At 47.0% G+C, this 111786-nt stretch overlaps 1 protein-coding gene across 1 annotated transcript; it reads right to left on the reverse strand.

The window, feature by feature from the left end:
* Nucleotides 1–17527: 17527 nt before the first annotated feature.
* Nucleotides 17528–96869, reverse strand: LOC140740288 (transitional endoplasmic reticulum ATPase-like). Its single transcript, XM_073069426.1, is given in 19 exon segments — nucleotides 17528–18164; nucleotides 30882–31033; nucleotides 32038–32196; nucleotides 35481–35579; nucleotides 35581–35611; nucleotides 39738–39916; nucleotides 42440–42652; nucleotides 44525–44647; nucleotides 45834–45998; nucleotides 46817–46929; nucleotides 50531–50666; nucleotides 53591–53724; nucleotides 55569–55671; nucleotides 58699–58830; nucleotides 62806–62936; nucleotides 66798–66940; nucleotides 68782–68954; nucleotides 74339–74450; nucleotides 96566–96869. Coding segments are annotated over 19 exon segments (2415 nt in total). The 5' UTR covers nucleotides 96586–96869; the 3' UTR covers nucleotides 17528–18067.
* Nucleotides 96870–111786: the final 14917 nt, after the last annotated feature.

Here is a 111786-nt window from a genome sequence, read left to right on the forward strand (position 1 = left end):
AGGTTTTTCTGGGAAATCTGAGGAATCTATCAGTCAAAATCAGAATCAGGTTTAATGACATACATCGTGAAATTTGGTGTTTTGTGACCCCAGTGAATTGCAATATATATTAATTAAAATATAAATTTGGAAGTATATATTAAAAAATTACATTAAATAAGTTATACAGAGGAGGAAAAATTACTGAGGTAGTGTCCATGGTTCAATGTCCATTCAGAAATTTGATGGTGGTGGGGAAGAAGCTGTTCCTGAATTGTTGAGTGTGTGTCTTCAGGCTTCTGTACCTCCTTCCTGATGGTAGCAACAAGAAGAGGGCAATTCCTGGGTGATGGGGGTCCTTAATAATGGATAACACCTTTTTTGAGGCATTGCCTTTTGAAAGGGTCCTGGCTGATGGGGAGCTCTTGCCCATGATGGAGCTGGTAGTCTTTACAACTTTCAGCAACTTTTTCCAGTCTTGTTCAGTGGCTCCTCCATATCAGACAGTGATGCAGCCAGTTAGAATGCTCTCCATAGTACACCTGTAGAAATTTGTGAGTGGCTTTGGTGACATACCAATTCTCCTCAAAGTCCTAATGAAATATAGTCGCTGCCTTCTTTGTAATTGCAAAGTCCAGCCCAAGTGTCCCACAACCATCTCACTGCTGTAGTTCACAGTAAACTTCTAATGGTCAGTTGACCTCACCTGGTTTTGCGTGCTGTATTCCTCCTTTAGCATGTCATCAGATTTCACTAGCTAAATTGGAAAGGTTGAGTTAACACTGCTCCCAGTAACGTGAAGGAGTTTGGCAATTGTCAATGGGAAGGCCAGCATTTATCTCCCAGCCTTAACGCCCTTGAGGATTTAGGGGTGAACAATCTTATTGAATAACTGCAACAGTGAGAGAGCTGAATGACTTTCCAGACCAATTCAGTGTCAGGACTTCCGCCGAAAACAAAGTGGAAAAGTTGGCTGCCTTATTTGTGATGAATCTTTGCATGAGGAGCCATTGCAATTAAATTATGAGATTTATCCTTTGGCTAATTCTGGGAAGGATATAAACTGCAAACAGACAGCCTTCTAATGTAATAGTCCTGCTTCTAAATGTGTAGGTTCGTCTGAGGAAAAGATTCATTATGGACTTACCAGACTACATTGGAGAATGATGTACCAACAGTTAATACATTCCCCACTCTGAAGCATATCTCATCTTACATAGTTGTTGATCTATCATCACTTCTGTTGTGTGTGCATGTTTGTAACGTCAAGTGTGAACACGTCTGTGAGTGCTTATGTGTGTGTATTTTTGTGTTTCTGTATGTGATATGTGTGTAACTTAGAGTGTGAATGTGTGTGTGTGAACGTATGACTTTCAGTGTGAATGTGTGTGTGTCAGAGAGAATATGTGAGTGAGTGTGAATGTGTGTGTGAACATGTGACTGAGGTAAATGTGTGTACAGCTTTGAGTGTAAATGTGCGTGTGAACATGTGACTAAGTGTAAACGTGTGTACAGCTTTGAGTGTGAATGTGTGTGCTATGTGCGTGTGTACCTGCATTCTAATGTTTGTTCTCGAGTGTGTATGCGCACACATGTTTGTATGTGCCACTATAAAACTGGAAATACTGACTTTTTTCAAACTAGTAATGCATGCTACTTGGCAACTACCGTGTGTATGTTTGAAAAGTTAAAGCTCTGATCACCACCAGATTGTCCGTAGACAAGGTTTATGTTCACGTTATTCTCCAGAGACCACTGTCATGGTATACCCTGTCTGTTTCCTCACTCACATTAATACAAAGATATATCTCCCACTGCTTACAACTTACATGGGATTTGAAACTGTTCTCTCCAACTCCGAGCACCCAGCTCCCTAAGACCAACCCTGTCTCTTGCAAAAATGCTATCCCCTTCTCACAGTTCCTCCGCCTCTGCCGCATCTGCTCTCAGGATGAGGCTTTTCATTTCAGGACAAAGGAGATGTCTTCCTTTTTTAAACAAAGCGGCTTCCTTTCTTCCACCATCAACTCTGCTCTCAAATGCATCTCTCCCATTTCCCGTACATCTGCCCTCACCCCATCCGCCCGCCACCCCCACTCAGGATAGGGTTCCCCTTGTCCTCACCTACCACCCCACCAGCCTCCAGGTCCAACATATAATTCTCTGTAACTTCCACCACCTCCAACGGGATCCCACTACCAAGCACATCTTTCCCTCGCCCCCCTTTCTGCTTTCCGCAGGGATCGCTCCCTACGCGACTCCCTTGTCCATTCATCCCCCACCCCCATCCCTTCCCATCGATCTCCCTCCTGGCACTTATCCTTGTAAGCGGAACAAGTGCTACACCTGCCCTTACACCTCCTCCCTCACTACCATTCAGGGCCCCAGACAGTCCTTCCAGGTGAGGCGACACTTCACCTGTGAGTCGGCTGGTGTGATATACTGTGTCTGGTGCTCCCGGTGTGGCCTTTTATATATTGGTGAGACCCGACGCAGACTGGGAGACCGTTTCACTGAACACCTACGCTCGGTCCGCCAGAGAAGGCAGGATCTCCCAATGGCCACACATTTTAATTCCACGTCCCATTCCCATTCTGATATGTCTATCCATGGCCTCCTCTGCTGTCAAGATGAAGCCAAACTCAGGTTGGAGGAACGACACCTTATATACCGGCTGGGTAGCCTCCAACCTGATGGCATGAACATTGACTTCTCTAACTTCCGTTAATGCCCCTCCTCCCCTTCTTACCCCATCCCTGACATATTTAGTTGTTTGTTTTTTTCTCTCTCTCTCTGCCCATCACCCTGCCTGTTCTCCATCTCCCTCTGGTGACCCCCCTCCCCCTTTCTTTCTCTTGAGGCCTCCCGTCCCATGATTCTTTCCCTTCTCCAGCTCTGTATCACTTTCACCAATCACCTTTCCAGCTCTTAGCTTCATCCCACCCCCTCCGGTTTTCTCCTATCATTTTGCATTTCCCCCTCCCCCCACTACTTTCAAATCTCTTACTATCTCTCCTTTCAGCTAGTCCTGATGAAGGGTCTCGGCCTGAAACATCGACAGTGCTTCTCCTTATAGATGCTGCCTGGCCTGCTGTGTTCCATCAGCATTTTGTGTGTGTTGTTCCCCCAAGACCAACCTGACCATACCAAACGCATCACATAATCAGTAAACATTGTCCACCAATATGAAATAGTAAACTAGCTGCATTTTTTGCCCTTCCCAAAAATAGCCACAGGATAAATACCACATCATACCATGCGGTATGGTAGCATAACACTACTACAGTGCCAGTGACCAGGGTTCATGTCCCACTGATGTCTGTAAGGAGGAATTGACATTGGGTAATGAGGCTTTGAATGACTATTTTGTGTCGGTCTTCACGGTGGAGGAAATTTCTAACATGCCAAAGGGAAATGTTATGGATACAATGGGAGGTGAGGGCTTTGATACAATAGCTATCACTAAAGAGGTAGTGTTGAGCAAACTTGTGGGCTTGAGGATAGACAAGTCTCCTGGTCCTAACGGAATGCATCCCGGAGTACTGAAAGAAATGGCAGACTTTATAGTAGAGACTTCAGTGATGATTTACCAAAATTCTCTGGATTCTGGGACCGCATGAGTTTCCTCTGCGTGATCCGGTTTTCTTCTTCATTCCAAAGACACAGGGGTTAGTAGGTTAATTGGCCACATGGGTGGCACAGTCTCGTTGGGTTGGGAGGGTCTGTTGCTCTGCTATATCTCTATATTAAAAAGTCTGATAATTCAGTACATTCTGTAAAGCAAAGCAGAAAACGTTGTCTCCTGACTCAGAAACAAGCAGCCAATGGAAGCAGCGGAGGCAGGTTCAATTTCAACATGGTAGAAGGGGTACAGAGGGGTATGGTCGGGGTGCATCAGGATCCTGGTCATTGATGGGTTCAGAGTGATCTGGTCATTAATAGGTTCATTAGGATTCTGGTATCGATGGGTTCATTGGGATCCTGGTCATTGAGGGGTTCAGTGGAGATCCTGGTCATTGATGGGTTCAGTGGAAATCCTGGTCATTGATGGGTTCAGTGGAGATCCTGGTCATTGATGGGTTCAGAGGGATCTGGTCATGAATGGGTTCATTAGGATTCTGGTATCGATGGGTTCAGTGGAGATCCTGGTCATTGATGGGTTCAGTGGAGATCCTGGTCATTGATGGGTTCAGAGGGATCTGGTCATTGATGGGTTCAGTGGAAATCCTGGTCATTGATGGGTTCAGAGGAAATCCTGGTCATTGAGGGGTTCAGTGGAGATCCTGGTCATTGATGGGTTCAGTGGAGATCCTGGTCATTGATGGGTTCAGAGGGATCTGGTCATTGATGGGTTCAGTGGAAATCCTGGTCATTGATGGGTTCAGTGGAGATCCTAGTCGTTGATGGGTTCAGAGGGATCTGGTCATTAATGGGTTCATTAGGATTCTGGTATCGATGGGTTCATTGGGATCCTGGTCATTGATGGGTTTAGTGGAGATCCTGGTCTTCGATGGGTTCATTGAGATCCTGGTCATTGAGGGTTTCAGTGGAAATCCTGGCCATTGAGGGGTTCAGTGGAAATCCGGGTCATTGATGGGTTCAGAGGGATCTGGTCATTGATGGGTTCATTGAGATCCTGGTCATTGATGGGTTCATTGGGATCCTGGTCATTGATGGGTTCAGAGGAAATCCTGGTCATTGAGGGGTTCAGTGGAAATTCTGGTCATTGATGGGTTCAGAGGGATCTGGTCATTGATGGGTTCATTGAGATCCTGGTCATTGAGGGGTTCAGTGGAGATCCTGGTCATTGATGGGTTCAGTGGAGATCCTGGTCATTGAGGGGTTCAGAGGGATCCTGGTCATTGATGAGTTCAGAGGAATCTGGTCATTGAGGGGTTCAGTGGAGATCCTGGTCATTGATGGGTTCAGAGGAATCTGGTCATTAATGGGTTCAGTGGAGATCCTGGTCATTGATGGGTTCAGAGGGATCCTGGTCATTGATGGGTTCAGAGGAGATCTTGGTCATTGATGGGTTCAGAGGAAATCCTGGTCATTGATGGGTTCAGAGGAATCTGGTCATTGATGGGTTCAGAGGGATCCTGGTCATTGATGGGTTCAGAGGAGATCTTGGTCATTGATGGGTTCAGAGGGATCCTGGTCATTGAGGGGTTCAGTGGAGATCCTGGTCATTGATGGGTTCAGTGGAGATCTTGGTCATTGATGGGTTCAGAGGGATCCTGGTCATTGATGGGTTCAGTGGAGATCCTGGTCATTGATGGGTTCAGAGGAGTTCCTGGTCATTGATGGGTTCAGAGGGATTCTGGTATCGATGGGTTCATTGAGATCCTGGTCATTGATGGGTTCAGTGGAGATCCTGGTCATTAATGGGTTCAGAGGGATCCTGGTCATTGATGGGTTCAGTGGAGATCCTGGTCATTGAGGGGTTCATTGAGTTCCTGGTCATTGAGGGGTTCAGTGGAGATCCTGTTCATTGAGGGGTTCCGAGGGATCTGGTCATTGAGGGGTTCAGTGGAGATCCTGTTCATTGAGGGGTTCCGAGGGATCTGGTCATTGAGGGGTTCAGTGGAGATCCTGGTCATTGATGGGTTCAGAGGGATCTGGTCATTGATGGGTTCATTGAGATCCTGGTCATTGATGGGTTCAGTGGAGATCCTGGTCATTGATGGGTTCATTGAGATCCTGGTCATTGATGGGTTCATTGAGATCCTGGTCATTGATGGGTTCAGAGGAATCTGGTCATTGATGGGTTCAGTGGAGATCCTGGTCATTGATGGGTTCATTGAGATCCTGGTCATTGATGGGTTCAGAGGAATCTGGTCATTGATGGGTTCAGTGGAGATCCTGGTCATTGATGGGTTCATTGAGATCCTGGTCATTGATGGGTTCAGTGGAGATCCTGGTCATTGATGGGTTCAGAGGAATCTGGTCATTGATGGGTTCAGTGGAGATCCTGGTCATTGATGGGTTCATTGAGATCCTGGTCATTGATGGGTTCAGAGGGATCTGGTCATTGAGGGGTTCAGTGGAGATCCTGGTCATTGATGGGTTCATTGAGATCCTGGTCATTAAGGGGTTCAGTGGAGATCCTGGTCATTGATGGGTTCATTGGGGTCCTGGTCATTGAGGGGTTCAGTGGAGATCCTGGTCATTGATGGGTTCAGTGGAGATCCTGGTCATTGAGGGGTTCAGTGGAAATCCTGGTCATTGATGGGTTCAGAGGAAATCCTGGTCATTGATGGGTTCAGAGGAAATCCTGGTCATTGATGGGTTCATTGGGGTCCTGGTCATTGATGGGTTCAGTGGAGATCCTGGTCATTGATGGGTTCAGAGGGATCTGGTCATTGATGGGTTCATTGGGGTCCTGGTCATTGAGGGGTTCAGTGGAAATCCTGGTCATTGATGGGTTCAGAGGAAATCCTGGTCATTGATGGGTTCATTGGGGTCCTGGTCATTGAGGGGTTCAGTGGAAATCCTGGTCATTGATGGGTTCAGAGGAAATCCTGGTCATTGATGGGTTCAGAGGAATCTGGTCATTGATGGGTTCATTGGGATACAGATCATTCATGGTTTCAGTACACACTAAAAAGACAAGGGAGGTATTTTTGTTGCTTTTTTATTCACGGGATAAAGACAAGTATTTTATTTTAGTTGATGCGCTGAAGACGTGTAGCTGCTTGTGCCAGTGCAGAATTGCAGATGACAGTCTCATAGCAACGAAAAAGTTTTGGAACACAAATAAAAGTTTTGTACACCATCTGGTCCAGGTAACTTCTGACTTTTCAGTTTCCTTAGAACTTTCTGTCTAGTTATGTTAACTTCGCACACTTGACACCTGGAACTTCCACTGTGTTGCCTTTAAGGCATTTGTTTAGTTTATTATATTTTCGCTTTAGTAATTTGTTTGTTATCATTTTCTAGTTAAAGTTAAGGTTGTTTAAAGTAAATTCGTTGTCTGTGTTATATCGCGGCATGCAATGACGTCACACCCAGTTACGCTGCGTCTTGTGGGAAAATACCAGTTTGGAGAAACGGGAAGGGGGGGGCTTATGTGTGCAGGATCAGCGCGAAAAAAGTTTTCTTTCTACGCACTAGAAACATTAGTGAAGCAACGCCGTAAGTTCATGAGATAATCGATATGTTGAATTAAAAATGTTAACGCTGATTCTGTTAAAAGTAATGACGGTTGATAAAGTTTATGTTTTTTGTTATTTAAAGAGTTGCGGATAGTTTGTGTTGAGGTGTATTTAAAGCCAGTTGATGGCGTAGGTAGATTCTGACTGTATGTTGCACTTTAATGTAATATAGTTGTTGTAGTTTTACTTTTGCAAGTATTTATGATGTAAATGTGATGTCAAGAAGGAAACAAATACTGTATATATTTTGTATTGTTTTATCAACAATTTTCACCATACGTTAATGTGGAAGAATGAACAGTAAACGGTTAATCTTACTGGGACCGCCTCATTGATTGGTTTATGCTTGGTGTTTAGTTCAGAGTTCTTCTACACCTGTGCGAGAACACTACATCCACCATACTGCTAATGTCTTCCACGGTGACGATCTGTGCAACATACTTATTCAGTTCATTCACCATTTTGTTATCACCCATTACAACCTCTCCAGCGACATTTTCCAGTGGTCCAATATCTACTCTCACCTTTCATTAACACTTTATGTATCTGAAGAAACTTTTAATATCCTCTTCAATATTATTGGCTATCTTACTTTAAAAGTAAGCAGGAAGTATCATATTGTCAGAATAACACACCTGGTTCATTAATGTCATTCAGGAGGAAAAAGTCCATAGTCCTTAACCAGTCTGGTATATATATATGATTCCACATATTTTTTATATTTATTTATGACACAGAGAATGTTTGGCCCACAAATCCTATGCTAGCTATGTTATGGAGCTTAGGTGCTCAGCGGTCTCCCAATCTATGTCGGGTCTCACCAATATACAGGAGTCCACAGCGGGAGCACTGGGTACAGTAGACAACTCCAACAGACTCACAGATGAAGAATCACCTCATTTGATAGGACTGTTTGGGGCCCTGAATGGTAGTGAGGGAGGAGGTGTAGGGGCAGGTGCGGCACATGTTGCGCTTGCGAAGGTAAGAACCTGGAGGGAGATCGGACGGGAGGGAGAAATGGAGAAAGGAGTCACATAGGGTGCGATGCCTGTCGAAAGTATAAAGTGAGGGGGGGGGGGGGAAGTAAAATGAGCTTGGTGGTGGGACCCCACTGGAGATGACATAAGTTACGGTGCTTGACCTAACTTGCCCCCGCATCCAGCACATAATAGTCCATAACTCCAAAGCCAGTCCATCCTTCCTCAAGTAAGGAGTGCAGAAATGCACACAGTACTCCAGGTGCGGCCTTCTCAATACCCTGAATAGCTGCAACAAAATTCTCTCGTCGGGTCCCCAGCAATCTCCTCCCTCATTTCCCACAGAATCTGGGGAGAGAGATTGATCCAGCCTTACGTGTTCCATGATTCCTAACCCTTCCTCCTTCTTAATACTTACATTCTGCGGAAAATGAACGCAACTCTCCCCGAACTCATGATTTCTCCACCCAACTCTTCCAGCATTATTCTGCTCATTAGTATTGGGGCGCTATCATCTGTATTATTCAGGTAATATTGTTCTCTGACAGGACCATCTGATTATTATATTCCTGGAGATCTTCATCAGTGCCTTAGGATTGATGCCTAGGATCCTAGGATGCCTCCTAGGATTATGATCTACGCAATCCAATCCTGGTCCCTCTTTCTACCTCCCCTCTCACACTCCCCCAGTTGAAGAGAGTCCCCTGTACACCCCCCTTTATGGAGCAGATCCCGGGGGTACAACTATGACGCAGAGTGTCAGCACATCAAAAACATCTGGCAAATGTGGTGCTACACTAGGGAAACACGACAAAGTGGTCCTTGGAACATTTCAGTAAAAAGATCGCGATCTTTATACAGCTTTTAGAAATAGAGCTATAATGTTGTCATAGTTACAGTAAAGAAGAGTACTGTAAATGAATTTATTGGCTTGTGGCGTTTTGAGGACTGGGCGTTGTCCTGCACCACCACCTAGTGGCTAACAGTGGAACTACAGCAGCACTCTCAGCAACTCCTCGCACTGTAAAATGCTGTTAATTCATATTCTCGGGATCCGATGGCCCGAAACAAACTTTTCCGTTCGGCCAGGTGCTATTTTATTAATGTTCCAATACTTGTTCAATCCACTTCTTTAGAAGATGTTGCACAGTAACATTGAACCCAGCTCAAGGAAACCCAGGAAAGCAAACGGCTGCGTCTGCAGGGCGTGTGGAAGTGGACTCTAACAGAGGTGGAGGAGGGTGGAGGCGAGGGGAAAGTGTAGGAACTCGGGGCCCGTTCTGTGGGAATTGCAGACTTTACCCACAGCAGCAGATAGTAAGCCTCTGAAAGTTTCCCAGCAGGGGTGGTTACGTGTGTAAGGAGGCGCGAGAAGAGTTTTAAAAAGGAGTGGTGGACCAATGGATTCGCGATTCATTAGCAATTAAAAGTAAGGTAGGGTCAAAGCAGAGCGGCTATTGTGTGACTGGACCAGTGCAGGAGTGGGAACTCGAGGCTTTGCTGAGGTAAGTAGCAGGTAAGGTTTTTGTAGTGGTTGAATCACTAAATTACAGCTAATTAAACAAAGTAGGGATGATGCAGGATCGGGCGATGTGCTGTAGCTGCATGCTGTGGGAGCTGGTGGACCTCATTGTGGCTCCTGGTGACCACATCTGCAGCGAGTGTTGGCTGCTCGAGGAACTCAGGCTCAAAGCTGATGACCCGGAATCTGAGCTTCAAACACTGCGGCACATCCGGGAGGGGGAGAGTTACCGGGATTCTCCATCTCACGAGTTAGTCACACTCATTAGATTAGCTCCATTAATTTCGGTCTGTGGTCAGGGACAAGAGGGTGTGACTGCGAGTGAGGTGGGTAGTGGGATCCAAGAGACAGTGCTGGAGGAGCCTCAGCTTGTCCTGCAGGTCTGAGACTCCTGCTCCCTGTGTGGATGACAGGGGGGGCTGTAGGAAGGACGAGCAATCTAACTGTGGCACCATGGTTCAGGGAGCCATTCAAGAGGGGGAGGAGAAGAGAAATATTAATGGTAATTTGGGATAGCGTAATCAGGGGAATAGACGGAGTTCTCTGTCGCGAGGATAGAGTGTCCCGAAGGCCGTGTTGCCTGCCTGGTACCTGGGTTTGGGACATCTGACCTGCAGAGGAATTTGCAGTGGGAGGGGAAAGATCCAGTTGTCGTGGTCAATGGGAGTACCAGTGACATAGGTAGAACGAGGAAAGAGGTTCTGTTGGGGGAATTTGAGCAGCGAGGGACTAAATTAAAAGTAGAACCAAGAAGGTGGTAATCTCTGGATTATTACCTGAGCCACGAGCAAATTGGCACAGGGTCAAGAAGATTAGAGAGTTAAATGCATGGCTCAAGGATTGGTGTGGGAGAAGTGGGTTTGAATTCATGGGAAACTGGCACCGGTATTGGGGAAGGAGGGAGCTGTACCAATGGGACGGGCTCCACCTGAACCGTAATGGGACCTGGATCCCAGCGAATCACATAACGAGGGCTGTGGATAGGCTTCAAACTAAACAGTAGGGGGTGGGTTCAACAGATTGGAGAAGTATGGATAAAGTAAAAGAGAGAAGTTTGGATAAGGTAAAATCAAAGGGTAAGAAAAAGAGAAAAGAGAGAGTGAAGAGAAGTCAAGTGCAAAAGAGTAAAAGATTACAAGATTTTAAAAGCACAATGAGTGTAAGGGCATTTTGTCTGAATGCCTGTAGTATTTGAAACAAGGTCAGTGAACTTGTGGCACAAATCAGTACAAAGACATATTATTTAGTGGCCATTACAGAAATGTGGTTGCAGGGTGGAGAGGATTGGGAATTAAATATCCTAGGATACCAAGTAATACGGAAAGATAGGCAGGAAGGTAAGGGAGGTGGGGTGGCGCTCTTAATTAAGGATGAGATCAGAGCAAGTAGTGAGAGATGATATAAGATCTAAGGAGCAGAATGCTGAATCCATCAGGGTAGAGATCAGGAATAGTAAAGGGAAAAAAAAATCACTGGTGAGAGTTGTCTATCGGCCACCGAATAACCTCACAGTGGCACAGGCAATAAACAGAGAAATACCTGAGGCGTGTAAGAATGCAAGAGCAGTTATCGTGGGGGACATTAACTTGCAAATGGATTGGGTGAATCAAGCTGGTCGAGGCAGACTTGAGGAGGACGTCATAGAATGCATCCATGATGGTTTTCTTGAACAGCATGTTACTGAACCTACAAGGGAATGTGCTGTCCTAGATCTGGTCCTGCACAATGAGACAGGTAAAATTAGTGATCTTGTAGTTAGAAATCCTCTTGGAAAGAGTGATAATGGTATGATTGATACAAATGGAGTAATACAGATGATCATACAGGTGCAATAGTTCAATCTAAAATCAGTGTATTATGCCTAAACAATAGAGACTACAATGGGATGAGGGAATATTTGGCTAGTGTAGACTGTGAACACAGGCTATATGGTGGGACAGTTGAGAAATAGTGGAAGACTTTCAAAGAGATTTTTCACACTGCTGAACAAAAGTGGATTCCAGTTAAAAGCAAGGACAGTGAGGGTGGGGAGAGTCAGCCTTCGATAACTAAGGAAATAAAAGAAGGCATCAAACTAAAAGCTCGTGCGTACAAAGTCACCAAGAGTAGTGGGAAACTGGAAGATTGGGAAAATTTTAAAAACCAACGAAGAACCACTGAGTGAGCAATAAAGAAAGGGAAGCTAGATTATGAAAATAAACTAGCACAAAATATAAAAACAGACAGTAAAAGTTTTTATAAATATATAAAGCAGAAAAGGGTGGCTAAAGTGAAGCAACACACACAAAATGCTCAGGACGAAGGGTCTCGGCCCAAAACGTCGACTGTACTTCTCCCTATAGATGCTGCCTGGCCTGCTGCATTCCACCAGCATTTTGTGTGTGTTGCTTCAATTTCCAGCATCTGCAGATTTCCTCATGTGTGCGAGGCTAAAGCGAATGTAGGTCCCTTGGAGGACGAGAAGGAGAAATTGACATTGGGTAATGAGGAAACGGCTGAGGCTTTGAATGACTATTTTGTGTTGGTCTTCATGGCGGAGGACACATCTAACATGCCAAAGAGTGATGTTATGGATGCAATGGGAGGTGTGGACCTTGATACAGTAGCTATCACTAAAGAGGCCGTGTTGAGCAAACTTGTGGGTAGACAAGTCTCCTGGTCCAGATGGAATGCATCCCAGGATACTGAAAGAAATGGCAGGCTTTATAGTAGATTTACCAAAATCCTCTGGACCCTGGGCAGGTTCTGGCAGATTAGAAGACAATGAATGTTACGACACTGTTCAAACAAAGATGTTGGCAAAAGGCAGGTAACTATAGGCCAGTTAATTGAACATCTGTAGTTGAGAAAATGCGTGAAACTATCATTAAAGAAGAAATAGTGAGACATCTGGAAAGAAATGGATCCATCAGGCAGATGCAGCACGGATTCAGCAAAGGCAGGTCCTGTTTGACAAACTTACTGGAGTTCTTTGAGAATATATCAAGTACAGTGGATAGAGGGGAACAGATGGACTTTACTTACTTGGATTTCCAGAAGACATTCGATAAGGTGCCACATAAAAGACTTATCCATAAGAAAGGATGCATAGAGTTGGAGTGATGTATTAGCATGGATAAAGGATGAGTTAACTAATAGAAAGCAGAGAGTTGGGATGCATGGGTGCTACTCTGGTTGGCAATCAGTGGTGAGCAGTGAGCCACAGGGATCGGTGCTGGGCCCGTAACTGTTCACAAAATATATTAACAATCGGGAAGAGGAGACCGAGTGCAGTGTATCTAAGTTTCCTGATGATACTAAATTGAGTGGAACAACAAATGGTGCAGAAGGCATGGAGAGTCTGTGGAGAGATTTAGATAGGTTAAGTGAGTGAGTAAGAGTCTAGCAGATGGAGTACAATGTTGATAAATGCAAGGTCATCCGCTTTGGAAGGAAAAATGAAAGAGCAGATTATCATTTAAATGGTGAAAGATTGCAGCATGCTGCTGTGCAGAGGGACTTGGGAGTGCTTGTGCATGAATCACAAAAGGTTGGTTTGCAGGTGCAGCAGGCTATCAAGAAGGCAAATGGAATGTTGGACTTCATTGCTAGAGGGATTGAATTTACGAGCGGGGAGGTTATGCTCCCTGAGGCCGCACCTGGAGTACTGCATGCAGTTCTGGTCTCCTTACTTGAGGAAGAATATACTGGTTTTGGAGGCGATGTAGAGGAGGTTCACCAGATTGATTCCGGAGATGATCAGGTTAGACTATGAGGAGAGACTGAGTCACCTGGGACTGTATGCGCTGGAATTCAGAAGAATGAGAGGAGACCTTGTAGAAACATATAAAATTATGAAAGGAATAGATAAGGTAGAGGCAGGAAAGTTGTTTCCACTGGTAGATGAGACTAGAACTAGGGGAAATAGCCTCAAGATTCAGGGGAGTAGATTTAGGACGGAGATGAGGAGAAACTGTTTTTCCTAGAGAGTGGAGAATCTGTGGAATTCTCTGCACAATGAAGCAGTGGAAGCTACCTCCGTAAATATACTTAAGAGAAGGTTGGGTAGATTTTTGCATAGTAGGGGGATTAAGGGTTATGGGCAAAAGGCAGGTAGATGGAGATGAGTCCATGGCTCGATCAACCATGATCATGATTAACGGATAAGGAGGCCATGGATGGACATATCAGAATGGGAATGGGAAGTGGAATTAAAATGGGAGGCCACTGGGAGATCCCGCTTTTTCAGGTGCTCGGCGAAGTGGTCTCCCTGTCTACGCCGGGTCTCATCGATATACGGGAAGCCACACCAGAGGAACACTGGACATGGTAGATGACCCCAACAGACTCACTGGCAAAGTGTCGCCTCACCTGGAAGGACTGTTTAGGGCCCTGAATGGTGGTGGAGGAGGAGATGTAGGGGCAGGTGTAGCACTTGTTCTGCTTCCAAGGATATGTGCCAGGAGGAAGATCAGTGGGAAGGGAGGAATGGACAAGGGAGTTACGTAGGGAGCGATCCCTGCGGAACACAGAAAGTGGGGTGGGGGGGGATGTGCTTGATTGTGGGATCCCGTTGGAGGTGGTGGAAGTTTCGGTGAATTATGTGCTGTACGTGGAGGCTGGTGGGGTGGTAGGTGAGGACAAGAGGAACCCTATCTCTGGTAGAGTGGTGGGAGGATGGGGTAAGGGCAGATGTGCGTGAAATGCAAGAGATTTGTGGTTGAGGGCGGCGGTGGTGGTGGAGGAAAGGAAACCCCTTTCTTTGAAAAAGGGGGACATCTCCTTCATTCTTGAATGAAAAGCCTCATCCTGAGAGCAGATGCGGCAGTGACGGAGGAATTGAGAGAAGGGGGTGGCGTTTTTACAAATAACTGGGTGGGACGAGGTATAGTTCGGGTAGCTGTGATAGTGTGTGGGTTTGTAACAGACATCGATGGATAAGCTGTCTCCCGAGATAGAGACAGTGGAGGGAGGTGGGTGAGGGGAAATTTGTGTTTCTTATTATTTTAATTTAAACCCGTTAATAATGGGTAAGTATATACAGTGTAATTTCTGTGTCTGAAGGCGGTGAAGCCTTGAATTCTAATCCTGCTAAGAAAACTAAACTACAGAAAGTGCGTCATACAATGTTACATACCTGGAGTATGGTTTTATTCTGTTCCCGTCAGATCAGTGATGCCCAGTGTATCTTATTTGTAACACTCTACTGCCTAATGAAGCCATGAACCACCAAGATTGCAGGAACACTTCCGTAAAAGACACCCTGGAAAGGCTACTTTTGGTATTGCTCAGATCCACAAGATGAAAGAAGCATTTGAAAAGCATTGCACATTTGAGTCATTTCCCAAAGAAGATAAAAATGACGTTGATAGTGGTCTCATTGCTTCTCATAACAGTTCCAAAATGACAGCAAGGTGTGGAATATCTCCTACAACTGGTGAAAGATTAATAACGCCTGCTGCTGTATCAGGAGTGCTCACTATTGTTCTCAAAATGGATACCAGTATTTTAAAATCGATTCCTGAGTAATAACTCTGTAGCTCGTCATATTGACGAAATTAGTGATGACATTGACTGTCAACTATGCACAGAGCTGCAGAAAACAGAATTTGGAATACAACTGGATGAGTCAACTGTGCGAGACAATGAGGCATTGCTAACAATGTATGTATGGTTAATCAAAAGTGGAAATGTTTATGAAGAGATTCTCTTTTGTAAAAAGTAAAAAAAAAACTATCAATGAAAAATCAATCTAGCATGAGTTCAAAATGTATTTGAGAATAAAAGTATTCCGATCAAGAACACGATTCCTTGTGCAACGGATGGAGCATCATGTATGACAGGTCCCCATGTTGGTTTAGCGGCATTTATGAAAATAAGATTCCAAATCTGTCTGTAATCCTTTGTGCAAGTCAACATCTCACAGCCAAAACCTCAGCTAGCGACTTGTTTCAAGCACGACTCTTGTAATATCTGCTATCAACAAGATTAAAGCTCATCCATTAAATAGCAAGATATTTGTTATACCAAGATAATAATGAAGAGTTTGAATGCTTGCTTCTTCACACTGAAGTGCATTGGCAATCAAAGGCTGCTACTTAAAAAGCTTCTTTGATGTTTTTGACACTGTGGTTGAAAACATTGGGTGAAGAACGTTTCCCTGCATGGAAAGTACAACAGTCCCTTTCACAGATGGTGATTTGCAAGAGTACTGCTTATACCTGCATTCACTGAAGAAGGATTTTCAGAATCAATTCAAAGATTTGAACGATCTGGAAATTCCAGACTGGGTAATTAACCCATTTCTTTGCAAACTAGAAGAACAGGAAGAGGGCTTGCGAGAAGAAATTATTGAAATTCAGAATAACGAAGAAGCAAAAAAGCTTTTCAAAAATGTCGCCTTTTGAGGTATGTGGCTGCACTGTCATACGAAGTTTCCTGGACTTCGGAGAAGAGCCAAATTGCTCTTCATTGCATTTCCATTCTCCCACTTTGTTGAAGAGACTTCAGTGCAGTCAACCACATACTCGCAAAAACCAGAAACTGCTTGGACAATGTTACGCACGGGGACTTAAAGCTTTTTCTGTCACAACTTGAACCAGATATTTCAACTCCTGTTAAAAACCATCAAGCTCGAGGATCTCATTATGCCGAAGCTGCTGTACAGTTCACAGGTAAGCTAGGTTTAAGGACAAATAAAAATATAAAGCAGAATAATTTTTCTCTTGTTAGACGTGTTTTTACACTATGGGGCACCAGTAAGTATATTGTGCCTAAGAGGGACATTGGCAAGTATGAAAGTGCTTTGGGGGGAATTGGGCTGAAAAAGGTTGAGAAATGCTGGGCTAGACAGTTGATTATCAGAGGGAGGAGGCGGCTTGGTAGTATAGTGGTTAGCACAAAGCATTACAATGCCGGCGGCCAGGTTCGATTCCCACTGCAGTCAGTAAGGAGTTTATACGTTTCCCCCATGACCACGCGAGTTTCCTCCCACAGTCCAAAGACGTACCAGTTGATATGGTCACATGGGTGTAAAATGGGTGGCGTGGGCTTGTTGGGCCAGAAGGGCCTTTTCTCTAAATTAAAAATGCTTCGTTCCCACAAGTAATAAAATGCAGATACAATGAATCCCTCCGTACCCAATGCACCTTTTAAATACACATAAATATTGTAACACTGTGGTGTTGTAAAATCAGTAACATAACATAAACATATTGAGGTGCCCTAAACACCGACAGGAAATGACATTACCCAACGCATGACCGTGCTTCATTTGAAACTCACAAGCAGCCATAGGTGTGGTATTCAGAAGGTGCAGTTGGGGATAGGGTTCCTCTTGTCTCACACTGTTCCCCCTCAACCATCAGCCGATGTCACCACCTCATGTACCCTTGCTGCTCTTCCCATTGCAGCATTCCAAAGAGAGAATTCCCTGCAAGACACCCTTGTCCGTTCCTTCATCCCCATCTGCATTTCCACCCTGCTCATGGCCGTCTCTATACAACCACAGGGTGCTGACTATCCACCCATTTACCTTTGGCCTTCCTGCTTAGCAGGGGTACCACCTCACTTTACCTGGACCTCTTCCAACTTAGCCGACTGGCCTTGGTTCAAAGCTGTGCGGGGTAAGTCTACTTACAAAGAGTGTGGATGCCTGGAATGCAGTGCCAAGGGTGGAGTGCGAGGCTTATAGAGGCTCTCAGACATACGCAGAGAATGAAGTGATATGGACTTCGTGTTGGCAGAAGGAGTTAGGCATTGAATTACTGGATCAATTAGTTTGGCACAAAAGGACCGTTCCTGTGCTGTACTGATCTATATCCACAGAGGAAATCTGAGCTGCTGGAAATCCAGAGCAACACACACACACACACACACACACACACACACAAAATCATTGTCTGACATGACAGGTCTACAGTGACAATCTAGATTTTAATTATTCTCCCAATAACTGAAAATCTTTAATATTCAGAACCACACTGCAAAAGTAACTCCGTAAAATGATGATTGTCTTTGGAAAACATCCTTTCAGTTTATATTTAGTCAAAGAGTCAAATATCTGATCATCCAGTCCACGTGTGGATGAGTACCAAGCTTAATGTACAGGAGGCGAAGATATATATATATATTATATATTATGTAGAGGCTGGGGTTGAGCCAGATGGGGATACACACAGACACACACACAGGACCTGCACAATCCTGGGTTGAGAGCTGTACAAACTGCTGATCGATTAAATCACATCCACCATTAATTGAACACAGCCGATGGGATATGACGTTCGACATCCCAAGATGAAGCAACATTCCAGGCCCAAACCCTAGTGGATAACGTCCCACTTTCCTCCAAAGTTTATGTTGGTATTTGCGTTCTTGGCAATGCACTGGGGAGGGTTTGGGTGGCAGCCCATTCCGAATCACGACCCGTGCAACCTTAACCTTTGGCGGCTTCCTCAGTTGTAAAGGTCATCGTCTCCATCCTCACGGTACAGGTTCCCTCCGCTCCCTCTGTCGCTTCCCTGACCACTGGACTGGCTACCAGATGGAAACCTGGAAGAGGAAGAGGATATTGACATTGGTGGACTTTGGGACATCCATCGCCTGACATCACGAGGTCTCCTCCACCCAACAGTCTGCGGTGGGAGCCTTGTGGCACCGGAAGGCAGGGAGATTGACTGCAGGTACTGGAATGTGAAACAAGGATGGAACGGTGGGAGTACTCAATGGGTCAAGCAGCGTCTGCAGAGGCAAAAGGACTATACCAACATTCCAGGCCACAACTCTGCACTGAGGATGAGAGGGAAGAGGAAAGACTGACATACAGAGGGTAGGACTTTGTGTCGAGGCTGATGGGTGATGGGGAGGGGTTGATAGGCAGATGGAATAGGGTGGGTGGAAGGCGTGGGAGGGATGAAGAAAGATTGAAGGTAAGGATGCCATGCTATAGCTAAGATGACACTGACCTAGGAGTGCAGGAAAGATTTACAAGAATGTTGCCATGATTTAAGGGGCTGAGTTATAAGGACAGGTTGGACAGGCTGGCAATTTATTCTTTGTGTGTTGGAGACAGAGAGGTGAACAAACCCTAACGGGTAACAGACAGAATCAGGTATAATTTGTTGTTATGTGGCAGCAATACAATGCAATACAAATAATAAAAATAATATTTTATTTATAATAGATAATAAAAATGTTACAGTACAATATAGTACATAAAAATAAAAAATATATATGTAATGCATTGTACTGATACATAATATCAATTTCATGACATATGTTGGTGATATTAAACCTAATCCTTGTATATAAGTTGAATTAAATAAGTAGTACAAAAAACATAGTGAGGTAGTGTTTTTGGGTTCAATGTTCATTCTGAAATTGGATGGCAGAGGGGAAGAAACTATTCCTGTAACATTGAGTGTGTGCCTTCAGGCTCCTGTTCCTCCTACCCGATGGTAGCAATGAGAAGAGGGCTTGTCCTGGGTGATGGGCGTGCTTAATGATGGATGGCACCATTCTGAGATATCAATATGCTAGCAATAAATGTGTCTCTGAACAGATCTACTCTGTGTCATTTGGTTCTTTGTTACAAGACCTAGCAAAAGGTACACCACAATATCCAATACTAGAGAGTGTACATTTAAGGTGAGAGCGGTAAAATTTAAAGATGTGTACGGTGAACTGATTTTACACAGGGAGTGGTGGATACTGGGGTGGTGCTGATAACTGATACATTAGTGGTCTTTGAGAGGCTGTTCGAGGGACACACATGAATATGGAGGGAGATAAATTGCATGCACACAGATGAGAATAAGTATGATTCAGTACAGACATCGTGAGCTGAAGGGACTGTACCTACGCTGTAATGTTCTATGTTCAAAGAACCCTTCGTCAGAACTGTCCCTGACCCCTGACCTGAATTGCCAATGGCTTTCCTCACACAGATGCTGCCTGACCTGCAGGGTTTTTCCGATTTTATTTCAGCTGCGCTTTTGATTTTTGACCTGGCATCCGAGCTGGTTTGAGCGGTGCAGCTGGCGAGGTGCCAGTACGGATGGATGGACGTGGGTGAGGGGGGGGTGCGAATACGGAGGGATGGACGGGGTGGGGGGGTGCGGATACGGAGGGATGGACAGGGTGGGGGGTTTGCAGATACGGAGGGATGGACGGGGTGGGGGGTGTAGATACGGAGGGATGGACCGGATGGGGGGGTGCGGATACGGAGGGATGGACGGGGTGGGGTGGGGTGCGGATACGGAGGGATGGACGGGTGGGGGGTGTAGATACGGAGGGATGGACGGGTGGGGGGGGTGCGGATACGGAGGGATGGACGGGTGGGGGGTTTGCAGATACGGAGGGATGGACGGGGTGGGGGGTGTAGATACGGAGGGATGGACAGGGTGGGGGGGTGTAGATACGGAGGGATGGACGGGGTGGGGGGTGTAGATACAGCATCGGAGGGATGGACAGGGTGGGGGGTGTAGATACGGGTGTAGATAGTGAGAGACGATATAAGATCTAAGGAGCAGAATGCTGAATCCATCAGGGTAGAGATCAGGAATAGTAAAGGGAAAAAAAATCACTGGTGAGAGTTGTCTATCGGCCACCGAATAACCTCACAGTGGCACAGGCAATAAACAGAGAAATACCTGAGGCGTGTAAGAATGCAAGAGCAGTTATCGTGGGGGACATTAACTTGCAAATGGATTGGGTGAATCAAGCTGGTCGAGGCAGACTTGAGGAGGACGTCATAGAATGCATCCATGATGGTTTTCTTGAACAGCATGTTACTGAACCTACAAGGGAATGGGCTGTCCTAGATCTGGTCCTGCACAATGAGACAGGTAAAATTAGTGATCTTGTAGTTAGAAATCCTCTTGGAAAGAGTGATAATGGTATGATTGATACAAATGGAGTAATACAGATGATCATACAGGTGCAATAGTTCAATCTAAAATCAGTGTATTATGCCTAAACAATGGAGACTACAATGGGATTAGGGAGGATTTGGCTCGTGTAGACTGTGAACACAGGCTATATGGTGGGACAGTTGAGAAATAGTGGAAGACTTTCAAAGAGATTTTTCACAGTGCTGAACAAAAGTGGATTCCAGTTAAAAGCAAGGACAGTGAGGGTGGGGAGAGTCAGCTTTGGATAACTAAGGAAATAAAAGAAGGCATCAAACTAAAAGCTCGTGCGTACAAAGTCACCAAGAGTAGTGGGAAACTGGAAGATTGGGAAAATTTTAAAAACCAACGAAGAACCACTGAGTGAGCAATAAAGAAAGGGAAGCTAGATTATGAAAATAAACTAGCACAAAATATAAAAACAGACAGTAAAAGTTTTTATAAATATATAAAGCAGAAAAGGGTGGCTAAAGTGAAGCAACACACACAAAATGCTCAGGACGAAGGGTCTCGGCCCGAAACGTCGACTGTACTTCTCCCTATAGATGCTGCCTGGCCTGCTGCATTCCACCAGCATTTTGTGTGTGTTGCTTCAATTTCCAGCATCTGCAGATTTCCTCATGTGTGCGAGGCTAAAGCGAATGTAGGTCCCTTGGAGGACGAGAAGGAGAAATTGACATTGGGTAATGAGGAAACGGCTGAGGCTTTGAATGACTATTTTGTGTTGGTCTTCATGGCGGAGGACACATCTAACATGCCAAAGAGTGATGTTATGGATGCAATGGGAGGTGTGGACCTTGATACAGTAGCTATCACTAAAGAGGCCGTGTTGAGCAAACTTGTGGGTAGACAAGTCTCCTGGTCCAGATGGAATGCATCCCAGGATACTGAAAGAAATGGCAGGCTTTATAGTAGATTTACCAAAATCCTCTGGACCCTGGGCAGGTTCTGGCAGATTAGAAGACAATGAATGTTACGACACTGTTCAAACAAAGATGTTGGCAAAAGGCAGGTAACTATAGGCCAGTTAATTGAACATCTGTAGTTGAGAAAATGCGTGAAACTATCATTAAAGAAGAAATAGTGAGACATCTGGAAAGAAATGGATCCATCAGGCAGATGCAGCACGGATTCAGCAAAGGCAGGTCCTGTTTGACAAACTTACTGGGGTGTAGATACGGAGGGATGGACCGGGTGGGGGGGTAGATACGAAGGGATGGACGGGGTGGGGGGGGGGGTGCAGATACGGAGGGATGGATGGGTGGGGGGTTTGCAGATACGGAGGGATGGACAGGGTGGGGGGTGTAGATACAGCATCGGAGGGATGGACAGGGTGGGGGGTGTAGATACGGAGGGATGGACCGGATGGGGGGGTGCAGATACAGAGGGATGGACGGGTGGGGGGTGTAGATACAGCATTGGAGGGATGGACAGGGTGGGGGGTGTAGATACGGAGGGATGGACGGGGTGGGGGGGTAGTTACGGAGGGATGGACGGGGTGGGGGGTGTAGATACGGAGGGATGGACCGGATGGGGGGGTGTAGATACGGAGGGATGGACGGGGTGGGGGGGTAGTTACGGAGGGATGGACGGGGTGGGGGGTGTAGATACGGAGGGATGGACCGGGTGGGGGGGTAGATACGAAGGGATGGACGGGGTGGGGGGTTTGCAGATACGGAGGGATGGACAGGGTGGGGGGGTGTAGATACGGAGGGATGGACGGGGTGGGGGGGTAGTTACGGAGGGATGGACGGGGTGGGGGGTGTAGATACGGAGGGATGGACCGGATGGAGGGGTGTAGATACGGAGGGATGGACCAGGTGGGGGGGTAGATACGGAGGGATGGACCGGATGGTGGGGTGTAGATACGGAGGGATGGACTGGATGGGGGGGGTAGATACGAAGGGATGGACGGGGTGGGGGGGGGTGCAGATACGGAGGGATGGACGGGGTGGGGGGGGGTTTGCAGATACGGAGGGATGGACCGGGTGGGGGGGTAGATATGAAGGGATGGACCGGGTGGGGGGGTGCAGATACGGAGGGATGGACGGGGTGGGGGGGGTGTAGATACAGAGGGATGGACGGGGTGGGGGGGATAGTTACGGTGGGATGGACGGGGTGGGGGGTGTAGATATGGAGGGATGGACGGGGTGGGGAGGGTGTAGATACGGAGGGATCGACGGGGTGGGGAGGGGTGCGGATACGGAGGGATGGACGGGTGGGGGGTGTAGATACAGAGGGATGGACGGGGTGGGGGGGATAGTTACGGTGGGATGGACGGGGTGGGGGGTGTAGATACAGAGGGATGGACGGGGTGGGGGGGATAGTTACGGTGGGATGGACGGGGTGGGGGGTGTAGATATGGAGGGATGGACGGGGTGGGGAGGGTGTAGATACGGAGGGATGGACGGGGTGGGGAGGGGTGCGGATACGGAGGGATGGACGGGTGGGGGGGGTGCGGATACGGAGGGACGGACGGGTGGGGGGTTTGCAGATACGGAGGGATGGATGGGGTGGGGGGTGTAGATACGGAGGGATGGACCGGATGGGGGGGTGTAGATACGGAGGGATGGACGGGGTGGGGGGGTAGTTACGGAGGGATGGACGGGGTGGGGGGTGTAGATACGGAGGGATGGACCGGGTGGGGGGGTAGATACGAAGGGATGGACGGGGTGGGGCGTGTGCAGATACGGAAGGATGGACGGGGTGGGGGGTGTAGATACGGAGGGATGGACCGGATGGGGGGGTGCAGATACGGAGGGATGGACAGGGTGGGGGGTGTAGATACAGCATTGGAGGGATGGACAGGGTGGGGGGTGTAGATACGGAGGGATGGACGGGGTGGGGGGGTAGTTATGGAGGGATGGACGGGGTGGGGGGTGTAGATACGGAGGGATGGACCGGAAGGGGGGATGTAGATACGGAGGGATGGACGGGGTGGGGGGGGGTAGTTACGGAGGGATGGACGGGGTGGGGGGTGTAGATACGGAGGGATGGACCGGGTGGGGGGGTAGATACGAAGGGATGGACGGGGTGGGGGGGGGTGCAGATACGGAGGGATGGATGGGTGGGGGGTTTGCAGATACGGAGGGATGGACAGGGTGGGGGGGTGTAGATACGGAGGGATGGACGGGGTGGGGGGGTAGTTACGGAGGGATGGACGGGGTGGGGGGTGTAGGTACGGAGGGATGGACCGGATGGGGGGGTGTAGATACGGAGGGATGGACCGGGTGGGGGGGTAGATACGGAGGGATGGACCGGATGGGGGGGTGTAGATACGGAGGGATGGACTGGATGGGGTTTGTAGATACGGAGGGATGGACCGGATGGGGGGGTGTAGATACGGAGGGATGGACCGGGTGGGGGGGTAGATACGAAGGGATGGACGGGGTGGGGGGGGGGTGCAGATACGGAGGGATGGACGGGGTGGGGGGGGGGGGTTTGCAGATACGGAGGGATGGACCGGGTGGGGGGGTAGATATGAAGGGATGGACCGGGTGGGGGGGTGCAGATACGGAGGGATGGACGGTGTGGGGTGGGGTGCGGATACGGAGGGATGGACGGGTGGGGGGTGTAGATACGGAGGGATGGACTGGGTGGGGGGGTGCGGATACGGAGGGATGGACGGGTGGGGGGTTTGCAGATACAGAGGGATGGACGGGGTGGGGGGTGTAGATACAGAGGGATGGACCGGGTGGGGGGGGTGCAGATACAGAGGGATGGACGGGGTGGGGGGTGTAGATACAGCATCGGAGGGATGGACAGGGTGGGGGGGTAGTTACGGTGGGATGGACGGGGTGGGGAGGGTGTAGATACGGAGGGATGGACGGGGTGGGGAGGGGTGCGGATACGGAGGGATGGACGGGTGGGGGGTGTAGATACGGAGGGATGGACGGGTGGGGGGGGTGCGGATACGGAGGGATGGACGGGTGGGGGGTTTGCAGATACGGAGGGATGGATGGGGTGGGGGGTGTAGATACGGAGGGATGGACCGGATGGGGGGGTGTAGATACGGAGGGATGGACGGGGTGGGGGGGTAGTTACGGAGGGATGGACGGGGTGGGGGGTGTAGATACGGAGGGATGGACCGGGTGGGGGGGTAGATACGAAGGGATGGACGGGGTGGGGGGTGTGCAGATACGGAAGGATGGACGGGGTGGGGGGAGTGCGGATACGGAGGGATGGACAGGGTGGGGGGGGTGCGGATACGGAGGGATGGACGGGTGGGGGGTTTGCAGATACGGAGGGATGGACGGGGTGGGGGGGTGTAGATACGGAGGGATGGACCGGATGGGGGGGTGCGGATACGGAGGGATGGACGGGGTGGGGTGGGGTGCGGATACGGAGGAATGGACGGGTGGGGGGTGTAGATACGGAGGGGTGGACGGGTGGGGGGGGTGCGGATACGGAGGGATGGACGGGTGGGGGGTTTGCAGATACGGAGGGATGGACGGGGTGGGGGGTGTAGATACAGAGGGATGGACGGGATGGGGGGTGTAGATACAGAGGGATGGACCGGGTGGGGGGGGTGCAGATACAGAGGGATGGACGGGGTGGGGGGTGTAGATACAGCATCGGAGGGATGGACAGGGTGGGGGGGGTAGTTACGGTGGGATGGACGGGGTGGGGAGGGTGTAGATACGGAGGGATGGACGGGGTGGGGAGGGGTGCGGATACGGAGGGATGGACGGGTGGGGGGTGTAGATACGGAGGGATGGACGGGTGGGGGGGGTGCGGATACGGAGGGATGGACGGGTGGGGGGTTTGCAGATACGGAGGGATGGATGGGGTGGGGGGTGTAGATACGGAGGGATGGACCGGATGGGGGGGTGTAGATACGGAGGGATGGACGGGGTGGGGGGGGTAGTTACGGAGGGATGGACGGGGTGGGGGGTGTAGATACGGAGGGATGGACCGGGTGGGGGGGTAGATACGAAGGGATGGACGGGGTGGGGGGTGTGCAGATACGGAAGGATGGACGGGGTGGGGGGAGTGCGGATACGGAGGGATGGACAGGGTGGGGGGGGTGCGGATACGGAGGGATGGACGGGTGGGGGGTTTGCAGATACGGAGGGATGGACGGGGTGGGGGGTGTAGATACGGAGGGATGGACCGGATGGGGGGGTGCGGATACGGAGGGATGGACGGGGTGGGGTGGGGTGCGGATACGGAGGAATGGACGGGTGGGGGGTGTAGATACGGAGGGGTGGACGGGTGGGGGGGGTGCGGATACGGAGGGATGGACGGGTGGGGGGTTTGCAGATACGGAGGGATGGACGGGGTGGGGGGTGTAGATACGGAGGGATGGACCGGATGGGGGGGTGCAGATACGGAGGGATGGATAGGGTGGGGGGTGTAGATACAGAGGGATGGACCGGATGGGGGGGTGCAGATACAGAGGGATGGACGGGTGGGGGGTGTAGATACAGCATTGGAGGGATGGACAGGGTGGGGGGTGTAGATACGGAGGGATGGACGGGGTGGGGTGGGTAGTTACGGAGGGATGGACGGGGTGGGGGGTGTAGATACGGAGGGATGGACCGGATGGGGGGGTGTAGATACGGAGGGATGGACGGGGTGGGGGGGTAGTTACGGAGGGATGGACGGGGTGGGGCGTGTAGATACGGAGGGATGGACCGGGTGGTGGGGTAGATACGAAGGGATGGACGGGGTGGGGGGGGGGTGCAGATACGGAGGGATGGACGGGGTGGGGGGTGCGGATACGGAGGGATGGACGGGTGGGGGGGTGCGGATACGGAGGGATGGATGGGTGGGGGGTTTGCAGATACGGAGGGATGGACAGGGTGGGGGGTTGTTGATACGGAGGGATGGACGGGGTTGGGGGGTAGTTACGGAGGGATGGACGGGGTGGGGGGTGTAGATACGGAGGGATGGACCGGATGGGGGGGGTAGATACGGAGGGATGGACCGGATGGGGGGGTGTAGATACGGAGGGATGGACCGGATGGGGGGGTGTAGATACAGAGGGATGGACCGGATGGGGGGGTGTAGATACGGAGGGATGGACTGGGTGGGGGGGTAGATACGAAGGGATGGACGGGGTGGGGGGGGTGCAGATACGGAGGGATGGACGGGGTGGGGGGGGGGTTTGCAGATACGGAGGGATGGACCGGGTGGGGGGGTAGATATGAAGGGATGGACCGGGTGGGGGGGGGTGCAGATACGGAGGGATGGACGGGGTGGGGTGGGGTGCGGATACGGAGGGATGGACGGGGTGGGGGGGGTGCGGATACGGAGGGATGGACGGGGTGGGGGGGGGGTGCGGATACGGAGGGATGGACGGGGTGGGGGGGGGGTGCGGATACGGAGGGATGGACGGGGTGGGGGGGTGTAGATACAGAGGGATGGACGGGGTGGGGGGTGTAGATACAGCATCGGAGGGATGGACAGGGTGGGTGGGGTAGTTACGGTGGGATGGACGGGGTGGGGGGTGTAGATATGGAGGGATGGACGGGGTGGGGAGGGTGTAGATACGGAGGGATGGACGGGGTGGGGGGTGTAGTTACGGTGGGATGGACGGGGTGGGGGGTGTAGATATGGAGGGATGGACGGGGTGGGGAGGGTGTAGATACGGAGGGATGGACAGGGTGGGGGGGTGTAGATATGGAGGGATGGACAGGGTGGGGGGTGTAGATATGGAGGGATGGACGGGGTGGAGGGTGTAGATACGGAGGGATGGACGGGGTGGGGCGTGTGCAGATACGGAAGGATGGACGGGGTTGGGGGGGTGCGGATACGGAGGGATGGACAGGGTGGGGGGGGTGCGGATACGGAGGGATGGACGGGTGGGGGGTTTGCAGATACGGAGGGATGGATGGGGTGGGGGGTGTAGATACGGAGGGATGGACCGGATGGGGGGGTGCGGATACGGAGGGATGGACGGGGTGGGGTGGGGTGCGGATACAGAGGGATGGACGGGTGGGGGGTGTAGATACGGAGGGATGGACGGGTGGGGGGGGTGCGGATACGGAGGGATGGACGGGTGGGGGGTTTGCAGATACGGAGGGATGGACGGGGTGGGGGGTGTAGATACGGAGGGATGGACCGGATGGGGGGGTGCAGATACGGAGGGATGGACAGGGTGGGGGGTGTAGATACAGCATTGGAGGGATGGACAGGGTGGGGGGTGTAGATACGGAGGGATGGACGGGGTGGGGGGGGTAGTTATGGAGGGATGGACGGGGTGGGGGGTGTAGATACGGAGGGATGGACCGGAAGGGGGGATGTAGATACGGAGGGATGGACGGGGTGGGGGGGGGTAGTTACGGAGGGATGGACGGGGTGGGGGGTGTAGATACGGAGGGATGGACCGGGTGGGGGGGTAGATACGAAGGGATGGACGGGGTGGGGGGGGGTGCAGATACGGAGGGATGGATGGGTGGGGGGTTTGCAGATACGGAGGGATGGACAGGGTGGGGGGGTGTAGATACGGAGGGATGGACGGGGTGGGGGGGTAGTTACGGAGGGATGGACGGGGTGGGGGGTGTAGGTACGGAGGGATGGACCGGATGGGGGGGTGTAGATACGGAGGGATGGACCGGGTGGGGGGGTAGATACGGAGGGATGGACCGGATGTGGGGGTGTAGATACGGAGGGATGGACTGGATGGGGGTTGTAGATACGGAGGGATGGACCGGATGGGGGGGTGTAGATACGGAGGGATGGACCGGGTGGGGGGGTAGATACGAAGGGATGGACGGGGTGGGGGGGGTGCAGATACGGAGGGATGGACGGGGTGGGGGGGGGGGGGTTTGCAGATACGGAGGGATGGACCGGGTGGGGGGGTAGATATGAAGGGATGGACCGGGTGGGGGGGTGCAGATACGGAGGGATGGACGGTGTGGGGTGGGGTGCGGATACGGAGGGATGGACGGGTGGGGGGTGTAGATACGGAGGGATGGACTGGGTGGGGGGGTGCGGATACGGAGGGATGGACGGGTGGGGGGTTTGCAGATACAGAGGGATGGACGGGGTGGGGGGTGTAGATACAGAGGGATGGACCGGGTGGGGGGGGTGCAGATACAGAGGGATGGACGGGGTGGGGGGTGTAGATACAGCATCGGAGGGATGGACAGGGTGGGGGGGTAGTTACGGTGGGATGGACGGGGTGGGGAGGGTGTAGATACGGAGGGATGGACGGGGTGGGGAGGGGTGCGGATACGGAGGGATGGACGGGTGGGGGGTGTAGATACGGAGGGATGGACGGGTGGGGGGGGTGCGGATACGGAGGGATGGACGGGTGGGGGGTTTGCAGATACGGAGGGATGGATGGGGTGGGGGGTGTAGATACGGAGGGATGGACCGGATGGGGGGGGTGTAGATACGGAGGGATGGACGGGGTGGGGGGGTAGTTACGGAGGGATGGACGGGGTGGGGGGTGTAGATACGGAGGGATGGACCGGGTGGGGGGGTAGATATGAAGGGATGGACCGGGTGGGGGGGTGCAGATACGGAGGGGTGGACGGGTGGGGGGGGTGCGGATACGGAGGGATGGACGGGTGGGGGGTTTGCAGATACGGAGGGATGGACGGGGTGGGGGGTGTAGATACGGAGGGATGGACCGGATGGGGGGGTGCAGATACGGAGGGATGGATAGGGTGGGGGGTGTAGATACAGAGGGATGGACCGGATGGGGGGGTGCAGATACAGAGGGATGGACGGGTGGGGGGTGTAGATACAGCATTGGAGGGATGGACAGGGTGGGGGGTGTAGATACGGAGGGATGGACGGGGTGGGGTGGGTAGTTACGGAGGGATGGACGGGGTGGGGGGTGTAGATACGGAGGGATGGACCGGATGGGGGGGTGTAGATACGGAGGGATGGACGGGGTGGGGGGGTAGTTACGGAGGGATGGACGGGGTGGGGCGTGTAGATACGGAGGGATGGACCGGGTGGTGGGGTAGATACGAAGGGATGGACGGGGTGGGGGGGGGGTGCAGATACGGAGGGATGGACGGGGTGGGGGGTGCGGATACGGAGGGATGGACGGGTGGGGGGGTGCGGATACGGAGGGATGGATGGGTGGGGGGTTTGCAGATACGGAGGGATGGACAGGGTGGGGGGTTGTTGATACGGAGGGATGGACGGGGTGGGGGGGTAGTTACGGAGGGATGGACGGGGTGGGGGGTGTATATACGGAGGGATGGACCGGATGGGGGGGTAGATACGGAGGGATGGACCGGATGGGGGGGTGTAGATACGGAGGGATGGACCGGATGGGGGGGTGTAGATACAGAGGGATGGACCGGATGGGGGGGTGTAGATACGGAGGGATGGACCGGGTGGGGGGGTAGATACGAAGGGATGGACGGGGTGGGGGGGGTGCAGATACGGAGGGATGGACGGGGGTGGGGGGGGGGGTTTGCAGATACGGAGGGATGGACCGGGTGGGGGGGTAGATATGAAGGGATGGACCGGGTGGGGGGGGGTGCAGATACGGAGGGATGGACGGGGTGGGGTGGGGTGCGGATACGGAGGGATGGACGGGGTGGGGGGGGGTGCGGATACGGAGGGATGGACGGGGTGGGGGGGGGTGCGGATACGGAGGGATGGACGGGGTGGGGGGGGGGTGCGGATACGGAGGGATGGACGGGGTGGGGGGGTGTAGATACAGAGGGATGGACGGGGTGGGGGGTGTAGATACAGCATCGGAGGGATGGACAGGGTGGGTGGGGTAGTTACGGTGGGATGGACGGGGTGGGGGGTGTAGATATGGAGGGATGGACGGGGTGGGGAGGGTGTAGATACGGAGGGATGGACGGGGTGGGGGGTGTAGTTACGGTGGGATGGACGGGGTGGGGGGTGTAGATATGGAGGGATGGACGGGGTGGGGAGGGTGTAGATACGGAGGGATGGACAGGGTGGGGGGGTGTAGATATGGAGGGATGGACAGGGTGGGGGGTGTAGATATGGAGGGATGGACGGGGTGGAGGGTGTAGATACGGAGGGATGGACGGGGTGGGGGGTGTAGATACGGAGGGATGGACAGGGTGGGGGGTGTAGATACGGAGGGATGGACAGGGTGGGGGGTAGTTATGGAGGGATGGACGGGGTGGGGGGTGTAGATATGGAGGGATGGACAGGGTGGGGGGTGTAGATACAGAGGGATGGATGGGGTGGGGGGTGTAGATACAGAGGGATGGACGGGGTGGGGGGTGTAGATACGGAGGGATGGACAGGGTGGGGGGTGTAGATACAGAGGGATGGATGGGGTGGGGGGTGTAGATACAGAGGGATGGACGGGGTGGGGGGGGTGTGAAGGTACGGAGGGATGGACAGGGTGGGGGGGTGCAGATACGGAGGGATGAATGAGGTAGGGGGGCTACCTGACGGTACAGACCTGAAGTTCCCAAAGCCCCTGCTCTGCTGCAGCGTCTGGGCGAACATCTCGTACTTCCTGATGTCGTTGTCGCTGACTGAACGGCGGCCGAACCTCATGGCCTCCTCGAAGTGATCGGAGCGGATTTCAGGAACGGGGTCATAGTCGTCCTCCTGGGAAACATGAGCCACAGATGTGAGAACGGGAACGGGAGCAAATCCGGATGTGGAAAGGTTGTGTGATGAGTTACTAAGGTGGTGTTAGGTCACACTGGAGAGCAGCGAGCAGGGAAACAGGCACCCATTTCCACCAGTCCTATATATGAAATGCTGGAGGAACTCAGCAAGTCAGGCAGCAGCTATTGTTGTTGTCCCTTTCTGCGCCTGTGCTTTGAGCAGCAACCCTGCTGTTTCTTTAGCATTTTGCCTGTTTTTTTCCAAGACTGAGTCGCTAGCTCGACGTTCAAGCCAGCACGGATGGAAAGCGTGCATGGAGTCAATCAGATCCAAATGCAGGACCACTTGCCTCGAAGTCCAGTGCGGATGTCACTGTACCACCAGCTGGCTTAGGCAGCATTTCCGGAGGGGAGTTATTGGTCGGCATTTTGGATCTCCTGATGAAGAGTCCCACCTGATAGGCTGTTTGTTTATTCCCCTCAATTGAGGTTGTCTGACCCGCTGAGTTCCTCCAGCACTTTGTGTGTGTCATTCAAGGTCTCGAGCATCTGCAGAACCTCTTCTGGTTATGAGTTTCTATGCCGATATCTCTTTATTCATCTCACATCCCCATCAACTCTCACAGATCCAACCACCCACCTACACCAGGCACACTTACAGGAGCCAAATAAATCCACCGGCCCCCAAGTCCTAGGGATAGAGAAGAAAATTCACATGGTCGCAGGGATGGCATGCAAACTGTGCAGGGGAAATGCCCCTAGGTCGGGACTGAACCTGGCATCCATGGAGCTGTGGGCAGTGGCTCTACCAGCTGCAGCAGTGTGCCGCCCACAGTGTACCGCACTGTGCACACCTCCCACAGCCACACAAACCCACTGATTTATTGCTGCCTTCCTTTCAACGTCTAGTGCAGGATATCCCAAAGCACCTTCAGCAGGGCACCCCGGGGTGCCCCATGCCCCTCTTCCCTCTCCCATAGCCCCCACCCCACCATCACTCACCATGGCCGTGTCAGGATTGTGCCGATGCTCCTGCTCCCGCCGGATCTCAGCCTCGATGGCCTCACGGATTGCCAGCTTGCATGCCCTCTGGCAGATCTCGGTCAGGTCGGCTCCCGAGAAGCCGTGGGTTATCTTGGCCAGGTAGCCCAAGTCGACACCCTGCCACACAACAGAAGGAGTGCGCGTGAGTCGGCTCTACTCCATCTCTCCCCCCATGATAATCACCAGCTTCGATTCAAGATTATTTATCGTCACCCTTCAGTATATGAGTGTACAAAATGATTGTTACTCTGGATCTGGTGTAGCAGGAAAACCACAATAAGCATAAGGAACACAATAAATATAAATACACAAGTTTAGCTTATATACACTCAGTGGTACTGTGCCAGGAACTCCCGTACAACTGTTCATTAATGCAAATGTCTGATCAGCTAATCATGTCGTAGCAACTCAGTGCGTAAAAGCATGCAGACATGGTCAAGAGGTTCAGTTGTTGTTCAGACCGAATATCAGAATGGGGAAGAAATGTGATCTAAGTGACTTTGACCTTGGAGTGATTATTGGTGCCAGACGGGGTGGTTTGAGTATCTCAGAAACTGCTGATCTCCTGGGATTTTCACACACAGTTTACAGAGAATGGTATGAAAAACTAAAAACATTCAGTGAGCAGCAGTTCTGTGGGTGAAAATGCCTCGTTAATGAGAGGGGTCGGAGGAGAACGGCCAGACTGGTTCAAGCTGACAGGAGGGCGACAGTAACTCAAATGACCGCATGTTACAACAGTAGTACGCAGAAGAGTATCTGTGAATATGCAACACTTCTTTGTGGTGGCGTGTTGGGGAGGAAGCATTAAGAAGAGGGACGCCTCACGTCTTAATAAGCTGGTAAGGAAGGCGGGCTCTGTCGTGGGCAAAGTACTGGAGAGTTTAACATCGGTAGCTGAGCGAAGGGCGCTGAGTAGGCTACGGTCAATTATGGAAAACTCTGAACATCCTCTACATAGCACCATCCAGAGACAGAGAAGCAGTTTCAGCGACAGGTTACTATCGATGCAATGCTCCTCAGACAGGATGAAGAGGTCAATACTCCCCAATGCCATTAGGCTTTACAATTCAACCACCAGGACTTAAGAACTTTTTAAAAGCTATTATTAATGCTTTTTGAGATAGTGATTTAGATGCATATCATATTTTTTACTGAGTTAAGTATTGTATGTTATTAATTTTGCTACAACAAGTGTATGGGACATTGGAAAAAAAGTTGAATTTCCCCATGGGGATGAATAAAGTATCTATCTATCTATCTATCTATCTATCACTTCAAACCTCGCAGTGGATGAGCTACAGCAGCAAAAGTCCAGGAGCACACACTCCGTGGTCACTTTATTAGGTGAAGGAGGTACATAGCCTGATTGTGTGTACATAGAGTAACTCAAGGTACAGGAGTATCTGTACATAAGGTGACAACTCTGAAACAAAACCTCCTAGTTTTGCCTGAGCTGGTATATACCAGGCTGTCCAAGTTCTCAGGCAGAAGCTCCCGGAAAGTATTATTCCATTGCTTCCGCACCTGAATTCCATGACTTCCCACCTCTGCGTTCGGAGTCCCTACTGGATTGGTTTTCAAGGTGGTCAGCAACTCTCTCCAGATATTACCCCTCAGCTGCACACAAGTGACAATCTACAGTGGCTATTTAACCTTCTAACTAGCAAACCTTTGGTGTGTGGAAGGAAAGCAGACTGTGGCCAATTGGAGCTGACTTTTACTGTAACACGTAGTGAGATACAGTGAAGAGCTTGTCTTGTATATTGTTCATACAGATCAGAGCATTGAGGTAGAACTGGGGAGAGCAGAAACAATGCAGAATAAAGTGTAGAAACTACAGAGAGAGTGCAGTGCAGGTAAACAATACTGTGCAATATGACACCAAGGTAGATTATGAAGTCAGGAGTCCATCTGTTTTGTTCAGATACAGTACGGAACAAACCTTCGCAGACTTTGGAGCCACGTTGCCCAGCAATCCCTCGATTTAATTAACTACAGGACAATTTACAATGACCAATTAACCTGCCAAATGTACGTCTTTGGACAGTGGGAGAAAACCTGAGTACCTGGGGGAAACCCACGTGGTGAAGGGGAGAACGTATGAACTCCTTGCAGGCAGTGTCGGGAATTGAACCCAGGTTGCCAGTACTGAAACGCGTTGTGCTAACCACTACACTACCATGCCGTACAAGGGAACCATTTAATAGTCGTAACAGTGGGACAGAAGATGTCTTTGAGACGTGCAGTATGTGTACTCAGCTTTTGTACCTACTGCCCGATGGAGGGGGTGGGTAGACAGAATGTCCAGTGATTACGCTGGCAGTTTGAGGTAAAGACAGAGTCCATGGAGGGGAGTCTGGTTTCTGTGATGTTCTGAGTTCTGTCCACAACTCTCTACAGTTTTTTAATCATGTGGAGAGTAGCTCCCATACCGAGCAGGAAACACTCGCTGGTGACAGTGAGGGGTGGGGGGTGTGGAGAGGGTGGGGTCAATGCTTCTGCCGCTGCTTGTGTATGGGGGGGGGCTTTGGAGTTCTGAAGTACCCGTCATACACTCTTTGGGTTTTTTTGTTTTGTGGATGTCTGTGAAGAGTAAGAATTTCAAGTTGTATATGGTATACATTCTCTGATATTAAATTGAACCATTTGGAAAGGTTAGTTAGGTCTTTGGCAGCTGTTCATAATCTGTATGGTTTTCTTCTCCTACCCTTGCCTTGGGCACGACAGCTAGTCCACTGATTTTACCAAATCATTTGGTCTCTTACATGTTCTGTACCAAAATTCCATGGCTTCCTACCTTAAAACTGGAGTCTCTTCTAAACTGGCCAGAACGTGGCTGGAAACAGGGCTTATTGCTGGCATGGGGGAGCGGGAGAAGCTACTGCCCAGGATGAATGTCAGCAGCAGGGAATTGTAAACTTATCATGAGCACGAGCTTCCATAATATCCAGGCATCGTGAAGGACCAGGTACCTCAAGAAGGCGGCACCCATCACCCAGGTCATGCTCTGTTCTCATTGCTGCCATCAGGAAGGAGGTACAGGAGCCTGAAGGCACTCACTCAGTGATTCAGGATCAGCCTCTTCCCCTCTGCCACCAGATTTTTGAATGGACATTGAACCCATGAACACCACCTCACTATTTTTTCATTTCTTCCTTTCGCACTTCTTATTAACTATTTTATATAAATATATTTATTGTAATTCACAGTTTTTTCTCTATTATTATATATTGCAATGTACTGTTGCCACAAAGTTAACAAAATTCATGACATGATGACATATGCCGGTGATATTAAACCTGATTCTGATATACATGTGACACGAAAAAGCTAATCTCTTTCTCTCAGACTCCACACAGACAGCGCCAGTGGGCAGCATTGAACCAAGATCTCCCTACCTTTGCAATCGGAGACCTTCTCAGGTTGGCCTTCAAGATGGCCATCCGCGACTTCTCATCGGGCAGTGGGATATAAATTAGCTGATCCAGTCGCCCGGGGTCTCAGGATGGCTGGATCAATGATGTCAGGTCTGTAAATAAACCAATAAGGAAAGTGCTATCATTTCTGCAGCACCCTCACCACCCCAGGGGTCCCAAAGCAGCTCTCGTCCAGTGAATCCCTTTGGAAGTGGAAATGCAGTGCAGGAAACATGACCCGTCAGTTGGTTTGTGCAGAGGAAGCTCCCACGAGATGGTGACTGGATAATTTGTCGGTAAGACTGTCCTAGTTATACCTGTTCCTGAAGAGGTTAAAAGAGGAGAGTGGTGGGTACCTGGAATGAGCTTTTAGGGGTGATGGTGGACATAGGTATGATATGATGTTTAAGAACCAATTAGATATGAATATGCGGTGTGTTGAGGGATATGGATCATGAAAACCTTGTCCTAGTTATGTCCATGTCCAAAAAAGTGGGCCTTGTGCCCAGGAGTGACTGGTCCAGCTCACGGGAGGGAGTCCTGCCACTGAGACGAGTCCTCCGGTTGTCTGGGTCTTCCTCATGGGAATGGGTCTGGTGTATGGTTACACCCTACCCCTTACCTCTGAGGGACTATCCCCTCTTTCTGGAAGTGAACCTGGCTGGGACCGAGCGGAACACCCCTCGGTACGATCTCTGTCCTTGGGAGTGGGCCTCTGGGACTGGACTCTGCACCTGGCCCTGGGATTCATTCCTGAGAGAAACCCCTGGGAGTGGGCCTGCAGGGAGACGGTGCTCGGAAGTAGAAACGGCTAATGGTGCCACTTCTACTTCTGCACACAGTAACGTCCTTTTGCTTGATGTTGGTTTCAGGAAGGGGAAGAGGAAGGAGAGAAAACATTCACCAGTCTACATCAGGAGCATGGCAGTGATGAGCATCAGATTAATCAGTGAAGTTCCTGGCTGCTAACATACCAAATGACCTGTCCTATAACTTGCACATAGATACAGTCATAAGGAAGGTGCTCGAGGGTCCTTATTTTCCTTGGAGGTTGAGGAGGTTTGGCTCATCATTAAATTCTTGGACAAAGTTGTATAGATGTGATGTTGAAAGTGTCCTCGCTGGTTGCAGTTTGGTCTGATGCTGCAAACTGAACGTGCAGAAATGTCAAAAACTGCAGAGGGGACTCTTCAGAGGCACGTCCCCTCCCTCCATCGGTAGTACCTACAGAAGGTTGTACAAGAACTAGGCATTCATCAAAGCTCCCTCCCATCTCGGTCAGGGCAGGAGACGGAGGAGTCTGAAGTCCCACACCACCAGCTTCAAGAACAGCTACTTCCCTTCAACCATCTGGTTCTTGAGAAAACCGGAACAACCCTGATCACTCCCTCTGTATCACAGCCACAGATTAAAAAGGTTTTGTTTGTTTTTGCTCTATTTTATGGTCTTTCTTGGAAAAATTGAATATTTTATTTATATATTTCTTGTGAATACTGCTTATCTGATGTTATGTACCCGGACTGATGAGGCAAGTATGTTTTCCATTGCACATGTGCGTGTGACAATAAAATCAGCTTCGACCTTTAACCCTTGCAGATATCTGTGAGAGACAGTCCGTCTCTGGGACAGAGTCTGCGGGAGACAGTCCGTCCCTGGGACAGAGTCTGTGAGAGAGAGTCCGTCTCTGGGACAGAGTCTGTGAGAGAGAGTCCGTCCCTGGGACAGAGTCTCTGGGACAGAGTCCGTCTCTGGGACAGAGTCTGCGGGAGAGAGTCCGTCTCTGGGACAGAGTCTGCGGGACAGAGTCTGCAGGAGAGAGTCCGTCTCTGGGACAGAGTCTGCGGGAGAGAGTCCGTCTCTGGGACAGAGTCTGTGCGAGAGAGTCCGTCCCTGGGACGGAGTCTCTGGGACAGAGTCTGCGGGAGAGAGTCCGTCTCTGGGACAGAGTTTGCGGGACAGAGTCTGCAGGAGAAAGTCCGTCTCTGGGACAGAGTCTGCGGGAGAGAGTCCGTCCCTGGGACAGAGTCTGCGGGAGAGAGTCCGTCTCTGGGAGAGAGTCCGTCTCTGGGATAGAGTCTGTGGGAGAGAGTCCGTCCCTGGGACAGAGTCTGCAGGAGAGAGTTCGTCTCTGGGACAGAGTCTGCGGGAGAGAGTCCGTCTCTGGGAGAGAGTCCGTCCCTGGGACAGAGTCTGCGGGAGAGAGTCCGTCTCTGGGACAGAGTCTGTGCGAGAGAGTCCGTCCCTGGGACAGAGTCTCTGGGACAGAGTCTGCGGGAGAGAGTCCATCTCTGGGACAGAGTCTGCGGGAGAGAGTCCGTCCCTGGGACAGAGTCTGCGGGAAAGAGTCCGTCTCTGGGAGAGAGTCCGTCTCTGGGATAGAGTCTGTGGGAGAGAGTCCGTCCCTGGGACAGAGTCTGCGGGAGAGAGTTCGTCTCTGGGACAGAGTCTGTGGGAGAGAGTCCGTCTCTGGGACAGCGTCTGCGGGAGAGAGTCCATCTCTGGGAGAGAGTCTGCGGGAGAGAGTCCGTCCCTGGGACAGAGTCTGTGGGAGAGAGTCTGCGGGAGAGAGTTCGTCTCTGGGACAGAGTCTGTGGGAGAGAGTCCGTCTCTGGGACAGAGTCTGCGGGAGAGAGTCTGACTCTGGGACAGAGTCTGCGGGACAGAGTCCGTCTCTGGGACAGAGTCTGCGGGAGAGAGTCCGTCCCTGGGACAGAGTCTGCGGGAAAGAGTCCGTCTCTGGGAGAGAGTCCGTCTCTGGGATAGAGTCTGTGGGAGAGAGTCCGTCCCTGGGACAGAGTCTGCGGGAGAGAGTTCGTCTCTGGGACAGAGTCTGTGGGAGAGAGTCCGTCTCTGGGACAGCGTCTGCGGGAGAGAGTCCATCTCTGGGAGAGAGTCTGCGGGAGAGAGTCCGTCCCTGGGACAGAGTCTGTGGGAGAGAGTCTGCGGGAGAGAGTTCGTCTCTGGGACAGAGTCTGTGGGAGAGAGTCCGTCTCTGGGACAGAGTCTGCGGGAGAGAGTCTGACTCTGGGACAGAGTCTGCGGGACAGAGTCCGTCTCTGGGACAGAGTCTGCGGGAGAGAGTCCGTCCCTGGGACAGAGTCTGCGGGAAAGAGTCCGTCTCTGGGAGAGAGTCCGTCTCTGGGATAGAGTCTGTGGGAGAGAGTCCGTCCCTGGGACAGAGTCTGCGGGAGAGAGTTCGTCTCTGGGACAGAGTCTGTGGGAGAGAGTCCGTCTCTGGGACAGCGTCTGCGGGAGAGAGTCCATCTCTGGGAGAGAGTCTGCAGGAGAGAGTCCGTCCCTGGGACAGAGTCTGTGGGAGAGAGTCTGCGGGAGAGAGTTCGTCTCTGGGACAGAGTCTGTGGGAGAGAGTCCGTCTCTGGGACAGCGTCTGCGGGAGAGAGTCTGACTCTGGGACAGAGTCTGCGGGACAGAGTCCGTCTCTGGGATAGAGTCTGCGGGAGAGAGTCTGTCTCTGGGACAGAGTCTGCGGGACAGAGTCCGTCTCTGGGACAGAGTCTGCGGGAGAGAGTCCGTCCCTGGGACAGAGTCTGCGGGAGAGAGTCCGTCTCTGGGAGAGAGTCCGTCTCTGGGATAGAGTCTGTGGGAGAGAGTCTGTCTCTGGGACAGAGTCTGCGGGAGAGAGTTCGTCTCTGGGACAGAGTCTGTGGGAGAGAGTCCGTCTCTGGGACAGCGTCTGCGGGAGAGAGTCCATCTCTGGGAGAGAGTCTGCGGGAGAGAGTCCGTCCCTGGGACAGAGTCTGTGGGAGAGAGTCTGCGGGAGAGAGTTCGTCTCTGGGACAGAGTCTGTGGGAGAGAGTCCGTCTCTGGGACAGCGTCTGCGGGAGAGAGTCTGACTCTGGGACAGAGTCTGCGGGACAGAGTCCGTCTCTGGGATAGAGTCTGCGGGAGAGAGTCTGTCTCTGGGACAGAGTCTGCGGGACAGAGTCCGTCTCTGGGACAGAGTCTGCGGGAGAGAGTCCATCTCTGGGAGAGAGTCTGCGGGACAGAGTCTGCGGGAGAGAGTCCGTCTCTGGGAGAGAGTCCATCTCTGGGATAGAGTCTGCGGGAGAGAGTCCGTCTCTGGGACAGAGTCTGCGAGAGTGAAAACGTCTCTGGGACAATTTCCGTGTGAGTGATGGTGCCTCTATGACAGAGTGTGTGGGAGTGAGACTGTCTGTGGGACAGACTATGCGGGAGTGAACAGGGTGCACGTATGTGAGTGCGCCTCTTCCGATCTACCTGTTCGTGGCTCCGATGATGAAGACGTTCTTCTTGTTGGACATGCCGTCCATTTCAGTGAGGATTTGGTTGATCACCCTGTCTGCCGCCCCACCGCCATCCCCTGCGCTCCCACCGCGAGACTTGGCGATGGAGTCCAGCTCATCGAAAAACAAGATGCAGGGCGCGGCCTGTCGAGCCTGAACAAAATACAGCAAGGGCCAATCAAAACAGGAGTCTTCCACAAGTTACCAGATTTAACCGGAAGAATCTCTGACTGATGTTGCTGCCGACACTGGTGCCATGATCCGGGATAATCACTATGGGCTATTATTTCTTAGTAAAGGGGTGGCATTGGCAAGGCCAGCGTTTATTGTCTATCCCTATTTGCCCCGGTTTGAGGCAACAGTTCACAGTTGACCACCACGCATTTCAATCACACCACAGCTACTCCACAATTTAGATTTGTTTAACAGAAAGAAACATGAAAATATGAACAGCTGACATTGGGGGGAAATGATAGTGATCTGCTCCTGTTAGATCAGCGGTGAAGCTTGTGGAGCTGCCGTCTGTGGGAATATAACTCTCACGGGCTCAGAAAAGCACCGGCATAATCAAACACTTCACCCACCCTAGATATTCCCTCCTCTCTCCTCTCTGCAATCGGCTGGAAGATACAAAGGTCCAAAGGCACAGGGACCGCTTCTGTCCCACTGTCATACAATCGTGTGTGATAAGATGCTCAGTTCTCACTGTTACCATCAGGGAGGAGGCACAGGAGCTTGAAGACACACACTCAATGATTCAGGAACAGTTTCTTCCCCTCTGCCACCCGATCTCTGAACCCATTAGCATTACATCACTACCTTTTTTGCACTACTTATTTAATTTAACAAATATACACACATGGACACCTACTGTAATTCACAGCTTCAATTATTATGCATCGCAATATACTGCTGCTGCTACGTTAACAGATTTTATGACAAATGCTGGAGATGTTAAACCTGATTCTGATTCTCCTCGTCAGAAATTGTACATTATTGCACGTTCTCTGGAGCGTTTACACTTTATTCTGCTTTGTTAGTGATTTTTCTTTGTTCTACCTCAATGTACTGTGTAATAAACTAATCTGTATGAACTGCGCAAGGCAAGCTTTTCTAAGCATCTCGGTACATTTGGCACCAATAAACCAATGAACCAGTATTTCTCTCACACCCTTTGTAATTTTGGAACGTCTAACAAATCTCCCCTTAACCTTCTTTGTTCCATAGTGAATAATCGAAGCTTCTCCAGGCTTGATGTTCACTCACATCCCAAACATCCACTTAAATCCTTCCTCAACAGCACTGTTACCAACTTAAACATGCAGTAAAAAGGAGAAAGAGGCCATTTGGCCCCTTACTTCTGTTCTACCTTTCAACGTGAATGTGGCTGATCATTCAAATTCAGTCTTCTTGTTTTTTCCACATATACCTTGACCTTTGTAACCCAACCAATATCTAACTCTTTCTTGACTATTTAATGATCTGGTTTCAGTGCATTTTGCTAGAAATAATTCTACAGTCTCGTCTCTGTTAGATGAAATCTCTCCTCTTAAATGGCCTGCTACCTATCCTTAGACTGTGATATGGACTTCCAGGATATCAGGAACATCCTTTCAGCATCTAATTTATTAGGTTCTGTCAGAAAATCACCAGACTTCAGTGACATCTCTTCTTAACTCTAGCATATATTCACCCAATCAGCCCAATCCATTTTCGTACATCAGGTCTGCCATCTCAGGTGAACTTTTGCTGAACTCCCTCCACACCAACAACCTCCTTCAGCAGACCAAAAACTGCATACAAATAAAGGTATAATCTTATCAAGACCCTGTGTAATTAGGGAGCTGGAAAACTGGTCCTCCAGCCCATCTGGCCCATGCTGACCTAAGCTAATCCCCTTTCCCACTTCAGCCTTTCTTATCCATGTGGTTGTCCAACTTCCTTTTAAATGTTGTTAATGTACCTGCCACAATCACTTCCCCGGCAGATCATTCCATGTACTGACCGCCCACTGGGTGAAAACGTTGCCCCTCAGTCTCCCATTAAATCTCTCCCTTCGCAGCTTCTCATATTTAAATTCCCAATCCCGGGAAAAAGACTATACAGTACTCATTTTCACTCCTGGGAAAAAGACTATACTCATTCCCACTCCTGGGAAAAAGTCTGTATTCATTTGTCCTCTCCTTGTCCCTCATTACTTTAAACTGACTACCTCAATAACATCTTCCCTCGTTCTCCTTCCCCCCCAGTGAAACAAAAAATCCCAACCTTCTAAACCTCTCTCTATAGCTCAATCTCTCAAGTCCTGGGACCATCCTGGTAAATCTCCTTTGCATTCTTTCCAGCCTGACGGCACCTTTCCGATAACGTAAACTGAACACAACGTTCCAAATGTGGCCTCACCGTTATCCTTGACACTTACTACAAGTCACCTCTGCTTCTGTATTTGAATCCTCTTGCTGTAAAAGCCAGCAAAAAAATAAGCCTTGTATCTGGAGGCTTACCTTCAGCAACTGTTATCCTGGGTAACAAGACCCCATTGCTCCTCCCCCTTTTCACAATCTATCACCTTTCAGATAATAAATGCCTTCTCGTTTTATCCAGCAAAGTGGACACCTCACGGTTATCCACATAAAGCTGCCAAATTCCTTCAAAGTGATTAAGGAGACTTTGTACCTTGTCAAAGACATCCCGTACATTGGCTTCTGACTCTCCAAACCACATGGTGAGCAGCTCTGGTCCTTTGATGGAGACGAAGTTAGCCTGACATTCAGAGGCAATGGCTTTTGCCAGCAGGGTCTTTCCACAGCCGGGAGGACCGTAGAATAAAACACCACGGGATGGGGTCATGCCAAACTTCAGGAACTTGTCTGGGTACTCCACTGGGTACTGGATGGAGGAAAAGCAGGAAGTTATTCATAGAGAGTACTGCAGCAGAGAACCAGGGCTTCAGTCCATCTAGTCCAACCTGACCTGAACTTCTGCCTAGTCCAACCTACCTGCTCCTATCCCTCTAAACCCTTCCCATCCATGTACCTACTGAAACTTCTATTAGAAGTTACAATTGAACCTACATCTATCACTTCTGCTGGCAACTTGTTCCACACTCACACCACCCTCTGAGTGAAGAAGTTCCTCCTCTAATTCCACTTAAATATTTTACCTTTCACCCTAGACCTTTGACCTCTAGTTCTGGTTTCACCCAATACCCTGTCAGGTATGGAAGTCTGCAGTCCAGGTGCAGGTTGTTGGGGCGAGGTAGAAGGCCAGGCTGACATAGACTAGAGGGGCCGAAGAACCTGTTTCTGTGCTGTAGTCCTTCTTTACTGTGACATTTACGCTACAAAAGTATGGGAAAGCAAGGGAGAGTCACGTTGAGGGCAAGGTTGGGATTGTATGGTAGAGTAGACCAGAGCGACATAGTGGCTTGTTTCTTGCTCCTGATTGTTTTGTCCTAACGGTGGGAGGAGGTGAGAAAAGATTCCAAGTCCTTGAGTTGGGTTTAGATTGTTGGATTTTAGTGCTATCTCCATTCAGCCCAGGCTGGATCCTCCTTTTTGGTGTTTATCCCACTGAAATTTAGCATATCCTTTTATCGATGCAGAAGAGAATCATTCTGTATGGAAGCATCACAGCCTGGTGTGGCAGCTGCTCTACACATGACCGCAAGGAACTGCAGAGAGTTGTGGATGCAGTTCAGGATATCACAGTACAATATGACAGACTTTACTGCATAATCTGACACTTTGTTTACCTGCACTGCATTGTCTCTGTAGTTTTTGTTCCGTATTGTTAATGTTTTCCCTTGTCCTACCTCAAAGTGCTGTGTAATGATTTGATCTGTATGAACAGTACACAAGACAAGTTTTTCACTCAGTTAAAGTCTGTCCCGAGCCTTATAGGCTCAACAGGCCGGTGCTTATTTCCGGTTTCCGTGGCGTGAAGCGACTGAGAGTACGAGACTCTCCCCCCGGATAGGACGCCAGTCTATCGCAAGGTTAACCTCCAGCATTTTGCCGGTACCCATTTTCAGCTGGGTGGACTGGAGCAATGTGTGGTTAAGTGCCTTAATCCTTAATCATTGCTCAAGGACACAGCACGCTGCCTCAGCTGAGGCTCGAACTCACGACCTTCAGATCGCTAGTCCAACGCCTTCACCACTTGGCCATGCGCCACACCGTCTATCTCAGTAAGTGACAATAACAAACCAATACCAATGCCATTGCTTCTGAAACCCCTATTCCCCACCTACAACAAGCGAATATTAATACATCACTGCCACTCACTGCGATTAAATAAAGGCATTCCTCTCATCTCCCCTTGGGTTCTTGGCCCCTGGAGGCCATTCCAGCATCCAAGCTCTTTCTGGCCGTGAAAGATTAGCTTCTTTTGTCACATGTATGTCGAAATATAAAGTGAAATGCATCGTTTACACCAAATCAAATCAGTGAAGATGTGCTGGGGGCAGCCTGCAAGTGTTGCCATTCTCTCTGGCACCAAGATAGCACGGCTACAACTCACTAACCCAGACCATTGGAATGTGGGAGGAAACCAGAGCACCTGGAGAAAACCCACACAGTCATAGAGGAGAATGTACAGACCCTTACAGACATTGGTGGGAATTGAACCCTGATCTTACAGCCAGTGTTGTAAAACCTTGCACTATCTGCTACGCTGCCATTCTGCCACCAACTGTGCCCTCCCGCCCCGAATGCTTTACCCCGGTTAAGGGAAGTACTTGCTTTCTTTCTGCACACCCACCTGCACAAGCTCCTGGAGCTCCCGTTTCACCTCATCCAAGCCTCCAATGTCGTCCCAGGTGACCGTCGGCACCTCCACCACTGTCTCCCGCAGTGCTGAGGGGTTACTCTGGCCCAGTGCCCACTGGAGTATACAGGGAAACAGGGCAGGAAGCATTAATTAAACCAAGCACCAGTCTATGACACACACAAAATGCTGGAGGAACTTAGCAGGTCAGCCAGCATTCATGGAGGGGAGCAAAAGGTCAGCGTTTCAGGCCGAGACCTTTCTTAAGTCCTGATGAAGGGTCTCAGCCCAAAATGTCAATTGTTTATTTCCCTTCGAAGATGCTGCCTGACCTGCTGAGTTCCTTCAGCATTTTGTGTGTGTTACCCAAGATTTCCAGTATCTGTGAATTTCTTGTCTTTATTATTATCAATTTGTAACCCTCACTCTGCCCACCTAAATCTTCTCTTTCAATTTAAGACCACAAGACATAGAAGCAGAATTAGGCCATTCAGCCCATAGAGCCCCTCCTAGTTTCACTCCTTATCCCACATCAGTTGTAACTCAGTGAGTAATGCACTCTCATAAACACAAGAGATTCTGCAGGTGCTGGAAATCTGCACAAGATCCTGGAGGAACTCAGCAAGTCGGGCCTCTATGGAGGGGATTAAACAGTCGAGGTTTTGGGCCGAAACCCTTCAGGTAACGCACTCTTCCGTCCGAGTCAGAGCACTCTGGGCTCAAGTCCCACTTGCATGCATTTAAGAAGGGGGTGTGGGGGGGATTAAGTTCAAAGAAGATGTGTTGAACAAGATTTTTTACTACACTCAGTGCCGGCAGTCTAGTGTGCTGCCGGAGTGGTGCAGGCAGATACCACGGAGGTGTTTATTTCCTTTGGAGACACAAGCCCTTCTGACCCAATGAGCACAATTACGCCCGTCTGAGCAATGAATCTACAGTGTCTATGGAACGTGGCAGGAAACCAGAGCACTCGGAGGGAACCCGAGGAGTCACAGTTTAAAAGGCTCTTCGGTAAACACATTAATATGCAGAGAGTAAACAGGAGTGTTTAGTTTAGTTAGCCATTTAATTAGTTCGGCACAAGGCTGTGGACCAAATGGGTTTACTGTTCTGTAAGCACAAAGATCTTGGCCAACACTCCAGCTCAGCACCACAACTGTCCTCATCCAGGCTCTCAGCACTTCATGTCAGTATGTGTTCAATCTCCTCCTGCGAAGCAGACTAGAATATTGTTAATGGTGTCAGTTAGCTGGAAGATGTTGATTGGAAAGCTGGCTGGTCTGGGGAACCGGGAAGGCCTCACCTGGAAGTCATCCATCGTCACTGCCATCGAGTTCAGGACGTCTGCGTCAATCGTCTCGTCCTCCAGGTCAATGATGTTCATCTTCTTCCGAATGGCCTGCAGAGCGGCCTCGGAGCAGAGTGCGGCCAAGTCCGCGCCCACATGCCCGTGGGTGTCGTGCGCGATCTGCAGAAGGGAATCAAATCAAGCAAAGCTGGTTTCCTGGGCTGCCATGCAGGAGGAAGGTAGATTGAGTCGCCCGGGCCTAAAGTCACAACAACCTGGATGAATCAGGTCGGTTCCGGGGAAGAGGGGTTACCATGACAACAGATCGAGTCAGAATGGCCTGTAGTTAAAGAGGTGGTTGATTTGTAAAGGTGACAAAGGTTATGGGAGAAGGAAGGAGAATGGGGTTGAGAAGGATGACAAATCAGACATACTGGAATGGCGAAGCACTCAAAGAGCCGAGTGGCCTAATTCTGTTCCTAGTCTTTAGGTCTGACCCCATTAAATTTAGAGAAATGTGGCCACCTCATCAAGACATTGAAGATTCATCAAGGTTCATCAAGGTGGGTCGAAAGGGTTTGGGACTGAGATGAAGTGAAGTATTTTTTGTCTACTGTGAATACAAAAATGAATCTCAGGGTAGTATATGGTAACATATGTATACTTTGATAATAAAATTATTTTGAACTTTAAAACATTGAAGTAGGAGCTGGATAAATTTCTCAATGCTGAAAAGACCGAGGGACATGGGGAGAAGTTGGCTGATCAGTCTCCATCATTTTGGAAGGCAGAGAAAGCCGAAACAGCTGAAAGGCCTCATCCCTACTCCTATCCCTGTGTTGGTGCCAGCAAATTGGGGAAACGTATCTTCAGTTTCTGACAGCAATCGATGTCTTTGAATTCTTAACTTGTTAACATTAGTTACGTGGATGCTTTCTGCAACCAATGGCTGTCCCCGTTCTCCCACCCCAAGGAGCTCCCTCTCCCCTCTTCCCCACCTTCTCAAGGTCCACGTCATCCGCCAGCTTCATGTTCTTGGTGTGAATCTGTAAGATCTCAAGCCTGCCGATGGAATCTGGGATTCCAATGTCGATCTCGCGATCGAAGCGACCTGTCGAGACAGACAGCAAGAGGATACAGGGGTCACCCTCGGAGGACTCGGAGGTGAGCGTGGGTTGGACAAAATGTGAGTTGGCTGGCACAGACAGAGGTGCCCACATGTGAAGCCTGATTCAGCTGTGGGTCCTAAGATGTTTTCAGGTGGCAAGTCTTTGCACAGTACTGTCAGGTACATGGAGGATAGGACAAATGGACGGCTATGTAGGAGGGAAGGGTTGGATTGATCTCAGAATCAGAATCAGGTTTAATATCACCCACGTCATGAAATTAGTTGCTCTGCGGCAGCAGATTTTAGGTTAAAAGGTCCGCTCAACATCTTGTGCTGAAGAGCCTGTACTGTGCTGTACGGTTCTACGTTACATAGTACATAACCACATTTGGTAAATAGCACTCTGTCTAAACCTTTCCCATCCATGAATTATGAGGAGTGAAGATGGGGTAGATGGTAGGACATTTTACCCCGAAAAAGAGGAATCTAAAACTAGAAGGCACGAGTTTGGTGAGAGGGTTGGAGAAGATCTGGGGTGAGGGGTGATGTTGGGATCTGAAATGAGGGGTGATGTTGGGATCTGGAATGAGGGGTGGTGTTGGGATCTGGGGTGAGGGGTGGTGTTGGGATCTGGGGTGAGGGGTGATGTTGGGATCTGGGGTGAGGGGTGGTGTTGGGATCTGGGGTGAGGGGTGATGTTGGGATCTGGAATGAGGGGTGGTGTTGGGATCTGGGGTGAGGGGTGGTGTTGGGACCTGGGGTGAGGGGTGATGTTGGGATCTGGGGTGAGGGGTGGTGTTGGGATCTGGGGTGAGGGGTGATGTTGGGATCTGGAATGAGGGGTGATGTTGGGATCTGGAATGAGGGGTGGTGTTGGGATCTGGGGTGAGGGGTGGTGTCGGGACCTGGGGTGAGGGGTGATGTCGGGATCTGGGGTGAGGGGTGGTGTCGGGACCTGGGGTGAGGGGTGATGTCGGGATCTGGGGTGAGGGGTGGTGTCGGGATCTGGGGTGAGGGGTGGTGTTGGGATCTGGGGTGAGGGGTGGTGTCGGGATCTGGGGTGAGGGGTGATGTCGGGATCTGGGGTGAGGGGTGGTGTCGGGATCTGGGGTGAGGGGTGGTGTTGGGATCTGGAATGAGGGGTGATGTTGGGATCTGGGGTGAGGGGTGGTGTTGGGATCTGGGGTGAGGGGTGGTGTCGGGACCTGGGGTGAGGGGTGATGTCAGGATCTGGACTGAGGGGTGGTGTTGGGATCTGGGGTGAGGGGTGATGTCGGGATCTGGGGTGAGGGGTGGTGTTGGGACCTGGGGTGAGGGGTTCTGTTGGGATCTGGGGTGAGGGGTGGTGTCGGGATCTGGGGTGAGGGGTGGTGTTGGGATCTGGAATGAGGGGTGGTGTTGGGATCTGGAATGAGGGGTGGTGTTGGGATCTGGGGTGAGGGGTGGTGTTGGGATCTGGAATGAGGGGTGGTGTTGGGATCTGGGGTGAGGGTGGTGTTGGGATCTGGGGTGAGGGATGGTGTTGGGATCTGGAATGAGGGGTGGTGTCGGGATCTGGGGTGAGGGGTGATGTCGGGATCTGGGGTGAGGGGTGGTGTCGGGATCTGGAATGAGGGGTGATGTTGGGATCTGGGGTGAGGGTGGTGTCGGGATCTGGGGTGAGGGTGGTGTCGGGATCTGGGGTGAGGGGTGGTGTTGGGATCTGGGGTGAGGGGTGATGTTGGGATCTGGAGTGAGGGGTGGTGTCAGGATCTGGGGTGAGGGGTGGTGTTGGGATCTGGGGTGAGGGGTGGTGTTGGGATCTGGGGTGAGGGGTGGTGTTGGGATCTGGGGTGAGGGGTGATGTTGGGATCTGGGGTGAGGGGTGGTGTTGGGATCTGGGGTGAGGGGTGGTGTTGGGATCTGGGGTGAGGGGTGATGTTGGGATCTGGGGTGAGGGGTGGTGTCAGGATCTGGAATGAGGGGTTCTGTTGGGATCTGGGGTGAGGGGTGATGTTGGGATCTGGGGTGAGGGGTGGTGTTGGGATCTGGGGTGAGGGGTGATGTTGGGATCTGGACTGAGGGGTGGTGTCAGGATCTGGGGTGAGGGGTGGTGTTGGGATCTGGAATGAGGGGTGGTGTTGGGATCTGGAATGAAGGGCGATGTTGGGACCTGGGGTACACTGTCTGAGACTCCCACACTTTGAAGAAGTATCTACACACTTTGAAGAAGTATCTAACGAAGCCCTTAATCACCAAGGCATAGTAGGCCGAGGTACGTAGAGGAGTCAGAGGCTGGAAATTGGAGTGAAACAGACGGTGGAGGCACTCAGTGGGTCAGGCAGCGTCTGTGGAGGGAAATAGACAGGAAACACGTCAGGTTGCGACTCTTTATCTGGACTGTGCAGGGAAATGGGATAGTCTGGATAGGTAAAATCAAGCAGAAAGTACTCAGCAGGTCAGGGTGCATCTGTGGAGATAGAAACAGACATGTCAGAGCGAAGATGCTTCGTCATAACTGGGAATGAATATTTCCTGTATTTTCTATTTATATTTTAGATTTCCAGCATCTACACAGCTTCCTTCTGACTGGGGTGAGATAGGTGTCCGGTTTTGGGGGGGGGGGGGGGTTAGCACCTCTGGTAAAGGGGCTTGTCGTGTCCATTCTGGGGGCCACTCGTTCTCCATTGACAGGACACTCAGCTCTCACCTCTGGCTCCAAGAAGCTGTTTGCCTGTGACAGTGGCCACACCCCGGGACACCGTTTAACAGGTGAGGTAAACCAAACAGCCTCATACCCCAGTGAAATGGGGACCTGCCTGTGCCGGCATGCGAGTTCATCTCCGGCGGACTGGGCAGGTGAGATCAATGGCCAGGAAGACAGCTCTGCAAAGCTTTGTGGGGAGCGAAGGGCATCGAAGAAGCCATGCTCATCCCCTGCGACCAAGGAAGATCCCAATCGCGATGACTACTCATTCCGCAGGGCCTGGAATTCCGGGGTTGAGAGAGTGGAACTGGCCCAGTGCAATTGCTTTTCCACCTTAACAACCCTCCCACACGGGTCTTCTGCCATCTTTGGACACAACGGACAGCCAACAGTATTTGATGGTCAGTGTGGAACCTGGGCCAAAGGCTTTTTTCCTGTAATATATGACTCTATAAGTCTGAGGGGAGAATCACATTGAAACCTCCCAAATACTGAAAGATCTGAATAGAGTGGATGTGAAGAGAATGTTTCCACTGGTAGGGGTATCGAGTATCCGAGGGCACAGCCTCAGAATTAAACTAGGATGAAGAGGAATTTCTTCAGCCAGACAACGGCGAAGCTGTGGAACCTTTTGCCACAGAGGCCAGTGGAGGCCACGTCTTTGGATGTAGTTAAGGTAAAGATTGATAGGTTCTTGGTTGGTAATGAGGTTAAGAGTTATGGGGAGAATGCAGGAGAATGGCATTTAGAGCAGCCATGATTGAATGGCAGAGCACACTAGATGGGCAAGAACTGCTAATTCTGCTGCTGTATCTAATGGCCTGGAAACGGTGACGGTGGCCTGGAAACGGTGATAGTGGCCTGGAAACAGTGACGGTGGCCTGCCACGGGGCAGACTGCAGCTGGTCTGAAACCCACCGAATCTCCGGAGTGCCGGGTCAATGCTGTTTGGCCGGTTCGTGGCAGCAATAACGATGACGTGAGTTCGTTGCTTCAGTCCGTCCATCAGGGTCAGGAGCTGGGAGACAATCCGACGTTCCACCTCCCCGTGGGTCTGCACAGTGGGGGGAGTGAGGGAGAGAGAACATGAGGGAGTGGGAGAAAGAGGGGGACAGAACATGAGGGCGTGGGAGAGAGAGGGAGAGAGAACATGAGGGAGTGGGAGAGAGAGCGGGAGAGAACATGAGGGCGTGGGAGAGAGAGGGAGAGAGAACATGAGGGCATGGGAGAGAAAGAGAGAATATGAGAGAGTGAGAGAGAAAGAGAGTATGAGAGAATGAGTGAGAGAGTGGGAAAAAGAGGGGTATGAGAGAGAGAAGGTATAGCAGAGAGAGTATGTGAGAGTACAGGTATTGAGTATGTGTGAGAAAGAGAGTGAGAGAGATAGAGATAGATATTAGGAAGAGCATTGAGTGCCTCTGAGTGTATCCATGGAGCTGGCTCCTGCTGTATCCGGTAATCGCAAATGGAACAGCTGGAATTCAGTCATTTCTGAATAAATAAATTCAGGATTCACTGTGTAAACCCCGGCTGTCGATCACTCTGCTCCTTTGGTGGGCTATGCATAGAATCCAACGAGTTTCTCAACTTGCAGAGTAGGGGCTCCCAGCCCATAGATCCCAAAATTTTTAGAACAACTGAGGAAAGTTCCTTTAGCTCCCACTCTCTGTTCTGTCTCCAAACACGAGGCACTGCCTCCCAACTCCACATCTCCCTCACCCCGCCTGGCGCCGTCTGCCTGTCACCCACTTCCTCAGCTGGTTGCATCCCATCCCCTGCCAGTCCCGGTGTCTCCTCTTGATACCGTCCATCTGTCCTCCACACTCTCAGTCTGACCCCAGACCTCCGTCATCCCTCTGGCTCCACAGATGCTGCTCATCCCACTGTTCCTCCAGCTGTTTGTTTTTTGTTCCAGATTCCAGCACCTGCAGTCTCATGTGACTCCGAATGGGAAAGGTAATTGAATATGGCATACACTGCTTTTAATTTAATTTACACAATTATAATGTTTTAACTTTTTAAGTACTTTAATTCATTTTAATTAACTTTAAGTATGTCTACATTTTAACACATTTGGGGAATATTTGAGGAAATCTAAAATATTCGAGAATATCAAATCTCCAATGATTAAGCGGAGGCTAGACAGTGTTGTCTGGAAGCTCTGGTCAGGCTGTCCCTGGGGTAGGGGTTCAGGAAGGTCACCGTGACCGTCCGGAACCCAGCTCGAGTCAGCCCAGACAATGAGACATCAGAGCAGAAACAGGAACAGATCTTTTGTCTCTTCAAACTGTCCACCATTCAATACAATCCCAATTTACCTTCATCTCAAATCCACGTTCTTATTCTTTCGGCCATAAATCACACAGAATTACAGCGCACAACAAGCCCGTCATTCTAAGTGTCACTTGCTGGTGTTAGTGCTCCACATGCAGCAGCCATCCCCTATAATCCATCTAACTCGACCAACACTCCTTTCTAAGGCAACACGAGTGAATCTGCAGATGCTGGAAAAAAAAACACGAAATGCTGGCAGAACTCAGCAGGCCAGACAGCATCTACGGGAGGAGGTAGTGACGACGTTTCGGGCCGAAACCCTTCATCAGGCGTGAAGTAACATGGGATGGTCGAGGGGGGATAAGAAGTGGGGGGAGGGATAAAGTAGAGAGCTGGGAAGTGATAGGCTGGAGGGAAATGGGCTGGGGGAAGGTGGAGAATTATGGGAAATAAAAGAGAAAGAAAGGTAGGGTTGGGGGGAGAGATTATAGTGAGGGGGAAAGAGAGAGAAAGAGAGAGAGAAAAAGAGAGAGAAAGAGAGAGGGGAAAAATTATAGTGAGGGTCTGGTTCTCTTTCTCTCTCTTTTCCCCTCAGCCATCCGATTTCTTCCCCTCAGCTTCTTCCCCTCAGCCATCCGATTTCTAAATGGACATTGAACCCATGAACACTACCTCATTACTTCTTTATTTTTTCTATTATTATATACTTCTTTGTACTGCTGCTGCAAAGACGACAAATTTGTCGACATGTACCGGTGATATTAAACCTGATTCTGGTTCTAAAACCTACACCCTCCTCCTGTTTAATCTCACCTCACTGCCTCTTAGTACTTTGTAATGAAGCAAGGTGTCCTGAGGCCTTAATCAAATTGTAAATACGTTCCCAATAAAACGTGACCTTTATCACTTATAATGTGGAAAACAGTCCATTCAGCAAGTGAAGGAAATCAAAGAAAAAACACAGATGCTGTATATCTGAAATAAAATCGTACAGTACTGGAAACACTCAGCCGGTCAGTCTGCATCTGTGGAAGGAGTAGCAGGGACTGGCCTCTCCTGTTGGGGCGGGACTGCCCTCTAGTGTTCGATCGAGGGAAGGACAAGCTGGATTGACGGCATGTGCTTGCCTGCAGACTGCCAGGAACTGCACCATCAATCTGAGGGACATGTCACCCAGGGACTTCGGGCTATATACAGTTCTGAGTGTCAGAGCGTCTATTGATCAGTGTCAAAAAAGCCAAATTAAATCCACTGAAATTCAATGTTGTAAAACAATAAAACATGAAAACTTCCGGGGTGTGGGGGGTGCTGGAGATTTTTTATAAGCACTCTATATTTTTTGGTGTAATTGTATGTGAGCTTTCTGGAATGTGCTGTGTGCCTGTGCTGTGTTGTTCAGTGTATGTTTTGCATCTTGGTGCCAGAGGAATGCTGGTTCATTCGGTTATATTTTTGTGTGGTTGAACGATAATTAAACTTGAATTTGATTTTGATTTTGATTTGAACGTTATGGCTTTATCTGATGAAGTGACTCAGACCTGAAGTGTTAACGTGTCTCCTTCCACAGATACTGCCTGACCGGCAACGTATTTCCAGTATTTACTGATCAGTGCGCAACCAGTGCAGGTCTACCCACAACTTGGTCACACTCTCTCTATGCCTCTGGCACTGAGGAAAGAGTGGACCTGTGACAGGCAACAGCACCTTCTCTCTCTTCGGAGCAATAGCGTCCAGTTCATCGATGAAGATGATAGCTGGTGCGTTCTTCTCAGCTTCCTCAAAGGCCTTCCTCAGGTTACTCTCGGACTCCCCCGCCAGCTTGCTCATGATCTCTGGACCTGCGCAAGAAATTCCACAAAGTCACAGTAACATCAAAGCACAAAGTCGGCCAGTTTCATCTTTAATATGTTTCATAGAATAGAACACTACAGCACGGACGATGTTGTGCTGTCCTTTTAACTGACTCTAAGATTAATCTAACTCTTCCCTCCACATAACCCTCCATTTTTCTTTCCTCCATGTGCCACTGGTATGAAACCACTACTCTCTGTGTAAAAGAAAAAATTATCCCTGTACTTTCATCCAATGACTTTAAAATTATGCCCTCTCATATTAGCCATTTCCACTCCAGGAAAAAGGCTTTGCTGTCCATTCTATCTGTGCCCCTTATCATCGTTCATGCCTCTATCAAGTCATTTTTCATCCTATTTTCACTCCAAAGAGAAAAGCCCAAGCTATCCTCATAAGATATGCTCTCCAATCCAGGCAGCATCCTGGTAAACTTTCTCTAAAGCTTCTATGTCCTTTCTAGAATGAGGCAACCAGAACCTGAATACAGGGTTCCAAGTGTGGTCTAACCAGAGTTCTATATTCCCTTGAATGCAATGCCCTGACTAATGAAGTTTCACTGGATGTGACCGCACTTCTGATCAAGTTACGTCCTTGATTGACTGACGTGATTTGTTAGATTGTTTCAGGAATGTGAGACCTTACCCCTCCTTACAACATCAACAGCAACTCAATAAACTGACTGGTGGACTACTAGCAGGTACAGGTCTGTTTGGCCAAGGTGGCTGCGATTGATTATCAGTTACTGTGTGAATTGAGGTCATTTTTCACAATCCATCAGGTAGCACAGCAGCCCAAAAGAACGTGCCACTGTCTCGCAGCTCTGGGGGGTGTGCTGGTTCGATCCTGGCCATGGGCACTGCGTGGATTTTGCAGATTTTCACTGTGACTGCGTGGTTTTCCCCACATTGGTGTGATTTCCTACTACATCCCAAAGGTCCGTAGGTTAATTGACCACTCGGTGTGTGGTAGAAATTGGGGAGAGTCATAAAAACTATTAATGAAGGATCAGTGTAAAAATGGATGGCTGATGGCTATCACAGACACTGCGCTGAGCGATCTCTTTCTAAGCCATCTCGCTTTGTGACTCTGCACAGTGAGGGATAAATATTGAGCTGGAAACGGCGAAAAACTCACAGCACCATGGGATTCTGTGAAGGAGAAAACACACGTTGGCACATCGGCTGAGAGCTGACTCCTCCAACAGGACATCAAAAACGTGACTGTCACCCTGGGATAGACGTTTAAGCTCCTGGGGTGTGACTCCAAATAAGACCCACCGGGTCGAAGTGAGAAAGGTGCTCACTGAGCTACCTTTGTGAAATCATAGTTAGGTAATTGGTCAACTATGCAGAGGCTTAGATTGTTAGAGTCGTAAGTTCAAATCCCATCGCAGCAGCTGCCAAATCTAAGTTTGAATAACTAAATAAATATGGAATTAAGTTAATTTAATTAAGTCAATGGAATCACTGGGTATCCTGTAAAAGTCACCTGGTTTGATAAAGTAGTTTTGAGATGTAGACGCACTATCTTAATTGTCTAAGCTATAAGTTATTCCAGACACACAACAACATTTTGACATTTCAATGCCCTCTGACACATCCCAGAAAGATTACGGGCTGTTTGCAAGGAGCAATAAATGTTGGCTCCTATAGCAAGAAAATAAATGCCCTTAAAGAAAACCCACCAGATATGAACTATGGACTAGATCTCCTGGAGGACAGGTCAACCAGGGATCCAACTATGGAACCATTATGGAGACCAATACAGGAAGCAGTGCAGGAGGCTTCAATGTCAAAGTGAAAGTGGGCTGAATGGCTGATTTATGTCTTACCATTGATGAGGAAGAAGAAAGCTCCAGTTTCGTTGGCTACAGCTCGAGCAACAAGTGTCTTCCCAGTTCCTGGAGGGCCATAGAGCAGGATTCCCCTTGGTGGCTGTGGACAGATTGGACCAAGGCATTGAGAGGTCATGAGGGTGCATTAACAGTGGTTCACATGACTCTATGCCTCTCAGATGTACAGAATACCCCCACTGGTATTTACATCTACCCACCCTCCAACCCACTACCAGTACCACAGCCACACAAACAAGGCCACAGGAAGCCATTCAACCCTTCCAGATTTTCTTGTTGTGTGAGAGGAGGACTAACAGTCAGATGTAAATCCTTTGCATCTCTCCATCTGGGTTTGTTTCCAGCAAAACCCCAGAGGACAGAAACCACTAGTAAGATTGAAAGACATAGCAGCAGAATCAGGCCATTTGACCCATCAGGTCTGCTCTGCATTTTGGTCGTGGCTGATTTATTTTCCTTTATTGTCTTTCTCAACCCCATTCTCCTACCTTCTCCATTTAACCTTTGTCACCCTTACTGATCAAGTGCCTATCAATCTCCGCTTTGAATATATCTAACGACTTAGCTTCCATAGCCGTCTGTAGTAATGAATTCTATAGATTCAGCAGCTAAAGAAATTCCTCCTCAATTCTATTCCAAAATCGCGTTCTTCTACTCTGAAGCTGTGCCCAGAACTCCTAGACACTCCCACTATAGAAAATATACTCTATATATCTAACCTATCTAGGCCTTTCAATATTCAATAGATTTCAATGAGATTCCTCACATTCTTTGAAACTCCAGTGAGTACAGGGTACAGGCCCAGAGACAACAAACACTCCTCATACAATAACACTTTCATTCCCAGGATCATTCCTGGCAACATAAAGACTACAGAACCTGAACTGTTGCCAGACTACATCCAGGATATGAGGAGTTCCCTCACAGCCTTGGAGTGGAGTGGGAAGAATTTCACATGAACATTAAATTCAGACTGCTTGAAGTGTTGACAATGTGGTTCTTGACCAAACCATATTCCTTGTTGTCAGTTTGCCCCCTTGATTTCCTTCCTAATTTCTGAATTCCATCTTTCTCTGCATTTCACCCTGTGCCTTAACTCTATCTCTCATCTCCTCTTTCTCTGCAATTCCTCCCTATGAGGGGATTTCTTCCCGTTCTCTGGAATTCCTTTCTGTGCTCTCACTTATCCTGGCTTTGGTGACTGTGAGAATTCGGTGAGTTGTCAAAAAGAGTCAGTCTGGTCCCCATCTCACTCTGACGGTGACCTTCTTCACAGTGACAATCCCAGCCCTTCTGCCTGAAATTCTTTGTCACTGGGCTGCTCTGCTCCCTCAAGGTCCCACAGACAGTAGCCTGGGCAAAGTCAGCCACTGGGTAAGGGACCTGAGGATTTATGCCACGGCTTACTTCTATCCCAATGCCCAAGTCTGTTCCACTAATCTATCTTGTCTGATTTAATTTCCCCCTCAACTGCATTCTCCTGCCTTCTCCTCATAACCTTTGACACCTTTATTAATCAAATTGTGGGTTATATCTATCCTTTGGGATGCCAAAGTTGAGTTTATAGTCACTTACACAAGTACAGTACACACAGGTGAAGAGGGAAATTACTTGCTGCAGCCTTGCAGGCATATATCAACACACGACACACACACAAATTGCTGGAGGACCTCAGCAGGTCAGGCTGCATCTACGGAGAGGAATAAAGAGTTGATGTTTCAGGCCAAGATTCTACACGGAAGGATGAAAGCCCGAAACATCGACTCTATTTCTCTCCAACAATGCTGCCTGGCCTGCAGAGTTCCTCCAGCATTTTGTGTGCATTATTCTGCATTTCCAATGTTTGTTTAGCATCATATAATCAGCATTCACAGGGACAAACAAATTATATACTATCTTTACAAAAAAGAACTCAATTAGGACAAAAACAGCCAATTTCAGTGCAGAATTTAGCGATCCAATGGGCACTGAGTTTCTATAATGAGGTAATAATTAGGGTTGTCCCATTTGGTTCAAGAACGGCAGTAATTCTTCAACCTGGCAATGTGGTACTGTGGACAGCATGCTAGCTAGTTGCATCACTGTCTGGGGGGAGACGAGCTGGCTACTGTACAGGATCAAAGTTAGCTGCAGAGAGCTGTAAACTCATTTAGTTCCATCATGGGCACCTGCTCAGCAGTATCCAGGACATCATCAAGGAACGATGTCTCAAAAGGTGGTGGTCATCATGAAGGACCCCATCACCCAGGTCAAGCCCTGTTCTCAGTGCACCATCAGGAAGGAGGTACTGAAGCCTGAAGGCACACACTCAATGCAATGATCAGGAATCCCTCACCGTCATCACTAAAGGAGTCAAAAACTAGAGACTATATGCTTAAGTTGAAAGAGGGGATATTTAGAAAGGATCTGAGGGGCAACTTCTTCATTTGGAGGGTGGTCTGTACATGGATCAAGCTGGCAAAGGAAGGCAGTTATAATAATAACATTTAAGTGGACAGGTACACGGATAGGGAAGGGTCAGAGGGATATGGGCAAACGTGGGCAAATGGGACCAGATGACATTGGAATTTTAGATGCCAAAGGGACTATTTCTCTGTCCATTGAACAAATTTCCTTCTCCAACCCCCTATCCAACTTCTTCTATTACCCACTCTGACCTATTACTTCTTCTCACGTGCCTATTACGCTCCCCAGGTCCCCTCCTCCTTTGCTTTTTCCTCTAGTCCATGCTCCTCTCCTACCAGAATCTTTCTTCTTCAGCCCTTGACCTGGCTTCACCTATCACTACCTATCACTTTCCAGCTAGCTTTCCCCCCTCCCACTGCCCCCTCCATCTTTTCATTCTGTCATCTTCCCCCTTCCTTCTCAATCCTGAAGAAGGGTCACAGCCCAAAACGTCGACTGTTTACTCTTTTGCTGCCTGACCTGCTGAGTTTTTGTGTGTGTTGCTTTGGCCTGTTTCCATGCTGTGTTCAAAGAGTGCATCAGATACAGAGTACATTCTCTCTCAAAGAGTGGGTTTAGTTAACGAGCACAGCTTCTAAACACCATTTTATAAATGTTAAGCCTGGTGGGGCGAACTCTAGCCCCTCACACTTGCGACACCTACCTTGACCCCGATAGCTTTGAAGAGGGCTGGATGCCGAAGAGGCAGCTCGACCATCTCCTTGATCTGAGCCAGCTGTTTGCGGCAGCCTCCTATGTCATCATATCCAACGTCATTCAGGTTCTCCTCCTCATCCTGTTGGTGAAACAACAGCATCACCACCCAGCGTAAAACAAAGGTGAGGGCCACCTCAGGACATCCCAAGCGCCTCGCAACCTACGCAGCCGTGTTTGTTCAAATGTTGGGCTGGGCGGCGGGTTGGAGATACATCTCTACCAAAGGTTGTATAAGGGGTTCCTTCCCTCTGCTAGCCTGCAGGTCACCTTGGGCAAGGTGTTGCACCTGCTTGGCTCCCCAGATCAGGGTCACGTGAAGCCACTCGAGCAGGTGGTGGATGGTCGTATGAGCAGCCGGTGCGTATGGCAAGTCCTGGTTATACAACCACTAACGCCAGGCAGACAATTTCTATAGAGTATTGATAATGGTTGGGGGGGGGTGGGGAGGGTCACCTGTCTTGTAAAAACACTGCCGAGAAGAAGGCGATGGCAAACTACTTCCGTAGAAGAATAACCATGATCGCCCTCATCATACGACACGACACAGAACAAGCGAACAAGTCTGTTGGGAATTCAAATGCTATAGAATTATGTGACTATACCAGGGATTGATTTAAATGAGATGCCTTTGGTTTTTAATGTAAATTGCAGGCATTAATCAGAATCAGGCTTTATTATCACTGGCATATGTCATCAAATTTGTTAACTTAGCAGCAGCAGTACAATGCAATACATGATAATATAGGAGACAAAATAAATAAGTAAATCATTTGCAGTAAGTATATACATGTATGTGCTTATTAAATAGTTAAATTAAAAATAGTGCAAAAACAGAAATAAAAGTGGGGTAATGTTCATGGGTTCAATGTCCATTTAGGAATCGGATGACAGAGGGGAAGAAGCTGTTCCTGAATCGCTGAGTGTGTGCCTTCAGGCTCCTGCACCTCCTTCCTGATGGTAACAGTGAGAAAAGGGCATGCCCTGGGTGCTAAGGATTCTCAATAATGGACGTTGCCTTTCTGAAACACCGCTTCCTTGAAAATGTCTTGGATACTATGGAGGCAAGTACGCAAGATGGAGATGACTAATTTTACAACTCAGTAGCTTCTTTTGATCCTGTGCAGCAGCAACCCTTCCCCCCCAACCGGTTGGTGATGCAGTCTGTCAAAATGCTCTCCCTGGTACATCTGTAGGAGTTTTCGAGTGTCTTAGGTGTCACCAAATGTCCTCAAACACTTAATAAAATATAGCCACTGTCTTGCTTCGATATGTTGGGATCAGGTTAGATCCTCAAAGATCTTGACCCCCAGGAACTTGAAATTGCTCACTCTCTCCACTTCTGATCCCTCTATAAGGATTGGTTTGTGATCCCTTGTCCTAACCTTTCTGAAGTCCATTATTAGCTCTTTGGTCTTAATGATATTGAGTGTAAGGTTGTTGCTGCGACACCACTCAACTAGTTGGTATGTCTCATTCCTGTACACCCTTTCGTCTCCATCCGAGATTCTGCCAACTATAGTTGTATTTCAGAATATAGTTGGCATCTGAGGTGTGCCTAGCCACACATAGAGAGAGTAGAGCAGTAGGCTAAGTACACACCCCTGAGGTGCACCAGTGTTGATCGTCAGCGAGGAACAGTTATTAATACCAATCCGCACAGATTGTGGTCTTCCAGTTAGGAAGTTGAGGATCCAATTGCAGAGGTACAGAGACTCAGGTTCTGTAGATTATCGATCAGGACTATAGGAATGATGCTGTTAAAAGCTGAGCCATAGTCAACAACAGCATGCTGACATAGGTGTTTGTATTGTCCAGGTCGTCTAAGGCTGTGTGAAGAGCCATTGAGACGGTGTCTGCTGTAAACCTATTGTGGCAACAGGCAAATTGCAATGGGTCCAGGTCCTGGCTGAGGCAGGAGTTGTTTCTAGTCATGACCAACCTCTCAAAGCATTTCATCACCGTAGATGTGAGTGCTGCTGGACGACTGTCATTAAGGTAGCTCACACTACCTACTCTTTTTGGGAACTGCTATAATTGTTGCCCTTTTGAAGCAGGTGGCAACTTCCAATCGTAGCAGTGAAAGGTGGAAAATGTCCTTGAATACTCCCGCCAGTTGGGTGGCAAAAGTTTTGAGAGCCTTCCCAGGTACTCCATGGAGGCCTGCCACCTTATGAAGGTTCACCCTCGTGAAAGACAGCCTGGCATTGGCCTCCAGACAGAGATCACAGGGCCACCAGGTGCAACAGGGATCTTCACAGCTGTCCTCATATTCTCCTTTCAAAGCAGGCACACCCTGCATTACGAGCGTCTGGTAGTGAAGCATCACTGCCCTTCATGCTATTAGGTTTCGTTTTGCAGGATGTAATGTCCTGCAAACCCTGCCAGAGTTGACGTGCATCCAATGTTGCCTCCAACCTTGCTCAGAATTGTTTCTTCACTCTTGAAATAGCCCTCCACAAGTCATCTCTGGTTTTCAGCCACAGGCCTGAGTCGCCAGATATTAATGCCACAGATCTAGCCCTCAACAGATGACGAACCTCCAGGTCCATCCATGGCTTGTGATTGAAATAAGCTGCAGAGAGTTGTAAACTTAGTCAGCTCCATCATGAGCACTAGCCTCCGAGTATCCAGGACAGCTTCGAGGAGCAACATTTCAAAAAGATGACATCCATCATTAAAGACCCCCATCACACAGGTCATGCCTTGTTCTCATTGCCACCATCAGAAAGGAAGTACAGAAGCCTGAAGGCACACACTCAGTGATTCAGGAACAGCTTCTTCCTCTCTGCCATCCGATTTCTGAATGGACATTGAACCCATGAACAATACCACACTATTTCTTTTATTTTTATTTTTGCATTACTTATTTAACTTAACTATTATATATATATATACTCTTACTGTAATTCATGGATTTTTTGATGATTATGTATTGCATCGTACTGCTGCTGCAAGGTTAACAAATTTTATGCCATATTAAACCTGATATAAAACAGATTCTGATTTTGATTCGTTGACTGTGGTGGTCACACTCTCACCTTCTGCTTAACAGGATGGGGGAGCAGAGAAGGTGATAAGAGTGAGCGGGGTCCTTGATTATATTGGCTGCTTTGGTAAGACAGTGGGGAGCGTAGATGGAGTTAATAGAAGGGAGACTGTTAAGTGGCTGAATAATCTGTAGGAAGAGAACGGAAGCATTAACAAATGCTGCCCAATCATCTGGGTATTTCCAGTTTCCTGCAATATTTTGCTTCAAAGTGCAGCCTGACCCTTTGTTCCCTTAATGAGGGGACGCTTGCAATGATCAGGAATCCTTTGCTCTCATCACCTAGTGGCTCGGTTCCAGAGGAGTCTGTACGTTTTCCGCGCGACCGTGTGCATTTTCGCCAGGTGCTCTGGTTTCCTCCACAGTCCGAAGGCGTACTGATTGGTAGGTTAATTGGTCATTGTAAATTGTCCCGTGATTAGCTTAGGGTTAAATCAGGGCTGCAAGGGCCTACTCTGCGCTGTATCTCCATAAACAAATATTGACGTCACTTCTTCCCCATCTCAACAGAGTCAGGCTGAAGCCTCAGAACTGCAAGAGCTGGTTGGCTCAGTTAAATCTGGCCTGCAAGAGTTGACGTCACTGAAGGAGGTGACTGACTGGGGTTTGCAAGTGAGGAAATCAAAAAGCCAATTGCATAAGGAGATAATAACGAGGCCTAGTCTTGGAGCTTATTGATTATGGATAACTTCAATCCCCACACCACCAAACTGATCACTGAACACAACCTATGGACTACTTTCAAGGTCTCTACAATTCATGTGCTCAGTATTATTTAGTCACTTAATTCATTATTTAATAATAATTATTATTATTTGTCTTTATTTGTATTTGAACATTTGTCTATTTTTGCATATTGGTTGTTTGCCAGTCTTTGTGTGAGTTTTTCATTGATTCTATTGTATTTCTCTGTTTTACTGTGAATGTCTCAGGATCATATATGATGACATATCAGTACATTGATAATGAATTTTGAGGTGATTGTAAAGCCAGAAGGGTTGACCTTACCTCTCGTTTGATTGGCTCGCCCTCGCAGTGCAGGATGGTGTCTGGAGCCACAATGCAATGAGGTGCAGGGTCAGTCTCCACCACCTTGAATTCCACAGCTCGCAACCCTCCACGGACCAAGAAGATGTCTCCTGGAAAACACACAGGAACACACACACACAGACACGCATGAGGCCGTCGTTAGTCAACTACACCCGTCACAAACCCCGTCTTGGGAAGATCACAAGTCCAGTCTCCAAGTTAGTTTGAAAAAGGTGAATATATTATTCAATGCCTCAATTTCACTCCACCAACCAACGACAATGGTAGGTAGGTAGGCTTCCGTTAGTATCGATAGACCATGGATTTGCGCCTTGGAAAGTTTCCAGGGAACAAGTCTGGGCAAGGTTTTTTTTAATGGAAGACCGGCAGTTGCCCAAGCTGCGAGTCTCCCCTCTCCACGCCACCGATGTTGTCCAAGAGAAGGGCATTAGGATCCATACAGCTTGGCACCGGTGTCATCGCAGAGGAATGTGTGGTTAAGTGCCTTGCTCAAGGACACACACGCAGCCTTAGCCAAGGCTCAAACTAGCAACCTTCAGATAACTAGACGAACATCTTAACCGCTTGTCCACGCGCCAACAACAATGACCGTTCCTTTAAATCAACCGGAAAAGCACCAGAGGAACTCAGCGGCCAGGCAGCATTTATGGAGGGAGATGGTTGAGACCGTTCATCCATTTGGGGATAGTGTGTCTTCTTCATCCTTCAAATCATCCATGTTTCCACCTGAAGACCAAACACACTCACTGCTTCACTGGATGAACAAGAACTGACAAGCATCCCCGATGAAGTTGGAGGCCCAATGTCTACGAGTGTGAGAGTCCGGGGAAAGGACTGGAGGCCTGGAATTGGGTGGAATGGGAAAGCAGCTTGTTTTGCTGTGGTTGCCTTGTTTAGTTCTGATGTTGCTGCTGCTTGTGTTGTTCTGCAGAACACAGTGTGCATGTGATATTGGCACTGGAATATGTGGCAACACTTGCGGCCTGCCACCAGCACACCCTTGGTCAGCTCCATCGCGGGCACTAGCTGCCGTGGCATCCAGGACCTCTTAAAGGAGCAATACCTCAAAAAGACGACATCTATCAGTAAAGACTCCCATCACCCAGGACATACATGCCTTGTTGTCTCTGTTACTATCAGGTAGGAGGTACAGAAGCCTGATGGCACACACTCAGAGATTCAGGAACAGCTTTTTCCCCAATCCCCATCCGACTTCTCAATGGACATTGAACCCATGAACACTACCTCACTATTTAAATTTCTGTTTTTGCACTACATATTATATTTAACTATCATATATATACGCTCTTACTGTAGTACAAGTTTTACCTATATCATGTATTGCATTGTAATGCTGCTGCAAAGTCAACAAATTTCACGATGTATGCCAGTGATATTAAACCTGATTCTGAATGTGTTTAGTGGCACATTAACCCACTAACTTGCACGTCTTTGGGACGTGGGGGGAAACTGGAGTAACCAGAGGAAACCCCACATGATTACAGGGAGAACGTGCAAACTCCACAAAGACGTCACCCGAGATGTCAGGACAACTGGGTCACTGGAGCTGTCAGGGTACAGCTCTATAATGTTGTCCCAAGTCTGCGATTCCCCTCGTCAGTTGAGTTTTACTGGAACCTCTCTGATCCAGACCGACAGTTAGCAACGTGATGTCAAATACACCATATATTTAATCACCAGGTGTCGGTCAAACCCTGACAAGCTGCTGGTTAGCCTCCTCCTTGAACAAATGTAGTCTGTGGGGTGAAGGTTATCCCACAGTACTGCAGGGTAGGGATTTAGACCTAGAGATGTTGAATGACTGTCAATATATTTCCAGGTCAGGATGATGCGTAAACTGAAAGGGAACCTGCTGGTGACATCCTGCTACTCTTGGTCACAAAGCTTGAGGGTTTGGGAGGTGCTGTCAGATTAGCCCAGATGAGAACCTATTGAATATTCTATAAACAGTGGACACCGCAGTCACTGCGTGTCAGTGATGTAGGGAAGGTATGCTTAGGATGCTAGATAGAGTCATAGAGCAGTACAATACAGAAATAGGCCCTTCAGCCCATCTATTCCTTGCTGAACCATTACTCTGCCTAGTGCCATTGACCTGCATACCCCTCCTATCCATGTATCTGTCTAAATTTCTCTTAAATGTTGCAATCGAGCCCTCATCCACCACAACACGGAAATGAGTTCATGCTGACCTGACCTGCCTAGTCTCACCTACCTGCCCCAGGACTATAATCTCCCAAACCCTCCCATCTACGTACTGCACCTATCCAAATTTCTCTTACATGTTGAAATCGAATCTCTGCTGGCAGCTCGTTCCCCACTCACACCACCCTCTGAGTGAAGGAGTTCCCTGTTAGGTTCCCATCAAGTATTTCACCTTTCACCTGAACAACAGTTTGCTTTGTTCTGAATGGTGCCGAGATCAAACTTTGGTTAGGCCACCACACCTCGAGTACTGGGTGCAGTTACAGTCATCCCAATAAGTTGCTAAATTGGTTCATTATCATCACACATACTGAGCTACAGAGAGACAATTCTTTGTGTAACATACGATGGAGGCTTTCGAGAGGGTGCAGAAGAGGTTCACCAGGATGCTACCTGGATTGGAGAGGGTGGAAAAACTTGGATTGCTTTCTCTACAGTGTTGGAGGCTTAAGGAAGTTTATCAATTTATGAGAGGCATAGATTAGGGTGACGGTCAGAAGCTTTCCCCAAGAGTGGAAATATGAAACACTAGAGTGGTGTAGCTAAGGTCAATGCACGCAGGCTTTTTCCACTGAGGTTCAGTGAGAGTACAACTTCAGGTCATGGGTTAAGGGTGAAAGGTGAAAAGTTTAAGGGGGACATGAGGGGAAGCTTCTTCACTCAGAAGGTCATGAGAGTGTGGAATGAGCTGCCAGTGCAAGTGGTGCATGTGAGCTCAACTTCAATGTTTAAGAGAAGTTTGGATAGGCACATGGATGGGAGGGGTATGGAGGGCAATGGTCCAAGTGCAGGTCGATGGGAGTAGGCAGTTTAAATGTTTGGTATGGGCTAGATGGGCTGAAGGGCCTGTTTCTGCGCTATACTTTAAATTTTTTTTTATTGGGATGCAACACCGAATAGACCTTCCAGCCCTTCGAGCTGTGCTGCCCAGCAATCCCCAATATAACCCGAGCCTAACCACTGGACAATTAACAATGATCAATTAACCTAACAACCAGTACATCTTTGGAATGTGGGAGGAAACTGGAGCACCAGGAGGAAACCCACATGGTCACAGGGAGAGCGTACAGACTCCTGGCAGGCAATGGCAGGGATTGAACCCAGGTCACCTGCACTGTAAAGTGTTTTCATGACTCTCTAACTCTAGAAGTCATAGGAGAGTGAGGGCAAGACCTACAGGGAAAGCTTTTTGGTGTTAAACACAAAGAGCAGCAGGTACTTTGAACGTGCTGCCAGAGGTGGTGGTAGAAGAGGTGAGTTTAACGATGTTTAAGAGGCATTTAGACAGACATATGAACATGCAGGGATATAGATAATGTACACGCAGATGGAATCAGTTGAACATGGCATTAGGAAGAGCACAGACATCGTGGACTGGAGAACCTATTTGTGCTGTGCACTCTACATTGATCAAATAAGTCTGACTGAAGCCACACTCAGCTAAACTTTACAGCGCCAGCAGTCAGGGTCTGATTCTCACACTCTCTATATGTTTGTATGTTCTTGCCATCACCACGTGGGTTTCGTCTGGGTGCTCCAGTTTCCTCCCATTTTCTAAAAGATGTACCGTTAGTTAGTGAGTTGTGGGCATCAGAAGCTTGGTCCCCAGCACACTCCTCGGACTGCGTTGGTCGTTGACACAAAACGAAGAACTTCTCTGTATGTTTCGATGTACATTTGACGAATAAAGCTAAATTACTCTAGTCATGGTGCATTGGTCATACCTTTGTGCACAGGCCGATAAGCCTCCAGGAAGTAGGGCTTCAGATAGACTTCAAACAAATTTCCTGTCAGCCCTTCAATGGTGTCATCAATGGGCAGCACGTGAATCCGCTTTCCATATTTCACGTCTGGGCACGCCTGGATACTGAAGGACAAGCAGGCCACAATTAACGGGAAAAAAAGGGAAAGAAAAGTATGCTCTGACAGCCTGCAAAACACGGTTTTCACTGCCACCAAGGTCCTGTGCATACCAGGGTATTATACTTTCTGTTAACAAGAATGCAAGGGTGTATTGCTGAGGCTTTATAAGGCACTGGTGAGGCCTCAGTTGGAATATCCTGAGCACTTCGGGGCCCCTTACTAAGAAAGGAAGTGCTGACATTGGACAGGGTTCAAAGGAAGTCAACAAAATAATTCTGGGATTGAAAAGCTTATCATACGAAGAGCGTTTGATGGCTTTCGGCCTGTACTCACTGGAATTCAGAAGAACGGGTGGGGATCGCATTGAAACCTATTGAATGGTTAAAAGCCTTGACAGTAGATGTGGGGAGGATGTCTCCTATGGTGGGGGAGTCTAGGACTAAAGGAGACAGCCTGAGAACAGATGGATGTTCATTCAGCATGGAGATGAAAAGGAATTTCTTTAGCCAGTGAGCGGGAAATCTGTGGAATTCTTTGCCACAGGTAGCCGTGCAGGCCAAATCTTTATGTATTTTTAAGGCAGAGGCTGAAAGATTCTTGATTAGTCAGGGCATGAAGGGATACCGGGAGAAGGCAGGAGACTGAGGCTGAGAGGGAAATGGATCAGCCATGATGAAATGGTGGAGCAGACTCGATGGGCCAAATGGCCTAATTCTGCTCCTATATGTTATGTTCTTTTGGTTTTATTAACAGTTAAGTAATCAAGAGAGTGTACCAGAAACACAAAATATATGCTGGAGGCATCTAACACATCTCAAATAATCCGCTATGATAAAAACTATTGCATAATATCAATACTGTAGGGGCATTTAACACTGGGTTATTGGATTTACAGCATCTTCCTGCTTCCCAGTCTACCCTCAAAGTAGCACCTACACCTCACCTGCATCTGCCCTCCATTTAAAGTGCAGGTCACTCAGCTATAGGGAAGACATTGTTAGGCTTATTGCTTATACATCTATTGCCTTATCTCAGGTGTTTCATTGCCTTGGTCAGTGTTTCTAAAGGTCATCTAGTCATTCAGGCACTCTGTTATTATCTCTACTGTGCTAGGGTTAGTACCAAGGTGGGTATACAGTATGTATCTGTAGGCTGTGTGTTAATTAGAGCTTTTGGAGTTGTTCTTGGCTATTACTGGAGATTGCTTTCTTATCCTGTCTCCATACCTTGGTCACGCCACACTTGGTCATTCCTGTGTTCTGCTGCCCAGCCTCTCAAGTTGCCACCGCCTTTAACTTGCATCCCATTGAAAATGCCCACAAGTCCTGTTCACCGTGACGCCACTCCCTACTCCTGGCATACTGATAGAGTGGCACCACTATTTAAAACCGTGCTCCTTACTGTCAACGGCACAGCAACATGTGGGTAATGTTGATCCTGAAGTGCGAATCAAGGAGCAGAACAAGGATCCCTTTAGGAGTTCTAAATTTAGTTCATTAAATCAATTAATATAATGGAGACCAGAACTAACTCTGCTGAATTCTATCTCGGTCAGCTGTCTCATCAACTATTATTGTATTATTGAAAATAGGTTGCACTCTCTCGCTATAGCCTCCTCCAACTCTACACTTTCCCAAGATGTTGACGTGGATCATCGCCAAAGTTAATCATTTAAACCTGGTTCCAGCAGACAATGATGAAATTCCCTCCCTGTTTGGAACTACTTCCCTGCTTTCAAAAACTTCTCTTTTGAACTCGCTTTCAACCATGTCCCTTAGCTGGCTGACCATTGGCCCCTCCTTGGAAGAGCTTCAAGATATCCCTCAGTGTGACGGGCAAGTGCACCTCACAACATCTCCGAGTCGCACCCGTAGGTTGTTCCGAGTCACCCTGCTAATTCGGATCCGCTCCTCGCTGCAGGTATCATCTGACAGGACAATGCAAACCGTCTCCCTCCGCTTCTTCCCCTTCAGCAGGACGGTATCGCCACGGAAAAGCTGCAGCTCGTCCATCTTGACCTGCAAGAAATACCAAGCCCCAAATGAGCATGCTCAGAACAACTAGCCATCTAAAGAATAATCCATAAAAAGAAAGTTATCTCCTCTCCAGAATTACCCTGAAGTCTCCAATGTGCATTGATGTAGCAAAATATCTCAAGACCATTAGCACTGGTTAACCAGAGTGCCGATGACACTAAAACAGGTTGTGTTATTGGCAGTGAAAATCCTACAAGAGATATGGAAATGGTCCAGTCCATCACAGGTAAAGATCTCCCCACCATTGAGTACATCTACACAATGCGTTATTGCAGGAAAGCAGCATCCATCATCAGGGACCCCCATCACCCAAGACGTGCTCTCTTCTCGCTGTTGCCATCAGGAAGAAGGGACAGTAGTCTCAGGTCTTGCATCACCAGCTTCAGGAACAGTTACTAAACCTCAACCATCAGCCTCTTGAACCAAAGGTGATGACTTCACTTAACTTCACTTGCCTTCTCACTGAAATGTTCCTATAACCAATGGGCTCACTTTCAGGGACTCTTCATCTCCAGTTCTCAATATTTATTGCTTATTTATGTATTATTACTATTTCTTTCTTTTTGCATTTGCACAGTTTGCTGTCTTTTGCAAACTGGTTGAATGCCCAAGTCGGCGGCATCTTTCATGGATTCGGTTATGGATTTACTGAAAATGAATCTCAGGGTTGTATACGATGACATATGAGTACTTTGATGATGAATTTACTTTGACCTCTGAGTGTTGGTTATTGGGATTTACAGAGGGATCTTAATCAGTTGGGGAAGGTAAACGGCGGTGGCATTTTCACAGTAAATGGCAGGGTCCTGGGGAGTGTTGTGGAACAGATGGTCCCAGCAATAGAAGCACGTTGTCCTCAGAAAGTGGTATTGCAGACAGACAGAGTAAAAGTGGCTCTTGACACACTGGCCTTCGTCAGTCAGGGCACCTGAGTTGGACAAGCAACTTCAGGGATATGTAAGAGAAGTTACCTTTCAATCAGAACGATAATCGAAATTTAAAAGGCACTGCTTCACGGCAGTTTCTCTAAGTTGTGAAGCGACCAATCAGCAAGAGGGATTCATTAAAGGGCCAATAGAAATAACTCATGTGCAAGCAGACTGGCTACTCTTTTGAGTGGCTTTGGCACATCAGGCCTAGGTGAGGTAACATATGTAGTAAGTTTCTCTCTTTCTGTTCCTGTTTGTTATGGAGAATAGCTCTGGGGCCGTGTTTTATATTCTGTGTGGGACGTGGTAAGTCTGGGAGACTGGAGGTCTCCCAGATAAACACATCTGCACCAGGTGCATCGAGCTGCAACTCCTGAGAGATCATTTTAAGGAACTGGAGCTGCAGCTCGATGACCTTCAATTCCTACGGGAGAATGCGGAGGAGATAGACAGGAGCTACAGGGAGGTAGTCAACCCTAGGTTGCTGGATGACTGTCAGGAGAAGGAGGGGAAATGCACAGCCAGTAGTGCAGAGTACACCTGTGGCTGTTTCCTTCAAGAATAAGTATATAGCTTTAGATACTATTGAGGGGAAAACCTACCAGGGGGAGCCACAGTGACCAGGTCTCTGGCACTGAGTCTGGTGCTGGGGCTCAGAAAAGCAGAGGGGTGGAGAGGACTGCAGTGTTGATAGGCGAGTCCTTAGTCAGAGGAATGGCGACAAGTTTCTGTGGGCACAATAGAGACATCCCGATGGTATGTTACCTCCCTGGTGGCAGGATCAGAAACGTCTTGAATCGGATCCATCTCAGGGGTGAGGACGAGCAGCCAGATGTCTTGGCACACGTTGGCACCAATGACGTAGGTAGACAAGGTGAGGAGGTCCTGGAGAGAGATTTTAGGGAGCTAGCAAAAAGTTGGGAAAAAAAGGGACCTCCAGGGTAGTAATCTCCGGATTGCTGCCTGTGCCACGTCCCAGTGAGGGTAAGAAAAGGATGATTTGGTAAGTGAATGCGTGGCTGAGGAACTGGCGCAGGGGACAGGGGTTCAGATATATGGATCATTGTGATCTCTCCTGGCAAAGGTACGACATGTACCTGAACCCGAGGGGGTCAATATCCTTGCAAGCAGGTTGGCTAGAGTTGTTTGGGAGGGTTTAAACTAATTTGGCAGGGGATGGGAACCAGACTGATAGTGCTGAGGATGAGGTAGTTGGTTTACAAACAAAACCCATGTGTTGTGAGACTCCTAACAAGGAAAAGCTGATATAGGGCAAAATTGAAGTTAACAGGATGAGTTCAAATGTAAAAAGCAGCCAAAACTGAAAAGGGTGAATACAGGACTGAAAATGTTATATTTGAATGTGCACATTATACAGAATAAGGTAATTTATTTGTAGCACAGTTGCAGATTGGCAGGTATGATGTTGTAGGTATGACTGAATCATGGCTGAAAGAAGATTACAGCTGGGATCTTAATGTTCAAGGATACACATTGTATCAAAAGGACAGGCAGGAAGGCAAAGGGGGCTGTGTTGTTCTGTTGGTAAAAAATCAAATCAAATGATTAGAACGAGGTGACATAGGTTTGGAAAGTGTTGAAACGTTGTAGATAGAGCTAAGTAACTGCAAGGGTAAAAAGACCCTGGTGGGATTTGAATACAGAGCCCCAAACAGTAGTAAGGATATGATCTACAAATTACAATGAGAAATAGAAAATGCTTGCCAGAAGGGCGATGTTACAATAGTCATGGGGATTCTTATATGCAGATAGATTGGGAAAATCAGGTTGGTGATGGATCACAAGAAGGGGAATTTCAAAGAGATGGCTTTTTAGAACAGATCCTGGGGGAGCCCAGTAGGTGATCAGCAATTCTGGACTGGGTGTTGTGTAATTGATTAGAGAGTTTAAGGCAAAAGAACCATCAGGGTCAATTGATCATAATATGATCAAGTTCACCCTGAAAATTGAGAAGAAGAAGCTAAAGTCAGATGCATCAGTATTACAGTGGAGTAAAGGGAATTACAGAGGCGTGAGAGAGGAGTCAGCCAGAGTGGATTGGAAAAGAACACTGGCAGGGATGACGGCAGAGCAGGAATGGCTGGAATTTCTGGAAGCAATTCAGAGGGAATGGAATATATACGTCCCAAAGAGGAAGAAGTATTCTAAAGGCAAGATGACACAACCATGACTAACAAGAGAAGTCAAAGCCAACATAAAAGCCAAAGAGAGGGCATGTAATAGATCAAAGATAGTGGGAAGTTAGAGGATTGGGAAGCTTTTAAAGCAGAAAGCAACTAAAGAAGTCATTTGGAAGGTTAAAATAGAATATGAAAGTAAGTTAGCCAATAATATTAAAGAAAATACCATAAGGTTCTTCAGATACATAAAGTGTAAAAGAGAGGTGAGTGTGGATATTGGACTGCTGGAAGATGGTGCTCCATTACTGATTTATTATTTCCTCTCAACCCAATTCTCCTGCCTTTTCCCCACAAGGAAGGGTATAGGTTAAGATCAGAGGACTGAGATTTAATAGGAAGCTGAGGGGAAACATTTTAACCCACTGTCTGGTCAGTATATATTGTCATAGAAAAGTGCAGCAGAGAAACAGGTCCTTTGGTCCATCTAGTTCATGCCAAACCATTTAAACTGCCTACTCCCATCGGCCTGCAGCAGGACCACAGCCCTCCGTACCCATTCTATCCATGTACTTCGCTTAAATGTTGTCACCAAGCTCGCAGGCACTGCATGGACTGAGATAACGATGAAGATGATCTTTATTTGTCACGTACATCGAAACATCAAACCATACAGTGAAATGCGCCATTCCTGTCAAATCAGCATGGACTGTGTTGGGAGGAACTCAAGTGTCACAACGTTTGCGGCAGAAACATAGCACGACCACAACTTACCAACCCTGACGTAATGTATGGATCTATTTCTTTTAGAGCAACAACTCCTTGGCACTACGTATGGACTGTAGTCTATGCATGTGTATTGTTCGTCCTCTTCCCCCTCTCCCCCCCAATGTGAATACACTTGTAGTGCTAGGTTATGGACCGTAGTTTTCGATGGGACTGTAGACCAAGGTTTCTTCGGGGACTTTTGCTATTGTTTGCATGGTGGGTGGGGGTTGGTATTTCTGTTGGTGCAAGTGAGGGGAGGGTCAATGCTTTGGCTGCTGCTTGTGTGTGTGGGGGGAGGTGGGTCTTGGGGTTCTGGTGTTTCCATCATTCATTCTTTGAGGTTTCTTGTGTTGTGGATGTCTGTGAAGAGTTTGAATTTCAGGTTGTATACTGTATACATTCTCTGATGTTAAGTTGAACCATTTGAATTAAACCAATTGATTTTTGAACCTGGAGCTCATGGAGGAACTGGAGCCCATGCCCATTCAGACAGAACATATGGACAGCGGTGGGAACTGAACACTGATCGGTGATCACTGGTGCTATAATAGCATTGCACTAACTGCTCTGCTTCCATACTGTCCTGCCAGAAGAAGTGGTCAAGGCAAGTACATTAACCACATTGAAAATGTACTTTGACAGGTTCCTGGATTAGAAACGTTTGGGCAAAAAGCAGGCAATGGGACTAGCTTAATTGGTCTTCATGGTCCAGTTAGGCTGCAGCCAGCATCCTTGTAAATCTCCTCTGCACTCTTCTGAGCTTGAGGGCCTGTTGCATATCCTTCCTATTTACAGGACACAGAACAGTACGGAAACAGGACCCTCAGCCCAAACACCCCATGCTAACCATTGCTTCCTTCTTGCTCGTCCCAGTTGCTCTCATTCAGCCACTAAGTCTCCAAGCATCTCACCTTCAGGTACCTATCCAAATATCTCTGCTTCTACCACTTCCTCTGACAAATCCTTCCTGGTGCAGTACTCACCACACTCTTTCATTTGAATTCTCCCTGCTTCTTCGGCGATATGATGTCCTTGTAAAAGAAGGCTCTGCTACACACAGAGCTACTGAAACCCACCTTCTTGTTGACCCATGGGGTTCACTGGTGGTGACGGTCTCCAGCACCTGCTGGGAATCCCAATGTTTGCTTTTGCAACAGGGTCCTGTTATCAACATTAACGAACCTTGGGCAGCACACTGATGCAGCAGGTCAGGCCAGCGTCCAGGGGTCAATTCCCAGCTCGGGTGCTGTCTGTGTGGAATTTGCCTGCTCTCCCTCTAATGCTCCTGGGTTTTCTCTGGGGTGCCCAGGATTCCTCCCACGTCCCAAGGATAGGTGGATTGGTGGGCTGATTGGCCGCTGTGTGTTGGTGAGTGGTAGAAGATGGGAGCACAGGACCAGTGGGAACGTGTATCCAATGATGCTCGTGGACCTTGTAGGCCCAAGGGCCTGTCTCCAGGTTGAGTGAATCCATCTCTGTGAAACCTCCCACCCAGCTGGGACATGGGACCAGAGAGCAAGGCCATGGGTACCTGAGAGAGTGAAACAATGCTGTTGTCGTCATTGATGGCCTCATCCACAATGAGCCGGTTGGGGCGGTGTTTCTGTTGTAGAATCGCTGTCGAGACATCTTCGGGCTTTGCACTGCAAAGACAAAAGATGGAATGACTTGTTAACCAAGCACTGATCGGTCCTTCCATTGTTCCTGTAAAGGGACAGCGAGTCGGGGTGTAACTTCCCTTTTCCCTGTGTAAAGTCAAGATACCAAACAACCAAACATAATGACTGGGGGGAGATGGAAGTGGAAACAACTAGAGACTGAACTGACTCGATGGGCTGAATGGCCTCTTTCTTTGCTGTACTATTGTATCATTGGCAAGAAACAATCTGGTGAAGGAACTCAACAGGTTCTGGTTACAGAAAGGAACTGTCGATATTCTAGGCTAATTGCTGATGCAGGGTCTTGACCTGAAACAGTGATGATTCCTTCCCCCCACCCCTCCATAGATGCTGCCTGACCCACAGAGTTCCTCTAGTAGATTGTGTGTCGCTCCAGACTGCAGCATCTGCAGTCTCTTGTGTCACCATGGGAACATACAATAGTATAACACAGGCCATTCAGCCCATGATGTTGTGTTGAACTAAAGAAACTAGTACCCGTAATTAAACACCTAACTAAACTAATCCCTCTTGCCTATACAATGCCCATATATCTCCATTCTCTACATATTCATATACCCATCTGAATCCCTCTTAAACACCTTTATCTTATCTGCAGCACATTCCAGACAATCACCTCTCTGTGTAAAAAATTTGAACCACAAATCTCCTTTGAACTTTCCCCTCTCACTTTAACTACATGCCCTCTAGTATGAAACATTTTGACCCTAGGAAAAAGTTCCTGGCTATCCACCCTATCTATACTTCTAATAATCTTCCTTCAGCCTCTGCCGCCTCATTATTCTTATTACCTCAGTACAGCAGCCAACATAATCAAAGACCTCACCCACTCCCGACGTTCTCTCTTCTTCCCTCTCCCATCAGGCAGAAGACACAAATGCTTGAAAGCCAATACCATCAGGTTCCAGATCAGCTTCTACTCATTGTTATAAGACCCTAAGACCTTAAAATATAGGAGGAGAATTAGGACATTTGGCCCATCGAGTCTGCTCCACCAGTTCATCATGGCTGATCCAACTTTTTCTCTCAGCCCCAATCTCCTGCCTTCTCCCCACATCCCTTCATGTCCTGACCAATCAAGAATCTATCAACCTCTGCATTAAATGTACATAAATACTTGGCCTTCACAGCTGCCTGTGGCAATGAATTCCACACATTCATCACTCTCTGGCTGAAGAAATTCCTCCTCATCTTCATTCTAAAAGGATGCCCTTTATTCTGAGGGACTGTCCTCTCTCCCCCCATAGGGAGCAAACAAACCATTCAATCCTGAAATCATTTTCATAAACTTCCTTTGAACCCTCCCCAGTTTCAGCACATCCTTTCTAAGATAAGGGACTGAACCCTGCTCACAATACTCCAAGTGAGGCCTCACCAGTGCTTTTTAAAGTTTCAACATTACATCCTTGCTTATTTTTTTATTTAAGTCCTCTTGAAATGAATGCTAATATTGCATTTGTCTTCCTCACAACAGACTCAAACTGCAGATCAACCTTTAGGGAATCCTGCCCAAGGACTCCCAAGTCCCTTTGCACCTCAGATTTTTGTATTTTCTCTCCAGTTAAAAATAGTCAACCCTTTTATTTCTTCCACCATAATGCATGACCAAACACTTCTCAAATGTATTCCATCCGCCATTACTTTTGCCCATTCTCCTAATCTAAGTCCTTCTGTAGCCTCTCTATTTCCTCAAAACCACCTGCCCCTCCACCTATTTTCACATTGCCTGCAAACTTTGCAAGAAAGCCATCAATCCCATCATCCAAATCATTGACGTATGACATAAAAAGAACCGGTCCCAACACAGACCCTTGTGGAACACCACTAGTCACCAGCAGTCACCCAGTAAAGGCTCCCTTCATTCTCACTCTTTGTCTCCTGCCAATCAGCTACTGCTTTAGCCATGCTAGAATCTTTACTGAAATACCATGGGCTTAGAACTGGTTATGCAGCCTCATGGGCTGGCACCTAGTCAAAGGCCTTCTGAAAATCCAAGTACACAACATCAAATGATTCTCCTTTGCCTATCTTGTTTGTCATTTCTTCAAAGAATTCCAACAGATTAGTCAGGCAAGATTTTCCCTTCAGGAAACCATGTGGACTATGGCCTATTTTATCAGGTGCCTCCAAGTACCCTGAAACCACATCCTCAACAATCAACTCCAACCACTGAGTTCAGACTAACTGGCCTATAGTTTCCTTCCTTCTGCCTCTCTCTCTTCTTGAAGAGTGGAGTGACATTTGCAATTTTTCAATCTTCCAGAACCATTTTAGAATCTAGTGATTCTTGAAAGATCATTAATAACCTCCACAATCTCTTCAGCCACTTCTTTCAGAACCCTGGGTGTACACCTTCTGGTCCAGGTGACTTACCTACCTTCAGACCTTTCAGTCTCCAAGATACTTCGCTTTAGTTATGGTAATTTCACATTCTTCATGCCCCCTGACACCTGGAACTTCCACCATTCTGCCAGTGTCTTCCACAGTGAAGACTGATGCAAATTATTTATTCAGTTAGTCCACCATTTCTTTGTCCCCCAATACTACCTCTTCAGCATCACTTTCCAATGGTCCAATATCTACGTTCACCTCTCTTTTACACTTTATGTATCTGAAGAAACTTTTGGTATCCTTTTTAATACTACTGGCTAGCCTATTTTCATATTCTATCTTTACTTTCTTAATTACTTTAGTTGCCTTCTATTGGTTTTTAAAAGCTTCCCAAAAATCTAACTTCCCACTAACTTTTGTTCTATTATATACCCTCTCTTTGGCTTTTATGTTGGCTTTGACTTCTCTTGTTAGCCACAGTTGTGTCATCTTTCCTTAAGAAAACTTCTTCCACTCTGGGATATATACACCTTGTGCCTTTTGAATTGCTTCCAGAAAGTCCAGCCATTGCTGCTTTGCTGTCATCCCTGCATGTGTTCTTTTCCAATCAATTCTGGCCAATTCCTCTCTCATAATGCTATTTCTTTTACTCCATTGTTATACTGATACACCTGACTTTAGCTTCTCCTTTTCAAATTTCAGGGTGAACTTGATCATATTATGATCACTTCCCATAAGGGTTCTTTTACCTTCAGCTCTCTAATCAATTCCAGGTCATTGCCCAACACCCAGTCCAGAATAGCTGATCTTCTACTGAGCTCAACCATGAGCAGCTCTGAAAAGCCATCTTGTAAGTATTCTAGAAATTTCCCCTCCTGGGATTCATCACCAACCTGATTTTTCCAATCAACCTGTATATTGAAATCCCCATGACTATTGTAATATTGCCCATTTGGCATGCATTTTCTATCTCCTGTTGTAATTTGTACATCATCTCCTTATGATTGTGTAATCAAAATGGCTTCTTTGTTTTGTTAAAAGTAGGAATGCTTCTTTGTTGCGAGAGAGTGCTGGAAGCTTGTTTGGGTTAAAATTTACTGATAACGAGAATTGTATTCCTTTGTAAACCAATTGGGATTAATGTTGTTCTTTCTCCTGAGTCTGTAAGCGATTGTTGGCGGGCATTTTGGGCAGATCGGCGCGAGGGGGTGAGAGAGAGAGAGAGGACGCGATGCTGTAAACTGGGCGAGGAACGGACCCCAAGTGGGGGTCCAAGGCCAGGAGGTACCCCGAGGAGAGGAGACGAAGATCGATGTGCTTGGTTGACCACTTCAGGTGGTCCTGAGCTACGAGTCGAGGAGTTCGGAGGGGATCGAATGGTGGCCAGAAGGCTTCAGTAATTGAGCTCCAATGGTTGTGTACGAAGTGGTTTGGACTTTGATAAGTTTGGTGCCTTTTCCTTATTTTTTTTCCTTCATATATACTGTATCGTTATTAACCACTTAGTTATAGTAACCTTTATAAATTGTATTCATTTAATCGCATATGGTGTACTGTCTGTTCTTTGGCGAGGTGGGGACATCACACAGCATCCACACCAGCTGATTACCCAGTTTGGCGGGGCCGAAGGCTGCTCCCCCTAGACGAGATCGAGCTGAGCGAGCCTGAGGCGACCCAGGGGGTTACAATTGTTTTCGGGATTGTGTACAACTCCCATCAGGGTCTTTTTATCCTTGCAGTTCCTTATCTCTATCCACAATGATTCAACGTCTTCCCACTCTATGTCATCTCTTTCCATTGATTTGATTACATTTTTTTACCAACACAGCAACATCCCCCCCCCCCACCCCCCCCCCCCCCCCCCCGCCTTCCTGCTTATTCTTCCGATACAATGTGTATCGTTTGGAGTTAAGCTCCCAGCTATAATCGTACAGCTATGATTCAGTGATACCCACAACATCATACCTGCCAATCTGCAACTATGCTGCAAGTTCATCTCCCTTATTCTGTATACTGCGCGCATTCAGATACAACACCTGTATTGGCCCTTTTTGATTTTGTCCACCTTTTACATTGCGACTCATCCTGTTGACTGCAATTTTTCCCTGTCAACAGCCTCTCCTCTCTACCCTTTGCCTGTTTGTATACCAGCCACCTCATCTTCAGCACTGTTATCCGCCTTTCCTAAGAGACACCTTGCAGCTCAGAACACTGGTCACACCATGCTCAACCTTTTGATTCCTAACTGTGTCTGAAGTCTTACCAACATCTGCCACCACAACCTCTCCACTAACTGTTCTGGCACTCTGGTTCCCATCATCCTGCAACTCCAGTTTAAACCCCACCGTGCAGCATTAACAAGCCTTTCCATTAGGACATTAGTTCCCTTCCAGTTCAGGTCCAAACCATCCCTTCTGTACAGGTCCCACCTTTCCTGGAAGAGAGCTCAATGTTCCAAAAATCTTCTGCTCTCCTTCCTACACTAACTCCTTAGCCATGTATTAAACTGTATAATCTTCCCAGTTCTGGCCTCACTAACACATGGCACAGATAGCAATCCTGAGATCACAACCCTGGAGGCCCTGCTCTTTAACTTAGCACCTAACTCCCTGAACTCCCTCAGCAGAACCTTATCACTCATCTTACCCATGTCATTGGTACCTAAATGGACCACGACTTCTAGCTGCTCACCCTCCCACATAAGAATGCTGAGGATTTGAGATATCCTGGACCCTGGTACCCAGGAGGCAACATACCATCCAGCAATCTGGTTCTCACCCACAGAACCTCCTGTGCATTCCCCCAATGAATCCCCTATCACCACAGCATGCCTCCTCTCCCCTCCTTCCCTTCTGAGTCACAGAGGCAGATCAGTGCCAGACACGCGACACTGTGACTCTGTTAGGTCATCCCCCAACAGTATCTAAAGTGATATATACCTGTTGTTGAGGGCAATGACCACAGGCTCTTAACTCCTTTCCCCTTTTTGATTAATAAAAGACTATTGAATGGTTCTCTTGTACTCTTCACCTCACAATCAACCTCTTCATGGCCTTATTGTCTACCTGCACTGTAACACTTTCTTCTACTTTCTGTAATTGTTTTACCTCGCTGTGCGTCAGAATCAGATTTAATACCATTGGCAAATGTTACAAAATATGCTGCTTTGCAGCAGCAGCAGTACACAAAAAAACTATAAATTACCATACAAAGTATATATGTATTGCACATATATGTAGATAGTTAGATATATAGATAGATTAAATTAAATAACTAGTGCAAAATGAGAGTAAGAATAATGAGGTTGAGTTCATGGGTTGGTTCAACATCCACTCAGAAATCCAATGGGGGAGGGAAAGAAGATGTTTCTAAAATGTTGAGTGTGTACCTTCAGGCTTCTGAACCTCCTCCCTGATGGTAGCAATAAGAAGAGGGCATGTCCTGGGTGGTGGGGGTCCTTAATGACAGATGCCTTCTTTGTAATTGCATCATTATGTTAGATCCAGGATAGATCTTCAGAGACGCTGACACCCAGGAACTTGAAGCTGTTCATCCTTTCTATTGCTGGTCACTCGATAAGGACTGGTGTGTGTTCCCCTGACTTCTCCTTCCTGAAGCCCACAATTAATTCTGGGATTTGCTGACTAAGTGCAAGGTTGTTACTGTGACACCATTGAACTAGCTGATCAATCTGACAGGACACTGAATGTAGATCAGTACAGCACAGGACAGCCCCTCCACCCCATATTGCCGTGCCAAACCAATTATATTAGTAATCCAATGGCCTTCTGTATGTCTCCTTGTCACAATCTGAGATTCCTCCAACAGAGGTGTCATCGACAAATTTATAGATGGCATTTGAGCTGTGCCTAGCCACACAGTCATGGATGTAGAGAGAGCAATGGGTTAAGCACATATCTTTGAAACGGGATTGGAAAATCAGTGTTGCTTGCCAGCGAGGAGGAGATATTATTACCATCTTCATTGACTGTGGTCTCCTGATGAGAAATGTAGTTGCAGAAGGTACAGAGGCCCAGCTTTTGATTAGTACTATGGGTGTGATGGTGTTGAACACTGCCTGACATTAATATTGCAGCTGATCTTTATTAACAGTTATGAAAGACAAGTTTTCACTGTATCCCAGTCTGTGTGACAATAAGAAACCAATTCCAATTCATCATCTTTCAATGAGAGGCATCATTCTATGACAGGTGACTGTTTGAAGTAGTTATTAATTTAAAAGAATTAACAGGTGGTATGATGGTTGATCTTTAGGATTATAAAGGTTAAAGGTAATTATAGCCATCACGTTGATTCCAAAACAATAAATCCAGGCGGCTCACTGCTTTATCTCCAGTGCTTTCTTGCTCTAGTTTTGCAGTTCTCTACAACTGTTACAACCCACATCACTTGACACTGTCAATCACATGACACTGTCAGTCACTTGACACTGTCAATCACATGACACTGTGCCAATGTGTTGTTTGCGTCAATGAGCAACACAGCCCAAGGATGTGCCGGAGACAGCTCAGAAGTTTTTCTTCAAATGTTTCTGGCACCAACAAAGCACGCTCACAACCTCCTAACCCTAACCGCTACCTTTTTGGAATGTGGGAGGAAACCAGAACACCCTGAGGTCATGGGGAGAACAAACTCCTTCCAGACAGCGGTGGGAAATGAACCGCAGATCTTCTGATTGCTGGTGATGTAAAGCATTACTCTAACCACTATGCTACTGTGCTGCTTTTTGAATCACCCATCACCCTCTGAATGCACAGTGCTAACTACAATGCACACATAATCTCTAACAACTATTTACTGGAGGAACTCAAAAGGTCTGGCAGCACAGGTGGGAGGAAAGGAACTGTCAACATTTTGGGTTGAAACATCAGCTATTTCTTTCCCCCGCAGATGTTTTTACCCTGCTGAGTCTCTACAGCAAAATGTTTACTGCTTGAGATTCCGGTAGTTGCAGTCCCTTACGTCTACACATGGGATCTTCTCTGGTCACCTATGTTGGGGCTTGGGCTTGACAGCAATCTGAAAAGGTGTATCTGCATCAGGGTCTGTGATCTCTCAGTGCTGCCTAACCCTCCCCCTCACTTCTGTGTTTGCTCTCCAGGGTGGGATTTCTATCGTAAAATTACACTGAGTGTGTGGTCAGCTTACAGAGGCCAGAAGCATTGATCTGTTTCAAACCAAGCCAGGCAGGCCTCATTGATCTGGTAAAATAAAGATCTGGAAAAAAGCCAAACACCCAGCTTTCTAAAATATCATGTGAACCCTTGACAGCAGCTGATAAAATGTGCTGTTTCTTTCATATTTTATGTTTATTTATTTTATCCGAACAATTTTTTTATTCTTTATCTGAAAATTTTGGGTAATGATTTGTGTGTATTGTGTAAGGGCGAACTTCTGTTATTCAAACTGACAGAAGGTGGAGGCACTATGTACACTAGACATGATGCATGGGGAATGCAGTGACGAAGGGATAAGGAGACATTTACAAAGCAGTTCATCGCTGGTCTCTTTACCTCAATCCACGCTCATTGAGGGCCTCCCATTGATTTTTATAAATGACCTGGATATAGAGGTGGAAGGATGGGTGAGTAAGTTTGCGGATGACACGAAGATTTGAGGAGTTGTGGATGGAGCTGCAGGTTGTCGAAGGTTACAAGAGGATATAAACAGGCTGCAGAGCTGGGCAGAAAAATGGCAGATGGAGTTCAATCTGAATAAGTGTGAGGTGACGCATTTTGGAAGGACAAACCAGAAGACTGAGTACAGGATTAATGGTCAGTTACTTAAGGGTGTGGATGAACAAAGGGACCTTGGGGTTCAAATCCATACATCCCTCAAGGTCGCTGCGCATGTTGATAGGGTAGTTAAGAAGGCCTATGGGATACTAGGCTTCATTAACAGGGGGATTGATTTCAAGCGTAGAGAGGTCATGTTGCAACTCTACAAATCTCTGGTGCGACCACACTTAGAGTATTGTGTTCAATTCTGGTCACCTCATTATAGGAAGGATGTGGAAGCTATGGAGAGGGTGCAGAGGAGATTTACCAGGATGTTGCCTGGTTTGGAGAACAAGTCATATGAAGCAAGGTTAGCAGAGCTGGGACTTTTCTCTTTTGAGCGTAGAAGAATGAGAGGGGACTTGATAGAGGTCTACAAGATTATGAGAGGCGTAGATAGGGTGGATAGTCAGTACCTTTTTCCCAGAGCACGATTAACACCAGAGGGCATATGTACAAAATTAAGGGAGGGAAGTTTAGGGGAGACATCAGGGGTAAGTTTTTTTACACAGAGGGTTGTGAGTGCCTGCAATGACTTGCCAGGGATGGTGGTTGAGGCTAAAACATTAGGGGTATTTAAGAGCCTCTTGGACAGGCACATGGATGAAAGAAAATTAGAGGGTTAAGGGGTAGTGTGGGTTTAATACTTTTTTTTTAAGGATTATATGGGTCGGCACAACATGGAGAGGTGAAGGGCCTGTACTGTGCTGTAATGTTCTATGGTTCTAACACCATATGACAGGAGCAGAATTAGGCCATTTGGGCAAACAAGTTTGCTCCACAATTCCACCATGACTGATTTATTTACCTCTTCAACCCCATTCTCCTGCCTTCTCTCAGTAACCTTTGACACCATGACTAATCAAGAATCTATCAACCTCTGCTTTAAATATACTCAATGATATGGCTCCAGAGGCATCTCCAGCAATGAATTCCACAGATTCACCAGCTAAAGAAATTCTTCCACATCTCTGTTCCAAAGTAACATTCTTCTATTCTGAAGCTGTGCCCAGAACACCCAGACTCTCCCACTATAGGAAATATACTTGGTATAGCCACACTATCCAGGCCTTTCAACAGATTCCTCACATTCTTTGAAACTCCAGTGAGTACAGGGTACAGGCCTGGAGACAACAAATACTCCTCAAACGATAAACCTTTCATTCCCAGGATCATTCCTGGCAACATAAAGACTACAGAACCTGAACTGGTACCAGACTACATCCAGGATATAAGGAGTTCCCTCACAGCCTTGGAGTGGAGTGGGAAGAATTTCACATAAACATTAAATTCAGACTGCTTGAAGTGTTGACAATGTGGTTCTTGACGAGACCAAGTATTCCTTGTTGTCAATTTTCCCACTCGATTTCCTTCCTAATTTCTGAATTCCATCTTTCTCTGCATTTCACCCTGTACCTTAACTCTATCTCTCATCTCCTCTTTCTCTACAATTCCTCCCTATGAGGGGATTTCTTCTCGTTTTCTGGAATTCCTTTCTGTGCTCTCACTTATCCTGGCTTTGGTAACTGTGAGAATTCGGTGAGTTGTCAAAAAGAGTCAGTCCGGTCCCCATCTCACTCTGACTGTGACCTTCTTCACAGTGACAATCCCAGCCCTTCTGCCTGAAATTCTTTGTCACTGGGCTGCTCTGCTCCCTCAAGGTCCCACAGACAGTAGCCTGGGCAAAGTCAGCCACTGGGTAAGGGACCTGAGGATTTACACTGCGGCTTATTTCTATCCCAATGCCCAAGTCTGTTCCACTAATCTATGTCTGATTGAATTTCTCTTCTCTGCATAACCTTTGACACCCTTATAAATCAAGAACCTATCAACCTCCGCTCTAAATATACCCAATGACTTTGCCTCCACAGCCATCTGTGGCAATAAATTCCACAGATTCACCATCCTCTGACTAAAGAAATTCCTCCTCATCTCTGTTCTGAAGAGTTTTTTTGTCTATTCCGAGTTTGTGCCCTCTGGTGCTAGATTCACCCACTAACTGAAACATCCTCTCCACATCCACTCTATCTAGGAAGTGCAAATTCACCCGCTGTTGGGTGGTGACTCATTTATCATTCCTATCACCTTGTCAGGTGGAAAACTAGGGTAGACACTGGTAATTGAATCCTCCTCCATCAGCTGAAACACACTGGCCTCAACCCACACCTCGATGGCGGAAGGCTGTGGTTGATGCCCACTGGGATAATGCCTTACGTGCCTTTAATCCCATTAGACCAATGCACATTCAGGTGGAGGTACAGAAGCCTGAAGGCACACACTGAGCGATTCAGGAACAGCTTATCCCCTCTGCAATCCAATTTTTAAATGGACACTGAAGCTTTGAGCACTACCTCATGTTTTTAATATACAGTATTTCTGTTCTTGCACACTTTTAAAAAATCTGTTCAATATACGTAATTGATTTACTTGTTTATTTATTATTATGCTTTATTGTATTTATTATTATTTTTTTCTCTCTGCTAGCTTATGTATTGCATTGAACTGCTAAGTTAACAAATTTCACATCGCGTGCCGGTGATAACAAACCTGATTCCGATTCTATACATCATATTCAGCATTGAGAATTAATGGTCGAGCATTGCATCAACCCTGTTATCTGTAAAGCTCCTGGAAGCCAGTCACTTTGCATTGCAAGTTCTAATTGTGTTCTTTCTTGTAACGATTGTTTAATTTATATTTCATTTATAATGTTGTGCATCTCATGCTATGTTGCTGGGAGGCTGCTGCAGGTTTTCGTTTGTCCATCTTTCTGTGTGTGTAGTTTTACATTATCTTTGCTTGTGTGTAATTTTTCATTGATTCTATTGTATTTCTCTGTTCTACTGTGAATGCCTGCAAGAAAATGAATTTCAGGATAGTATATGGTGACATATTTGGACTTTGGTGATAAATGAAGTTTACTCATTAAACCTCTGCAAACTGTACTTGTCCACATGACAATAAACTCAACTTTGACTTTGACACTTGGGACTTTCTGGAATGAGTTGGAATTGACTTTTTTTCCTGAACTATTGACTTTTGCATCGATTAACACCCAGACAGTCCTCTAATGCATTACTTTTCAACATTACACAATATGATAAAAATCTCAATGAATCACATGAATTGAAATACGGAATAGCTATCACATATTCCATGGGAATAGTGATCCAGGTGGCTGGAAAGGGAGTATGTGAACAGAGATCCCAGTGACTGGAAAGGGGCACAGCAAATATCACACAGGAAGTCAGGTGTCAAACTATGGGGAAACACTCTGGTGGAAATCAACAGGTTGGGACGCATCTGTGGATGCAAAATTTATCTAGATCTGTACTAAAGAGAGGAAAAAAAGTTTACAAAATGTGAAAGATGTTCTTTATTGTACTGTAATTCATTATACCCTTGAATTAATAAATAGAAAAGTATGTGATTTTTCAATTTTTGTTCTAAATATTAGAAGTATACATACAAAAAGAAATTAAAGTGCCATGCAGTTTTCAAGCTGTGTAAACATTTGCTGCTCAAAGCCATGGTTAATTCATATAGCTGTAAGAAAATATTAGCAGGAACATTGCTTCCTATATCTTTTAGTATTGATTCTAAAGTTCTCTTAGTTGTTTTTAAAGTTCTCAATGGTCTGGGACCAGAGAATATCAGAGCATGGCTTTTATTTTATAATCCTGCTCGAGCTCTCTGGTCCTCTTCCGCCGGTCTCTTAAATTTAAATGATCTCCCTCAAAAGATAATTGGCAGATCAGCTTTTTTGAACGACGCTCCTTAACTGTGGAATTCAATGCCTAAAACTATAAGGGATGCAGACTCAATTGAGACTTTTAAACATCAGCTCAAAACCTATTTATTTCACCTTGCTTTTAACTAACATCTTTTTGTCCCTTATTTTCATATTTGCACTTTATCCCATTGTAGAGCACTTTGGATGAAAATTGCTTGATAAATAAGTTATCATTATTTATATTTTCTCAGCTCAAGCTGGTAAAATCTGAGGTACCAGAAGAGCCAAGCAAACTCATTTCTCAATTGCTAGGAAGTTTCGGACTATTCTCATGGTGCTTAGTATTGTGGCTTTCTAAAGATTTACATAGATTATTATTATCTTCATCACTTCATACTGGCTATCTCCCCACCATATTTTAGTTCAGATGAAGGATCTTGACCTGAACTGTCCATTTTCCACCACAAGAGCTGCCTGACCTGCTGAGTTCCTTCACTGTTTTGTGTGTTGCTTCAGATAACAGCATCTGAATTTTCTTGTGTCTCTGGTGTGCAATGGTCCATATTTCCCTCACACAAATTCAAAACAATCAATTGTTGTCACTTTGTCGCTTACACCAGCTTGCTCTGTGCCAACTGGTTGCTTTACAAAATGAGCACACTTTGAAAAGTGCTTCACTGCTTGCAGATCACTCTGGCATAAAGTAAAAGGCATTACAAAACTGGCAACAGTGGTGTATCTGTTAGAGCTGATGCTTCACCGTTCCAGACATCCAGGTTTGAACGACCTCTAGTGCTGTCTGCATGGAGTTTGCATGTTCTCCTTGCGAGTTCATTGGCTTCCTTGGCATGCTCCAATTTTTATCAGGCTTGCACGAGCAGGCACCTCACAGTCTCCACCCAGCGTTCAAGAGTTGCCTGCCACTTGTTTCCAACTCACCTGCAGCCTATTTAAACCCAACTTTCATCCGCAGTCTATTTTTTTACCTTTTGAACCAGCCAGCCTCAACTAGTTGCTCCTAGTCATCAGTTACCCTGTTACCTGAGAGTTTAGTATCTGTCCTTTCTTGTTTTGTGTCCCTTCATGGCTTGTCATTTTGCAATTTACTAGGAAAATACCCTTTACTGCTAAATTGTCTCTGATGCTCTGCTTTTGGGTCAAGCCCCTTCTACCTTTTGTGACAGTTTTTCTTGCATCCCAAATGTGTTTGGACACTGTAAATACTCTTCAGTGAGTGAATCAAATCTGTGGATAGTTGATGGGAATGGGGGAGGGTAAAATGGGATTAGAGGAGGACTAAAAAGAGCATAGCATCTGGGTCCCTGGTATTTTAAAGTTAGCCAGTTACCAAACCATCAGGATTTCCCAATAGTCAGACAGCAGATTATTGGAGTGTTACTATATTTGGGAATTCAGTGACTGGGCTTGTACAGGTCATTCACAGGGCACACTTTCATCGGCCCTTATCGAATAGATGTATGGGGGGGGGAGGGAGAATCAGCCAACTGTTCAGATGCTGAGTGAACAAGGTGTTCCTTTCTTAATTTGGTCCAGACTTATTTATCACATATGCATTGAAATATTCACTGTCATGCATCGTTTGTGTTGACACCCAGCACACCAAATCCACAAGGGTCAGCATAGCATGTCCACAATGTTACACCAAAACACACAAACAGCAGCAATGCAAGCCCCTTTCCCAGCCTCCCACTCGCTATTCCCATCCCTCCCTCCCACCTTAATGTTCTTCTATTAGAAAACGATAAGGGCAAGTATTATACAGTCCAGCACAATACACAGATTGGGCTGCCTGTTGCAACTTGGGTTGAGTGTGCAGATCCTCCACTTTGTGATGAGTGGATGAGACACGGTCCTCATACACCCATTAGCACAACGTTTTACAGTACCGGTGACCTGGGTTCAATTCCCACCGCTGCCTGTAACGAGTTTGTACGTTCTCCCCGTGACAGTGTGGGTTTCCTCTGGGTGCTCTAGTTTCCTCTCACATACCAAAGAGGAATTGGTTGGTAGGTTAATTGTTCATTAACCTAAATTGTCCCGTGATTAGGCTAGTGCTAAATCAGGGGATTGCTAGATGACACGTCCTGATAGGCCGGAAGGGCCTGTTCTGCGCTGTATCTCAATAAATAAATAAATGGATTATGGTTGAGGTATGTGGGTACCAACCTCAGCCTAAACCACCATTCAAATGTAGAATAGTTTAGCATAAGAATAGGCCCATTGGCCTACAATGTCTGCACCAAATGTATGGAATTAAATTAAAGCTCTTCTGCTGAGTGTGTCCATATCCCACTATTCTCTACATATTCATATGTTTGTCTAAAAGCTTCTTAAATGGCAGCAATAGGAATGTGGAGAGATTAGGGAATAATGCAAATGGAGGCTTGATGGTCAGTATCTATTCAAAGGGCTGAAGGGCCTGTTTCATTGTTGCATGTGATTTATGGAATGACGGCTCCTACATGTTTGCTTCAATGAGCACTGCACTGAATATGTCCAAATATGACTCCTCCTCGCCCTTCCCATGCTATAAACGCCAATTGAAATTGATAGCGTAGTGGTTAGGTTGCTGGATATCTTGGGTCACAGTCAGGAATTGAAATCACACGAGATGTATCCTAGGCTGTGAAGAGAGGCAGGCTGGAGATAGCTGGGGCCCTAATGGAGATTTTAAGATCTTCATTGGCTACTAGTGAGGTGTTTCAAGAGTGTGGACATAGTGAGACCTTGAAGCAGACTAAACTAGATGCAATAAATTCAGTAGGGCGCTCAGGAAAAACTTGTTTACTCAGAGAGCAGTGGGAAAATTGAACTTGCCACAGTAGGAGTTGTTCTGGCGTCCTAGAGTTATACAGGATTGAAATAAGGCCTTAGGCCTAACTTGCCTATGCTGACCAAGCTGTCAAACTGAGCAAAATCCTTTTAGGGTAAAGAAGTTTAAGGATTAAAGATTAGCTAGATACAGCATGGAATAGGCCCTTCTGGCCCTTTGAGCCATATTGCCCCAGCAATTTCCCATCTTAATCCTAGACTAATCATGGGGCAATGCACAAATACCAATGATCCCATCAACCGGTAGGTCTTTGGACTGTAGGAGGAAACCAGAGCACCTGGAGGAAACCCACATAGTCACGTGGAGAACATACAAGCTCCCTGCAGGCATCGGCAGGAATTGAACCCAGGTCATCTATACTGCAAAGTGTTTTGCTAACCACTAACATCGACACATTCAGTGAGGTACATTGTCTGCGTCAAATCAGTCAGCAAAGATTTAGCTGAGCAGCCGGCAAGTTACCACATTTATGGTGTCAGCACAGCATGCCCACAACTCACTAAACATAGCTATACATCTCTGTAATGTGGGAAGGATCTGGAGCACCTGGAGGAAACCCAATAGGAGCACACACAAACTCTTTACAGGCAGCACCAGGACACAGTCTTCCAGTTGTTTCTGTAAAGTGACTGCACTAATCAGGAGGATACCATACTATATGTTTAAGGCCAGTTGAGTAAGCGTTAGGGAGAAAGGAAAACATTATCAGCACTGGTTATCTTGAAGTTAAGCTGGTGGTGTGAGCTGAAATGAGCTGGGAGGAGGTTGGTATGGGACAGCACATGGACATGATATCCATGTAATTCTGACCTCTCTGAGTCTCTTCCTCAAGACATATTTTATAACAAATAACATGCATTTTTGATCTAAGTACTTTTAACCAGAAATTAGAGTAATCAATGTTCATGCTGCCAGGTTGATGTAGAGGAGGCCATAGATTGACATAGGGTTGGGAAGTGGCATTAGAATGGGTGGCCGCATATTGTGGCAGGCGGAGTGCAGGTGCTTGACAAAGGTCCCCCAATCTACATCGGGTATTAGGTCCCCTAGCTATATATATATGCGCCTCAGAACTTTACAAAGTACTATATGTAGTACTGAGCAAGGATACAGGGAGGGAGTAACACACAAAATGGTGAAGGAACTAAGCAGGTCAGGCAGCATCTATGGAGTGAATAAACAGTTGGCATTTTGGACTGAGACAGAGATAAAGGATAAACTGTTTCATGTTGTAAGTGAGATGACATGGAAATCACTGTCTGCAGGGACAGTGGAAGTGGAGTCTGTCAGGGTGTTTAAAACAGAGATGTACAGGAGATTCACCATAACGTTGTCTGGGATGGAGAGTTCTGATTAAGAAGAGAGACTGGGTCTGGTCTCCCTCGAGTAGAGAAGGTCAAGAAGGGATATGATTGAAGTATATAAAATTATGAGAGATATAAACAAGGAACTTTTCCCCATATCAGACAAAATGAGAGGACATGGGTTGACACAAGACATGAGTGAGGCTGTAGATGCTGGAAATATTAAACAAAACATAAAATGCTGGAGGAACTCAGGTTAGTCAGTGTCTATGGAGGGGAATGAACTATCGATGCTTTGGACTAGAATCCTTCATCATGCAGGCTGAGGGTAGCAGACACCAACAGAATCAACAAACTCATTCGTAAGGCCAGTGATGTTGTGGGGGTGGAATTGGACTCTCTGATGGTGGTGTCTGAAAAGAGGATGCTGTCCAAGTTGCATGCCATCTTGGACAATGTCTCCCATCCACTCCATAATGTACTGGTCAGGCACAGGAGTACATTCAGCCAGAGACTCATTCCACCGAGATGTAACACTGAGCGTCATAGGAAGTCATTCCTGCCTGTGGCCATCAAACTTTACAACTCCTCCCTCGGAGTGTCAGACACCCTGAGCCAGTAGGCTGGTCCTGGACTTATTTCCACTTGGCATAATTTACTTATTATTTAATTATTTCTGGTTTTATTTTGCTATATTTCTACACCATTCTTGGTTGGTGCAACTGTAACGAAACCCAATTTCCCTCGGGATTAATAAAGTATGTCTATCTGTCTGTCTGTTTAGGATAGGGGGAAAAGGATGATCTTCTTCACCCACAAAGCAGCAACTCCCCGGAACGTGTTGCATGCCTGGTACGGAAGCACCAATACCCAAGAACGGAAAAGCCTACACAAAGTTGTGTATTCAGCCCAGTCCATCACAGGAAGATCCCTCCCCACCAGTGAACACATCTACACAGAGCGCTGCCACAAGACAGCAGCCTCCATCATCAAGGACCCCTACCATCCAGGCAGTGCTCTCTTCTCACCGCTGTCACTGGACGGGGGTACAGGAACCTCAGGTCCCACACCGTCAGGTTCAGGAATGGGTATTACTCTTCAACCATCAGGCTCCTGAACCAGCATGGATAACTTCACTCACTACAACACTGAACTAATCACTGAACATAACATATGAACTCACTTTCAAGATCTCATGCTCTCAGTATTATTTATTTATATTTATTATTGTTATTAGTTTATTTTTGCATATGCACAATTTGATTTCTCTAGCTCATTGGCTGTTTGTCAGTCTGTATGTTGCTTTTCATTGATTCAATTGCATTTTGTGTGTTCTATTGTGAAGACCTGTAGCAAAATGAATCTCAAGCTAGTATATGGTGACATATATGCACTTTGATAATAGAGTTAGTTTGAACTTGAACTTTGAGAAGTAGTTACCTACAGTGTTTGATAGGTGTCTAGTCAAGGGGTGGCGAACCTCTGACACACGCACAAAATTGTTGACATGGTCCATGCGGTGCCATCTCTCAATTCTTTAAACCCCACCTAAAGAGTAAGAATTTTGGGTTGTATATTGTATACATTCTCTGATATTAAACGGAACTATTGAACTACAATAAAAACATACCTAATCATTATCTTTTCTGTCAAAAGAACCAGTGAATGGTTCTTCTGCAACCCAAAAACAGTGAGGTGTTTTCACACGAAATGCCTCACGCCCACTTGGCACCAGCTGGATGGTTGTGAGAACACATGACGTTGGATGATTTACTTTGAAATCCTCACAGGCCTGGTGTACACATCAGTATTTGGACAGTAAACAGTTGGCAATGGCTTCACTTATTTCTTTTCCTCCTGTCATTTATGAGTGAACACTGGATATTCACAAAAATAACAGTCAATACTATATGTAGTTTAGTACCACCATGAATATTCATCTGAGTCATTGTCTGCAGTAATGAACTTGGACACGTCTAATTATAGAAGTAGACTTACTGATGAAATTAGTAATTCGTGCCTAGCTCTCAAAACAACCAAGGACAAGCTGGACATAAAATATTTGCCATTGTTATTTCAGCAACAGAAGTCTCATCGAGAGTGAAGTGTTTTTATTTTCCATTCCTTGATCTTTTATGAATATTCAAAGATTCAACATACATGTATGCAGTCCTCCCCACAATCACGCAACAGAAGAATCATGGATCCAAACCATTCCAGGAAAATCATCAAACATCAAGTCCTGCCCCTTCCCACCACATGCCAAATGCCAACAAAAAAAACGAGTACAAACACAGAATATAAAACACAAAATCAAAAGGCACATTTCAGCTCAGTGTTCCTTATCTGTAGGCTGCCCCGATTCAAAATTACCCAAAAGTAATAACAAAAAGAGCACCAGAACACAACATAAAAACTGAATTAGATCCAAGTCTATAATCTGCATCGATTAAACCTTGATCCGGCCTCATCTGCCAACAGCATCGAAGCACCAATGCTTGTAATTTCAGGTTCATATTTCTTATGTTATAGATGAGGTTTAACAACATAACAGCACTATTTAAAATTGATGTTATTTTTCAATTGTCTTTAAAAGATGAATATTAATAACGTTCAACAGGTTTTCTAAAGTGCTTTATGTTTTTGTTATTAGTAAAACCATGAATAAGCAACAGGACCTGTCTTTTTTCCATTAAAGAGTCCATAGTTATTTCTACTAATTTCAAATTTCGAAGTGTGAACTACATTTACTATCAAAGTATGCATACATGATACAACTTTAAGATTTGTCTCCTAACAGGCGGCTATGAAACAAAGAAACACAGAAGAGCCGATATGAAAAATGTCCACTGAACTCTCAATGTGCAGAGAGAAAAAGAAACACATCACACAGATATTAACCACAACCAAAGCCTGTAAAGAGCCCCATATTCAGCATAGAGCCGAGTCTTGGAGCATCCCTCGCCTCCGGCACTGACACCCTGACCTTTTCAATCTGGCCCGGCGTCTACATCAACGTCCAAACATCGGGTGGAATCGTCTCGATACGCAGTGAGGCCAAGACCCCACCGCCTTGATTCAGCCTGTGATTGACCTTTTTGATTCATCCTTGTGCTTCAGTCTCCATGCAAACATTGAGTCCAGTCAATCTGGTAACTGGACCCTGCAGCCCCGATGTGGCCTTCGCCACAGCACTTAGAACGATCGAACCTCAGGCCTTCCTCGCTCTTGGCCACCTCGCCTTGGTTCTGCCACATCAAAATGCCTCCAAGTTACAGACTTCCCTTAATGTATTAACGATAGATAATCTCTGCTCAAAATTACCACAGCACGCAAGCAGAATGTTTTTTTGAAGATTATCACCAATTTGGGTGAACACTCTGGTAAAGGTTCACCACCTCTGCCTCAAAACACACATCTCAGAGCAAGTTTAAAGCTACCTTCAAAACACTATCACTACTCTAGCAGCAATATCATTAACATGGGAAAGTCAGCAGGTGCTGGAAGTTCACAGCAACACACATGAGATGCTGGAGGAGCTCAGCAGGTCAGGCAACATCTATGGGAAAGAGTAAACAGTCGACATCTTCAGCCAAGACTGAGAAGGAAGGAAGAAGATAGAAATATAGAAACATAGAAAACCTAAAGCACAACACAGGCCCTTCGGCCCACAAGGTTGTGCCGAACATGTCCCTACCTTAGAAATTGCTAGACTTACATGTACCTATCCAAAAGTCTCTTAAAAGACCCTATTGTATCCGCCTCCACCACCGTTGCCAGCAGCCCAGTCCATGCACTCTCCACTCTCTGAGTAAAAGACTTCCTCCTGACATCTCTGTACCTACTCCCAGCACCTTAAACCTGGGTCCTCTTGTGGCAACCATTTCAGCCCTAGGAAAAAGCCTCTGACTATCCATACGATCAACGCCTCTCAACATCTTATACACCTATATCAGGTCACCTCTCATCCTCCGTCGCTCCAAGGAGAAAAGGCCAAGTTCACTCAACCTATTCTCATAAGGCATGCTCCACAATCCAGGCAACACCCTTGTAAATCTCCTCTGCACCCTTTCTATGGCTTCCACATCCTTCCTGTAGTGAGGCAACCAGAACTGAGCACAGTACTCCAAGTGGGGTCTGACCAGGGTCCTATATAGCCACAACATTACCTCTCAGCTCCTAAATTCAATTCCACGATTGGTAAAAGCCAATACACCATATACCTTCTTAACCACAGAGTCAACCTCTGCAACTGCTTTGAGCATCCTATGGACTCGGACCCCAAGATCCCTCCGATCCTCCGCACTGCCAAGAGTCTTACCATTAATACTTCATATTTGACCTACCAAAATGAACCACTTCACACTTATCTGGGTTGAACTCCATCTGCCACTTCTCAGCCCAGTTTTGTATCCTATCAATGTCCTGGTGTAACCTCTGACAGGCCTACACACTATCCACAACACCTACAACCTTAGTGTCATCAGCAAACTTACTAACCCATCCCTCCACTTCCTCATCCAGGTCATTTATAAAAATCACGACGAGTAGGGGTCCCAGAACAGATCCCTGAGGCACTCCACTGGTGACCGACCTCCATGCAGAATATGACCCATCTATAACCACTCTTTGCTTTCTGTGGGCAAGCCAGTTCGGGATCCACAAAGCAATGTCCCCTTGGATCCCATGCCTCCTTACTTTCTCAATAAGCCTTGCATGGGGTACCTTATCAAATGCCTTGCTGAAATCCATATACACTACATCTACTGCTCTTCCTTCATCAATATGCCAGATGCCAGAATAAAAAGGTGGGGGTGAAGGGGGAAGAGGCTAGCTGGAAGGTGATAGATGAAGCCAGGTGGGTGGGAAAAGTCAAGGGCTGGAGAAGAAAGAATCTGATAGGAGAGGAAACTGGACCATGGAAGACAAGGGGAGGGAACCCGGGGAAGTAATAGACAGGTGAGAAGTTGTTAAGGGTTAGAGTGGGGAATAGAGGGAGGTGAGGGGAGGGGTGGACTCTTCACCAGAAGGGGAAATCGATCTTCATGCCATGAGGTTGGTGGGCACACAGACAGAATAAGGTGTTGCCCCTCCACCCCGAGGATGGCCTTGTCCAGCAGTGGTATGACCACTTTGCAAGTTTTGCCCTGAGTTTTCTTGTTAAAAAGGTGTATGTTTTTTGCATTTGTTTTCTTGTGAACTCTGCTTTTCTGATGTCACTGCAAGAAAGTTTTTCATTGCACTGGTGGAAGCAAGTATTTGTACAAATGAAAATGAGCTCTCCCCTTGTATTTCTGTCTCATCACGGGGCCCAGACTCGGTCAATGAGACTCGTTAGATGTCTTGGGACACAACACAAATGTACCTTGTTCTGGTTAAGGTTGACGCAAATCCTGTGGCTCGGTGAGTTGTGTCACAGATAGACAGCTGTACTGGTGGCTTGTTCAAGAATAGTTCAGTAGATTGATGACAGACACTGCAGCCTCAGCGCGCTGACTGAAGGTCAACAAATCGTCTGTACCCCAGCTCGGCTCAGAACCAGGGAGGTCTCACAGACAACAGAAATGTCAATTTTTTTTTACAAGTAAATGCAAGCCCAGGCCATTTCGTGCCCTTGTTGTTTTTAAAGCAAAATCTTCAAGCCACTTTAAATATTAAAATGTCTGATCATTCCCACCAGTTCCCCAACCCCCGACTGTGAGCTCGGGAAACAAAATAGCAACTCAGATTACAGCATGTGACTCCTGACCCAAATGAAATGAGATAGAACCAACTTCATCGAAGTTGAGATGTTAATGGAGGCCCACTTTCACACAGAAAGCAACCAAAATTAGTTTAGACTCTCACTCCGCGTCCAACGCACTGGCATCGGCGCTGGGATCAATACGCTCTTCTTTTCGGGGAACTGCACGCTCTTTTCCTGCCGCTTCCTAGGATTTTCAAGGAAATAATTGCACGCACCCTGCATGAAAGGCCGTCTATTTATTGAGTGCATCTTAAGCAGCGACATGACGACCACTGGGAAGAGAAAAACAAAAACCCAATGCTTCGATACATACTCGCCTGCTGATTTTGGCATGGTTGTGGGTTGTCGGTCGATGTCCGGGGGTTTTAAATCGCTCTCTCCGTGTGGCTGGGCGAGCGCTGCGCTCCGTTCCGCTGCCTGTCTGCAGTCTTGGCTCGGACGTCAGATTGCTCCGTGCTTAGTCACAGCTGCTCCCTTACTCCGGCTGTTTTTCCAATGGTATTGAGCTTGTGTCAGCCGTTCCCCTTTCTCCTCCCCCTCGCTCCAAAATCAGCCTCCTCTCCACAGCCCCTGATCTGAAATATGCCCCAAACGCCCCCCTTCGAGCCACGCAACGCAATCGCAGCGTTAACGGCGATTCGGCTTCGCAGTGCTCCGTGATTCACCACGCATATTGGCAGGGGTTAACAGAGGAACTCAAATCACGATTGGATGCAATATGAATTGCCATCCAGTACCCAGAGCACAGCGTTGAGGGCGATGTCTACCGCCAGGCACGAGGTTTAAACATTGCAACGAAAAGAAAGTACCGCATTTGCGTTATTTGCCTCCTCAGAATGATCAAATTCTGTTCAGCACTTGGCTCCCGTTTCTGTTCCAACACAACTGTGGCCTGTTTCCAATATCCCGAGCAGAACTGGGTGAATATTCTGATGTAACTACAATTTGTACCGTATGTGTAACTCTCACTGTGATGTAGACGTGTTTTATTTCAGTTAAAAGTCACCCACCTGAGCAACGCCAGATGTGTGTTTAAGTTCCCATCCCCACAACCAGGACATCTTCAGAGGGATGTGATTCTAGAAGGTGGTTCATCATTGAGGACCCTCATAAGATGATCAGCCATAGGAACAGAATTAGGCCATTTGGCCCATCGAGTCTGCATCGCCATTCAGTCATGATCTATTATGCCTCTCAGCCCCATTCTCCTTTCTTCTGCCCATAACCTTTGACAATCAAGAACGTATCAACCTCTGCTTTAAATATACTCAATGACTTGGTTGTGTGTGACACTAAATTTCACACATTCACCACTCTCTGGCTAAAGAAATTCCTCCTAATCTCTGTTCTAAAGGGATGTCCCTTTCTGAGGCTGTGCCCTCTAATCCTAGACCAGGGGTTCCCTACCTGGAGTCCATGGACCCCTTGGTTAATGGTAAGGGGCCATGGCATAAGATAATTGGGAACTCCGGACCTAGAATCCCCCACTATCGGAAACATCTACTCTGTCAAGGCCTTTCAATTTTCAATAGGTTTCAATGAGATCCTCCTTCATTCTTCTAAACTCCAGCAAGCCCTTTCATTTTGTAGATTATTCTCTCTGAACTTTCTCTGATGACTGCACCTCTTTTTTTCGATAATGGGTCCAAAGCTGCTGATAATTCTCCAAACCCAGCCTGACCAATGTCTTACAAATCCTCGGCAATACTGAATCTACTGTAACAGGAGAGATCAGTGGATCTGGAAGAAATGGAAGGAGAAGGGGAACCAGAAGGAGATGCCGTGGTGGTGCCATTCATTGTCCTTTTCTCACTGACACCTGGGCAGATGATCCTGGAGTCAGACAGCTTTGTCTCAGCCTCCATGTTGATTCTCAGGCACTACTACTTACTACTTTGTACTAAATTATCTAATTTTATGCATCATTTATGTAGTGTATCGTCTGTACCTCCATGTCTGTGATGCAGTGTTAAGCAGGTCATTAATCTGATCAAGTCGGAGGGAGACGACATTCATTGGCTCATTCCAGGAAAATGGGGAAGCTTCCGAAAGGGTGTAGGAGAGGTTTACCGGGATGCTGTGTGGATTAGGTGACGTGTGCTATAAGGAAAGGGTGGACAAACTTTCTTTGGAAGAACGGAGGCTGAGGGGAGACCTGATAGATGGCTACAAAATCATTTTAGGCACAGGTAGAGCAGATAACTGGTATCCTTTTCCTAGAGTCGAAATCTGGCCAAAGCTGGGGCTTTATAAGGCATTGGTCAGACCACACTTGGAGTATTGTGAGCAGTTTTGGGCCCCTTATCTAAGAAAGGATGTGTCAATCCTGGAGATCATCTGGAGGATGATCCAGGGAATGAAAGAGTTAATATATGAGTAGCATTTGATGGCTCAAACCCTGAGCACACTGGAGCTTAGAAGAATGAGGAGGATCTCATTGAAACCCATCGAATATTGAAAGACCTAGATAGAGTGGACACAGAGAAGATGTTTCCTATAGTTGCAAAGTCTTGGACCAGAAGGCACAGTCTAAGAATACAAAGACATCCCTTTAGAACAGAGAGGAGGAGGAAGTTCTGTGAATCTGTGAAGTTTTGTGATTCACAGTGTGAATCTGTGGAATTCATTGCCACAGACAGCTGTGAAGGCCAGGTCATTGGGTATATTTAAGCTGAAGATTGATAGGTTCTTCATTAGTAAGGCTGTCAAAGGTTAGGGAGAGAAGGCAGGAGAAAGGGGTTGAGACATGATGGAATGCTGGAGGCCACTCCATGGGTTGAATGGCCTTTCTCTGTTCTATGCCCTATGGTCTTATGAAAATGCCTCATACTATAGGGGATGTGTTTTAGGTGAGTGGAGAAAGTTCAACGATGTGTAGGGCAAGATTTTTACACAGTGATTGGTGGGTGCCTGGAATGTGTTGGCACAGGTGGTGATGGAGGTAGGTATGATAGAGGTGTTTAAGAGGCTCTTAGATAGACAAGTGAATGTGCAGAGAATGGAGGGACATGGTCATTGCATAGGCAGAAGAGATTAGGTGCAATCATGAGCCAAAGGCGCTGCCTGTTCCTGTTCTGTACTGTGTTCTATATGTATGACTGTTTTTCACTTTTGACTGAGAGTGCCATCAAGGAACCTGGGTAAAGTTGTCATTGAGGAATCTCTTCACACTTGAAGCCAAGCTTAACATAATAGAAAGAGGTTGAAGTTATTAATGATAAATTATCATATCCCAGGTACATTGCTGCTGGGGTTTCTTCCATTGTGAAGTCAAAGATGGGGATGAACATCGATGGTTGCTCGATTATCAGTTCCATTCAGATTTTCTCAGATGATAATACTGTCCCTTGCTACATATGAAAAATTTAGACAATGTTCAGACATGAGCAAGTAAGCGGTAGGTAATATTTCTGTCACACCCAAGCAAATAAGATGGTATTATCTCCCATCAAAACAATAGGGTTCACCCCTGACCAGTAATTCAAACTAGACTGGCTACTGTGGGTTCATGGCCCTGGATTGTTCAAAAGTTCAAAGGTTAATTTTATTATCAAATTATGTATGCAGAATACAACTCTAAGATTTGTCTTCTCCAGATAGCCATAAAATACCGTAATCTATAGAAGTAGTAGAAAGAAAGATATCAATATCTCCACCCCCTCCCCGATGGAAAGAAAATGAAACAAAAACTCACAAACCCCAATCCTCCCCCCCAACTATTCCTTTGCACAAAAACTAACAGATCACCCACATGGAGAAACAACAGCAAGAACATCAAACCCCAAACCCAGCCTGCCAATTAGAAACAAAAAGGAATGGGCGAGAACACCGAGGGAAACAATTTGAACCAGTGGCCCCTCCCAGGGAAAGGAACCAGTTGACCCTTTGAGGGAAGCAACTTGCACCAGTGATCCCTCCAAAGGAAGCGACTCAAACCAGTGGCCCCTTGGAGGGTAGCAACATGAACCAGTAGCCCTTCCAAATATAAACCAGCCTCCCCTTGGAGGGTAGCACCTCGAACCAGGAGCAACACAAACAATTTGAGAATTACTGGTGCTTAACTCATCTAGTGCAGTGAAGAACATTTTACCATATTCCAGGCAAGCCTTGTAGACAGTAGAGAAGCTTTGGGAGGTCAAGATTTGAGTTCATTGCTACAGGGGTACCTAACTCCTCCTGATATGTTGTTGTAGTCATGACGTTTTATGGTTGGTCCAGTTGAATTTTTGACCAATAGCCAGAATATTAATATTGAAGGACTTGGCAATGGCAATTGCACCAAGTGTCATGTGTTGTGGTAGACTCTCTCTTATAGGAGATGGTCATAGCCCACAACTTGTAAGGGACAAATGTTACTCACCAATTCTCAGCTCATAACTGTAATACATCCAAAATAATGGAGCAACTCAGTAGGTCAGGTAGCATTTATGGAAAGGAATAAATCGTTGAGATTTAGGCTGAGACCCTTTATCAGACCTGAGGAACTCCTGCACTGATGGAATGATTGTGGAATGATTCAATAACCACAGACATCTTCTTTTATGTCAGGTATGACCAGCCACTGGAATGGATCTCCTTTGATACCCATTGAGTCTGCTTTTTGCACAACTCCATGACACCTCGCTTAGTCAAAGGTAACATCAAGAGCAGTCACTATCACCTCTGGATTTCAAATTAGCCTTTCAACATACACATGTATACAGCTAAACGAAACATCATGTATCTGGGGCCAAAGTGAAAAATACAGTGCATACAGTCACACACAGCATATATAGTTACGAGCCAGCACATACAGTCACAAAATAATATTAGCATGAGTGGCATGGCCTGAAGATTGACAGGTTGATATAAGTAGGAAGTGCACCTTTTTGTAAGACAGCATAATGTTACAGACACTATCTTAATAAACAAACAGTTGTACAACAGGAACAACAAAAGATGAAAAGTGACCAGTGCACAATGAGAGTGTGTCTGTGAGTTGGGGAGTGGTAGGGGAGTTTATGGGGCATTCAGACAGGGTGTACATTTGTGTTGGGTGGCAGCAGGGGGTTAAGAAGTCTAAAAGGCTGTGGGAAGAAGCTGTTAACCAGCTTAACAGTTCTGGTTCTTATGCTGCAGGTACCTATTTCAGGTCTTCACTTCACGTTTTGGCCAAGGCTGAGCTGTGAGGTCCCACCAAAACTCCAACTAGGCACTGGTGATTGGTGAGTAAATGCTACTTGAAAACACTGTGGATTACACCTTTCATTGCTGAGCTGGTATTGGAGAATAGACTTGGTTGGTCAGTAATTAGTTGGATCAGATCTTTCTTTCTTGAGAACCTAATAAACATGGACAGTTTTCCAAATTTTTGGGTAGATACCAGCGTTGCAACATAACTGGGACAGCTTGACCAGAGGCATAGCTAGCGCTGAAGCACTCTGCAGCTGGGATGCTGGTCAGGCCTCGTATACTTTGTTGTACTTATTGCTCTCAGCTGCTTCTTGATATTTATTTATTTGGGGATACAATGCGAATCAGGGCCTTCTGTCCCAACAAGCTGCTCCGCCCATCAACCCACCTTAATCACAAGAAATTTACAATGACCAATTAACCTACAAACTGGTACATCTTCAGACTGTGGGAGGAACCGGAGCACCTGGAGGAAAGTCACGTGGTCATGGGGAGAACGTACAAACTCCTTACAGACACTGCCACGTTTGAACTCTGAACTTCAGCACCCAAGCTGTAATAGCATTGCACTAACCGCTACGCTGCTGTGGCACCAGGCGGAGTGAACCAAACTGGCTGAAGACCAGCTTCTGTGACGTGCACAAAGAGTGTGGTGGTGGTGGTGGTGGTCTCAGGAGGAAGCCACAAAACACATCTGTTTGGGACTTCTGGCTGAACATGGGCATGAAGACTTTGTTGTCATTATGATCAAAGTCACTGGAGAAACACTAAAGCTGGTGATATAGAATTCTTCATTCAGCCCAACAAACAGGCCTCATACTGGAGACACTCTTGAAAGAGATTCCCTGACCCCAATATTACATCGTATTTACTATATGTTAAAGAACAAAGGTAATGACAGGACAATTTCTATAGTTACAATGTATTCATAATGCTTCCTTTGAGCTGCGCATAATTTCCAAACACCTAGATCTTCACACCAACACACCAAAAATGAATGTTAATCACCGCTTCTCTCAGCTGCATTCATGCATATGCAGACATCTCAGGTAAATGGGGTGCTCCCTGGTTTGGAATCAACCCCACTCTGCAACTCCAGGAAGACCAAAGTTCTGAGCTGCATTTTAAGTTCAGTCTACAATCCACATTCAAATCTGAAGACTGGAGGCTGTTGAAATTAGTATTTGCTTTATTCCATAACTCCAGAATACACCCTAACAGCTTCATCCATGTCTTTCGGATTCACATACTGAGCCCCTCAGTCACTCAAGATGACAATGTTCTTGGAGCCTCTTTCTCCCACTGACTGTTCAATTGACCATCACCATTCAGAACTAGATGTAGTCAGTTGATCTGTTTAGTTGTAAGGTTGCTTAGCTATATAAATTGTGTGGTAATTTTACTGTTTAGCACACGTGGAGTCCTAGATGATTGGTGTTTAACTGATCAGAGGAGTGGGAGGTGCTAAAGATGGCACCAGAAGTTTTTGCAGACCTGGGCAACTTCTTCCAGTTCATCCATGAAACAGTTTAATTCTTCTCTTTTCATGGCTCCTTTTTTTACAAGGTGGCTGGGGTCCTGTCAGAGTCTGTGATCTGCAGCTGCAGCTCAAACTACAGTTCTTCTCGGGCGATGGATTCTCGCTCTTGGAACTTGCCAAGCTACATGGCATTTTGATATCTCCAGATGCAGCCTGGAAGACATGTGCCTTTGGGGTGTGGCCCTGTGGACGATACAATTCCTAGCTGATGTCAGTGGCTGAAGCATCATGGGAGATTGAAGCATTGAGACAGCAGGTAAATGGCGTATGCTGCCATCGAAAAGAAGGCCCCTGCACTTGAGCGATCTCTCTTTCTCACTTTCTCTCTTCATGGTGAGTGAGTGTCTGTCAGTCTCCAAGTCAAGGGGCTCAGAGAAGCAATGTGGAAGATTGTAACACTGAAACAGCAAGACGTTGGTCTCCCCTCTCACTGTGGCAGGTCTCCCTCACTAGTGAGAGTGAGATCCTGTCTAAGATGTTGAAGTTTTGAGATGGACAGTAGTTTTTGCTTAACTCTAAATCATGGTCTCTGGGGGCTTTGCTTTTGCTTGCATGGGGGTGGTGCTGGGGCTGATGCTTTTGCTGGAGCAAATGGGTGGGGGCAGGATCGATGCTTTTCCTGCCACTTGTGCGTGGGAGGGGGAGGAGGGACTTGAGGGTTCTAATGTTCTCTGTCATCCACCCTGCGTATTGTCACATGTACTGAGGTACAGTGTAAACCTTGTTTAGTACACTGTACATACAAATCAATTCATTAAAGGATTGAGATAGAAGAAGGTAAAACAATAACAGAATGCAGAGTAAAGTTTAGCAGTCACAGAGAAAGTGCTTGCAGACAATAAGGTACAAGTACAAATGTACTTAGATAATGAAGTACCTTCAAGAGGATCACAACCTTGTCATAGGGTCTGGAGGCTTGCGTGCCTTAAAGACCAGGAGAGCTATGTCGGCTGGAGTCAGGGACTTACGCTTTTGCTCTTGATAGGGTCACCCATGCCAAACAGATCAAAGGTTAGAAGACAGACTAAGAGTTGTCCACCGGTCCTCCAGGTTCAGGGGTTCAGCTCAGGGCTAACAACCCTGACTGGTAAAACAGAACTGTTACGGAAACAATGAAGAATCCCTCTGCATCTGAGTGGGATGGTATTCCTGAGTCTCCACCCGGGACGTGCATGATTGACAGCAGTGAAAACTGAGAAGCACTGACACGATGAAGGAAATCCTGAACACCATCAGAGATGGGGGACCTAAATACCAGCAGCATAACAGGCAGTAAGTAAGTAACATAATGAGGTAGACTGTCAGGTCAAGAAGCCAACTATTAACAACCAGCATCAATGCTCTTTCTCCAGGTATGTGGTAAAACAGAGCAAGTGTTAGCCTGTCTCGGTATTTGGATCTCCCTCTGCCATTTGCATGCAGTAGTCACGGAGAGTTCAGGCTGAGGAGTATCATAGAGCAGCAATGCAAGACCTGGAACATCTGCACATGTTCTGTTTCCACCAGAAGGTGAGATAACATCGACTGGTCCATCCATTGTTTACTTGCCCACAGAAAACTCCCTGCGACAATCGGCATAACTTTGGCTTTTTGTAGTTACGTATTTACATTGATAAATCCTACGTAAGATTATAATGTTTCTGTATGACATAAAACAGCAAACATTTCTGAGCTGCAATCTTTGATCAGTATAAGCAGTAAAGGTTCAAAGTAAAAGAAGGTGATATTCCATAGAAAACGTACCATGCCAGCATTTTATCTGTATTTACAATTCTTTGTCAGCTACGATTACATCTCAGGGCTCTCCTGATGATCTTTGACTTTTTCACGTTTGAACTTGTTTATAACTGTTTTTCCTTATAACATAGGAGTTGGAGGGGGCACTTGACTGATTGAGCTTGTGCCAGCATTCAGAATAATCTCACTCCCCCCGCATTTTTCCTGTGTTCTTTCTCACACCCATCAACACCACCCTGAACCACCCACCACCCACTTACACGAAGGATAATTTACTACAGCTGCTTAACATCCAACATAGCTTTGGGATAAGAAAACAAACAGGGATCCACACAAAATCACAGGAAGAGCAGGAGACTCAATGTTGGGGAATATTTGTTGAAAAGTTGTCAGATACTAGAATACAATATTCATTGGCATTGAAGCCAAGTGGAAGTGGATAGGTTCTTGATTGGTAAGGGTGTCAAAAGTTAAGAGGTAAAGGCAGAAGAATGGGGTTGAGAGGGATAATAAGCCAGCCAAGATGGAATGGAGAGGCAGACTCCATGGGCCTATTGGCCTAATTCTGCTCTTATGCTCCAAGGCAGAATATCATCAACCTCCATGAATATTATTGAGATTTCCTGCAATGAAACTTTCTGTTTGATAGTCTATTCAACACTCCTTCAGTGTCATTTATGCTTACACTGGTAGAGACAATTTCAACACAATTACATTTTTGTTGTCTGCCTTAGATTGGAAATTATGCCCAAACTTTCCCAGAAGTATACAACATTCTTCATAAAAATGGAGAACCACACTCCCTCATCATATTGTACAATGGAATATAATGGAACTGGCTCAAAATAATAGTTTCATTTGATTTTCCACTGAAGTCTCATCTATTCCTAAACAATATAAATGCAAGAATCTGGAACTAGGTCAGATACACATCCTGCTTGGCATGGACATCAATGAATTTGCAATCCAAAGGTTCTTCAGAAGTTAAGAATGAGGCATAAAACGTATTGTCTAGCAATTTTATTAAGTGTTACAAGAACAAAACAACAAAGAGAGATGCACCAAAAGAACAAAGAAAAGACAAAGGAAAAAGTAGTCAAGGTCAGATAGGGATAAAAAGATTCCAGCGACAACAATTAATCTATAAAATAGCCGGATCCAACTCACACGATACCTGCTACATAAGACTAAGAAGTTTCTAGAAAAATAAAGAAGCAACTATACCATAATTGCTGGAAAATTCACTGAACAATTTTATGTACATGGGTGATTATATATAAAATACAAGAAAGGATAGGAAAGTTAAACTACAAGGAAAATGTAAGAAAAATAACGTTTATACACTGCATTGGATCAAAGGGATGGTTTCCATGCTGTATAACTCTATGGCTCCCTAAATGTTTGGCTATTTCTCTGCTCGGAGAGTACACTGCACAAAATCTCACCACTGTGATGTGGTTAATCATGGACCTATCCGTTGTTTGCACTGGGAAGGTGGCAATACTTCCGATCGCTGATGAGGTGTAGTGGAGCTGGTGAGAGATAATCCTGCCATTGTTCTGAAAATGAGAATTGAGTTGTCAAGTTGTTCAGCATATAATGGTAGGTTCTTTGTCCTACCACATCCAAGCTAACCTCTTTGTCCATCAATGAATGTAACTCCAATAATTCCAGTTTCTTATCATTGGTAACGGCAAGACAGTGACTCATCTCCTTCTACCTTAGGCCACAAACTTATCAATCACCCCTGATAAGTTATTGACTTCAAACTTTCTGCATAATCACTCAAAGAGTTGAACTGCACGTGCATATAACGAGAGCTGTATAACTCACCTCCTTCTACCTTGGGCCATGAACTTATCAATCACCCCTGCTGTGGACACTTTCTGGAGGTCCAAGATCTGTATGCTCCACGACCACTGGACTAAGTGTGTAAATGTAGGAGGGGACTATGTTGAAAAATAAATGTGCTAATTTTTCTAAAATTGACTCCTTCTACCTTAGGCCATCAACTTATCAATCACCCCTCGTATAATAGAGCAAAAATTAGTGGGAAGTTAGAAGATTGGGAAGTTTTTAAAAACAAACAGAAGGCAACTAAAGAAGTCGTTAAGAAGGTAAAGAAGGATTATGAAAAGTAAACTAGCCAATAATATTAAACAAGATACCAGAAGTTTTTCTCAGATACTTAAAGTGTAAAAGAGAGGTGAGAGTGGATTCGGACTGCTGGAAAATGGTGCTGGAGAGGTAGTAATAGGAGACGCAGATGAACTGAGTAAGTACTTTGGACCAGTTTTCAGTGTGGAGGACACTAATAGTATGATGGAAGATCTAGGTGTCAGGGGCCATGAAATGTGTGAAGCACCATAGTTAGAGAAAAGTTTCTTGGGAAACTGAAAGGTCTGAAGATAAGTCACCTAGACCAGGTGGTGTACACCCTAGGGTTCTGAAAGAGGTGGCTGATGAGATCGTGGAGGCATTATTAATGATCTTTCAAGGACCAATAGGTTCTGGAATGGTTCCAGAAGACTGGAAAATTGCTCAATCCACTCTTCAAGAAGGGAGAGAGGCAGATGAAAGGAATCTATAGGCCAGTTAGTCTGGCCTCAGTGGTTGGTACAATGCTGGAGCTGATTATTAAGAATGAGGTCCCAGGAAACTTGGAGGCACATGACAAAAATAGGCCATAGTCAGCATGGTTTCCTCAAGGGAAAATTTTGCCCGACAAATCTGTTAGAATTCTTAAAGAAATAACAAGCAGGTTAGACAAAGGAGAATTGGTTAATGCTTTGTTACTTGGATTTTCAGAAGGCCTTTGACAAGGTGCCACACATGATCATGGCTGTTTAACAAACTATGAGACCATGGTATTACAGGAAAGATTTTAGCATAGATAAAGCAGTGGCTGATTGGCAGGAGACAAAGATTGGGAATAAAGGGAGCCTTTTCTGGCTGGCTGCTGGGACTCATTCTTCTTACTTTATTAGTCAATGATTTGGATGATGGCATAAATGGCTTTGTTGAAAGGATAAGGCATCCTTTGGCGTATTGTGAGCAAGTTTGGACTCCTTCTCTTAGAAAGGTTGTGCTGAAGCTGGAGAGCATTCAAAGGAGATTCACAAAAAGGATTCCAGGATTGAATGGCTTGTCATATGAAGAACATTTAATGGCTCTGGGCCTGTATTCACTAGAATTCAGATGAATGGGGGGGGGGGGGGGTGACCTAATTGCCTTCTTCTGGGCAGTGTCTTTACAAGATATGTGACCCCAGTCATCATCAATACTCTTCAGAGATTGTCTGCTTGGTGTCAATGCTCGCATAACCAGGACTTGTGATGTGCACCAGCTGCTTATACGACCATCCACCATCTGCTCCCATGGCTTCATGAGACCCTGATTGCAGGGGTTAATCAGGTGCCACGCCTTGTCCAAGGGCGACCTGCAGGCTAACAGATGGACGGAGCGCCTTACACCTCCCGTGGTAGAGATGTATTTCTGCTCCACCATTCTCACCATCAAGGATATGTTCAGCATCTGGACATGCTCTCTTCTCATTGCTACCATCAGGGAGAAATTACAGGAGCCTGACAACACACACTCAATGATTCAGAAACAGTGTCTTCCTCCCTACCATCAGATTTCTAAATGGTCCGTGAACCCATGATCACTACCTCACTATAACCTCTTCACTGTATTTATTTATTTATATTGTAACTTCCAGTATTTTATGCTGTTTATATGTTTAATGAGAATGGGAAGTGTACCAGCACTCTGGGAACTGGTTCTTGCTGCAAATCCATGTAGTTTCTGATCCCCGGTGTCCTGGATCGTCTCCATGGCTCCAGCCAAACCCCAGATCAAATTCCAGGTACTGAGTGAGCCAGATGTGAGCTTTCCATACATTTAGATGCCATATTTTCACAGTAGAATTTTGAGGATCAATGATCACAGGACCTGGGAAGGAGTCTGAATCATAAGTGGCTTAATTCGGGCCTCAGCTGGATCTCCCACAGTTTCATTACTCTTGTTTGAGTGGCTCTCCCCTGTTCACTCATAAAACCTGAAACAACAACTGTAAATTCATATCATGTCAATGGATTGGGAGTCATGGGAGATTGCATCATGCAGGTTGATCGGGAAAATTAGGTTGGAAATGGATCCCAAGACAGTGAGTTTGTTGAATGCCTATGAGATGGCTTTTTAGAGCAGTTTCTTGTTGAGCCTACTAGGCAATCAACTGTACTGGATTGGGTGTTATGTCATGAAGCAGAGGTAATTAAGGAGCTTAAGGTAAAATAACCCTTAAGTGATATGATTGAGTTCAACTTGGAAACTGATAGGGAGAAAGTGAAGTCCGATGTAGCAGTATTTCAGTGGAGTAAAGGAAATTAGAGAGGAGTTGGCCAAAGTAAATTGGAAGGAGATGCTGGCAGGGATGATGAGATTCTAGGGAAAAGCAGGAAGGTGTAGGATAGATGTATTCCAAAAATAAAGAAATACTCAAATGGCAAAATAGTACAACCATGGCTGACAAGAGAAAACAAAGCTAATGTAAAAGTAAAAATTAGTAGGAAGACAGAGGATTGGAAAGCTTTTAAAACCCTACAAAAAGCAACTGAAAGAATCATTAGGTGGGAAAAGATGAAATATGAAAGCAAGCTAGTAAACAATATCAAAGTGGACAATAAAACCTTTTTCAAGTATGTAAAAAATAAAAGAGAGGTGAGAATGGATATACAACCGTCAGAACATGAGGCCAGAGAAATAATAATGGGGGCCAAGGAGATGGCAGATGATCTAAATTAGTATTTTTAATCAGTTTTCACTGTGGAAGACAGTAGCAGTGTGACAGATTTTGAAGGATGTGAGGGAAGAGAAGTGAGTGCAGTTACTATTACAGGAGAGAAGATGCTCAAAAAGTTGAAAGACCTAAGGGTAGATAAGTCACCTGCACCAGATAAACTGCACACTTGGGTTCTGAAAGAGGTAGTGGTAGAGATTGTAGAAGCATTAGTAATGATCTTCCAAAAATCATTGGATTATGGCATGGTGCCAAAGGACTGGAAAATTGCAGATTCACTCTTTAAGAAAGGAAGAAGGCAGCAGAAAGGAAATTATAGACCAGTTAGCCTGACCTCAGTGGTTGGGAAGATATTAGAGTTAAGGATGAGGTGATGGAGTATTTGATGACACAGGACAAGATAGGACAAAGTCAGCATGCTTTCTTTAAGGGAAAATCTTTCCTGACAAACCTGTTGGAATTCTTTGAGGAGATTACACGTAGGATAGATAAAGGGGATGCAGAGGATGTTGCATATTTGGACTTTCAAAAGGTGCTTGACAAGGTGTCACACATGAGGCTGCTTACCAAGTTAAGAGCCCATGGCATTACAGGAAAGTTGCTGGCATGGTTGGGGCATTGGCTGATTGGTAGGAGGCGGTGAGTGGTAATAAAAGGATCCTTTCCTAGTTGGCTGCAGGTGTCGGTGTTGGGGTGCTACTTTTTATGCTGTATATCAATTATTTAGATGATGGAATAGATGGCTTTATTGCCAAGTTTGCAGATGATACAAAGATTGATAGGGGGCAGATAGTGTTGAGAAAACAGGTAAGATGCAGAAGGACTTAGACAGATTAGGAGAATGGGTAAGAGAATGACAAATGAAATGCATTGTGGGAAAATGCATGGTCATGCATTTCGGTAGAAGAAATAAATGTGCAGACTATTTTCTAAATGGGGAGAAAATCCAAAAATCTGAGATGCAAAGGGGTTTGGGAGTCCTTGTGCATACACCCTAAAGGTTAACTTGCAGGCAAAGTCGGTGATGAGGAAGACAAATGCAATGTTAGTATTCATTTCAAGAGGCCTGGAATACAAGAGCAAGGATGTGATGTTGAGGCTTTATTTAAGGCACTGGTAAGGCCTCAACCTGAGTATTGTGCACAATTTTGGGCCGTTCATCTAAGAAAAGATGTGCTGGCATTGGAGAAGGTCCAGAGGAGGTTCAGAAGGATGACTCTGGGAATGAAAGGGTTATCTTATGAGGAATGTTTGATGGCTTTGGACCTGTACATGCTGGAACTTAGAAGGATGAGGAAGGATCTCATTGAAACCTTTTGAATGTTGAAAGATCTAGACAGAGTAGATGTGGAAAGGACCTTTCCCATGGTGGGGAAGTCTGGGACAAGAGGGCATAGTCTCAGGATAGAGGGCCACCTATTTAAAACAGATGCAGAGAAATTTCTTTAGCCAGAGGGTGGTGAATTTGTGGAATTTATTACCAAAGGCATCTGTAGAGGCCAGGTCATTGGGTGTATTTAAGGCAGAGTTAGATTGGTTCTTGATTGGACTCGACATCAATGGGAAGAAGACTGGGGAATGGGGCTGAGGAGGAGAAAAAAGGATCAGTTAAGATTGAATGGCAGAGCAGACTCAATGGGCCAAATGGCCTTATTCAGCTCCAATGCCTTATGATTCATTCATTGTCCTCTCACTAGAAACGTTTCATTAGCAAACCCAACATTAAGAAGGTGGGTCTTTGATCAGTTCTGGAAGGGAACCATGCCACACAACAGAAATCACAGAAAGAGTAGGCATTCAGTCCATCTATTCAGCTCCATCATTCAATTATGGCTGATTTCTTTTCCTAAAGCCCCTTAAACCTTTTATCAATCAAAGAAGTGGATACATATTTTTACTGAACATGACACAGAAAGAGGCCATTCACATCACTAGATCCACACCACTTCTCAGCCAAGAAATCCTTTCAATCCCACTCCCTCTCTCTTGCAGTCAATTCTCTCACACAACCATTAACACCCTTCCCCCACTGTTCCCATCTGCCCATCATCCACACATCCCCCCCCCCACTGGGTCACCCTCTCTCCACTGTTCCCATCTGCCCATCATCCACACATCCCCCCCCCCACTGGGTCACCCTCTCTCCACTGCTCCCATCTGCCCATCATCCACACATCCCCCCACCACTGGGTCACCCTCTCTCCACTGCTCCCATCTGCCCATCATCCACACATCACTCCAACTGGATTCCCTCTCTCCACTGTTCCCATCTGCCCATCATCCA

The sequence above is a fragment of the Hemitrygon akajei genome, chromosome 16 (genome assembly GCF_048418815.1).
Source record: "Hemitrygon akajei chromosome 16, sHemAka1.3, whole genome shotgun sequence".
Classification (NCBI taxonomy): Eukaryota; Metazoa; Chordata; class Chondrichthyes; order Myliobatiformes; family Dasyatidae; genus Hemitrygon; species Hemitrygon akajei.